This window comes from Rhinichthys klamathensis, unplaced genomic scaffold (assembly GCF_029890125.1).
Source record: "Rhinichthys klamathensis goyatoka isolate OS25496 unplaced genomic scaffold, OSU_Roscu_1.1 h1tg000670l_1, whole genome shotgun sequence".
NCBI lineage: Eukaryota > Metazoa > Chordata > Actinopteri > Cypriniformes > Leuciscidae > Rhinichthys > Rhinichthys klamathensis.
This window is the reverse complement of record NW_026607106.1, coordinates 520,978-665,156: the sequence shown is the minus strand read 5'-3', so window position 1 is coordinate 665,156 and position 144,179 is coordinate 520,978. Positions and strand designations below refer to the sequence as shown.

General features: G+C 39.6%; 1 protein-coding gene across 1 annotated transcript; it reads right to left on the bottom strand.

The window, feature by feature from the left end:
* Positions 1-50,892: 50,892 nt before the first annotated feature.
* baiap3 (BAI1 associated protein 3) lies at positions 50,893-105,684 on the bottom strand. Its single transcript, XM_056241746.1, has 34 exons — positions 105,399-105,684; positions 95,751-95,912; positions 84,801-84,888; positions 75,704-75,781; positions 75,491-75,598; positions 73,544-73,603; positions 72,992-73,058; positions 72,396-72,609; positions 72,254-72,298; positions 72,089-72,166; positions 71,854-71,959; positions 71,646-71,753; positions 70,361-70,453; positions 70,174-70,277; positions 69,841-69,958; positions 67,283-67,407; positions 66,807-66,897; positions 65,602-65,658; positions 65,072-65,169; positions 64,527-64,578; positions 64,261-64,412; positions 63,928-64,051; positions 62,743-62,886; positions 62,482-62,580; positions 61,979-62,194; positions 59,521-59,589; positions 59,332-59,411; positions 59,028-59,136; positions 57,102-57,173; positions 56,938-57,021; positions 56,034-56,154; positions 52,880-53,003; positions 52,579-52,784; positions 50,893-51,443 (listed from the first exon to the last, which is right to left on the bottom strand). The coding sequence occupies exons 2-34, from the start codon at positions 95,897-95,899 to the stop codon at positions 51,340-51,342; spliced, it is 3,543 nt and encodes a 1,180-aa protein (XP_056097721.1). The 5' UTR covers positions 95,900-95,912; positions 105,399-105,684; the 3' UTR covers positions 50,893-51,339.
* Between the last annotated feature and the right edge of the window lie 38,495 nt (positions 105,685-144,179).

The following is a 144,179-nucleotide window of genomic DNA, read 5'->3' as shown; positions in this document are numbered from 1 at the left end:
ATGCACACATAAGTGGTTTGATATGTGTACACACTTCATGCTGAATTCATGGTCAGAAGGCAGGTCTAAAACTCCAAGCATTGTTATAAAAGTACAGAGAAGAACAAGAATCTTTGGAGATTCTCCAAAGCAAATATAAAGTGGGAGTGGAAGAAAGTCTCTGTACTTGATGCAAATAGCTGCCATATGTTTTATGCACATGTAAAAAGAAAGGGTGAGAGAGATCAACATCACCACATAGGTGAGAAAGAGAGATCAGTATCACAAAACCAAGGATGTGTGTTTGTCTTGCATATGCGTGTCTGGTATGCGTGTTCTGGATGCAGGTACTAAAGAATCAACTTCCTGGAATAGAATGGAGATTTTCACTAAATCCATGTGTCCTTGGATATTAAATGATTTGTTATTCATATCATGCTCTGCGGAGCTGCTGATTGCATGCAGCTGTCTCAAAGCGAGGTTTGCACGTTCGAATTTTAATCTCTCCTGAGCGCATAACTCCAAGAGTGCCAAAAATGAGACCATGGCCCACTCGTACACTAATAAAGCAGCATGCACCTGGGAAAGACACTATGTCCCTCAGCAAGAGTAATCTCATTAGTGTGCATGAGCTCCTGTGAGGTGTGTCGCCACTACAGTAAAGGGACGGTTGGATTCATCACATGAGGCCATTGTTTAATTTCCTCCACCGGGGTTGAACTGATCATCTCATCACGCCTCCGCTCCTCCCCCCTTTCTCCCTGCAGCGAGACAGAGGCGGCCGTCAGACCCGCGTCTGGGCCCCTGACCCGTGCCTCTCGCAGCGTCAGCCAAAATTATTCTGCTGTTTGGTTCCACCAGATGTAGCAGCGCCACGGATGGGTTCCGTCTGGCCTGGGCGGCAAGTATGTAAGGGGATTAGCGGGTTGCCGTGACACGACAGTGGGATACTGTCCAGAAACAGCTGTGTGTCTCCATGTTTCATAACGTCCAGTTCTCCTCTTCTAACCCCACCCTAAGCCAAGCCTTTTGAGGAAATCTGACTCTCCCTGAAGTACTCTTGGTGGTGCTCTCCCTGCAGAGAAATGGAGCTCTAATGAAATGCCTGGAAGCAGATGTTCCGGATTGCGCACCAGGCCATCCAAGACGATGGGGCATCTGTTTGTGGGATGTTTGTTAATTAATTCATGACGCAACCATCCCCAAAATAAAAGAGGTCTGAGTGGATGTGCAGAATTTAGAACGTCACTCACAATCTGAGCTCTGCGGTGATGTTACAATTGTTAAACCCTACTTTGTTCTTACAATTATAGTGTCCAAATTGAAACTAATAACATATATCTGAGTATGATCGTTGCGGTTGTTAGCATGGCTGAACAAGCAACCCTTGTTCTGGCACCGTCAGAAGGTGAGATCTAATGTCATGTCATGCTTCCATCAGCTCCAACAGAAAATAAATCATGATTCACGGTATTATTTAAGGCAGCCAAGGTTGAGTAATTCCAGTAATTTTGTAAAAGACCAACGCTATCTCACGACCAATTCGTACGAATTCGTATGAGTGATTAAAAGGTGGCTAATTCGCACGAAATCACTCGTACGAATTCGTATGATTTGTCTAAACCCACGTGATGGGTAGGTTTAGGGGCGGGGTCAGGTGTAGGTCATTCGTACGGATTCACACGAATTTGGTAACTCGTAAAATATGTACGAATTAGCAAAAATCGTACGAATTTCTACGAGTGAGGTCGTATGAATTCGTACGAATTAGCCACCTCGTAAAATTCGTACGAATTGCTGAAAATTCAGGCTGAAAAGACATAGGTTTTGCATAAGTTAATAGGGTAGCGCTTTAGATTACAGCCCGGAAAGTACTGTGTAATTAAGAGGAATTTACAGAGTAACTTTCGGTAATTATAGTGTACCTATAAAGTACTTGCATGTAAGTATAAGGGAACAATATGTAAAGTTTGGAGAATAAAGGGGTAACAACCAAGAGAATTAAAATAATATTTATACTGTAAGTATGATAGAACTAGGGAACTTATTCTACTATTATGATACAACAATCTTACATTTGGGTGCAATTTAGTGAGAACGTACCTTTTTGTAATAATTGTGCACCAATACATGTATAGGCTTTTTTTAAATTACAGGGTACATATCTATGCATTTATACTTTTTTTTTTTTTTTTTTGATAGCAAAAGTGCAGATGTTTAAGTTTGGGCTAACATGTTTCAAGGCAAGAAAAGCTAAGACTATTGCAATTTTGGGAAATGTGGTTACAGGGTAAGTGGTGCTTGTATAATAAATAAAGGTTTCCGAGTCAGTGATATAAGATTGTGTGTATGCATATTTATTGTTACCCTGTAACTACATGGAACAAGAGGGTGACAAGCACCACTACATGAAACAGTAGTATCTTTCCCCAATATTTTAGCAAAAGTTGCAATAGTTTTCGTTTTCAATGCACTTTTGTTAAAAAGATTACATTTTAAAAATTACAGGGTACATATCTATGCATTTATAAAGCCTATACAGTATGTACTGGTTCACCATTATTTCAAAAAGGTATGCAGTGTATGTTCTTGCTAAATTGCTCCCAAATGTAAGATTGTTATATCATAATAGTAGAATAAGTTCCCCTTAGTTCTATCATTCTTACAGTATAAATCATTTTTTAATTCTCCTGGTTGTTACCCCTTTATTCCCCAAACTTGAAATATTGTTCCCTTATACTTATATTGTAAGTACGTTATAGGTACACTATAATTACCGAAGGTTACGATGTAAAATTGCTTTAATTACGCAGTACTTTCCGGGCTGTAATCTAAAGCGTTACCGTTAATAGTTTGATGTACTAGTGTGGCACCCTTTTATATGGTATAAGGTCTGTTCACACCAAGATGGAAGTTCGGTGAGAAAATTTGTTGCGATAAACATTTTAATTGGAATGATAGTTAATGGGTCTGATTTGCATGCCGCCAAAGCGACATAATTTATATGAAGATGTGTTACGTATTGTATCTCTTTTCCATCACACTGCGAATAATGCTGGCCAACAAATAAGATTTGTGGCTGCTGATAAATAAAACGACTTGAAGCAGCGCTGCACAGACCAATTGGTGATGACATCAAAGTACCGCAAGATTAAAAAACATACAGAGCCGTACTTTGATCTCAGTTGTAATTAATATCAGACTCTAAGACAGTAAAGACGCATTAAAAACTGACGAACGCAAGAAAACTCATCTGGAGTTTTACATAATCAATCAAGGCACGTTCGGTGACAGTGAGGTGTATTACACGTGGGATTGAAATGGTGGCAACAAAGATATACCTAACGTTAATTTTTGTCATGGTGTCTTGAAAAACGAAGACAATTTGAAGGTCTTTATAGGAGAAATCACATTGCAGGACTGTGAGTCAAATCTTCTGACACTGCCAGAATTTCGTCGGAGGTAAAATTTAATCGAAACGGTCATTAATTGGCAAATGTAAAAACTAGCGATCAAAGACTTCAGATTTTAGCCTAGAATCAGAGGAATCTTTTAGGATTTGCAAAATTGGTCTCAGTCAAACGGCCAAATCGTGGCCAAAATCGTACAGTTTGACCCGGCTTTAGTGGCGCTCAAGAACAATTATTTTTGATAAGCGACTGAACAGCTGAAAATTGCACAGCGCTTTGAGTACCAGGGCAACTAGGGTATTTCTGCTTTTCTAAAAGCATTGTCAGAGAGTGAATTCACATTTCCATTCCACCTGTCTGCAATTTTTACACATTGATCTGAACCCAAGCAATAGCAGTCATTTCACCTTCACCTTACCTATAAACCCGATATAGTCTGGCTATGTCTTGAGTAACCCACTTCTTGCTAAAATAACCTTGAATTTGGTTACATGTAGTTTTTGTTAAAAAATATTTCCAAGATGTATGATATTCTATTATGTAAGCAAAGTCAACAGTGATTACAAGGTGTTTGGTTTAATTTCTTTGATATGTTCTATGCATAGCCTGTACGTCTATTCTTGAGCTATGGTTAGACTATTCAATTTTCACTGAAAGCTCAAATTTTGCCTTGTATAGCCTAGACGTCAGGAACAGACAAATCAAATTTGAAAATCATACTGATTTTTTTATACCCAATATTCATGTTGGTGTGAACAGCCCTTTATTTTGGTATTTGTCATTTCTGTTTCGTACTTGCAATGCCATTTTTTTAAAATTATCATTAAAAAAGGAATACCAAAATCCATGTTGTTACCTTACCCAAAGTCACAATGGTATGCCTAATGGTGGTAGATAATATGCTATGTATCAGACAGTAGATATTGTCTGCAAGTAACTTGCAATTTTATGTTTGAACCAAAGAATTATAATTCTATAGTGTACTATATGTTCTATCTTCTATATTTGTTTTATGTTAAATAGCTCAGTCTCAGCTGTTATTGCATATAGCTAGGCCTATATTCTGGTGTGTTGTGCTCTGGTCTGGGTCTCATTAAAGATACTCAGTATTGTGCGGTTACTCTGGCATGCTTCCCACTCCCTGTGGCCCGCTATCCACAGAAGAGTTTGCCAAAGGGTGTGTGTGCTTGTGTTTGTATCTATAATGTGCATAGAGCTGGAGAAAATAAAAGTTATAAGCTTCAAATGTCATAATCAAAGTTTAAAGTTTATAATCTGTTGTGGCTTTCTGAAATGTTTTCAGTGCATTTAGATATAGGACACTGTCTGGGCTCAGTTCAGTCAGCTGATAGGAGTGCAGGGGCGCTAAAGCCAAGCAGAGCAGTGATTTTATAAATGCATGATCATGCCGGTTAACTCCTCACAAGACTGTCCTGTGATGGTAGGCTCACCTCAGGAAGCTGTATGTACTGACCGTGTCTATTGTTTGTTTTATTGATGGCTTGTGGGCATTGATATCACATGTCAAAATGTACTGTAAATGCGCCACCATATCTGGGAACTGCGAATGTAATCTTTAGATAAATATTATCTTTAGATAATCAGATACAGAAGTTCCGAACAATGAAGGATGCTACTAAATTATGCTGCCTTCTAAAGATGCGGTCACATTAGGAAGATTTGGGCAAAATTTCACGAGCAAAAAACGTCCATTGTCTATTGTCAATAGTCTACCGATGTATGAAGCACAGCTCACACAGAACTAAACAGCTTTCTGTTGGTCAATGCGGCAAATTCGCATGATAAACTTTGGTTTTCTGAATTCAATTGTGAGTTGAGTCTCCTGTCTACATGCATAGTGCTTTTTCATGATGCCTGAAGTTAGGCTACTGCTCAAGTAGAGTGTTTCAAGTTTAGAGTGCTTCCTTGAAGGGTTAGTTAACCGAAAATATTTAATTCTTTCATTATTTACTCACCCTTATGTCGTTCCAAACCCATTAGATCTTCGGAACACAAATGAAGATATTTTTAGTGAAATTTTTTGCAATTTGACGCTTCAAAAAGTTCATAAAGAGATTTTTCCATTTGAATTGAGCGGTTTAGTCAAATTTTCTGAAGAGACATGATCGTTTATATGATGAATGAACAGATTTAATTCAGGCTTTTAATCACATTCATTAACTCACACGTCAATTACGGTAAACGGAAGCTCAAGCATGTTCACTTGACGTCTGAGAACCAATGAGGTTCATTCTCGAGTTACGCAGCACGTTTGAGCTTCTGCAGGAACCAATGAGGTTCATGCTCGTGTTACGCAGCACGTTTGAGCTTCTGCAAGAACCAATGAGGTTCATTCTCGTGTTACGCAGCACGTTTGAGCTTCAGCAAGAACCAATGAGGTTTATTCTTGTGTTACGCAGCACGTTTGAGCTTCTGCAAGAACCAATGAGGTTCATTCTCGTGTTGCGCAGCACGTTTGAGCTTCAGCAAGAACCAATGAGGTTCATTCTCGTGTTGCGCAGCACGTTTGAGCTTCTGCAAGAACCAATGAGGTTCATTCTCGTGTTGCGCAGCACGTTTGAGCTTCTGCAAGAACCAATGAGGTTTATTCTCGAGTTACGCAGCACGTTTGAGCTTCTGCAAGAACCAATGAGGTTCATGCTCGTGTTACGCAGCACGTTTGAGCTTCTGCAAGAACCAATGAGGTTCATTCTCGTGTTACGCAGCACGTTTGAGCTTCAGCAAGAACCAATGAGGTTTATTCTTGTGTTACGCAGCACGTTTGAGCTTCTGCAAGAACCAATGAGGTTCATTCTCGTGTTGCGCAGCACGTTTGAGCTTCAGCAAGAACCAATGAGGTTCATTCTCGTGTTGCGCAGCACGTTTGAGCTTCAGCAATACCAATGAGGTTTATTCTCGAGTTACGCAGCACGTTTGAGCTTCTGCAGGAACCAATGAGGTTCATGCTCGTGTTACGCAGCACGTTTGAGCTTCAGCAAGAACCAATGAGGTTCATTCTCGTGTTGCGCAGCACGTTTGAGCTTCAGCAATACCAATGAGGTTCATTCTCGAGTTATGCAGCACGTTTGAGCTTCAGCAAGAACCAATGAGGTTTATTCTTGTGTTACGCAGCACGTTTGAGCTTCTGCAAGAACCAATGAGGTTCATTCTCGTGTTACGCAGCACGTTTGAGCTTCTGCAGGAACCAATGAGGTTCATTCTCGTGTTACGCAGCACGTTTGAGCTTCTGCAAGAACCAATGAGGTTCATTCTCGTGTTACGCAGCACGTTTGAGCTTCTGCAAGAACCAATGAGGTTCATTCTCGTGTTGCGCAGCACGTTTGAGCTTCAGCAGGAACCAATGAGGTTCATGCTCGTGTTACGCAGCACGTTTGAGCTTCTGCAAGAACCAATGAGGTTCATTCTCGTGTTACGCAGCACGTTTGAGCTTCTGCAAGAACCAATGAGGTTCATTCTCGTGTTACGCAGCACGTTTGAGCTTCAGCAGGAACCAATGAGGTTCATGCTCGTGTTACGCAGCATGTTTGAGCTTCAGCAAGAACCAATGAGGTTCATTCTCGAGTTACGCAGCACGTTTGAGCTTCTGCAGGAACCAATGAGGTTCATGCTCGTGTTACGCAGCACGTTTGAGCTTCTGCCAGAACCAATGAGGTTCATGCTCGTGTTACGCAGCACGTTTGAGCTTCTGCAAGAACCAATGAGGTTCATTCTCGTGTTACGCAGCACGTTTGAGCTTCAGCAAGAACCAATGAGGTTTATTCTTGTGTTACGCAGCACGTTTGAGCTTCTGCAAGAATCAATGAGGTTCATTCTCGTGTTGCGCAGCACGTTTGAGCTTCAGCAATACCAATGAGGTTCATTCTCGAGTTACGCAGCACGTTTGAGCTTCTGCAGGAACCAATGAGGTTCATGCTCGTGTTACGCAGCACGTTTGAGCTTCAGCAAGAACCAATGAGGTTCATTCTCGTGTTGTGCAGCACGTTTGAGCTTCAGCAATACCAATGAGGTTCATTCTCGAGTTATGCAGCACGTTTGAGCTTCAGCAAGAACCAATGAGGTTTATTCTTGTGTTACGCAGCACGTTTGAGCTTCTGCAAGAACCAATGAGGTTCATTCTCGTGTTACGCAGCACGTTTGAGCTTCTGCAGGAACCAATGAGGTTCATGCTCGTGTTACGCAGCACGTTTGAGCTTCTGCAAGAACCAATGAGGTTCATTCTCGTGTTACGCAGCACGTTTGAGCTTCAGCAAGAACCAATGAGGTTTATTCTTGTGTTACGCAGCACGTTTGAGCTTCTGCAAGAATCAATGAGGTTCATTCTCGTGTTGCGCAGCACGTTTGAGCTTCAGCAATACCAATGAGGTTCATTCTCGAGTTACGCAGCACGTTTGAGCTTCTGCAGGAACCAATGAGGTTCATGCTCGTGTTACGCAGCACGTTTGAGCTTCAGCAAGAACCAATGAGGTTCATTCTCGTGTTACGCAGCACGTTTGAGCTTCAGCAATACCAATGAGGTTCATTCTCGAGTTATGCAGCACATTTGAGCTTCAGCAAGAACCAATGTGGTTCATTCTCGTGTTACGCAGCACGTTTGAGCTTCTGCAGGAACCAATGAGGGTCATCCTCGTGTTACGCAGCACGTTTGAGCTTCTGCAAGAACCAATGAGGTTCATTCTCGTGTTACGCAGCACGTTTGAGCTTCTGCAGGAACCAATGAGGTTCATGCTCGTGTTACGCAGCACGTTTGAGCTTCAACAAGAACCAATGAGGTTTATTCTTGTGTTACGCATCACGTTTGAGCTTCAGCAAGAACCAATGAGGTTTGTTATAGCGTGTCATGCAGGTTTGGTTTGAGCTTTTGTTTATGTTCTCTGATCAATGTTTATATGTGAATAAAAGTCTAAATCCAATTCTCATTTTTTGGGTGAACTAACTAACCCTTTAAAAGGTTTTTTTTTTTTTTTTTTTTACAGAGCTTGTGTTTCTGCTTCATAAGGTGCTCTACTATTGCATTTGACCTCCTCATTTTTAAAAACTGTAGCTACTGTTGTTCAGCTCTTGTTGTTGAAGTTTGCTAACTTCAAACTAATGGTCGCAACATTTGTTGTTTCTGAATGGAATAGTCCATTATAAGATATTTTTGTTGTTTTCTTGTACACATTTTGTGGTTAGCATGGTAATGTTTGAGACTGATAAATAGCTTTTTTGGAAGAAAGTGTCACCACTATCTGTTGTCAAGTGTCTCAAACCAGGCATGACATAAACTAACCACATCCTTCTTAAGAAGCCGTTGCAGAATTGTTGCGTGGAAAAAAGGAACTTTGCACATCATAGTTGGTACCTCGAAAACAGCCTTGAAGGTCTTTTTTTCATCAAACAAAGACTCCTTGGTAAGGCATATGAGACACTGAAAAAGTCAATGCCTTTGGCTGCCTGTAAAAAAAAAGAAGAAAAAAAAAACTAGTGAAGTTAAGTGAATTCGATCCATGAGCTTTGACTAGAGGGCCATTTACTTGTGTGCTTGTGGTGATTTATCTTGGTAAATTGGAGGCTTGGTTGGTTGCTGTGAGAAAGTGGACTCTTAACAGGAGTATCTCAACAGGTACTCCATATTGATTTTCTCAGCAGCCTCTGAAATCATGATACTTTGAAATCTAAAAACATGAGCAACAAGAGGGCAAATATAGTCAGGGAGAAAAAAAGAAAAAGAAAAAAAAAGCGTATAGTCCTCACAGCTTATTTTTACCTAAACATGGAATACAGGAATATAAGTAACTTTTTTATGGAGCATGATCTAATCTGCATTGTAAATGCTTTCAACCAGGGGAAGAAACAATCTGAAAAGTGTGGGACACATTTTAAACCTTATCAGTCAAGAGCAGTGAGTGAATTAAGCATACAGACTGGCAGGTATATCAGGCTGCTGTCACTTCCAATCCAATATATTGTTACACACGCACTTTCTTTCTCAACTGTTTACTCTACTTAAGACATAACTGACTGTGTTTAATACTCACTTAGATGGGCATTTTGACATAAAATTGTGTGTATTTGGCCATTTAAGCTGCTGAAGAGAACTGAATTTGGGATCAAGTGCTGTCAGGGAGGTGGCTTCATGTGCGCGTGAATACTTCAATTATTGCATTAAATAACATTAAGCATGTCACACGTGTAACAGTTATGTGTCTAGTCTCTTCTCTGCTGTCTGTATTCTTTTGGAGTATTAAAATCATGCCATTAACGCAAGCCATTGAAATATGCATATCGCGATGTGCTTTTTTTCTGTGCAATATGTAGATAATTTTGATATATTGTGCTGCCCTACTATCGCGGTATTACCATGTTTTGCTTGATTTTTAAACATTGCTAAGTGGATATCATATATTTTTTAAATGACTCGATTCAATATTCAATACCATTGCACCATGATATTATCATTTCACTATACCATGGTACCACCAGTTCCTATTTGTAAGGGATAAAAGCACAATTCTGCATGTATAAATATTGTTTCATTTAGCTGGTCGGGTTCACATATGGAGGAAAGGAGTGGTGCACCAGTCATGTGCAACTGGCTTTGTCAGCTGTAATGGGAACATAAATTTACTGGTTATGGTCTCTACTGTGCATTTGCTCATTCTCTGGAGTGTGTTCACAGACAGATCAGTGGTATACGATGTCACGGGGTTCTTGGGGCTGAAGTGAACCAACACTGTGAAAACATTCGCATGCTCCTTTGTTCTTTTGCCTGAGAAGGTTCATTGCATAACCCCAAAAGACTTTAGGCTTTAGAGTGCTTGTGTTCTGGCTTTAGGTAGAAATGGATTTCATTCCCAAGCCCTACCACTGTACATATCCAGTTTTAGCCGCCATTAGCTTTAAATGCATGTCTCTGTTAGGCCTGAACTCATCCACCGGTAATGGAAGAGCCACCCTGGCATGGTATAAAAGACATCGGTAACTTTGCTCTCACCCCTTTTCCCCGAACTCCCACCAGACTGAATCACTTTCCTTTGTGACACTGCCCCATTTGTGTTCACTCCTGCTGCTATCATACCTTTAGTCTGCATCCAGTATAAAGATATTATAGATTGTCATTGTTTTAGTTTGTCATTGATCTGAACCGCCGTCTAAGTGTACTGGGTATCCGAGTCTCATGCGTGTTTGTGTTGCACTGGGTGATCCAAGATGAAAGGCTCTTAAAAGCTGTTTGGAAGTGAAGCCCCCTCACTGCGGAGTGGCATAGGGCCTCCTGCGTGCAATCTTAGTGGAGCAGAAATTGAACCCCCTCCTTCCCGCCCCGGCTCCGCAAGCTAAACCGGCCCCGAGCTGGCATGGGGCCCCTCGATCAGATAACACTAACACTGTTCTGCTCACTGGCCCAAACCGCACTGAAGGCAACCTTTGGCTCCAGCACGGCACACAGGCGTTTGAGCATCTGTGTGCTGTACACCGTCTAAACAGATTTTTTAAGGCGTGATGTTTATCTTAGTAATATTCCACCCTCAGCATCTATCAGATAAGACTGTATTACGTGTCTCTGACACACATTGTTTTTCCTGCCATGGTTATGTGCATGTCTGCACACAAAAACGCTTCCTGGCCATCCATTCAAAGGTGTTGCTTTCTGAAATGTCAACGCAACACATTTTCTCTAGATTAGATTCCGCCTTATTACAGAAACACACGTCACTTAGATTGTTGAATTTCCCTATTGTTTACCATACTTTATTTATACACAGATTGTCATCATTACTGCCCTCAACTTTCCCTTAGTCTCACCAGATCTAACGCATCAGTGTTTATTTTTTGTTTTTATGTGGGACTTGCTTCTGTATTAACTTGCTTGCAGATTGCGGTGCACCAAAAAGAGTGCAGTGAAATAACCAACATTTATTACCCATTATCATGGTACCCGAAAGCAGGGGAACTTTCCCTATGCTTCAGTCTCTTTCCCTATATGCTTCAGTCTTCTCACATATCATGTTTGGCTATACAAAATGTGTTTACATAGTCTAGCTCAATGCCATTAGTGTGATGTGGGTCAATGCAAAACTCAGAGGAAGTAGACATGCTGGAAAAACTGTTAACAAGACACCTTTGATACAGCCTCGTCTGGACTTTTGCATGTTGAATTTTTGTTTTTCGGCAGATATATGGATATAAATAATACATTATTTTAAGTACTTACACATGAATCTGAGATTAAAAAAAGGGGGGACAGTGAGACTTTTGAAGATACTGTGGCTGTAAATATTTTTTGGTGCCGCGATCAGGGTTTTCTGTGGTTCTGTATAAACCAGGTAGACATCAGAACACAAGACACTCTCTGTTTGGCAGCCGCTGCTTTGAGGAATCCAGGCAGAACTGCAGGAAAATGCCTCATCATAAATTCAGTGGCTGTCTTCTGGCATCCGCTCTGTTGCTTGCTCAAGGCTGCTCTGACTTTGTTGGATTGACCTGTACTTTATACTTTTTGTATAACTAAACTCTGTGGTCAGATGGCATTCTTCAGTAGATTTTTGTTTGTCTTTTCTGTTGGAGTTTAAAGATTAAAGTGTGCAGCCCCCCCGTTTCAATAACTAATATGGGGCCCTACCCACATAAAACATAAACATAATAGAGCAGAAAAAGCAAGGATTCCTGTTGGTTTGCATCAATGGTATATTATTTTATTACGTGCACTTTCAGCTTCATGAACAGGCAGCTCAACATAGAAATAATCCAACATTATTTGATTAAAACTATACAATTATACAGCGTTTTACGTTGGAATAAGCCTCGCCCTTTCACGCAGGGTAACTTCACTTTTGGTCGACTGAATGAAGCTTTCCTTTTGTTGTCCGATATCTTTCGTTTTTCAGCACCACTGGCACACGTACGTTTCATTTCCTCTTAAAATTCTTTTTCTGCTCAAAATAACATTTTACCCTAACGGCAAAAAAGGCAAAGGTGTAAATACATAAACTACAGATATTATACTTCAGATCGCTTGAGCCCTTCGCGGGAGTCACCATGGTAACCGCGAGTTCGACCAATCAGAGACGTCAGTGTTTCGCAAATAACAAGGTTGATTTCGTAGCTTGTGGCTTTTAAAGGAGCAGAAACTTTCATTTCACAACCTCGTAGCTCGTGGTCAATCTACCTTGAATGGTTTAGACATTATGGCTGAAAATCAATATCCTACGGAGAAAATGAATGGGATTTTGCTGGTCTTTTGGGGCCCCCTTGGAGGGCGGGGCCCGTTTCAATTGAAACTGGTGAAACATAGGTAAGGCCGCCCCTGCCCGAAAGCATCGTTGGCCAACTATGGTCGCAAGTTCCGTCGTTACCAATAGAGTTCAATGGGAATTGCGACCAACTTGCGACCATAGTTGGCTAACGATGCTTTCGGGAAACACACCCCAGAGCGATGAAGGATGCAGTAGTGAGCAGGAAGTAAAGCCGTGAAATCAACGCCCCGCCCTCACTCTCGCAGGCCTATTTCTGCTCCGTTCCTCCGTTCTGCTCCAATTTTGATGTCTGTTGATTGCAGTACGACAAGAGGCTTCTTAAAATAAAGTAAATACAATCTCCCCAGTCCTCCGAAGATCCCGAAAAAAAGTCCGTTGGGGCTTCTGTGACTACTTCGCTCAGAGAATGTCAATCACAGCTGTCAATCATGACGTTACACCACCGTTTTTATAGCATCACGTAACTAACTAAAAACAAACTTATTTTAAAAACAGACACTTGAACTTATATCGGCGTGATAAAAACCCCAGCAAATGACAGAAACCACCTTTGGAAAAAAGATCTTTGAAGTGTAATTTACTTGTTTAGTGGTCTCACGTCCCGTTGAATAACACGGGGAGGGGGGGTTATGACCTATACTAGGACCAGTCATCAGGGGGTGATCGAGACACTTTGGCTTCACTTTTCAGGGCTTGTGGGGCACGCTTGGTTGGGCCAGACAAAATTACGGAAGATAGATTATCAACAGTAGCAATAGTGTAGGGGTGAAGCTCATGGCAGAAAGTTTTGGCTCAATCGACTCTTGTTCGAATACGCCTTTTGCCAAACTCACTCCACTCCCTTTTCCCATCATATATTAGACTGGAGAGGTATTTATTTTCAATAATAAAATTAAGAAAATATTTGAAAGTTTTTTTTTTTTTTGTGGTTTGGTTAGATTTTTCATTTGTTCCGATCAGACTGTAAAAGATGGACGAAGCCCCTTCACTCTCTTCCATTGATGAAAAGTGAAAGCCGCCAAAGTCTCAGAGTCTGCACAGTAGTGAGCGTGAAGTGGAGCAGCGATATCAAGGTCAGAACCTGCACAGAACCTGCTGCTTTTAAAATAAAGAATATATATAGGCTACAGTATGTATATATATATATATATATATATATATATATATACAGTCATGGCCAAAATTGTTGGCACCCCCTGGTAAATATGATCAAAACTGGCTGTAAAAAATAAATCTGCATTGTTTATCCTTTTGATCTTTCATTAAAAAAATTGGCACAATTCTAACCTTTCATTGATGTAAAGGAATTGAAAGTGGGGGGAAAATCACATTATGAAATACATTTTTTTTCTCCAAAACACGTTGGCCACAATTATTGGCACCCTTTAATTAAATACTTTTTGCAATCTCCTTTTGCCAAGATAACAGCTCTGAGTCTTCTCATATAATGCCTGATGATTTTGGAGAACACCTGACAAGAGATCAGAGACCATTCCTCCATACAGAATCTCTCCAGATCCTTCAGATTCCCAGATCCATGTTGGTGCTTCTTCTCTTCAGTTCACTCCACTCATCAGGTCAGGGGACTGGGACGATCGTGGCAGAAGCTTCATTTTGTGCTCCGTAACTAATTTTTGTGTTGATTTTGATGTTTGTTTTGGATTGCTGTCCTGATGGAAGATCCAACCACGGCCCATTATAAGATTTCTAGCAGAAGGCGTCAGGTTTTGATTTTTTATCTGTAGATATTTGATAGAATCCACAATGCCATGTATCTGAACAAGAAGTCCAGGACCTTCAGCAGAAAAATATGCCCACAACATTAAAGATCCAACGATATGTTAAATTGTACACATGGGGTACTTTTTATCCTTGTGTGCACCAAACCCATCTAGCGTGTTTGCTGGCAAAAAGCTCTTTTTTTAGTTTCATCTGACCACAGAAACCTGTGCCATTTGAAGTTCCAGCCGTGTCTGACAACTGAATATGCTGGAGTTTGTTTTTGGATGAGCGAGGAGCATTTTTCTTGAAACCCTCCCAAACAACATGTGGTGATGTAGGGGTTGTTTGATTTTTTTTTTTTTGTGGCTTTCTGACCCACAAGACTCAACTAATCTCTGCAATTCTCCATCTGTGATCATTGAAGAGTCTTTGGCCACTCAAACTTTCCTCTTCATTAAGGCAATATAGACACACGTCCTCTTCCTGGCAGATTCCTAACATCTTTAGTTGATTGAAACTTCTTCATTATTGCCCTGATGGTCAAAGTGGGGATTTTCAATTTTTTAGCTATTTTCTTACAGCCACTTTCTATTTTGTGATGCTCAACAATATTTTGATGCACATCAGAACTATATTCTTTTGTTTTACTCATTGTGATGGATGATTAAGGGAATTTGGCATTTGTGTTTCCTTATATTCAAATTCCTGTGAAACACCAAGTCATGGCAGGACAATTTCATGTTCCTAGTCACCCTGGTGTGCTAAAAAAAGGTAAATATTAATGGGAATATCCTTCAGAGATATTTTACTCGCAAAATATTCTAGGGGTGCCTATAATTGTGGCCAACGTGTTTTGAAAAAAAAAAAAAAAAAAAATTTCATAATGTGATTTTCCCCCCACTTTCAATTCTTTTACTTCAATGAAAGGTTAGAATTGTGCCAATTTTTTTTTAATGAAAGATCAAAAGGATAAACAATGCAGATTTATTTTTTACAGCCTGTTTTGATCATATTTACCAGGGGTGCCAACAATTTTGGCCATGACTGTATATATATATATATATATATATATATATATATATATATATATATATTGATAGGGACCTGAGCGGTCACAAGGAGAATCACACCAGGCATCCGTTTAAAGATTGTTCCAAAACAAGTTTAATACTTTAAATGCAAAAGATCCATACAACAGTGGATAAGAGCAAAAATAAAAACAAAGGTTTCAAAAACAGTCTAAAAACTAGCACTGTTTGAGGTAGGCCTACTAAATCTAGCTCCAACTTCTCTCACTAACTATTGGAGACTGAAGTTTCTCAAGCTCAAGCAGCATTAACAACCTTTGCATTAAGCCATACCACTCTCTGTTCCCCATGCCTCACGTCTGATCAACCTTAAATGTATAATTTTCCCGCCTTTAGTTAATTGGAACATACAGTATATTTTCTGTAAAACTAACTCTCATCTCTCTATATTTCAGCAAGTTCTCTCAATGATAGTTAAGACAAAGAGTTAAGAGAATTAACATGTCAAACCTCCCATGGGTGTGCACCTAGAGGTTAGGCCCACTCTTCGAACAACAGGAAATAAAACCCACATGAACAATTACTACATGCATGATAAAAAAAAAACGAAAAAAAAAACAATAAGGACATAATTTTTAAGGATGGAGAAGCAACACTGGCTCTCCATCACACACAAATGTATATGAATCATATGGACAGCTTTTTGGGTGATTTTCAAGTTTTTGTCTTGTTTTTTTCTCTCCTTTTTTGGTCCTTTATTAACTTTATTGGATAGAAAATTGGTAAATTGGAGAATTTGCAGATAAATAAGACCATACAGGTTTGGAACAACATGAGGATGAGCAAATTAGTCCGTTTTAAGTGAACTGTCCCTTTAAGGATCCTCTATAGGGGCTGTGCTACATCATGCGAATCTGGAACTTGTATCAAATGTCTACAATATTTTCAAAGAGGCACTTTTCAAATAATATTTGAAAATCAAACTACTATATTATAGTAGTTTGATTTTCAACCTGTTGTACAAAGAGAGGTCACACCTAAGATCTTGCCTTAATCTAACTTAATGCTGTAGAAGTTTGACAGTTTGGTCAGACGTTTGTTTTGTGATCAGGTTGTCTTCCTGCTGTGCGGCTGAATGTGCCGAATCCCTTGCGTGGGCCTCTTCTAGACTGAAGTCCTGCTAATCTCTTTTGTTATTTTGGTGGGTGTGTTCAAAGAGAGCTGTCAATATCAGTAGAGCTTGGATTTACCCCAAACCCTCACACACACCTACACACACACTTACTTAGCTACTTAAGAACATACTAGACTTCCATTGTTTAAATATAAAGCACAAAATAATTAGAACAGATTAACCCTAAAACTTAAACTGGTTTACTTTTCAGAAATGAAAATGAAAGAGTTTTACATTGTAGATTTCTATTTCAAATAAATGCTGTTCTTTTGAACTTTCTATTCATAAAAAAACCCTGAAAAATTACAGTTTTCACAAAAGTATTAAGCAGCACAACTGTACAACGTTGTTAATATCAGAAATGTTTCTTGAGCATATTAGAATGATTTCTGAAGGATCATGTGACACTGAAGACTGGAGTGATGATGCTAACATTCAGCTTTGACATCACAATAAATTACATTTTAACGCAAAGGAGACTTCTTTCAAAAACAGAAATGTTTTTTCACACTTTTGAACAGTATGTAAGATAGTGTGGAGTTTTCATAGTTTCATTTCTATTTCAAAATTTCACGTTTAATTCGATTTGTTACTTGTCGTTTCTTTTCTAATGAATCGTGAAATTTACAAGTAATGTTGGTAACACTTTACAATAGGGGTGCACTAATAAGCATTAATTAATACTTAACTAATGCACAGATAATCATGAGGTAATGTATGACTCATGAATAACTAAACCATTAATTAACTGCTTAATCACAGTTCACCTGCATAACACACACACACACACACACACACACACACACACACACACACACACACACACACACACACACACACACACACATGTGCATCATACTCCCTAGCTGTATTATCCACTCGGCTTGTCCCTCAGGAACAAACAAACTAGCAGATGGCCTAACCCTCAGTCCATTAAAAGAGTTGTGTTAGCAGTACGCTGTTCGCTCTCTGTATTAGTCCAAAACCATGATGATGATCATGATGAGTTTGCAGAATTGGCTGCAGTTCATGTGCATGGTAAGTTTTATAAAAGGAGGGTTGAAGCTCTGAATTACTGAGAGCTTTTTGAAATTGGACTAATGCCCAATCATACCTTTACTTCCTCTGTATTGGTATTAGCCATAATATTATTTCATGACTGGCAGCAACAATAGTTCCTGAGATACTGAAGTTCATTAGTGCTGCTAGTCAAACATAATAAAAAATGGAATACGACAGTAATTCTAAATTTAAAATATACTATCAAAACAATTAGATAGCAGTGTTAGTATCTCAGTCTATAAAGGGGCAAACATGGACAATGTAACATGGGTGAATGTAACATGTTGGGTGAAAACCTTTGCTAGTGTTATGGAAGAGTTTATTTGAGAGATGTATGAAGTGTTTTGGTACAGGTTTACTGCTTTTGAATGTGAAATGTCCTGAGTTGTCAAGCTGAAAGATGGTAATGAGAACTGTGAAGAGTTTTGAAAAAGTATTGAGAAATGGGTTCTGGCAAAAAAAAAAAAATTGTAAACGCTTTAGCAACATCCTGACAACCACCCACAAAATCTATAGATATGAGTGTTTTCTGTAAGCTCCACCAAAAGAGAGAGTCTACAGTGAGGTCATAGCTAAGGTGGGGCCCATAGAGAGGGAGAGGATCATTAAGGGAGTCTCTGTTTTCCCTCCGCTCATCGAGCGTCCCATCGCTGCTAAGAACGTGACTCGAGAATTGAGTTCTGCTTCTGTCCGCACTGTAACCTCTGGAGCAGGCAACGATGTCAGGACCTTCTGAACTGCTAACAGTTTTAGTAGCTGCAACAACTAAGTGTCCCTTTGTTGGCCATTATTAAATATTACAGTTGATTTTTTTGCACTTTGCAGTCTTTATTGTCTCCCTGATTGCATGGTTCTGGGTTTGTTCATGGTTCCGGCACTACAGCTCTAAGAGTCATGTAAATGTTTTTGTCACGTATCTCATGCATGTCTCATGATGACTGATGTTACTCAACTAGTTAAAGACACCTGTGATGGGGTGATATGTTGTATGCAGTTAAATGAATCTCAGGGGCCATTTACACAACGCAATTTGTGAAACGGTGATGTCATGCGCATGTGTATTATGTGTTCAGTCTATAGGGGCGGAATACTGTTTCTTTACTAAGTGACATCGCCAACTACTGGCCTGGCATGAATAATACAGCGTTATTAGTTGTTTTGTCGGATCCGTGTCAGCGGTTTTGACAATGTTTTTCTCTTTTTAGTACAAACTTACCCTTATATTTTAGACGATGAACTTTATAAAGTCAAAGCAGGCAATTAGAGACAAATATTTGTTCATCTTCATTAAATATATATTTTATTTGATAGTTATATTCAATATATATATATATATATATATATATATATATATATATATAATGTATATTGTACATTTTATATTCTTTTTTCCATTTATAATTTTTTACCATTTGTAAATATATTTTACACATACATAATTATACATATATAAAACAGTACTATACATACATGCATACACTACCGCTGTGCTACCTTTCAAAAGTTTGGGGTCAGAAGTTTCTTTTCCTCACCAAGGCTCATTTATTTGATAAAAAATACAGTAAAAATAGCAATATTGTGAAATATTTGTAAATTTTAAATAAATGTTTTCTAATTTTTTTATATCAGAATTTTTCTTAAAAAAAAAAAAAAACTATTTATTCTTCAGAAATCATTCTAATATGCTGATTTGGGGCTCAGGAAACATTTCTTATTATTAATGTTGAAAACAGTTTTGCTGCTTAAGTGTTTTGTGAAAACTGTGAAATGTTTCATTTCAGGATTCTTTGATTAATAGAAAGACCATCAGCATTTATTTAATCTTTTAATCTTTTGTCACATTATAAATGTCTTTACTGTCACCTGTCAATTTAATGCATCCTTGCTGAATAAAATTATTAATTTCTTTTAAAAAAACATTTAACTGAAGTGTATAATAGCTATATTATACAGTAAAGTGCAGTGTATTTTATACACTTTATATACAAGTGTTTACTCCCTTGCACAGCCCCTCAGTGATTTAAAGTTTTTTTTTGCATCACCATGCGTTTTGAGACTTGCCATCAGTCTGGCTGTGTGTGATACTCTATCACTATACAGTGAGGCAGCAGAGCGCACTCATCCCTGGAGCCAAACTGTCCCCTTTCAACCCTGCAGCGTCAGCCTGTTATAGAGCTGGAACAATGGCACGGCCTGAACCTCTTCTCACACCGCATCAGATAAGAACTAGCTCTGAAAACAGACACAGAGTAAGTTGAGCATTCCTCTCGGCCCCACACAAGGAGCTCTTTGTGTGCCCTGCCATATTTGTGGCCTACATGGGACAGCATTGCAGTGATGCCAGAGTGCAGGATGCATGCTGTTTATTAGATTGCAGAAGGCAGTGATCTCCTGCACCTAATTGGATCCTCTCAGGAAGGGGATTTGATTAAAGGCCACATATTCTGTCATTAATAGGAGTTTTCCCCCTGGGCAGGGAGGACCACCCACCGGGGACGCACTTGAACGGTGTTCTGGCAAGCATCGGCATAGCTGCCTTTCCCACAATCCCTACATAGGCCACAGGCGAAATTTAAAGACGTTCATAAAAGAGGTTGAGTGGTTGAAGAAGTATTCGCATGAGTCAAACGTTATCTTATTTACTGGTTAACTTATTAAGACAGCTAGAGTGAAGCTGAACTATTTTCCCAGGTGAATTTTGGGAGAGTTTATGCTAGAGAAAAACTGGTTCACACTGACCAAAATACAGGCCGGGATACACTACATGGTTTTCATTTGTCATCTCCATGAGTTTGTTGTGTTTGGAACAACTTTAAAGTCTTATAGTTTGTGATCCTCAGTTGTTTAGTGTACGACACCCAGTTTTTCTCTGTAACCATTTACAAAGTTGTCAAGTGAATTTGATTTTTAAAAGTTGTGCAATGTCAAGCCCCCAGTGGTGGACGAAGTACACATACCATGTACTTGAGTAAAAGTAAAGATACTCAAGGTAAAATATTACTCAAGTAAAAGTAGAAGTGCTGCCTTTAAACATTCACTTGAGTAAAAGTACAAAAGTATTTGCCTTCAAATGTACTTAAGTATCCAAGTACTTTGATTTTTGTATGGCTATAATGTCCTATTATAATTTGTCACAAGACTCTTGCTTAACTCAGTCTAAGTGAAGACTAATGTCACTCTTGGCACATCAATCTATTAATGAATCTATTAATCTATTAATGAAATGACATTAATTAGTCTGATATATATATATATATATATATATATATATATATATATATATATATATATATACACACTGTATATATATGTATATATATATATATATATTGTCACGGTGTGGGTTTTGTGTTTTGTTCCTTGTTCTTGTCTGTCATGTGATTCCCTGTTTGTCATGTTATCCTGCCATGTGTCTTGTTTCATGTTCAGCTGTTCCCCGTTTTGATTAGTCTCCCCATGTGTTTCTAATTTACCACGCCCCCTTGTTATCTTGTTTAGCTTGTTTGTCTGTGTATTTAAACCCCTGTGTTTCAGTTGTTGGCTGTCGGTTGTTGAATGTTGCTTGTAGTCTGTTCTGAGTACCTTGTTCTGACCTTACCCTGGATTACCTGTTTGTTGGATAATTAAAGTGCTTGCATTTGGATTCGCTCTTCATGTCATTCCTGACGATTCGTTACAGAACAACCGACCAAAAATGAATCCAGCAGCACGGACCTCGTCTGATCTCCCCAGCATGAGCCGGGAATTCGCGGGTCAGATCGCAGCCTTGGCCCTGGATAGCACCGATTTATTTCAGTTTACATGGGGATTTATTCCTATTGCTTCTTCCTGCTCCCTCGGAGACGAGGCAATTAAATTGTGTTACCGGCTGGGGGCTAAGGAGGTCAACCCGAGGGAGCTTCCCAATATCTCTGGTCTGGACTGGAGAGAGGCACTCTCCCGATGTCTGGAGAGCTTCCTCCCACGGTACGCCAGGTCATCATCTGACCTCCACGCCCAGCTGGATTTTCACGTCCAGCCAGAGCTTCACGTCAGCCACGTCCAGCCAGAGCTTCACGTCAGCCACGTCCAGCCAGAGCTTCACGTCAGCCACGTCCAGCCAGAGCTTCACGTCAGCCACGTCCAGCCAGAGCTTCACGTCAGCCACGTTCAGCCAGAGCTTCACGTCAGCCACGTCCAGCCAGAGACCGTCCAGCCAGAGACCGTCCAGCCAGAGACCGTCCAGCCAGAGACCGTCCAGCCAGAGACCGTCCAGCCAGAGACCGTCCAGCCAGAGACCGTCCAGCCAGAGACCGTCCAGCCAGAGACCGTCCAGCCAGAGACCGTCCAGCCAGAGACCGTCCAGCCAGAGACCGTCCAGCCAGAGACCGTCCAGCCAGAGACCGTCCAGCCAGAGACCGTCCAGCCAGAGACCGTCCAGCCAGAGACCGTCCACGTCACGTCTGCCCAGCCAGAGACTGTTCTCGTCACGTCAGCTCAGCCAGAGACTGTTCATGCCACATGTGCGCCGCTTGAGCCCTCAGCAGATATGGCCACTGCTATGCCTGAGCCCTCAGTGACCGCAACACTGGCCATTATGGCCACAGCCATGTGGTGTGAGTGGGCTGCGCACACACTCGAACCAGTGTGTGTGATGTCTGTTCCCGAGCCAGTGAGTGTGTTGTCTGTTCCGGTTCCCGAGCCAGAGTCTGTGTTGTCGGTTCCCGAGCCAGAGTCTGTGTTGTCTGTTCCCGAGCCAGTGTGTGTGTTGTCTGTCCCCGAACCAGTGTGTGTGATGTCTGTTCCCGAGCCAGTGAGTGTGTGGTCTGTTCCCGAGCCAGTGAGTGTTTTGTCTGTTCCCGAGCAAGTGTGTGTGTTATCTGTTCCCGAGTTGCCGTGGTCACCCGAGGGGTCTTCACCGCCGTGGCCGCCTGAGAGGTCTTCACCGCCGTGGCCGGCTGAAGGGTCTTCACCGTCGTGGCCGCCCGAAGGGTCTTCACCGCCGTGGCCACCCGAGGGGTCTTCTCCGCCGTGGCCGCCCGAGGGGTCTTCTCCGCCGTGGCCGCCCGAGGGGTCTTCTCCGCCGTGGCCGCCCGAGGGGTCTTCTCCGCCGTGGCCGCCCAAGGGGTCTTCACCGCCGTGGCCGCCCGAGGGGTCTTCACCGCCCTGGCCGCCCGAGGGGTCTTCACCGCCCTGGCCGCCCGAGGGGTCTTCACCGCCCTGGCCGCCCGAGGAGTCGTCTCCGCCCTGGCCGCCCGATGGACTGTCACCGCCCTGGCCGCCGGAACTGCCTTGCCCCCTGCACAGACTTGACCCTCCTTCCCTCCCCCAAGACCACCTCCGCTTCACCACCCTCCTGAACTATTTTATTTGGGGTTTTTTTTGTTTTGTTTTTTTTGTACTAAGGGGCGTCGGGAGCCGCCCATAGGGGAGGGGCTATGTCACGGTGTGGGTTTTGTGTTTTGTTCCTTGTTCTTGTCTGTCATGTGATTCCCTGTTTGTCATGTTATCCTGCCATGTGTCTTGTTTCATGTTCAGCTGTTCCCCGTTTTGATTAGTCTCCCCATGTGTTTCTAATTTACCACGCCCCCTTGTTATCTTGTTTAGCTTGTTTGTCTGTGTATTTAAACCCCTGTGTTTCAGTTGTTGGCTGTCGGTTGTTGAATGTTGCTTGTAGTCTGTTCTGAGTACCTTGTTCTGACCTTACCCTGGATTACCTGTTTGTTGGATAATTAAAGTGCTTGCATTTGGATTCGCTCTTCATGTCATTCCTGACGATTCGTTACATATATAAATATATATATATATATCAGCCCATTCTCATCCCTAGGCGTCATGAAACTGACGCCTTGGGAATCATTTTGACCATGCTTCAATATTTGACGCTTTAGGCACCCTTTAGCGTCAGTTACATGACGCGATCCTAGGGCGTCATCTTACTGACGCTTTACCTTTAACGTCAGTTAGATGACGCTATCTAATCCTAACCCTACCCCAGACCTAAACCTACCCGCGTCATCTAACTGACGCTTAGGTAAAGCGTCAGTAAGATGACGCCCTAGGATCGCGTCATGTAACTGACGCTAAAGGGTGCCTAAAGCGTCGAATATTGAAGCATGGTCAAAATTGTCATTTTAGTGACGCCTTGGGGTGAGAATGCGTTGTATATATATATATATATATATATATGTATATATATTTGACTTGAATTAATTTTTTGTGTGTTTAATTTTGGAGGGAAGGGGACTGTTCCCATAAGGTATAAAACATTTACAGTATTTACTGTATATATTTTTTCTCCACCGCCTATGGTCATAATTATTAACATCCATATTATGATACATTCACATAAAACTGCACAACGCCATTAAATATATATATATATATATATATATATATATGTATATATACACACACACACACGCGCGTACACACACACACACACACACACACACACACACACACACACACACACACACACACACATATATATATATATATATATATATTCTATGTTATGGGAGCAGCCAATTTTCCTCCAAAATTAAACACAAAAACGTATTAATGCAGTGTTTCTGCTAGGCTACTCCCCAGAAAAAAAAGCTTTTATATGCAAGTCATTTTAGTGGCAACGTAAGCAATGTACATTATGCTACAAAATACTTACCGATAATTGCTGCAATAATTGCTGCTGCTCTCTGTCCCGCTTAAAATCATTGTCAACGCGATTTGTTTGGAACTATTGAGAGCTACACGAATAACGTGACCTCGCGGCGGCGAGATCACTGTCACAACCATCTATGTTCCCAACTCTCATATTTAACGGCTCTGGTTCGCGCTTAGATACCGCCAAGGCAAGTTCAAAACAAAGCGCGCGCGCTGTACTGTGATTGGTGGCTCGTTTGACCAGTTACGTTTTTATCCACTCATAAATAAAAAGGAACGACTGATTTTGAAAATGTAGTAGAGTAAAATGTAAGATATTTGACTTTGAAATGTAGTGGAGTTAAAGTAAAAGTCTCCCAAAATTTAAATACTTGAGTAAAGTACAGATAAGCAAAAAAGCTACTTAAGTACAGTAACGAATTACATTTACTTCGTTACTGTCCACCACTGCAAGCCCCATGTAAACTTCATTTTCCACGTTCCGCCCTGACTCACGCAGAGTTAAAGAAGGATGGAGACTTTCAAAGTATACTTTGCCGTAACCGTGGAAAGACACCTGTCACAAACAAATGTCCATGGTGGACTTTTGTTTTCAAAGCTCAAATCACTTGCACGTGCAACTGCACTATCCATGTGACGTAATCTTCATCATCAGGAGGGTCTGCGGATGGCCTAATTATAGAGTGGTGCAGGTATGACGTCAGAAGACTAATTCGCCATTGTTTCCTTACATTTTCCAATGGGGTTTTATAATGGAGTTTTTCAATTTATGTGTAAAATAAAGCCTGTGGTAAACATAACTCGACGAAACATTGACATGTTTTTCTACGATGCGAATTACACTCACCCATAGCTAAAATGTGAATTATGTTCGTTTTTGAGTGTAACTAAGAGACAGTTTGGGGTGTGAGTGTGTGCAGTGTATGTCATAAAGTTCAACATAAGCCTACATGAATTTGTGCGCATCAGCTGAGCTGAATGTGTCAGAATACACTTGAAGCACACGTGATTGTTGTCTTTGGTGAATCCGGCCAATGGTGAAACAGCTGTGTCGTCATCAGAGCTCGTGCAGCCGATTTGGGGCAACTGCAGCAGAGATATTGGGAGATACGAAAGTCTGTGGCTCCACCACTGGAAAAAGCATATGGCTAACTTGGATCTAGTGTTCCTTGATAAACAATCGCATTACAACCTTAATGGTGCGACAGTCAATCACTGTTTGCTGATACCATAGAAATTAATGAGAAGTGCCGTAAACTGAACCATACCTGTCATGCAATCGTCCGTGACTTCTCTTATAAAACTGTATTTTTTCAGTGTAAACTAAAAATAGATCAATCCCCCCAAAAAATTTAAGAGCAAACATGTTTAAGATTAGCCGATGGGAGGTCGATTTATTGAATGGTACCCTATTTCCTCACAAAAGTGGTATTATTCAGCCTCTCCTCCATTGACACCCATTAAAAAAAAACGGCCTCTTGGCTCCTCCTTTTTCGGCTACACCACGTAGAGTGCGCGAACGGCCGAAGTACACTTTGGGATTAATCCCTCTTTAACACTGCAATCATTTAAAGTGTTAACAATCTTAAACATTTAAAACACTGTGAAATTTAAAACTGGAAAAACATTATTTTCGTCTTCTGTATGATGAAAACTTTCCCTTTAAAGTGGGCTAGTACTAGTACAATGACAGTTTTTGACCTTGTCCTTCACTTTTTGTTTTGATACATGACGTTATGATCATTGGAACATTTGTTACAGACTCTCTTCAGTTGATCAGCATGAGGCAATGTCTCTGTTTTCCCAACAGGACTTGATGTCAACAGAGTTGGTAATACTCCACAGAAGGGAGTACCATTAGACACACATCATAACTATGACTACACAGCAATGATTGTTACTTGTTAGCAAAGCTATTGCATCCACCCTGCTGTGTCTCTTTTCTATCAGAATGATGAAGCATTTTCAACAGACTTCCAAACATTTAGTCTTCAATTAATTTGTTAGCTTAGCAGCAAAAACATATACCAGAAAATAGGGATTGTTAAATGAATTTTTAATTTTAATTTTAAATTGGTGAAATAAGTAAATAAATGAATCAATAAATAAATAGTTTTTAAAGGGGTCATGAACTGGCTTTAAAAAATATATATATATTGTTGTCTGAGGTCAACTTATGACGTTCGCTTGGTTTTTACATTCAAAAACATCAAAACGAATAAGTAATAGGCTATTTTCTACCCTAGTTTTGAGCCTAGCTCAAAAACGCTCGGTTTTTATGGGCGTCTCGCATTGAAGACTTGGAAGTAAACGCCCACTGCTGTGAGTGGATAACAGTTTTGCATATTATAATGAGTTTCGTGTAATGCGCGAATCGGTGGGCGGGGCTAAACCGGCCGTGTTGAAGTAGGCGTTGATCTTCTTCTGCGGGGGTGGTGTTTTATCCTCTTTGTCGTCATAGTTCCCCACTTTGAAAAACGAGTCATTTGCTGAGCCTGGTCTCAATACAAGCTTTTATTGGACTAACAAGGACGTTTTCAGTTCTGAAATTTACAGGATATTCTTATAATATGATGACCTCTTAGATGTCAAAAGTTTAGACTGTTAGTTTAGGGTTCGGGTTAGCAGAATAAGTTGACATGTATAGTTGCAAATTTACTTATAGTCATAATGTCTGTTGTGGAGCATCAAAATAAAGTGTTAGCAGATATTAAGCAGGCAGTCTAATAATCTTCTAATGAGAGTTAGCTGACATGTAGCTTGTAGAATGTCTCAAAATAAGGTTACCAAAGTTTATGTTAGCTTGTTAATGTTCACACAATTATTTCATTGTTAACTGTCAGTGTTCATATTTGAATCCTAAATTTGTATTTTTTTTTTATCTCTCTGAGAAACAATGTTTTCTTCATAAGCCTTCAGAGTAGAGTAAACACCCTTATTTAATTAAATGTGAACAAAAGGAAAGCTGTGAGGGATGTAAGAACCGTTGCTTCAATTATTCAGATTCAATCTTTCCACCAATGAAACATTGACTGTACGATTTGTTTCCCCCTCTGGAAATTCCTTGAAAATGTTTTGTGGGCTGCATGATTGACATCCAAGTACACAATAACTTAAGTATCGATTCGAACAGACCGTACTTCCACCATTTCTGTTTGTGTCATATTAAATATGCTGTGTGCTCTGACTATGAAACCGCTCATATGAGTGTCGCATGCAATGTGGAACATAAAGTTCTGTTGTTGTCAACACAATTTTCCCTACAGTGAATGGCGGACGACAAACCTTCAAAGACATTTTGAAGTCTCAGCAAATTATTTTTCTCCATTGTGCTGAAAGCATTCTTTTTTTTCCCCGTCTCTCTCTGCATTGTGAACATAATCTGAATGTGAACATCATTATTGTTTATGGCAAGCGGGGGGAAAATTAAATCATTTTGTTGAAAGATTCCTCGCCAAGTGATGCATAAGGTTTTGGCAGCGCTTACTGCTGGAACGCAGCCAGAGTTCACACAATAACTGCATGATTACATGTAATGAATACAGTCTTATAGCAGCTCTGAGTCATGTATGACCCCTGTTTATTGAATATTATCCGCTTTTCGTGCAAGACCATGTCTCCATATTGTTTGAGGCAAATTGGTTTTATGAGAAAGTGTTGTCATATTTATGTACACTATACTGAGCTAGCAGTATCTTTATGATCATAATCTTCCTTAATGGCTCTCCCCTAAAATGGCTGCATGTTTAGGACAGTTAAAAAGAAGCAGACAGGGTTGTGCAGTCCGCCAAAGAATAATTTTTGCTTTTGCTTTCTCTTTGTGCTGTTGGCAGACATCAGCCACTAGTGAGTTTTACTTTGCCAAAGCAGAACTGATTAATGAGCAATACTGTGTGTCAGTGAAGTCATCTGCTTATGTGCATTTGTGTGCGTATGAGACAGTTTGTGGTTGTAATCTGCTGTAAAGTATGTTAGAGATGTCATAGCACCTCTGCTTCAGGGAAAGCAAATAAACCATGGAGGCAGACCTTGGCACTTTTTTCCTTCCCTGGAAAGCTTTTAGCCTGCGGCCTGCTTTTTCATGGAGTGATTCCAGAGAAGCAGAGAATCTAATGTGTTTTTCCGTAGCATTTCCCATTAGGTGAATCAGCCCTGCTGGGACTTCCTCGTCTAAAAGTCCCCCATTGAGAAATGAAAACAGTTAATTACACACTTTATTTTCCATATATTTTTAGATTTAATTGTTTGATATAAAGTTTTGTCATATTACACTACCATCAAATTTACAGTGGGGCCTAAAAGTATGAGACCACTTTGAAAACCATGTCAGCTCACAACCAATACTGAAAAAAATCAAATAAATGAATTTAAATCGAATTTAATTCAATAAAAAAAATCAAATAAAACCATATATACTGTAATGAAAACATTTAGTTTCAAATTAGAAAAATTGTAATTTATATTTTTCCACTAGTGTTGCAGTCATTCATGCAAAATGGGGGACACATTAATAAATGCAAGATAAAATAAAATAAAATTATGAAATTAAATTATGAAATAGAAGAAATAAAATGCAATAAAAAAGTACAATTAAATTAAACAATAAAGTAAGATAAAAAATATATATTTTCTAAAAAATAAAATTGGAAAAATGTGAATTTCTAAATTTGTACTTATGTCAGACTTTTGCAAACATTGTTTGTTCCTCCAGCTGCATCGAATAGTGTGTCTGGATCATTAATTGCTGTTTACAAAGTGTGCAGTAATGAAAGAAAGGAATGGAACCAGGAGGACCAGAGCAGGAAAAACAGGAGAGGAAAAAAAAAGAGAAAGAAACAAAAGAGACCACATGGCGGTTGTATCCAGACGTTGATGTGCCTCCTGACAGCTACAAGAGCAACGGGACAGTGCAGGCTGGTGTTATCAAATTAACAGGCATCTGGATCTACTTGCTCTCCCGGCTGGGCTTCGTCTTCCGCAGGCGGTGCTCACCAAACAAACATCTCCCTTTTGATTAGAACCAAACCCGCACACATACACGCCAATTTCATGTGTGCATGTCAGGATCCCAGGTTACAAAGGTTACATCAGGAGTAGCCTCGGATGGAGTTGATAGATTCCTCTTAAAGTGGGCTGCATTGAGACTTTCTCCCATTAGTGAAACGTCTCAGCCTTAGAAGTCACGCCCACGGACCGCCCACACGCCGTTCGCTGGACGTCTGATGAATTTGGCCCACAAAACTGGAAACAATTTCGCGAAGGCTGACTGGCTGACTTCTACAGGTTTTCCAGGAACCATAGTGTCTTTAACGGTCCATCAGGAAACAAAGCCGCGTTTAAAAGTTCAGATACTGCAGCAATGAACGCTAAATACTGGATAAAAACAGCACAGACACGTAAAGACATCAAACGTTTGGTTTGTGCCGCTCAGTTGAATTTAAAAGAGATGTGTTTGCATGTTTACCAACGGGATATGGGAAAAATGCTATTTTCCTAGCTTGGACAACCTTTTTGATTTCCAAGTGATCCCATTATATTAGTTGTGTGTCCTTTACTGAGAAGGAAATATCTGCGGGATTTGCCAGTCCGACATATACACACCTCTAAACATGACAAAACAAAACTGCATTGGTCACTTTACATGTCAGACAAACTGGTTCAGGTGTGTTTGATATAGGGTTGCAGCTCAACTCTGCAGGATAGTGGATAGTACCCAGGGTTGTAGGTTGTAGATTTTAACCTCAGCTCTGTGGTTGCTGGACACTAAAAGGACATGAGAACAGAGCTGTTAGCATAACCTTGAGTGTGTCTGAACATGATGGATGGAGTGACAATGTAGATGAAATGAATTGGAATAATCTTGCCCAGTGAAATGTACCTGATCTGTATTTGCTATTAATGGTATTAAAGTTCTTGTGTTAATTTCACAGAGAGCTGCCTTTTTGACAAGGCTCCTGCTTTTGATAGATGGCGGTGTGTAAACAGGTCTATTAAAGAAAACTGTTTGCTAAAGCTCCTGTTTGTCAGCAAGGGCAAATTACAGGAGCGAAACAAGATCCCTTTAAGCATGCAATGAAAGTAAATGACAGAGCTTTGAGAGTTGAATGAGTCATACTTTTCTCTTCAATTGTAGAGCATTTTCATACCAAAGCAGTGCCAGAAAGGGGGTGAGCTTTGTGTAGGCAAGGGGGCTCATTTCTGTATCTGTCACCAGGGCTTGACATGTACACCCTTCAAATGCGGGTGGATTTCAGTGGTGGCGTGTAGCGCAGTCACTCCTACTAGCCACTTTGGCGGGTTGAATTTTATATAATAGGCCTATACATTTTACAATTGTAGTCTTAAATTGTAGTTTTAAAAAGGCATCTGAAATAATAAACTAAGTGCAATCTAGTGTGAACCTATTGATTTTTCGTACATATCGATACTGAAATGTCTGAAAGCAGGATACACAATACCAACTGCGAGTTCTCACTCTCTAATCTCCCCGACAGCGAGTTGACACACAAACCCGCGTACCTTAACTCACGCGTTTCATTTTCTCCGGATGAATATTGTTGGTGTTACAAGGCTTGAATTTCGGCGAGGGATTGTGTATTGAGCAACATTTTATTCATTCCCGCAGATTTTGTCCTTGCACCCAAAGTGCGCGCATATAAAGACAAATATATTGGCTGTATAAAACAGTATAATGGTCATAATTACATTTAGTCACAGTATAATGGTGCGTCAGGTCTTAAAGTGACAGCAGCCTAATACACCGGCTGCCAAATTATGAGATAAAATTAAAAATATCTATATAGTTTTTAAGATGGTGCGGAAAGCAAAAGCTTGTATTATCATTTCATCTGCATCCAAATGCAAATCGCGTCGTTTTTACTTCCTTTTTGGCTTATGCTTTTCCGGGTCAGTACGTCGACCTTGGGTTGTTTCGCCAAGTGTATAAATGCAGATATCGGATATGAGTGTGTTTTTAAAAAAAAATGTAAGCTGGTCGTCAAAGAGAATCGGATATAGTCAACAAATCAGAACTGGACATCAAGACATCAAGCAGTATAAATGAGGCCTTGAGTCTTGAATAAGAGCGCTTACCCATCATTTTCTGAGTGATGGGAGGAGCATTAGAAGTAGATTGGGGGAGAGAAAATGTGAGTGATGTTTCCTCCAAAACTCACTGTCATAATGGTGGAGCACATTCAGTTGCTTGAGGGTTCTGGGTGGCTTCTAAGAGGTTTCTCTGCCTAAGTCAAAGGAGCCCAGCCTCAAGCCTCCGTGATATTCAGGATATGATGTCATATTGCTCATGCTCCGCTGTTACGCGTTTAAAGATGTATAAGGGGATGATTACATAACATTTATGTGAGACACTGTTGCTTTGTGTGGATGCAGGAAGAACAACCAAGAAACTTCAATTAAACGTTAAGAGGAAACGTTTATTCTCTTTGAATGGAAAAGCTTTAAACATGTTCACCTAAATTAAATAACAAGATTGTTCAGAAAGAAAAATAACACACGAGAAAACAAAGACAGACAAGAGTGTCGCCAAATTATCGAAATAAGCAAAACATAACTGATATCTAATTTTAAGTGTACCCGTTAAACTAACTGCCACAAAAGAAAAAGAAAAACAAAACCGAGTTCTTCAGCGGAATACGCCGCCTTAATTAAACTACACTAAATAAAAACAGAAATACAGGAATGGCGAACACTCCACGCATACCTAACACAACAATGATTCCTACCTCCCGTCATGATTTCGCAACAGAGAACTCAATGCTCCAGATGTAAGCGGATCGGCTAGGCATCTCTTAGTGTCTTACTAAAACTCAGGTCAGGCAAAAGCATTTACTCAAATCAACAATAAAGACAATAAGCGTGAATCGTGGTAGTGGTTTCGACAATGTGCTCAGAACACGCAAGTTGGGTGAGATCTGGCGAGGATCTGTCTTCCTAGTTGTGGATGGGCCTTTTAAACTCATGGCACAGCAATGGATTGGTCGAACAGATGATGACGCCCCCACAATGACGTCACGTGCCCGCAAACAGCCAATGCTCGGTCACCACCTGAAAGTAATGAATGGAGACAGAACAGAAACACACACACACAAATACACGTGGAACGTAACATCCGCCCACAACCTCAGCCATTTGTATACTGCCAATGAAGCACTTTACGTGTCTTGTGTCGACACCCCCCATGGAAGAGTGGGGTGAGCAGTTGCTCATTATCATTTAAAGAGACATGCACCGAAACGGGTCACTGTGAACAGAGCTGTTTATGAGGCGGTAAACGGGTGTTGTTTTACACAACCATTGAGGACTTTTTAACCAAAGCATGTTAAATACTTTACATGAAGACCCTAAAGAATCATACCAACTTGTGCAAAAAGAGCATCCGATGACCCCTTTAAGAAGCTGCACTGTTTGAGGTGTCAGTTTTAATGTGGGATTAACTACATGCCAAAGTTTAATATTTAGGATTAGGGGTTTAGAAAATCCAATACCAATAGCAATGTTTGATTTAACAAACACCACTACAAAATAATTTCATCCATTACATGCCATACCTAAGAAGGAACAATAAAGACATTAGAGTTAAAGAGAAAAACTGCTCTCAGTCAAGTTCACAGGGGAGGAGGAACAGCTGTGACAGCGCCGCATGTTGTTGAAACATTGTTTCTGTGCATTTTGAAAAAAACAAAAATGAGATAACATTTTAACAGCTGCTCAGCACCCATCAAAACACTCCACTTGCCTACCTCCTGTAGTGGAGTGTATAGGCCACGTTGCCTGCCTCTGGCTGTTTGCAGCCGATGGCAGCGGGTGGTTTAGGGGCCATTGTGTTTTTGAGTGGTGGTGAGGGTAACATGGACTCTTTCTGTGCGGTTTCGACACACAGGGCCTGAGAGAGTTTCTGACGTCCTGACCAGCCCTAGTATACAAGAACACTGTACCCACAAGCACTCATGACCAGCAACCCTTGAGGAATTTGTGTTTCTCACACTCTAATGTCCCAAGTGGGAAGTCTCCCTACAAGCATTCCCACAGTTCCTCAGCAACTGGCTGACCAGGAGCTATAAAGGTCAGAGGGAAAGAAGAAAGATGGCTTTTTTCTTTTTTAGCCTGCGGCTCACACCAGGGGACATTTTATGGCACTTTTAATGAAGTCGTTGGATAGTAGTTGCACCTGAAATTATTCAGACCTGTTATTTGTGTGTCCTTGAAAAATATCCCAATAAACACAGCTTTAGCACTTTGATTTACTGGAGACATTCTGCCTAGACTGGTCTACACTCTGGTCAACTCATTGTACTGTGTCTTTTCACTGAATGTGAAAACACTTTGAATGTGTGTGTGTTAGCTCTGGCCATCCATCCAGGATGTTTTCTTGCCCTTGGCCTGGGACCCTAAAAAGCACAAGTGGTTTGGGGAATGTATAGATAAGGTGTGATATCACTCACATACACCTGCCTCTTTTCCAGTTAATAAATGTTTATTTTATTATTATTATTATTATTTTCCATGATAACTATACATTCATTCGTTTATTAGTTTAATAAATAATCTTTATAAAAAAATTATGTTACATAATTAAAATTAAATAAAACATTCAACAAATGATTTAATGAGGGCTGTCAAACAATTAAAAATTTTAATCTAATTAATTACACGATGTGGCAATTAATTAATCTATTTAATCGCAAATTAATAGCACATCAAATTTGTCTGAGAAATTACCCCCAAAAGATCATTTAAAGTCATTATTGTGTTAAATAAGAAAAGCTTCAAATAGACATTACAAAAATCAGCTTTAGAAACCCTTTTGTTTTCTTTTTTTTTTGGATGAACTATACCTATAATGTGTTTTATTATTAACATGGAAATATTAACTTTTTATTTATTGAACTGTTGTATAAAATCAATGTCACATTTGATCTCTTGCTATTCGGGACACAAACAGCACTCGTGTGGTATTGCGTTCGTTAATTGTGTGATATATCATGGGCTTTTTTCCCCAATATATATATATATATATATATATATATATATAAATTGGGTGTTAGTTAAATTTTTTATTTTGGCTACTTTTTAACAACATATCAAACATTGAAGTTGAGATCATGATTAACCAAAAGAGGTACTGCATATTTAGATTTCCATGTGTACAAAGCATATACAATAAAGATTCAAACAGAGGAATTTGTAGGTTTTATAATCTCTTTTTTTTTTTTTTTTTTTTTTACCTGTCAGTGTATTGAAATATTGGCTTATTTCTTAAAATGTGTGAAGTTCCGTTTTTGCAATTATCATTGACATTATGGAACTTTTGTGTTGTTTAATTGCATCGGACCTCATAAATATAAGCCTCTATGTAACCCCGGGGGCTCTTCAGAACCTGAACAAGTTCATAAAAACTGTATTGTGTTGTGTATTGTAGTTCACAACAGGTCGGATAAGAAGATCAAAGCCATTATGCAGAATATCGCCACCATCTGAGTCACATGTCTTGATGAACCACATGTCCTTGTTCAGTTGTTTCACTGCCCCCAGGCTTCACTTAACAATAGGTATTCAGCTGTTGTACTTTCAGTAGCACAAGGCCAAGTCTGATAATCAGTGTGAATGATTGAACAGAAGTTCATCCACTGTGCCATTGAGCAAGACAATAAGCTTCAGTGAGAAACTGTCTCTGTAATGAGTAAACCAAGTCTGTAATGGTGTAAAACCATCAGATCAATGGCAAATTTGAAATCATTTATTCATTTAGGCCTGGAACTAATTCTCTTGGTTTATTTGTCTGAATTATTCTATGATAAAGGTCTATCTTGCTTGTTATCAAGCTTTGAAGAAGGCTTTGAAATGCTAATGGTCTACAGCTTGATTGTATAAATTGAATGTGCCAAGTTGTGCATTATCGGAACAGTGAGAAGTTCCAGTGACCTCCAAATGAACCAAGAGACTACATCCATGGCAACCAGGGTCATTCTTTTTCTTTCTCTGCTGGTGGTCATGGCTACCATGTTCTTTGTTACTTCACTGATCATGAAAGACATCAAAGGTGTAGGAGCTGTGGACACTTTGGCTCGACGACTGACCACTTGACCGGCAAATGCCCGGCTTTTGAAAGTCATGATAGGAAATGAAGTATAGATTACTGCAGTGCGGTGTCACTGGATCTTGAAGGGGGGGCACTGCTGTATTAGTTAAGCCTCTGATGGTATTAGTGCATCGCAGGAGAGGAACAGACGTAAGCAAACACAAGTGCGGTGGTCCTTCACATTCAATTAAACCTTGTGCTGAGTAAGCCTGTGCTTCTCTTTGCTTACCCTTGTCCTTACTTTAGATCGAAAACCTATAGAAGAGGAACTAATGAGAGGTGTTTAAATTAGGATAGACAAGTTCAAATATGTCCTGAAGTCTCTGTTACAGCCCATTCTTTTTAATGTGTGACTGTATGACTCAAGTTATGCTACGTTAACTATTGTTGTCTAAGGAATTTCGTATCTGAGTTTAATGAGAAATTTCAGATTCAATGTAATGCCAGAAAATAGCTAATCACCATCTTTGGGTGTAAATGGTGAAAATATTAGGAGGTCAATAGAAACATTGAAGGATTAGTCAACATATAAAGTAAATTCTGTGAATTCTGGCATCATTACCTCACCCACATGTCATTCCAAACCTGCATGACTTTATTTCTTCTGTGAAGCACAAATGTAGTAGTTTTGAAGAAATGTACTGGTTGATCTTTTTCATGTAGTGAATGAGGACTTTCAAGCTTCCAAATAGAATCATAAAAGTCTATACGACTCATAGATATATATACTAGATGTCACCTTGGGGTTCTAAGCATGCGTCAAAACCGCCGCCATCTTGGAACAGGGGTCTTGTCATAGGAAGTAGCTAGGTAACGCTGCTATCTCCGCCTGTACTTCGAATTCATGGATTTTTGGACTTTTGTGCTGCGTATGGATGTTTACACGAACAAAATCTGAACTAGGAAGAATGTAAAAAAAAAAAAAAATTGTTTTATTATTTTCTCTGGACTCAATGATAAATACATGTCTGACCATTGGAACGAACCAAAAAAAACTAGAACATCGCATTCATGACAATTTATGGTGATTTTATTTCCGTTAGACCTTTGCCTACATTGACGCTTATGCATTAAAGAGGAGGGGCTCCCCTGTTCCATGATGGCAGCTCTATTGACGCATTCGTTCCAATGAACTGCCGTAGCCAAGGCGACATCTAGTGTATATTCTATATGACTTATATGATTCTGATTGGTTTTGCCTGGATCAACTATTTCATTAAAAAGATTAGAAATACTCAAAATAACAATTTGTCCTTAAATCAGACTACTTTATACAACTTTGCATCATTTCTGAAGACTGAAAACTTTATTGCAGGTAAAAACAGAAGAAAGAAATTCACACAGGTTTAGACCAACATGGGGGTAAGTAAATGATGACTGATTGTATTTTTTATTTTTGGGTGAACTCAACAGGAAGTCAATAGGAAAGTTCTGGTCCACTTGCTGTAATTTGAGCGTGAGTGTGTGAGGTTTGCTTGCTGGAGCAGTGATGTGCGTGTGAGGAGACTGCAGAAAAAGGAGGCAGAATGTCTCAGAATACAGAGCTGTAGGCATAAACAGAGGGTTGATGTGGCCCAGCCTCACCACAATAATGGGTACTCTGCAGTTCCCCCTCCGCTCCACCCAGAAGAACAAACATCCACCGCATTAGAGCGCTCCCAAAATGAACATCTCAGGATTCAGAAAATGCTCTCAAAGTGGGTTGACGACACTCCCAGACCATCCCCTACTTTTGTTGGGAAGGCCTTTCTGCTTTCATCCACACACACAATTGCGAGTGGAGCCCAAATTTGGCTGAGGGCAGGGAAAACAAATAAGTCCGCCAATCTGATGTAATTCGATTCTACCAAAGGAAGATAGCCAACCTTAGCTAATTAATTGCACAAGCTAAAGGCCCCTGAGACTATGAAACGTATGGACTGTTTGGCTCCTCTCTACGACACTGGCTTTACGCCATTCTGTTTCAGAAAACAATATCAGCAGCAGAAACACAAGGACAAGCGAAATAAATCAGATTAGGCTCATGTAATTCCCTGCCAGTATATTTCTGGACACAACAGTTCCAGAAATACTCAAAAAAGCAAGTCTCCAAGCACCATGGTCGCTAACAGTCTTCATACAGTATGTGTAAACTCCTAGGGAGGCCACATATTGAAATGCCAAGCTCGATGCATACAATGTAATGCTTGTATTCAGGATTGACTTGTTCCCACTTCCCAACCCTGATGCTCTGCAGTGGTGTCAGCTGCTCTTTGTAATTTTCATCATGAGTTCTGTTGAATACTGTTTGACTAGACGTTACTGTAATGCACAGTGTTTAATGGGTCTTTGTTACATATTAGTACTGGGGTGTTCAGTCTTCCCTTCCCATAAAAGCTCCCAACATATTGTTTCATGCGGAGGCATTTCTAGTGTTTCATTTGTAGGCTAGTAGGGCAGAGACCCTTTATTGATACTGTTTTTGATATATGGATCTAAATTGTCTTTGCCTGCAGTAAAGAGTCATTTACAAGCTGCTGTGCAATAAAGACCTGCTTTTTCAACGGCAAATAATAAAAAACATATGCCAGTTTTGTTTGCTATAACGGATTGTATCCACCTCATTTTGTACTATTTTTTTTTTCTTCGTATTAAAGTATCCCGTTTATTTTTTCGGTGTGAGAAACCACTGCAAACCATTCAGTGTGTGAGTAAACTGTCCAGATGAATCAAACTGAATTTAGAACAAACGATTCGATCAAAAGGGACATTCAGTTGCAAATCTGACATCGCTAGGTCTGACTTGATTGCTAAAAAATATTATCAGGGAAAATTATTCTCAGGTATATTGGATATTTCTGTACAGTAATCTCTATTGATAGACAATGATTTATCAGTAATAATTTAGTAGGTCACAGCAGTATTTCGTTGGGGCTCCTGTCCCAGTAAAAAGAGTCATGCCCCTGGTTTCCCAAGCAAGTATGAATGGCCGTGAAATTAAATGAGCAATGTGGAAAACTCATCGTAAAATTTAAAGTTCAATCATAAATGCTCAAAATAGCAAATTAGCATTTGTCCGATTACAGAAAATCACACTCAAAACAAGAAGATCCCTGGTTCGAGTCCCAGCTAAGCCAGGAGGCAATTCTGTGTGGAGTTTACATGTTCTCCCTGCGTTTGCGCGGCTTTGCCCCCGTTTCCACCACAATCCAAAGACATGCAGGACAGGTGAACTGGATACTCTACTCTGTGTTATTTGCCATCTATCCAGGATGTTTCCCTCTCTATGACCTAAGATGCTGTAGCATCCTTGCGACCCTACATTGGACAACTGGTTTGGAAAATGTATTGTTTTAAAAACAGACGTAGATGACGATCTACTTCTGTTTGTCCAGTGGGACTACTTTTCGCCATGTTGTTGCTTAACGATTTGGCCTCCTAATATGCCATAGTTAGAATAGCAACCTATACCTTCCTTTTCCTTTTTGCACACTGTACTTTCTTTCACTTCACCAGAGATGACTCTGCGCTTTCAGAAGTCCTCTAAGGTGAGAGGGACAGGGACGGTGGAACGGGGTTGAGCGAAGCCTCCATTGCCGGTCCAGCTGCATTCCTCAAGGGCGAGCTGTCCAATATCATTCTGCTCCCTTTGACATGAGCTCTGGCAGCCACAAAGGAGTCTCTGTGTCGGTCTATCCTCACCCCAGCTCTCCCAACCTTCCTTTCTGAACTGCTTAATTACCCTGACGCCACTTCCAATCTGCAGCCCACCTGTGGCCTTCTGCCAAAGGTCCTTTCAACAGGTGCCTCTTTCCAACTTTTATCTGTGGGATTCTAATTACGTGCTCTCGTACAAAGCAGAAGATTTTGTCAAACTTTTTTTTGTAGAACAAACTTTCTTTTCCGTTGTTGGCATGATTTTAATGGTGTAGTCTGATTTCTTCGATACTGTCTATAAATTCGGTGAGCTATACAAAACGTTTTGATTTAAGAGCGGATCAGTTTTCTGTGCCTTTGAAGGCATTTGCTTTGACTTGCTGGAAAATCTGGAAGTTCCCCGTGAGAGGAGTTCGGCTTCTAGTCAACATGTTTTAACATGAGAGAAGTAAAGCGAACCCTTCTGTTAATGACAGCCCAGCATGCATAAATCTCGAATGGAAACACATCCCCTCTGATATCATTACTAATCCTGAGGTGCGGGCTGCCCATGTGAAGCAGAGGAACGTGCAGGTGTAACTATGTGGTGGGGCCGCAGGGAGTTGGCCTGCTATTGATGAAACTCTTCACTGCTACATTTCTGTGGGAGGATTAGGGCTGTGTGAGAATAGATAAGGGATGTGAGATCAGAGCGCTGTTAAACATACCTGACAGAGCCAGATCCAAACTTAGACCCACCCCTGAACACAGATCTATGCCAGCATTCCTCACTCTCCTTCTCTTAGGCCCTTTCTCTAAAAAACAAAACCAGAAATACAAATATACTAAACATCTTTTGTCAATCTCTTATTTATATAAGTGAAGTGATCATTTCTGTGCTACTACTAGCATCACAAAATGTAATTACAAAAACAAAATCACACTATTGGTTGAGCCAGAGTTGCTGTGTAGTTTAACAAAGCAATGGTTGATTTCGGAATACACTGTAAAAAATGATTTTGTGGTGAAGTAAATACTACTGAAAAAAACAATGTACATTTACATTTACAAAAGTTAGTTCAGGCAAGAATTAAAAAAGCTAAGTAAATTCCATATCAGTACTTAATTCAAGCGAGTAGAAATGAAAGCGTAAATATCAACTTAATAAAATTAAGTAAAAATTACTCAACTTTTCTGATACTGGGGTTCCCATCATTCACTGGACCTTGAATAATTAATGAGGTTCATTTTTCACTGGTTTCCAGCTGTATTTACACTGTTTTATCATTGCTTTTGTTGTTAGGATTATAGTAACTTGCCATTTTGTGACATTTCGAGTACATTTTCTGCTCAAAATGACACATTCAAACACAAAAACGATCCATCAAATGTTACCGTCATTGTGTATTTTCTACCAAGTATTGAGGTCTTTGCATTCACATGATGTTTAACATCAGACATGATGTAGTATAAATTACTTAGAAGTTCTAAGTAAAGCACATACTGGTATAATTCAATATTATTGTTTGAGTGAAATGTAATGCAAAGGAAATTTCAACTAAATTGATATTACTCAACCTTTTACTAGCCAAGTTAAAATATCTTATTTTCTTTGTTACTTTCACCTGACTAGGTTAAGTAAAGTTTACTTAATTCCATATTCCAAGTAAATCTAACTTAAATATTTCTAATTAAAGCTACTGATAAATATGTTTAGGTTTTTACTTGGCAAATCGTTGTAAATTTACTAGCATTTTCTGAGTGAAAAAAGTTGCCTAGCTTTTTTCAAGTAAATCCTACTCCAATTTTTTTTTCAGTGTACCATACAAGCATCCTAGTCTTAATATTTCTGAAGTATATTTTCAATATTTGGCAGAAATTTAAGAGCAATATGCCAGGAGTGGTATGCTAGTATGCTGTTTTGAATTTAGCGAATGGCTGCAGCCAAATATGCATGAAGTAGGTGAAAAGCAGCATGTGTCAGAATTCACAGATCACTACATCCGGTGTGATTTTGAAGTGACCATCTAATGGACACTTTACTATCCCATGAGGCCACAGGAAAGGAGTTGTGTATGGCAGGGAAACAACGTATTTTTATTTTAGCCAATGTTTTGATAGCATGGTTTACACTTTTCTGTGAAATTAATCTATATTTATTTTATAGTTGTTTCCTCCCTCACATTGTAAAAAAGATTGGAAAACACATCAAATTCCATTTGGAAGTGAGCATCCCTATGCTCTACTACTCGCTCTGAAGGGCAGAGCCCTTGAAGTGGGGACTTTGGAGGGAGAAGGTCACTTGTGTATCATAATGAAGCCGTTTGGCTTAATAATGAACTGCTGCATCTGAAATTGCATATTGTCTGAGTAGGTACTACATCTGAATTTGAATTTACTTTGCGACCGTTAAAAAATACGAGAGAAAGACAAAATTTTAAATATAAAATTGAAGGCAATGTCTCCCTTCAAACCTGTTACAGTCTTCAACCCCGTCACACTATTCTCAACATTGTCACATTATTATTTTTGGGAAAAAATAGAGGATTAAAAATGAAGGAATTTATTGCTGATTAACACCTGACATGTTATGGGCTAACACAATAAAATTGAATTTTTAGTTAAACATTACAGTAAAATTGAAAAACATTTTTTTTTTTAAATAAAGAGACCACAGACACTTAATTTGTGTATTTTTAACTTCAATCCCATGAAAATGTGAAAATAATCATAAATGTTACATGTGTAGTTGTTTGAGGGATACATGGGTAGGTTAGATGTTTGTTTTATACCAAGTTTTGTATAAAATCCTTTTTAAATCAATAAAATTACATTTTGTCCAGGGTTGAGAATGAAAGGTGTTTAAATCTGAAAAAAAAAAAAAATAATAATACTGAAAATAATAAAAGGTCTTCAATGTCTGAGGTGGGAAAATATGATTTGATGGAGGTTTGATATGTGCCTAATGATGTATTTAGAAAATTAATTATATGTAGTTAAAAAAAAAAAATACAAGTTGAAATATTACCAAAGGAATGACCCAGGTAGTATGAACCCAAACAGCAACATTGTGTCGGACCAGATCTGGTACACTAGGATTGCACACGGCCCTGTTTTTCACATACTATATAGTAGGCAAGTATTAAATTTCGGACGCAGCAAACGTAATCTCCTCATTATCTTCACCAGGAATTTTACCATAACAGCTCTTTTTTTGCTATTTTTTTTATACATTTACTTGAAATGACTATCGCATGTACCCCTTTCTAATGGACTTGTAGTAGGACCCTTTGCCAATGGATTCTGTTGATCAACACATCAATGGCGTCCCCTTCCTAAAGGGCCCTTCAAGGGCACACAGCTTCGGTTATGCACTACATAATGTAATTTTAATGGAGTTTGCTCGATGCACACAGTGCTTTGTGGATTCTATCACATTTTTATGCTAACACACTCCAAAACTAATCTTTAAGTGTTAGTATTTCAAAACGGTCTGATTTTTTTTTTTGCGTAACAGTTACATAACATTTATTCCGTTGCTAGGGCATTCAAAATGAGTAAACGCATTTTAATTAATGTTTTCAAACTGAGGGATGAAGTTATTTTCTGTGCTAATCATTAGCATCTGCAACGATAACTTAATAGTCCTTTAAGGGATGAAATCAAACTTTCCAAATGAGTCGAAACGAAACAAAAAAAGTGCTGATTACCGAAATGTGGTAGTTTAGATAATGTACTCGTGTTTGTGAAGACGCTGGACTGCATGTATAATAATTCAGGATGTTCAGCAGGGCGTGGGCGTTCCTATCAGCACATTCCATCTTATCAAACACGCTCTCGTTCTCTGCTTCTCATCAGTCATTCTATGTAATATTTATATAGGAATGACACTGGGTCTGCACTTCTCTCCTCATCTACCCTCTGTTCTTCATTAGCTTGCCTCTGCGGTACGGGGCGGTTCCCCAGCAAGCTCCTACTCTGTAGAAGGCGTCCCAAGCATCATGTGGCCCTCACACATGCACTCAGAAGAGGCCCACGCTCCCCCACAGAGAGAGCCGCATCCAGGACAGAGTCTTCACCGCCCCTGAGCGAGTGCTGAGGGGGGTTACAAAGGCCCGTTGCATCTGTCTCCTTTAACAACACTACATCCAGGATGTTCGGGCTGGATGAGGACCATGTGTAAGGAGATGTCCATCATGAATAACATGTGTGACAAGTGGAATGGAAATGCTATTAGCCCTCCCCCCACCATTAGACACGAATAGGCCTGTTATGTGTTAATAATGTGATGTAATGGTCATAAGGATATAGCAGTTCCTGTACGTGACATCAGGGGATCTCGTCTATATCCTCCCAGAACATCCAGAGGCAGCATTTAAAGGAAGCACTGCATATATTCTCTGTGGAGTAGGCAATCCCACAATGCACTGCCATAAGTTCCCTTGTGGAAAAAGAAGTACACTTAATTGTATTGTCACGCTATAGTATTGTTCAGTCAGGGTTTTGGTGTAATTTGTGAGCCAAGTCTTCCACGCAGAATGCTAATTTTGAGTTGTTCCCAACGTAGAGTGTTCCAAATCACTCGCCTATGAGGTTCCCATTATGGATGCTGCCTTAGAAGACAGCTGACAATGTAGGTCTGTTTTCTGCAGAACTGCTTTATAGATTAAAGAACTAATTTAATAATCGATGATCTTTACAATAGAACTGAAGCAACACTGAACTGACTTCAGCTGAACAATGACTTTTATTTCCAGAGCTGCTGTACAGCCGAAATCATTGAATCCATAGGCGTAATTCTATGGGGGGACAGGGGGACACGTCCCCCCCAATATTCAACGAAGGGCAATTTGTCCCCCCCAATATTTGATCATATTTGGGGCGCGTTTCCAATACAGATTTGCGCAAAACTTTTGCGATATTTTCTAAATGTCGATAAAAAACTATTGCGAAATGACGGCGTTCCATTAACCGATGTTATGCGACTAAAACGTCTTTTTTTCCTCTCGCGATAAGTCATTCCAAAAATCATGGCAACGGACGTTGGTAGGTTTATAGCCTATATCACAGCCACCGCATAGACATTATTATTATTAATGGAAGGAGACGTGTCGTGTTATCCAAGCGTTAATGGCAGGGAAAGACACGGAGTTCCTGGGTGTTTCTCCCTCATTTCTGCTCCGATGTCTTGATTTTGGCATTTCTTTGAGGTTTAGACACTGATCAATATAGAATGACTTTATTAATGTCATTATAGATCAGTGGGCTTAGAGTCCAGTAGACTATTCCTGTAATTATTGTTTCTTTTATGAATTCAATAAAGAACTCTGTCTCGTATTATGTCCAAACGGTCAGTGTACTTGCATTCATGTTTCTTATTTAACCCGTAATTGCAAAACGAAAAATGAACGGTTGTTGTATTTTTAAAACGCAAAGGTGAACACCAACATTTTAGTTTGACCTGTAGGCCTACACCAAATGCTGCACAAAAAAATAAAAAAATAAATTATATATATATATATATATATATATGAGAGAGAGAGAGAGAGAGAGAGAGAGAGAGAGAGAGAGAGAGAGAGAGAGAGAGAGAGAGAGAGAGAGAGAGATAGACGAATTTTCAGATATTTGTTTATGACTTTTTGCCCCTTTATTAAACATTTAAAATATTCACAAATTAATATGGAGAAAAAAAATGTAGATTTTACTGGTTTTCTAAGGCCAAATTAGAACCTGGAAATTATATTTTTCCCGCAGTGCTGAATGAGAAGAGCCATAACCACAGCCTACAGAAAGGGGATGTATAGGTGAGTAAGGCTATAATAAATGTGTCTGAAAAAATAACGAGGCATTTTAATTGTTTATTATTTAACTATTGTTTTCCTAAATCAGTGTCGGCTAAAAACATATCTCCATCTCCGGATGCACCTTTAGAGAGAAATGCACCTTTCATACGGATTACATAATCAGAAGGTATTAGCTTTCGATTCAAATTTGTTCCTTTTAAAGTGGACATTTAAAGCTTCAGTCTACAAAGGCTATATATCAGTTCTCGCGCTTCAGTTCACGGAGACCATGAAGCGCGCCTGATTGTTTTATTTTATTTTACAAAAGCACATCGTTTTCTTGTTATTGTGAGATTACGCAAATAAAAGTAGTTGCGAATAATGTATTATTATATTCTGTATGACCAGAAATGATAGAGTATTTTAAGTTGTTTCGACTGTTGATAGGAAAATGCAAGTGTTCGCGCCCGCGCCACCGTGCCATCCAGTACGCGCTCCACACCCAGTCCGCACACACACTTGGATATGCGTCAAAATCTTGTGTTTATTTGTGATAATCTTAGCCCTATTATTGTCCAACCTGTATTATGAATGAAATGTGACTAATTGCTTTGTTCCTTTTTTGGATAAAAGCGTCTTCTACATATAATAAATGTTATAATAATGATGATAATTATTATTATAATTTGCGGACACGGACCCAAAACACACCGCGTATTCTAAGTCAGGTGACTGTAAATGCGCAAAACCCGTTTCCATTGCAGTTTTGCGAAATATTACTTTTTCAAATTGCCTGAAAAACCTCCTCATGCGAGCGTAAAAACTTTATTGGGATAAACGGGAGTTTTTGCGAAATGGACGTGTTTCCATTGTGCGCATTTTCATTACGCAATTTCAATTTGCGCAATTTGAAGGGTAATGGAAACGCGGCTTGTATGATTATGCGGGCAGGGCCATATCGATGTGATTGCAAATAGCCTACGTCTTTCTTCCCAGCTCCGAAAATATAAAATCCCGGCCGGTCCATTTCCCAAATCCATTCGACTTGCCTTACATTATACTTTTGGCAAAACCTATTTATCCTGAAATCCATGTCATGTTTTCCTATCCCTTTAGTAGCTCGTGCATCGTCAGTGAGTTAGGAAAAACCAAACAGAAGAAGAGTTAGGAGGAGCGCGGAAATTGACAGACATTTGGCACATAGGCTATCTATGAATGGTAAATATCCTGTTATCCTGTAACAGCAATTTAATGAAAATGTTTATAGTCACTATATGTTTATAGAAGAATATAAGAGAGAGAGATCACTGACGGCTTTGTTGTCAATTCAGGCCTGTAATTGATGCCGATGCTGTAATCATTGTGAGTAGGCTATACGTTGGTTTGACGATCAGATGTAATAAAATTCCTTGTTGTGTTATACAATTACAAACATTCGGACTCTGACTTTTATTTTATTTTGATTAAAAAAATGTGTGCATGCGCCAACACAAAAAGTTCCACAGCTGTCCCCCCCAATGTGTGATTGACAATTTCGCCCTTGATTGAATCATTTTCCTGTTATCACAGTAAAGCTGCTTTGAAACAATCTACATTGTATAAAGCGCTATGTAAATAAAGGTGATTTGACTTGACTTGCAGTGAAAGGGCTCATTTAGAACAGTGACAGTGTAAAACGAGTCAGTAAATGTCATGCTAGGTCCAGTCAGGCCCACACACCAGGTGTGACAGTCCAGAGCCTGACCACCAGCAGGAGCCACTTAGAGCTTAACAGCCCATGGCTGGCTTTATGACACGCTGCCAGGACACAAACATGTGGAGAAGGAGACTACAAAAGTGGACCTTTCAGGTCAGTTTCCAGCACTGCACGCTGATCTCAGAGCACAACTCAGTAGAGCAATGCTGGTGTGGATGTATAAACAAGGATTACAAATAAGAATGGTCTGCACAAATATCATTTGAATACACATGTGATGTGTGATTTACATACTAATTCTATCATGATATAAATACTATACAATTTAAGCTATCCATATATATATATATATATATATATATATATATATATATATATATATATATATATATATATATATATATAAAATCGCAGTACAGTTATACTGTGTAAAATAAGACATATAACATAAATATTATAATAATAAACAATAATAAAATATTTTATACTTGTATACATATACTTTTTAGGGTGAAACATGACCGAGACATGTTTTTGACATGTTTGTGAGATTCGCCTCAAACAGATGAAATGCATTTAAGCATTGTATCGCTAAAGATGTTGTTAGAATGCACGTGCAAAGCTTTCACAATACACCTTAAAGTCAAAGCAGTAGGCTATTAAAACACTTCGGCATCTTATTTTAGCAGTCTAATGATAGTCTAGATTGTAAACAATATGAAGCAATGTTGCCATGCTAGTTTTGAACTAGGACTGCTACCTCAGAAGTATAATAACTATGTATAATAACTGGAGTTAATAAGTAGGTGTCTTCTCTGTGCTCATAATTATGATGCTGCAACGCAACACAGATTAGCTTCCCACCTCTTCCAGTGGGTGTTATGCCATTTTATGATACCGTTATAGAGCCCTGTCAGTTTATAAGTAACTCAAGGTTTTTTTTTTTTTTTTTTTACTTACCTTTTTCTTTACGTCTACAATAAAATGACCCATCTCACCTCTTAATACGCCATCTTGTGTCTGGTCAAGGAACTAAAGATAGTAATACTGAAATCTGTGGGGACACCTGGTGGTGACTCCCTCCCTCAGTGTTTTACTGTAATATTTTCACTTGGGTACCATAACGACAGACAGACAGACAGACAGACAGACAGACAGACAGACAGACATAGATAGATAGATAGATAGATAGATAGATAGATAGATAGATAGATAGATAGATAGATAGATAGATAGATAGATAGATAGATAGATAGATAGATAGATAGATAGATAGATAGATAGATAGATAGATAGATAGACATATAGATAGACAGACAGACAGACAGACAGACAAGATAGATAGATATATAGATATATAGATAGATAGACAGACAGAAAGACAAGATAGATAGATAGATAGATAGATAGATAGATAGATAGATAGATAGATAGATAGATAGATAGATAGATAGATAGATAGATAGATAGATAGATAGATAGATAGATAGATAGATAGATAGATAGATAGATAGATGATAGTTTCTCTATACTGTTCACCACAGTCCCTCAGTAGTGTGTGTGTGTGTGTGTGTGTTTGTATCAAATGTTCACACATGTTCTAATTTGTAACACTGCTTATTTAAATTTAAGTTATGTTATAATATTTTCATCTATTGTTTTGATTTTATTATTATTATTATTATATGTATTCCAAGCTTTGGCAATATTGTATTATTTACAGTCATGCCAATAAAGCCATTTTTAAATTTGAAATAGACAGACACATACAGACAGACAGACAGACAGACAGACAGACAGACAGACAGACAGACAGACAGACAGACAGATAGATAGATAGATAGATAGATAGATAGATAGATAGATAGATAGATAGATAGATAGATAGATAGATAGATAGATAGATAGATAGATAGATAGAGAGATAGATAGATAGATAGATAGATAGATAGATAGACAGACAAGAAAGACAGATAGATAGATAGATCGATAGATAGATAGACAGACAGACAAGAAAGATAGATAGATAGACAAGATAGATAGATAGATAGACAGACAAGAAAGATAGATAGATAGATAGATAGATAATTTAATAGACTTAAAGCAAACTATGCTTTACTTTACAACCAAATCCACCAAGATATTTAGTTTATGATTTATACGGGTACAACTCTGCTACTGTTAAGTTCTAGTGTAACCAATATGAATTTTAATGTAATTTTAATTTCATTGTATCATAGCAGAAGAGATCCTATTGTATTATTTGTTAAGTACCTGGAATAACTCGTGAGGATCAGTTGCAGTGTCTTTGAAAGCATGCAGTGATAATGAGGCTGAAGACGGCTCTGCTGTTGAGATGAGATGTCACAACACCATCTGCGCAAATCGGGTCTCTCCGATTCAACTTGTTTTAATCACAAACACGTCTCTTTCTAATCGTTATCTCTTTATTGAACTCAGAGTGCACGCAGCCACACACGTGCATGCACACAGACCATATACACCATTACTGGAGTCACAAAGGAGACAGAGAGTTGCTGACAGTATCACATTCTTGAGCATCACATGTTTCAAGTGGAGCAGTAATATCAGTGTTGCCGGGTGCTGCGGTATGTTTCAGCAGGATTTGGCCTTCATTTGTTTGCGAGTGGCTCATTTCTGGTGGTTTTCACTCACCGGGAGGTGAATAGCGCATGAGATGTGTGAAGGTCAGAAGAGGAGAGATGCTGCTGAGGAAAAGTAGCAGGCTGAAGTTATAATAGCTGAACGGGAAGTTTCCTGCTGAGAGCTATTCATAATGTACAGATGGGGGGAAAAATGTGAAAGAAGAGTTCATAAAGCCAATAAACTCTGCTTCTGTCACAAACATAGCAAGACATTCAAAACGTGGTGGGCGAAAAGCCTTTGCGATGTGAAAAAGTCCTCGTTTTTTTTAACCTAGTCGCTTACTGGCAAAACAAGTAATTTGGCAGAGAAAATACAAGAGAAGAGAACCATCTGAACACTAAACCCGTAAGTTGAAGAACCACTTGGCATAAACGAATACATTCTTTAGGAAAGACGACATCTTACAGAAATGTTACGATAAAATCTCAACACAATCCAGTGTGATTCAAGGACAAATACTGAACATTCACCGTTTAAGATAAAGGACTTTTCTGAAAGTATGTTCCTTGATAAGAGCGAACAGAGAACACTTAATAAGGTAAACATGATCGTATCGGCTCTGCTGTATGATTACATGGGAAAAAGTCGTCAAAATCCTGTTGCCTTTCTTGCTACACGTCCAGGCCACATACACACTGCAAAGTTTTGGGAGTGACAACTGCATTTAAATGTGGCAGTGCATGTCTTCCATGTGTACAGAATACAGGAGTCACTTTTGGCATGGTGATAACCATAGCAACAGTTTGGCTGTTAAAAACCCCCCAGAGATGCCAACCTTTTCCATCTCAAATTGCTTGGGGAAATATTAAAGGGCAAATGAAAAAAGACATTGAGGGCTCGGTATAAGGATAAACATGAGGGGCTGTATAAAACCATCTTGTGCGTTTTAGAATCACTTTAGGGCTAATTGACTGTTTAACAGATTTTGGGAATAATTAATTAAAGCAAATGGTGATTAAAAGTTTGGAGTCAGTATGACTTTTTTTTTCCCCCAGAAAGAAATTAATACTATTCTGCAAGGGTGCATTAAATTGATCATTAAATTTATAATGTCACAAAAGATTTCCATTTAAAATCACTGCTGTTCTTGATATCTTTCTATTCATCCAATTATTTGGAAAAAAAATGTATCATGGTTTCCACAAAAAATATTGAGCGGCACAACATTTTCAGCAATGTTTTCACCATTGATGATAAGAAATGTTTTTTTGACCAGCAAATCATCATATTAGAATGATTTCTGAAGGATCATGTGACACTGAAGACTGGAGAAATGATGCTGAAAATTCAGCTTTACCATCACAGGAATATAAATATATAAAATAAAATAATATTGAAATAGAAAGCAGTTATTTAAAATTCACAATATTACTGTTTTTAGTGTACGTTTTATTCAAATAAAAAATTATTGGTGAGAATAAAAGACATCTTTAAAAAACATTAAAAACAATCGTACAATCGTACCCACTCCAAACATTTGAATTTTAGTAAGTATAAATCGGACAAAATTTAGCTTTATATGGAAAAAGCGAAGGAAAAAAAAAAGTGGTAAGAAGTGTCAAAGTTATCTTGTGTGCGTACCATTTTTCCACCCTGTAAATGTCAAATTTTCCTTTAGGGAAATTAATTTGAGATATATTCTCTGAAAGCAATATTTAACACAAAGTTGCTTATAAAAAAGGATTTTGAGATATTTTGGCCTGAAACAAAACAAAAATACTGATTTAGAAAAGGATTTTTTGGTAGTGAACCGTATTTGTCTGCAGTGTGGACGTGGCCTTGCAAAATACATGTAAACAAATTCAGTTTCTTTTGTAGCATTTTTGAAAATCCTCAAGTAAACATCTAATTATTTCAAAGTTCAAGATTTTCAGAGTTCAAGTCACAATCTATAGCTCAGAAAAGCGTTTGAATTCAATACAACTGAGAAATGTTGCTTTCAAAATAGACCTTTCTACTACTAAATTCATACAATTCTATGAACAACAAGCTCCATCAGAGGGCTTCAACATCAAAACACAGCACACATTAAGTGCTGAACAGTGATAAAATACTGATCTTTAAACATGATCATTTACCTCACCTTTTTTTCTTCTTCTGGACAACAGTGAAAAATACATTTAAAAGAGTTTGCATTTCAAGAGTAAACATAGTACAACAGGTAAAAAAGACCACCATCAGAAATACATGCACTACAGGGGACACATTACTCTTCCTCCATTGACTTCTCAATCTCTTTCAGCTTTCTCACAAACTCTTGAGCCTCTTTGTCTCCCGTTCTCGCCTCCAGCATCTTCATGATGGGCTTCTCTGTATCAAAGGAAGAAATGAATCCATCAGTCCAGACGCAACAATAATGTTGAGGTGGCAGAGCCTCTCGATAGGGAATGACACATGTAATTGGAAATCTTTTCAAGAGGACAGGCTGCAACAGATACTAAACACCAAGCGATGCTGACAAAACAATGAAATCCAACCAGTACACTACTACTGTTCTTTTTCTCTCTGAAATCTTGAAATAAAATTTCATATTTACTGTAAAACTCCTCATTATTCCATTGGGCTCAACCCTGTTTCTACAAAGTCACTTATTGTGAGTTTATTCTGTTTTACGTCATGTCAAAAAGATTGTTTTTACAAGATATTTATGCAAAGTTGGGATTTTCTTCAAGGCTGACTTTCAAAGTCAAGAGTGTGACAACTCATTCAAGAATAAGTGTAGAAACGATCTGTTATTGAGTACAATGGGACGTAATTGTGAATGCTTATTGTATAGTTTAGTTTGTGTACTTTTTGTGTAATTTTGATAGTGATAAAGTTAGTTGGGTAGCACTTTATTTTACAATCCTGTTCCTCATGTAGGTACGATGTACTTATACATTGATTACAAAAACTGGATAATAACTATAGGTACTTACCCTGAACCTACTCCTAAACCTTACCTTAACCCCTGTAGTTACCTTATATTACCCAGTAATTTCTTAGGTAAGTACTCTATAAGTAAACATACTGCAAAATAAAGTGCAACCGCTTGCTGGTTTATAGCTAAAAGGTTTGCGAGACAAACAGCAGGTCAAGAAAGGTAAAATACAAAGAAAAGTATCAATTATGCAGCAATTGCAGTTTATAGCACTAGCAGAAAAGCTTTCTGTGTCAGTCAGGAATTAAGAATTTTATTCACGCCAAAATCACTTGACTGCTGTGATCACGACGTAATTGCGAACTCGTGGGTAGGAATTTTACCAGAAGGACTTGAAGGTATACCATTACCTTCAACCGTAATCAAACACATCTGATCCAGCTAATAAAGGTCCTCAAGATTACTAGGCAGGAAAGAGCAGCGCTAGATCTAAACTCTACTGGAAGGTTCAGTGGGTCTCCTGAAGCAGAGTTGAGTACCCCTGATTTTACTCTTAAGGTGGATACATCTGAGAGATTATCATACCGCTTGGTTTTTGGCGGGACAAGTGCAGGATGACGGGTTGAAGGGTCTTTCCAGCAGGTGTGGCACTCGGCCTGCCCGGCCAACAGAAGTCACTCAATGGGGCCACAGCCTCGCCAGCGAAATCATTAGTGGACAACCAATCATAGTCCATCACAGTGAAGGTCAGACAGGCACACCTGTGCCTGTACTGCTCAGGGCTGACATGGCTGTAATGGAGCAAATGGAATCAACATGCTGTTTGAGGTGCTGGGACTCAAAGTTAATAGCAAGTGTTCAGGTGAGCAGTTGTTGTGGTACTCACAAGTAAAAAAGCTCGTCAAAAACAGGGTGCAGGGTTTTGAGCTTCACTTGGGTACGCTGACTCCGAGCCATGGGGAACAGATGGTGAGGACACAGCTCCACGATGACAAACGGGTCGCTGAGGCCTAGGAAAGCAGGAATTAGGAGACAAATCCAATAAACAACAGAAAATTTAAGCAAGTAACTAGATTTGTAAGGAAATGCCAGTGCCTGCATGGAAGCCAAGGAATAGTGCCAAAGCTTTAGGAAAACCTTCAGTACTTTATAATCAACACACAAGACAACACCGTCTCTGTGATGTATAACTGGCTATAAATGGTTAAAATACGTAAGACCTGATGTAAAGAAGGGTCACTGTGATTTTACCAAGCAAGACATGTTCCTGGATCAACAGATATTGTTGATCCTTGTACAACATTCCTGTCTGAAAAATTATTCTTCACCCTATGCCTACCCCTAAACCTAACCCTACCCATAATTTATCCCTAAAATCAGAGGGAAATGATAGGTGAATCACATTGATGTTACCACACCGGTAACACTTTACTTGAAGGGGTGTGCATAAGACTGACATTACACCTTTATAATCATGACACGACACATGTCATGAATATGAAGGAGGTTTATGCATGTTTATGACAACTGTTATTAAGTGTCATTCGCTCAATTATGACATTTTTAATGCAAATATGACATTGACAGGTTATGATGTATTGGTTTATGTCAAGGTGTCATTACCAAGACATCTCAAACAGTGTCTTTGTCATGACAACTTAACATTACTAAGACAACACAACCTGTCATAAATATGTCATAAACATGATATAGCAGATTAATTATCAAACTTAAGAGACCACTTAGCTTTATGGGTTAATATTACAATAAACCTTTCAGGTGGTTGGTTTTGACATTGGCTGTCATGAGGGCATTATAACATTTTAATGACAAATTCAATTTGTACCACTGTAGTTCAGGTCAAGAAAAATATTCATGACACAGTTATAATGGCCTCATGACAGCCAATGTCAAAACCAACCGCATGACAGTTTAATGTATTGTTAACCCATAAAGCTAAGTGATTTCTTAAGTTTGATCATTAATCTGCTATGTTATGTTTACGTCATATTTATGACAATTTATGTTGTCTTGGTAATGTCAAGTTGTCATGACAAAGACACTGACAGATTATGATGTATTGGTTTATGTCAAGTTGTCATAATAAAGACATCTCAAACAATGTCATATTTGCATTAAAAATGTCATTATTGAGCGAATGACACTTAATGACAGTTGTCATAAGCATGCATAATCCTCCTTCATATTCATGACATGTGTCATGTCATGATTATGAAGGTGTCATGTCAGTCTTATGCACGCCCCTTCAAGTAAAGTGTAACCGAAACACCTAACCCTGGTTGTAAGCCTAAACTTGACAGAAACTGTAAACTTGTCCCTCAAATCTGATTGGAAAGTTGGACTTGGTGAAATCACGTTCACCGTAAAGAAGATCAGTCGCAATTATCAAAACATCACTGTCCTCTGCATTTTTTTTGTTTAGCTATAAAACAGTATGAAAGATTGATAATCATTTTGAGAAGTGCTGAATAATTAACAGTATTCCTTAGTAGTGTTTTTAAAGATTAACTTATTTACTTGAACATATAGAGAGATGTTTAGTGCTTAGTTTAGTGGGGGGGGTTTCTTCCCAGTTTAACATACTCCTCATATTTTGATAGTTTAATAGAACCTGAAGTGTCATTAAAAGCAAATATTGTGCAAATATCCCCTCCGGACATGACTTTTGGTCGCTCCTATATATGAGGTCAGGTATTCCCTACAATGTGGGGACAAAATATGGAGAAATTCTTTGGTCCCCATAAGGAAAACAGCTTAAAAATCATATTAGATACTATTTTTTTTAACATGTAAAAATGCAGAAAGTTTTCTGTGATTGGTAGTCAGGGCCGGCCCGAGGCATAAGCGAACTAAGCGGCTGCTTGGGGCCCCTTGGCCACCAGGGGGCCCCCCAATCGAGTCGAAAAATATGTTTTAGATGACTTAAACAAGTGACATAAAGGAATGAATTAATATGAATGAATGAATAATTAAAGACAAGAAAATTCAGATTTCATGATCAATATACCTCCCTACAACGGCTGCTGTGTCTGCCAGCGTTTAAGTCATGCGCATAATCTAGACACCTCGCGCGTGCATAGACAATTCGTGCGCATAGTCGCGGACTCGCGGTAATGTTAAGCCATGTCACAAAAAAAGTTTCCCTCTGGTGCCGAAAATAGAACGAAGAAAATGACAGAGGAGAAAAAAAGAGCAAGATAAAAGTATGTTTGCATGATTATTTACGGTATGTTTTGTGCAGCATTGAACCATTCCTATCTACGGCAAGCCCAGAGGGGAAAAATACATTGCATACACACACAGATACAACGAGCGCCAGTACATCATTACCGGTGTTATAGTAACAGACTTTGTTGGATTCTGTCATCCAACAAAGTCTGTTACAATAATAATAATAATAATAATAAAAAGATTTTGTGGACAGTTACACTGTATTGAGACAGTTGAGAAATAATAATATTTTTACAGTTTTCAACAATAATTGTCATTGTTGAACCCTTGCTCTTATTATGTTTTTAATTTCTCAGTTGTAATTTTTTTTAGCAAATAAATTATTTGATATGTTTTGAGACAGTTTGTTTTAAGAAGTTTCAAAGAGTTAGTAAAAGAGTAAAGTAAAAGTTAAAAAAATATTTAAGTAGGCTATCTATTTTTTATTAAGTATTTATTTTGTATTTATACATAACCTCATTGTATTAATTTATAATGTATCATTATTCCGTGATATTTGTGTCAATAATCGTCAAGCACATGTGACTCCGCGTAGTGGGAGGGGCCCCCAAATCAAATTCTGCTTAGGGCCCCCAAAAGGCTCGGGCCGGCTCTGTTGGTAGTTTTAGGAGTAGGGTTAGGCCTCTTAGTTCTACCCCCAAGAAACCGAACCTCAAATAGTTTTGTACAGTATAAAAACTATTATATCTATGGAAGGTCCCCATAAAACATGGAAACCCAATTTGTGTGCATGTGTGTGTGTGTGTGTGTGTGTGTAGTGCTCGCAAATTGCTGTGATTGGAGTTTACCATTGGCATCCAGGGCAATGAGATCAGCTGCATGCAGTATCTCCACAGTGAGTCTTTGCTCAGGGGCATCATAGTAACACTTCACACTGATACGTCCAAAGCGACTGTGCTTTAAGATTCTCTGTAAAGCAAATGGGAATTTGTTAAAGATTACTGTCTACATCACAGCAGTAATACATATAAAATTGTTTTCTAGTTTAGAACTAATAACACATTAGCCAAGGTTGAGACTCTACAACTGATTTTAGTGACAGGTTTTATCTTAAAAGCTAGTGATATATCATTTTTGTTTACAACCTAGCATTGTGAGTGAAACTGGCGTTAAGATTGTCTTCAATTGTAGGTAGAGAATTGATGCTACTTTCTGAGATTGGTCCACCGCTCTGTGACCAACATTTGAAGCAACCCTGAATGTATCTTTCATGTGTAAAGTGATCATGGATAAGTTATTGGATAATGCAGCCTTCAATGTCAACAACCAAAATGATCCCTGGATTTTCTTCGGTCGTCCGCATGCAGGCATGTCAATTCAGAAGAAATTTACTTTGAGTACATTTTCTGTAGGCCTTCTGTAACATAACTTTGTAATGTTGCTAGTAAAGTTGGCGTCTGTTCAGATCAGACATTTTTGAGGTTCGGTTTGGTTTTATAACTAGTTATGTAGACATCTGCCCCCGTAGGCAGTAGACAGCAAGTCAGCTTAGCGGGATTTGAGACACAGTCAGAGACTGCGAAATCGTACGCAGTGCAAAGAACGCTTAGTCAAAGAGGAAATGACTGATGTAAACTTTTAATCATCAGAGGAAGGAATAGTATTCGTGATGTCTTAGCTCCTAATCAACACCTCCTCTCTCAGCAGGGCTGGAGCTAAAAGCTGCGGTAGCCCAGCAAGACTCCTACCCACCTGCTGGGAGATTTTCTCCAGGAAATACTGTTCGATCAGCTCAAAGGAGGAGCATTTGTTCAGACGCAGCTCCTCGTCCAGGCCCTAATGGGAAGGAAGAGGGAAGGAAGATGAAGCCATGCCTAATTCATTTGGCCAGCCACATTGGTTGAAGGTGAGAATACCTTATAATCTCCACTCTTAAGGTCTTCCAAGAGCAGCCCTTCTCCATCAGCTTGGAAGAACCGCACCAGCGTCTGCACGGAAAATAACTTGTTAAGGTGTCTGGTCACTACCAGACTGACAATCAAAACATGTTTTCTTCTGTTATGCCATCATATTTGTCCTGTGCTCTTTCTTTGACTGCATGAACTCCAGCAGACATGCACGGACTCTCGTAACACACTTTTGAGACTTGTTGTGCTAATAGACCAACTATATGGTGAACAACATGCAACACTTGAGTTTTCATGTAAATCTGTGGCGAGTTCCTGCCAGTTCCTCTTTGCTTGAATACTGTGCCTAGATCTGTGGCGAATATATGTTGTGACTGTGACCGTGGCTGAGAATGCAGGCAGAGGGAAACCAGACATGACCCTTACAGTCCACAGAGTTCTTGTTCTAAACTGCTAGCTAAGTCCCTTGATGAGCCCTTACAAGGCATCTTGGAGTGGATGGTGCATGTCCACATTCCACTGGAATGTGCATAATACAGCAGGAAATCGATTAAACCAGGCAATAGCCATTTTAACTCCCCATCCCCCCCATTTTCATTTCCATCTTTTATTTTCTGCTTTTCTCTTCTATCTATCCCCATCTATATCCCTTCTTCTCTGTATTTGCCTCTTTTTTTTACAGTAAATAATAAATGATAGCAATAACATCATACATTCGCTACTTTACAATATTACACATTCTGGATGGGGAGATATACAATGTACTCCTTTCCTCCCAAAAAGGTGCTGGAACTCAACCAAGGGACCGGCGGACCTCTCTCAAAACCGATTTTTATTAATCTTCAGACTGTAATTTCATCCAGTCAGAGGATATCAAACATGTCAGATAATTTGAGCTGATTTTAGAACACATTTGTTTTCATTTCTCATGCATCTCCTAGCACAGAGGCACATTTCTGCGCGAGTTTGTGGTGTTGGAACCCCTTGAAAAACTGGTAGTGTGTGATTTTCAGTTGTTTAGTTTTTCACTATAACATTTAAAAAGTCGGCAAGTGTATGGTACCCAGTGTTTTAAAATAGACTTTAAAAGTCGTGTAGTGTAATCCTGTATTACAAGTTTTGTGAACATATTAACACCTTAAGTAATTGATTCAGACTTTTTTATGAGCTGCTTTTATGCAAATATATAATGAATACAATTTATAGTAATCATATATGGAAGTGTTGCTTCGACACATTGGGCAATTATATTGGAGTCTAGTTTTGCAGAGTTTAGATTTGTTTTGCGTTATCCAACCCTGGACTATGATGTTAATAGTGGTTTGAGATCACATTTTTTTTTAGCCATTGTATAGCCAGTTTAGCTGGCCTTGAACCCCCTTTTCTTTGGTGGGAACATGTGGAATGCTTACAGGTTGAGCACCAGAAACCTATCTGGGGAAATGGGCATAAGGAATTAGACAATAGCTCTGGACGTGATACCAAACCAGGATGGTTCACTCATATTACTATGAATGGGAGAAACTGCAACGCACAATAGGGCAGAATAGGGCAGAAAAGAGCCAGTGGCCAACTGGCTAAGTATTTGCACCACTCCAGCTGCCGTTAGAAACTCCGGTTCCAGTGTCCTGAGATGTGCACTTGGGACGGCACATGTGCATTGGCTGGACCAACCTGAAATGCTTTTTTAACCATTTTTTAACATAAGAAATAGCATTTATTAAACAGTCTGTGTCATATTTTATTGCTGATTTGAAATATGTTATTTAAATGTAAGTTTAGCAAGCTGTTTTTGATTCTGTATGTCCCCATTAGAGTTGGTCTTGCATGAGAAAAATAGCTACCCGGAACATTGCACATATGACCGCCACGTGAACTGACTTTCCTTGAAAGGGACTTGAAAGGTGATATTCATGTTGACTTATCCGTACTGACCTCTACAGTGTACTGGAAACGTGAGTAGAATTCCACCTGGACACCCCTGTTTTCCGCCACCGTGTCCAGGATCATCCGCAGGAGCAGCTCCCACAGACTCTGCAGAACCCTAGGGTACAAAACAACCAGAAAGATCACGTTCACGGACACAGTGACCTCCTTCACACGCAGTCAATTGCCACTTTAAAGTGCCCAATTTACTTGGAAAACATGCTTCCAATGGTAAATCTATGTGTCATTACTGTTACATTACTGTTATCGCTAGTATCATCGCTCTAATCACTAAAATGACGGAAGTAATTACCTTGTTAGATTCTCTTTAACCAATGACTCATTGAGGATGACTAGAGTGTCATCTAGGTACTTCATCAGAGGAGCCACAGCCTGGAGCAGTTCATCAGAGAGGACATATGTGGAAAAACACATTAGACCATAGCCGAATTATGCTAACATGAAATAATTAAATGTTCTTTCTCTGTTCTTTCATACTTGCCTCGTCATTGTTAATAGAGTCTGGAGATAAGCTGATGTGTTGAATGCATCTCCTGAGTTCAGAAAGCATCTGTGTAGGACAAAGATTGGTAACACTTTACAATAAGGTTCATTTATTAAACATTAGTTAATGTATTAACTAACATGAACTAACCATGAGCAATACATTTGTTACTGTTTTTGTTAATCTTTGTTAACGTTAGTTAATACAAATCCAGCTGTTCATTGTTTGTTCATGTTAGTTCACAGTGCATTAACTAATGTTAACAAGATTTTAATAAAGTATTAGTAAATGTTGAAATTAACATTAACAAAGATTAACAAATGCTGAAGAAGTATTGTTCATTCTTAGTTAATGTTAACTAATGTAGTTAACTAATGAACCTTATTGTAAAGTGTTACTCAAAGTTTTATGTGGTTTACTCCAGTGTGACTCATTACTCTGTGCAATCTGTGCAGAAATTGTGTCAAATTAACCAATCAGGAGTGCTTTTACTAAAAGCATTGATAGCAAACTATAGTCAAGTTCGGATGTTAATAACAGTTCAACGAATCTGTGTTTCCTGGAAACTGAAATAGTTCCAACAAACATTTGCAAAAAGCATTGCAAAGTTGTGTGGAAGAGGTCTCGACCTTTGGTTAGAAGCATTGTTTCTTGTTAGTATGACTCGTGGACTTAAATAGATCATACTCTTGAGAAACATATAAAAGCTAACTTGCAGTACAATCTATATCTTCCATTCCATTTATACACAAACTTCATTCTAGGCCAGATTTACTAAAAGCTTGCTCCAGCACAAACCCTCTTTTGGCATTGAAAAACTACTGTCGGGATTTACTAAAACATGACGTGAAAAATAAGCACTGAAAAGGTGTGGACATGGTTATTTTTGCGGCTGACCTTATTGCATATGCATTTGTAGGAGTTTCCCTTTTAGATGCAAAATTTATGGAATGAGAGTATTTAAATGAACCATGCAAGGTGATTTAAGGTTAAGGTTGTGTGCTAGTCAATTTGCAGCATTATTTATGGCCCCAAAAAAGCATGTCTTAAAACCAGATGCTAATTTGCGCTGCTCTTGGATTGGATTGGTCATTAAGGAAATGATCCGGCACCGTCCGTGTTCATTAAAGGGATACTTCACCTCTGGAAAGATGAATGTGTATTTAAAACGGGTCATTTATGTAGAAGAAATGTGAAATTATTTTTGAATTTGGAGCTTTCTAGACAGAGAAAAGCCAGAAAATGTATTTTTGGCTTATGTGGATGAAAGACAACAACTCCCAGAATGCACTTGCTTCGCTGCCCTAGGAGGCCACGCCTACCGGTAACAGAGCGCAGTAGTTAAACAACAAGTCTAGGCTACTAGTGAGTCTCCGTGATGAGTCTGCTCGAAAATGTGTTTCGAGATCGCCCAAAAAGTCCGGGATTCGGCTTTTGCGTTCTAGAGTCGCCATTCATCATGTTTACTGTGGCGAGCAGGACGAGGCTAGGGCCGCGGGACGCGGGAACGCGAAGCCGGTGGCGTGATTACCGATGAGCGACACCTGTGAGACGCGCCGGTCTCGTATCTCTCACAGAGGAGCAGGAATTTTCTTAGCAATGTTAAAACGCACATCAACCGATCACTTGTTTAGCGTTCATGTAAACACTACATTCAGATTCACCAATCGAAATGAATTCAGTTAGATTGAAACAAAAGGTGTGCATGAAAACAATGAATGTTGACTGCAGAAAGCAAAAGCTGAATCCCGGACATCGACGGCCGGACATGTCCGGGAAAAAGAGGATGGTAACCCCTACTACTCAGCTTTCTCCACAGAACAAGAGCCTGCTAGCTTAGCTTCCAAAAAATGATGGCTGACACTATGTGTACATGTGAGTGAGATCCCACCCTCTATGGGCGGGTTGAGAACATGCGGGACAGCCCCTACTACTGACTGTAGTCTTTAGCCTCTGGCCAAAAAATCTTCCGATGACGCAAAATGACGATTTTTGTGTCATCTGAGGATTTTTTCCATTTTTTTCCAGACAAAAAATACATAATTTTCTCGTCTCAGGGGGATATGAGGGTGGAAAGCATGGTAATTTGAAAATACTACAGGTTTTCTACTAACACAAAGCTTAATGCTAAATCCTGAAGTATCCCTTTAAGTTGCGCGTTGTCCGCAGAATTTTACACTACCATTGGCGTTTTTTTGTTTTTTTGTAATTGCGCTCCACGCTAATTTGTCAAGTTTAGTAAATCTGGTCCTATGTCTTTTAGCTTGTTGTATGGGTAACGCACCCCAAATTGGCCATTTGTAGAAATCTCATTTTTCAGAAAACAATTTTCATGTGCAGTATGCATCAGCGTTAACATAGCTTGCTTGTATGTCACCATATTCATAACACTGAAGCTGCTGATATAATCAAGTCTCTTAGTAGTTGAACTGTGCTCTTCGATGTATGCCATTACCCTATCAGTAAGATGTGTGATTAGACGCTTGGCCTCCCTCTGCAGGTCGATATCAGCGTTGTAGAGCTGCCCATTCAGGGACTTGTTGACCTGCTCCTTCCCTTCCAAGCCGCACGACTCCCCCATGGCCTGTTCTACCCCCCGCCAGTCCAGCTCCCGTGGCAGACCTCCCAGGTACACACGCACAAGCTCCGTGCTATTCAGAGCCACACAAACCTGCGCCAAAGCAACAGCCAGGAAGAGGAGGAAGGGAGATTGGAAATGAGGAAAGGAGAGGTAAAAAGTGGATAGAACAAAAAGGAAGAAAGTAAGGAGGTCTAAATGGGGTGGAGGGAGAGAGAGAGAGCATATAGTGCGTAATGAAAAAGGGGCGCTAACGAGGTCAGACACACTATGACACAGGCGCACCGCTGAGACGTCGGTGTTGTCAGGGAGAAGCACTCAACGCTGACATTTACTTCGCTCGTAATTAAAGCCAACCCTCCATCGCCCAGAAGCGCTACCTGCACGATGAAACTCTTGTTGTGGTCTTGTCCCAGCTGGCCCCTCTCAATCTTGCGCTTGATCAGCTCGGCGTAACACACCGCCTCGCTGCAGAAATTCTGCCATACATCAAGAAAGAATTGCGTTATGTGAGTGAAACCATCAATTCTCCTTTCCATTACGGACAAGCTTTTTATTTTCAGAGTTTTTGACTGCCGCTCTCCAGCTGTGCAAGCTTAATATGCTTATGAAAGTGGAGCTTAGAGATCAGTGGTGCTCACGTCCGTCAGGCGTGTGATGAAAATGAAGGCTCCCGCTGAATCGGGCCACGCCAGCTGGGCCCAGAACTCCCGCACCTGGCTGAAGCATGTTGTAACGTCCACTGCCGAGGAGCTGTGTTTGGTCTGACTCTGAATCAGCTCCAGCTGTACCATTAAAATACACACGTCACGTTATGCAGCCAACAAACCCTCACTAACACACTTTCAATGAGGGTACGTTAACTTGATTTTTCGGTAACACAGTGTCCTTTTTACACATTGCCTGTACTTACTATAGTAATAACAGTAAATTATCCAGGATTACTGAACCAAACCCTGACCCTATAGTAAGTACATGTTGTTACTCACTACATAAATACACTGTAACAAGGACACCTTAAAGTGGTGTAACCAATTGTTCTGACTTAAAGAGGCTAAAATCAAAGCAGCTGTCATTTTTTTAGTGCCTTTATCTCAATATGAACTGATTGTATAGGTCTTCGCAGTGGTAAACTAATATATCAGCTAGGGCCACGTTTCCAAAAATAATTATTAGTAGATCATATAACTTATTATACAAAACAAATTTTCTGAAAATTATAGGTTGAAGCTTATAGTAAGTATAGACTGCTGGAGACAACGGTACACTGTAAAAAATATTTCTCAAAGTTAAAAATAAAAATATTATTGGAGTACGTTTTACACGGAAAAAGTATTTCAGTCTTCTTCAAAATGTAAAATTTCATTCAATATATTACTTGCCGTTTCTTTGAAAGTATTTGTGAAATTTACTAGCAATTTCTGAGAGGAAATAGTTTTAAAGTAAATTCTGCACCAACTATTTTTCAGTGTATGAATAAAATTCAGTGGGAGCGGACATGCTGTCTTTAAAGTAGAAATGGGTTTTACAATGACTCACTGACATGGATGGAAACCATTGCACATGTCTTGGCTTGTCATGATGTCACCCAACGCCTCATCCTCCATAACCTATTCCACTCTTGACAATTCGCTTGCAGAATTGCTACAGATATAGCTTTACAATGAATCAGCCTATAACACAGTTTCCACATTATTGTGCGCCCCACGGGCCCAGGCCAGTTAATCTGCTGCTATTTTATGCTATTCTTCCTGACATCGCCATTGACAAACTTGTATTGGTTGGCCATGTATCGTATAACACTAAAATGTTTTGTCCTTGCTCACCTGATCCATTTCCACCGCTTTGCGGATCCTGTCAGTGGATCTTTCATGTACAATCTGCAGCCATTTGTGAATGGAGGTCTTAAACCAATTGTGAAATCCAGTCAGAGCAAACATCTTAGTGTCTCTGAAAATAAAAATGAGAATCACCAGTTATTTGGCCATACTCATTATCACTCAAGAGTGGATAACTACATCAATTATGGGTAAAATCATTTATCTATTAACCCTCATGTACATTCACTCACTCTCTCCATGTGAGTCACTCTTTACATAATAGCCTAGGTGATGAATTAGCACTCATGCAGATGGATGAAGGGCAACCCAATGACTAACTTGAGAGGCAGGTACTCCCTGAAGCGTTTGAGGGACTTCAGAGACATGTAGAGCTCAAAAAGGGTCTCTCCCATGGTTTGGGTGAACCGAAAACTCTCCTGCTCCAGGTTCCCACACACTCGCTCCATTGCCACATTGACGTCATCTGCCACCTAGAGACACAGCACAACATTAAAGCCCCTCTCTATCACCTAGCTCCTGTTTATCGAGGCAAGACTTATTTTTAACAGAGATCTATAAGCGTTCCCAGGGGCTTTCAAACTCACAAGCTTCTCTAACTGCCGGTAGGAGATGCTGAAGAAGTCAACCTTCACAGAGCTGGAAGACAAGACAAAAAACATGGATTTTCTGGATTTTTTGTTTTGTTTTGTTTTGTTTTTAATGCTCAATTTCATCGTTGTTTTGTCCCAACCCATCTCATTAAAGCTGAATTGTGCTTTTTTTTCACTGTTAAAATCATTTCTTCTGTTTCAGCTTCTTTTGCAGAGACAGCCATAAAAAACCTATTTGTAGGTTGACTTTCCAAAGTGTAAACAATATGGCTGTGTAGGGCAATGACAGCCCAACACAGAAAACACTGACTCAACCAATGGCGTGAGTTTGGGACGGGACTATCTGTTTGACCGATCAATTGCAAATGGGAGGTGTGTGTGTGTGTGTGTGTGTGTGTGTGTGTGTGTGTGTGTGTGTGTGTGTGCGTATTTGCTTGCGTTGGGAGGGGGGGTTCTGGAAACATGTTTGAAAACAATCATTATTTTTGCAATTCTGAAATTATACACTTCACCTTTATGCAAAGTTCTACAAAAGTTACCTGTAATAAAGCTTGTTGTAGACATTTTGTCCTCTCTGCACATCATCACATACTGCATCCACCACCACAACCAGACGCCTCAGCTGCTCCTCTAAAGTCTGTAGAAGATGTGCAGAAAACAAATACATCGGCTCACAGAAACACTCGACCAATGCTATCTTGCTCAGTTATGGCCAATAAAGAAACTGCAAGAGCTCTATTCACAGCAGTATGTCTTTTCAGATATAATATACTACTATATAAACTATCCCTGTAGCATTCCTGCCGCTCAAACAGTAAAGCATGGCTAGTCCCAACACTATGGTCAACTCTTGATTCCCAGAGAATGCATGAACTTATAAAATGTACAACAACGTAAAAGGCTTTGGAAGAAAACCTCTGCCAAATGCATATACTGTATGCTATGTAGAGGACCATTGAAACTAGGTGACCATTTATGTTGTGCTGTAGCTAAATGAATGGAAGTATATTTGATTATATATTTTTGGACATGTATTACAAATTGCAATTGTTATAAAATTAATACTTACTCCTTCGTCTGGTTTAATGTTTGATATTATTCCTTCATACCACTCAACTGTGCCTTTCTAAATTCAGGAACAAGCAAAGAAACCAAAAAATTACAAATAGTTAAAATATATCAATGCACCCATAGTACAATAAAATATGTTCCAGGCACTATTTCACATTCAACAGAAAATAATTAAAATGACTGTATGCAGTGGCCCCAAAAATATTTGGACACTTACTGTCGAAATTACGGAATGTCACTGCATTAGATATAAAATATCCGCTTGAGCTTTTCTCAGAACCACCTTCCATTTTCTGTGCCACTTTTGCAGTGATCTTTAACATCTGGTCTTAGGATGAGTAGTAGATGTGTGGAGTCAGTTCCTCTCTAGTTCACAAAAGTCTCCTAGATTTACCACAGGTGGACTTCATCACATTTACTATGTCTCACAAACATTTGACAACCAAAGTGTCACAAAACTTTTGTCTTCATTTTGAACAATGTATTTCATTTATTTAATGGAAACCAAACAAACCTCTTTTTTTCCTTGCTAAATGTTGTTTGAAAAGTGTACTTGTGCTGTATCTCTTTAATGTTTTGTAATAGAGACATTCATACATTACTGTTTGTTTTTTCAAATGTTTATAAATCTCTTCTGCTCACCAAAGCTGCATTTATTTAAAACAAAAGTACAGTAAAACAGTAATATTGTGAGATATTTTTACAATTTAAAATAACTGTTTTATACTTGAATATATTTTAAATATATAATTTATTCCTGTGATAACAAAGCTGAATTTTCAGCATCATTACTCCAGTCAGTGTCACATGATCCTTCAGAAATCAGTTTAATATGATCTGATTTGCTGCTCAAGAAACATTTCTTATTATTATCAATGTTGAAAACAGTTGTGCTGCTTAATATTTTTGTGGAAACCATGAAAAAGTTTTCTTTGATGAATAGAAAGTTCAAAAGAACAGTATTTATTTGAAATAGCAAAGATATTTATACAATATATATATATATATATATATATATATATATATATATATATATATATATATATATATATATATATATATATTGTATATACAACTTTTTTTATAAAATTTTTTATTTAATGCATCCTTGCAGTGTACATTTTTTGCCAAGTGTGGCTTCAGTGTCCAAATACCCTTCAGGACCACTGTATGTCTCACTGTTGATCTGGAACACCTAGTTACCTTTATAACTGTTGCTATTTCCAAGTGCAGTTCATTGCGGTTTGAACACACTGCTCTAAAGGCTGCCATTGACTGCATGTGACCAATGCTCCTAAAGCACACACACAAAGATCAATAAAGAACCAAAAAAAGGTTTCAACGGCGCTATCTGGAAACTGCATGCATTGTTCATACAGTATGTTTGTGTGTCTCTGAGCTTAGAGTACTGTACTACATTCTAGTAGCAAAAATCTCACAGGAAATCCATTTTCGTGTGTCCCGCTATATCCAATACAGATCTACCCAGAGTCTGAAAGGGCAGATCCCCATGAGCTTGCAGACACAGTTGCTGCAATTGATGGTAGAAATATCTGAATATAAATAGATTTATTTTGGTCCTTCGGCCAGAAAATCGACCGTGTGAATGCCGGTCTGCGAGCTCATGATTCTTTGTAGCATGTGTGTGTGTGTGTGTGTGTGTGTGTGTGTAAGTTTACCTCAGCATAAGCTCACAGCGTATGATGGCAGCAGAATTGTTGCAGGGGAATACTTGACGCATACTCTTCATTTGAGACAGGCAGTAATCACAGTAAAGTCTGAAGCTCTCAGCCAAGAGACTCTCCTGCACTCAGAAACACACAATTACAGAATGGAGCCAGATGAAAAGAATTAGTTCCAAACTAAAGCCTTAGGGGGGAATTCACAACGAATTAATGACACCTGCTCATAGCAGCGTTTATTTGCACCGGCTGACTGCGTTGTTTTAGCATCCGATTCTCTAAAGGAACGACACATTAAATTAGCGCACAGTGCAACTCTTCGATTCTGAGCGCAAGTTTGTGGGGAATGCGGCACTTTTTGCGAGTGGTATTGGCACAATGTTAAATGCACCAGACGATAGCAATGAGTATAATAAGCCTAGTTTACATGGAAAGTAGCCATGATTGTGATCAAAAGATTGACCATGCACCTTTCTGCAAGTCGACATGAAAAGGAAATTAACCCAATATATTTAATTTTATAAATGTATGTGATCTTATTTGTGACGAATTCATGTCTGCATAAGCTTACATTTTTCAATCAAAATCTTTCAGTGAATTGGCAGACTAATCTCTGGTGCGGGAAAACTGGACTTCTCCAATCATTTAGTCCATTATTACAACTGACTAGCTCACATTCAGATCTGCCTCCATCCAATCATCAACCTTGGTCTCTTGCTTGCCCCACAACACTTAAAACCATAGAAAGTCTATATAAAAAGGCATTAAAAACATTAGATAAAAAACACTGTCCCACCACCACTGTCAAGTGCTAAAAAAACATAGATTATTAGATTTTCAAAATATGATTAATTTGAAAATGGCCTGTCTGATATATAAAGTCCTTCACTCCCTCGCTCCGATATCTCTGAAGGACTTTAATAAATCGAAAGACAATTCTCTAAGGACCACACGAGCCTCTACTAGAGGAGACTTGATAATACCTCACAGGCGTACCACCTTCGGTCAGACGGTCCTGTCTGTCCGGGGTGGGAACCTGTGAAATAGTCTTCCTCGAACACTAAGAGAATGTACTACATATAGCTCGTTTAAAGTCCAGCTGAAAAAAATGGCTATGGGCAAATCAAAGCTGCACACACTAGTATGTAGGTTTTATCCTTTTTTAAAATTGTTTTGTTGTAACGTGTATATGGATGAGTGTTTTGTGAAGTTGAATGTAGTCTTGCGTGAATATTGTATATAGGATTTAGCTAATTTATGAATTGACTGTAGATGTAAAATTTTATTTTGCAATGTTTTGTGAGTTCTATGATCCTGGCCCGTGGGACTACGGATGGAAATTAGCCTTTGGCTAAAATCCGGCATTTTTACATGCATGTACTCCATGTGTTATGTTCATTAAAATGCACTGTCCCAATCAAATAAATTTAATAAAAACATTTTAAAAAAACAACCGATGGATGTAAATATGATATATAAATATGCACTACGTATTGCGCCTTATTAAAAGCGGATTGCGGGTGGTTAGTGAAGACGCAGGTGTTTGCGCTGAAATACTGGGAGCAAAAGTGACGCAACTATTTACACTACTATTACCTTCTTAAGCGCTGTTCACATAAGTCACATTTTTGGATTCAACTGCGCTGATTTTCCATTGTTTTTCTATGTAAACATGCACTTAATGGAAGTTTTTGACCATTCACTTTCCAAGAACTACAACAAATTACCCGTTTGGTAATTTCAAATTAATCAAAATTTCAAATTAATCAAATCAAATTGATCAAATTAATTCAACACGTTTTTTTTTCCGGGATTTGTGAAGTCATAATGTTACTAAAAGTCTAAAATCTAAAAGTTGAAACTATTTTCAAGCATAAACCTGAATGCATATTTTTTAGATTTACGCTTAGAACAGAAACAATATTGTCTCCAAATATTCTCAGACAATAAATCCTGATTTCGTGCAAATTTGCTTCTTAAAGGTTCTCTAAGCGATGTCGGGTGACGTCACTTCTTGTTGACGTTTAAAGTATTGTCAAACAAAACGGAGGCTAGCTAGACCCTCCCTCCTCCTCATCCGCGCACTAACCCCCCAAACCCCGCCCACAAGTCATTCTTGTCGGTGATTGGCTGGAAGTGTTTGTCATGTTTCGTGGAGCGGGTTAGCCCAGTTTGTTTTTGTTGCTGTTTGTGGAGCCTGGGCTGTCTGCAGAGATCGCGTTTCTTTACAGTGTGTTCAGGGGACAGGCAGCCAGCGGTTAGTGAGGAGATGTTTGCTGTATGTGACAAAAAAATGTTGGCCTAAAAAACGCGTGACATCGCTTAGAGCACCTTTAAGTAAGTGTATATTTTTTCTACAAAAGTTTGCATTTTACTGGAAAATGGTGGACAAAAATCCCGATTAGGAAAATGCTTTTTTGCGCAGCAGCAGCAGAGTGAATTCGCCCCTAACGTGTAAAACTCAAAAGAGTGCTAGAGTGATGTCCAGACACTGTGTTACAGCACATGGATGTTTCCCAGACGTTCAGGGTCAGCGAGCTGTTATAAAGACCCACCAGCTCCCCTTGCACAGCGGTATCCTCCCACTCTGCCTCCATGGTTTTCAGCAGCCTGAGAAGCAGAGCGTAGCTCATCCTCTGAGAGCGGTGATGGCTGCTGTAACACTGCCAACGGCTGCAAACACATGCAAAAACATCCGTTTTACACACTAGTATCAGTCTCACTGTTGGCAGGCATGTGTAGCTAAAGCATGCAGCGATTATCAGGATGGGCCTTGGTGTTATAATAAGCATTTGCTGTTTTCATGCTGTAGTGCTCATCCTGTCAATAAACACGCCGACTGCGCGGCGAGATATGACCTCACTACGGGTTTGATGTTTAATACGCACATGACGGCCTGCTGCAGTGGGGACAGGTCAGCCTGCACTGCATGATGGGACAGCACAGTCCATGCAGCCGCACACACTTGTCCATTCCAGTTATAAGGCTCTTTCTGCAATTAAAATGGATTATTTATGACAAGCTCTAAGCTTGATGCAGATGAATGCTAGGCAATGTAATACAAAAAAGTGCAACCTGAATTTGATTGTGTTCATAGTCCAGAATCTGACTCAACATCTTCTTGTGAATGGTTACATTGGAGGCCATTTTACTCAGTGCTGTGTCTCTCTATTGAGCAGAGAAAAAGAGTGATGCATTTATATTATAAAGATGAATATTGATGAAATTCTGTCATTTACTCACCATCCTGTCATTCCAAACCAACATGCATTAGAATGTACAGCACCATTCAAAAGTTTGGGGTCGGTAAAAGCCCATTCATACCAAAAACAATAACTATAAAGAGAACTCTAATTATATAGCATCCACAACAGCTGACGATAGCGCTCGGTTTATTCCAAGCTGCAGTTTTGTCGTCTGCCGCTTAAATGCTCTTATTAGCTGTCAATGTTTTTTATTGTTCATCAGCTGGAAAAAAAAAAATCTGAAAGTGATTCCAATGATATAATGTCTCTGTGCCATTATTGTTATAGTTGTGGTGTGGACTCTGCTATTCTTTTATGTTTAGAAGGATTTTTAGATCTGTATCTTTATCGTTATAGTTATCTTCCTTTGTGTGGATGGGCCTTTAGAGCTTTAAAATCTCTTCTGCTCATCAAGGCTGCATTTATTTGATAGAAAATACAGTAAAAACAGTAATGTTGTAAAATATAATTGCAATTTAAAATAACATTTCTATTTGAATATTATTATAAAAAAATAATTTTCTGCATCATTACTCCAGTCTTCAGTGTCACATGATCCTTCAGAAATCATTCTAATATGCTGATTTGGTGCTCAAGAAAATATTCATAATGATAAACATTATTATCAATGTTGTACAGTTATGCTGCTTAATATTTTTTTGTGGAAACCGTGATAATTTTTTTTTCAGGATTCTTTGATAAATAGAAAGTTCAAAAGAACAGCATTTATTTGGAATAGAAATCGTCTTAATTTATTGACACTTAAGATCAAATTAATTCATTCTTGCTGAATAAAATAATTAATTTCTTTTTAAAAATCTTACTGACCCCAGACTTTAGAACAGTAGCTGCTCTTATTTAAATACAATTAAATGGGAAACTGGGCTTTAGAGTTCCAAAATTACAATTGAAGCTCAACAGCATGGATCCCCATCGAATAGATGGAAAAGCGAAGCCAGTACATTCTTCAACATTCAATGTTTGTGCTCCACAGATGCATAGAAGTCATGTAGTACTTGAAATACATAAGGGTGAATAAATGATAATAAAAAAAAAAAATCAAAGTGAACTATCCCTTTAATGAGTGCTGCTAGATTCCAGGTGAGCAGCAGTACCTGAGTGGTGAAGAGGCGAAGAATCAGGTGACATTCTCCCTGAACTTTAGAGGCGCTGGATCTGGGCTCCAACTTAAACCATTTATCATAACCAACGACCGGGATCTCCTAGTGAGAGACAAAAAGTGGCATAAAAGTAGATACAGTGACAAACTCGATGAGTTGCCTGGCTGTTATAACAAATTAAATGTGCAGAATTAGAGCTTACATTCAACGGGATGTTGATGCAACCTAGGAAATCATCAGCATTCTCCTCACTTCCTGATGCAGCGGCCCCGTTAGACCTCACGGATTTGGCAATTTGCTTGAAATATCTATAATCATGATGCAACAGTTTGAGTCATACATTCGGCATGCATTTTAACAAGCATTTGCCGAGAATGAGTCTAACGCATCTCAGGCTCATTAGCTTTTAGACAACAGACGGTCGTTGTGTGATCTACCTGCCCATTCCTCTGAATCCGCTGATTTCATTCAGCTTCTTACAGGCTTCCGCAACTGAAACATCGTCATCGTGATCCCTAGGGTGGAAAATAACAACTTTTCGGTGAGAAAAACAGACTGCTCTCGTTCTGAGGAACATCCGAACATCTGTTGATACATCTTACCATATGTCCAGATGGAGAAGGTCATTGTGAACATCATCAATGTCACTGTGGAAAACAATCACATTTAAAAACGATGTCCCTGTTACATTATAACTGATGATTACAGATTTTCACTTTTCAATTCTAACAGTAAGATGCTCACAAAACGAAGTGTTCATTCCACACTGGGTTGAGAGTCTCTGGTTTGACTTCGGTCACTTGGATATCCCTTCCCGCCAACACCTCCTTAACACTGGAGCGCTTCTCTAGCTTTTCCCGCCTCTTGCGAAAACTGAACCTTCTCTCTTTCTTCTCCTCGGTGTCTTTGGGTGACTGTCCCAAGAGAATTCCCAGCATGCAGTAGGGGTCACTGTAGCCTACCCAGTGGGAGGCAAAAAAAATGTTGGCTAATTAATTCCACTAAGGTCAGGATAAATGGTTTCAAAGCAGATAAAACACTTTTTTTTCCACTGAATCATTTATGTTGTGTGAATTTTGGCTCATCAAAAGGAGAACAAAAAAACTTTGCAGACAAAATAAAGTCTAAAACTAACACAGTCTCTATGATGCTTTAAGTAATATAAATAAAATTGTCCTTTGAAGATTTTCTAAGGGATGTAGGTGTGAATGTTTTGTCTTGCTATTCTTGTTTGTTTCTGGAAACTCCAAAACAAAAATCAATACCAAAGACTACATCAAAAGGTCATGATTTTAGAAGTAAAGCAAACAAATAATACACGAAAGGCTAAAATATCTTACCATTGGCATCTTTCGCCATGAGATTTTTGCCTTTCATTACCGAGACCCTGAGAGAAAAGCTGGCTTTCTACAAAAGAACGTTTCACACATGGATTAGAAAGCACTACTGCAGTAATGAAAACGAAACCTGTTTCATTTGCTGTTCGACATGGCGGCGGCATCTTGAGTGAGTGCACAGTAAAATAAACGCAAGCATGCAGTGCTTTAGAGCCAAGGATTGTCGAGAGCAAAAAAGTCAACAGAGGTTTTCTTTTTCAGATGTTAGAAGTGAGTATGTTATGATGCACATTTAAATGGAACAAAATATTTCTGTCCTTTTCAAATACCTTCTAAGAGGTTCTAAGTTTATTTGATTGATTTTACATTTGTTTAGTAAGAGAGGCACTCTATGCATATCGATATTTTCCACTTGTTGAAGATTTTTTTTAGTCTTGATGTAAGACTAAAAATGTAACGTCTTTACATTTTGATGTAATGTAAAGCTGGCAGCAGTACATGCTGTGATTGTCAGAACAAGAGAGTCATGTGCATAGTATCAGACAAAACCCTCACCTTTGATTCCCTGACTCTCTGGAGGATGATGTCATGCTCCTCTTGACCCATTTCAAAGACCTGAGTGAGAGAGTGATCAGGGGAAAGATTAGTTTCTGGAATCATTCATGATTAAGAAATGCAATGACAGACATCTTCACAAGTCTTACAGTAAGTCTTCCACAAAAATATTAAGCAGCACAACTGTTTTCAAATAATAATGATAAGAAGAAATGTCTCTTAAGCAGCAAACCAGATCATATTAGCATGATTTCTGAAGGATCATGTGACACTGTGAGTAATGATGCTGAAAATTCAGCTTTGCAATCACAGGAATTTTAAAATATATTACAATAGAAAACATTTATTTTAAACTGTTATAATATTTCACTGTATTTACTGTATTTCTGATCAAATAAATGCAACCCCGTCGAGCATAAGATCTTACCGACCTCCAAACCCCTGAAGTTGGAAGTGTATGTAAATATAATAGATGTTGTACTGTGTATGTTTTTTTGTAAGGGAATTTCATCATAAACAAATATATCTATAGGCTTATTAGACTTTTCTAAAAAGTATATGACAAAAAAGTATAATATAATATAATATAATTTTTATTTTTTTAAAAATCAACAACTCTGAGACAAGAATGAACTTTTAGACAAGTTTGTTTGTTCATGGCTGCTCAATTAGAAATGGGTGTATAAAAGACTCACTTAAAGGAATAGTTCAACCTGTATGAATGTCTTTCTTCTGCTGAACACAAAAGAAGATATTTTGAAGAATGTCAGTAACCAAACAGTTGATGTACCCCATTGACTATCAGAGTGTCTCATACACACTTAAAAGAATAGTTTACTTCAAAATGAAAAATCTGTCATCATTTACTCACCCTCATGTTGTTCCAAACCTGTATGAAATAATTTCTTCTACTGAACACAAAGGAAGATATTTTGAAGAATGTCAGTAACCAGAAAGTTGATATGTGACCCATTGGCTTCCATATAGGAAAACAATACCATGGAAGTCAATGGGGTACATCAACTGTTTGGTTACTGACATTCTTCAAAATATCTTCTTTTGTGTTCAGCAGAAGAAAGACATTCATACAAGTTGAACTATTTGAAGTAAACTATTCCTTTAAGTGTGTATGAGACACTGATATTTGGAGAAAACGTTTTTCCTTGTAGACATAAGAGTTGTGTTGTTCAAAGGTCTCTAATTTGGAGTCCAAATAAAGTATCAAACTATTGCTTCTGAGTCTTAAACACACCTTGATCCAGAAGCTCTGATTAGAGTTTCTATCTCAATTTTCAACTTTCGGAAACATTGCATAGAAAACTCTTTATGGCATCTAAACTTCTACATAAAAATGTAATTCAAATGAGTGCTGACGGCCATTATTCTTGGGAAAGGGTTTTTTTGCCTTTTATAGAAGTGATGGTAATCAAAGCTCAGGCTATGTCAGGTTTTTTGGGGGGTTTTTTGGAAGAAAAAACATTATAGATCCGACACTTCAAACGGAAGACCTGCTGCACCTCGGTGTTAGAGGTCTCAGAATGTAATCAGGCTCCTCTGGAGTGACAGGGGTTTCATAGGTGTAATATAAGCACCGAACATCAATCCCCATTGGGCACGGGCTTTGATGTTTAATCATGTCTGAGACAAGAGCATCTGCTCCAACTCATAAAACCAAGTCAAAGTAAACAAACCCCCCACCACCACCCACATACAACCCTCCGTTCCCCCACAATCCCTTCAAGGAACGCAAGCACTTTGAAAACAAAAGATAAAACAAATATTTCTGTCAATTTCATTTCCATTTACAAATCAATCAGAGCACAATATTTATTTAGGTCTTGGTGTTTTTGGAGCACCAAAGGCACAACACATATTGTGATATTTGTGTTGATATTGGAAGGATGTGGGAGTGTTTAAATCTTCATTAAGCAAATAACAGAGTCGCACCTTCTGCAGGTAATTAAAAATGTCCCCTTCGCTGGTAACATATTCTGGCGACGGCACCCCGACTCGATTGACCACGGTGTAGATCGCCTCCTCGTACAGCAAATCCAGCTAAAACAGAATGATTGATTTTACGAAAAACAGCAATGTTCCACAAGAAGGAATAATGCAATCTGAATCATTCTTGCGTTTTGAAAGGATGACCAGGAGACTCACCTCATGCCTGGTGGCTCTTTCTGGAACAAAAGCCTGGTCTTTGCACTCTGGGGGTGGAGGAGCGCAGCTGCTCTCCTCCTGTAAATGCATGAGGACGGAGAACCAATAGAAACAAAGATGACAGGTGAGGGTGATCAATGAAGAGTGAGGAGATCATTAATTGTGCGTAACAATGAGCTCAAAGCAATTCCGTAACCATGTAGATTCAAGGGCTGCGAGCAATGAGAGTTTATGAGCTCTTCAGAATTATCGTCTGTGAGAAATGGATAATTTGATCCAAAATATGAGCTTTTATCTTACGTTAATAGATTAAGGGGATCTCGAAAATAACACAGCAATAAACTCTCACTTTTGTCAATGAACATCGTTTACTTTTTAGTTGGTGAATGTATAACACAATCAGTTCTCCAAGGGGAGTGATTTAACTCAAATGTTTTAATCAATGACTTGACAAGAAAATAGAAAATAAAACAGGTTTTATTCACAACACAGGCTTATGAAGTGATTTATGAAGCGCTCAGATCAAACAATTCTACCATGGTTCACTATATTGTAATACCTTGTGGTATACCAGACAAACCATGGTCCATGAATTAAAGTCCTCGTTCAGTATTAAATGGCTATTAACTAATAACCTCATGTTTGTTAGTATTCATAATTAATTAAAGATCCATCCCAGACAGCAACATACTGTAGTGTCGTACATCTGGTACTTGTGGATTCCATGCGTACCAGATGTGGGCCGGATCTGGGCCGACACTATGTTTCAGTCTGGGATTTTGAATTTGAATTCAGTTCCTGCAATTTGAATCAAAATGGCAAACATGATGCAGAATTGCTATTTAAATTTAAGGCTGAATAAACTGAAATTCGTATAACTGCAACAGTGTGTAATTTCTAATTAAGTCTTGATTCTTTAAAACTTAAAAGGAGTAAAAATGTTTTAGGCCTGGCAGACAAAGAGTTAACAGTAGATTGCACTTAATTTAGGGTGTATTCACACCAGGAAAGTCCGATAGTTCACTTGCTTTGGTCCGGACCAAATAACTTTTTTTTTTTGGTACGGTTGGCTTTCACACTGCTCTTTTGTAAACAAAACCACACGTGTACATTACTCATAGAATTGTTTTATTTTTTATTTTTTGTTAAATTGTTTTCTTTTACGACGGTTTAAACATCCCGGATAAGCGCAAATTAGTACCATTTTAATTAGCCGTCTTACCTACAATCTCTGTTCTGTGTAAACAATGAGTGACGTACACGTGCGAGAGATCACTTCCGGCGCTTTCCGGCGCTTGCCGGAAAAGACCGAAGCGCCCGCGCCCTCAGATCACTTGGACGTGGCTGTGTTTACAAGAGGTAAAAGCGATATAAATACTGTTCGTTTTCTCACACAAACCGCTCGTTTCGTGTCTTATAAAAAAATATCAAAATTGAAACTACTGCGGAAACAAAGACACCTACATCTTGGATGCCCTTGAGGTAAGCTAAAACATACCAAAAATTAATTTCAAAGTGAACTATCCCTTTAATAAGGCAGCTCGTCTCTTCGAAGCTCCAGGTCAAACCACGACTCATTTTATCAAATGTAGTAGTAGGCTACAACAGATCACTTTCCCATAACGCAACTCCGACTACGGAAGCCTGTTAACTCAAAGGCGCAGTGCTTTCTTGCAATTGGGTCGGTTCATGTTCACACCGTAAACGAACCGTACCAGAGTTCGTTTGGAACCGTACCGAGACCACTTCTTCAGCTGGGTCTCGGTTCGGTTGTTTGGTCCGCACCTGAGTTCGATTGCTGTATTCACACCTGCCCAAAAGGTCCGCACCAAGGGGGGAAACAAACTAGAGTTCGATTCAATCGAACCAAACAAGGCAGGTGTGACTACACCCTTACATTTAACTAATATATGGACCAGGATGGAAGAACTGAATCAACACAGCCGAAATGCATTATTTTCTTGTTATCACTGTAAATCTGTATTCTATAAAGCGCTATATAAATAAAGGTGACTTGACTTGACAGATCTGCAATCCCATGAAGCATTTGCAAATGATGCAATTAAATTGAAAAAAAAAAAAACGATGGAGAAATATAAAACTATTGATTTAAATTAGTCGATTATGCATATAGAAACAACATGGCAACATGGAGTATTCAATTTGGTTACATTTTTTCTATTGCAATTCTCTGATTGGTGGAAATTTCTTTGCACAATTCTACCAGGAATTCTGCTGTTAAAAATGATTATTTAAAACAATAATTTGAAATAATGTGGACTGCCAGCTTCAACAGAAGCATATACCATAGATTAACAGCCACGTAGCTCACAGTAGGTCTGTCTTTATTGTTTTATATGTTTTCATTAAAAATCAATTCCCTTATGGAGAAAATGAATTGGCTTTTCTTTTCAAATTGGTAATTTTTCCAGTAATTCCAATGCAACTTCCTATGGGTGTGGCCAATTCAATTAAAATGTTAGCAACTGTCACTTGATCCTAAAATCCCAGGAAAACAGACAAACGGTTTTCTAGCAATAACTCTAGCAGTGACTGCTGTCAGAGTTCATGAATCCACTGTAAGGAAAACATTGGGCAAGAGATGTGCACGTGGGAAGTTATTAAGGAGGGATTCACTGCTCGCCAAAAAGAACAGTGCTGCACATTTCAGCTTTGTTAAAGACCACCATAAAGGTCCAGACACATTTGCCAGAGTGACAAGATAAAATTCGATCTTTACAGCATAAATAAGTTATTTTCATCCACAGCAAAATGGTGAATTCTGACATCAGACCCTCAGCAGACGTGCCATATGGTGGTGGGAGTATCATGATTTACAGCCTAAGATCTGGATAGCTTGCGGTCTTTGTGGGCATAATGAATCTTAATTGTACTCGGCATCTCCCCAGCAGAAACGCTAGTGAATTTGACTGTCTGCTGTCTATTTTATCTCAATAGGCATTGTATTTTATTCCGCACTGCATTTAGTCTCTTTGCATTTATTATGTATTGCCTGTGAATTAGGTTAGCTGACATTTCCTCATATCATTGCCACTGTTGCTGTAAGGTTCTGGTGGAATTACATTTTATAGGTTTTCTTACAGCTGGACTAATGAGATTAATGACACTAAACCTGAGTTGATTTATGCATGAAAATATACTAGTGAGTGTCATGACATCCATGCATGAGGTGACGGTTAACAGAGTGTAGGTCGTGCATCGCAATGCTAATGATACTAAACACACAAGGAAATCGATAACGGAAAGGAGCAGCCAGAGAAATGTTCTGTTTTCCAATGGTCAAGTCAAAGTCCTGACCTTTAGCCGAATGAAATGTTGTGGCATGACCTGAAGTAGGCAGCTCAAGCGAGACAAAAATCTCAATGACTGGGTTTGCCTAATGATTTTCAACAAAAAGAAAACGTCTCAGGTTACGACTGTAACCATAGTTCCCTGAGAAAGGGAACGAGGCGATGCGTCATCGACGCTTTGGGAACGCCCACAGCGTGAATGCATCTGAGCATCAATGTCAACTAGTCCAATGGAAAGAATGAGCGTCACGGGCGGGTGAGGTCATGACCAGGAAGGATACAAGCACATCCGGTGAAAGCCGGCATTAGCTTCAAAAATGTCGAAGCAAGCCGATCACAGGGATGCAGGAAGTATGGCAGGGTGACGCATCGTCTCGTTCCCTTTCACAGGGAACTATGGTTACAGTCGTAACCTGAGACGTTCCCTTTCGAGGGAACTCGCGATGCGTCATCGACGCTTTGGGAACGAGAATACCCAAAACGCCAGAATTCCAAGTACCTGAGTGTCAGTCTGTTGGAACTAAGCACTAAGCACCTGAGAACCTGGGGCAGCATCCAGGTCCAAACTGTAAAACCTGACGAATGTGAGCGGTGAGGACCAGCCTGCCGCATCACATACGTCTTGAAGAGAAACTCCAAATAATAAGGCTTTAGAGGCCGCCATACCCCTCGTAGAGTGAGCTCTGACCACCAAAGGACACGGCTGGTCAGAGTACTCGTATGCAAGTGAAATAGCCTCAACTATCCACTTACTAACCGTCTGTTTAGAAGCAGGAAGACCCTTCTTAGGTGATCCAAAGCAAATAAATAACTGGTCGGACTTCCTCATAGACGATGTCCGATGAACATAAGTATCCAGTGCTCGCACTGGACACAAGAGGTTCAGCCTTTCCTGGTCCGCAGATGTAAAAGGAGGAGGACAGAAAGCCTGCAGCACGATAGGCCTCGGAATCAATCCCTGTTTCGGATATAAGAATGCCTTGACCATCCCCGGTGCAAACTCAAGGCAAGTGGGGGAAACCGAAAGGGCCTGAAGGTCTCCAACTCTCTTAAGGGACGAAATAGCTAGCAGAAAGATAGTCTTAAGTGTAAGAAATTTCTCTGAAACCGAATCTAAGGGCTCGAATGGAGCCCTAGACAGGCCTTGTAGTACTATTGCCAAATCCCAAGCTGGCACCCTAGTGCGAGTTGCAGGCCTCAGCCTCAATGTGCCACGAAGGAAACGTGTAATCAGGGGGTCTCGACCCAACGATGTACCCCCCACCAGGGCGTGGTAAGCCGCAATGGCCACCACGTAAACCTTAAGTGTGGAAGGACATAAACCTGACGTAAAGCGCTCCTGCAAGAACTCGAGTACTGTGTTCACAGAACAGTTAACCGGATCCCACTGATGTCGGTGACACCATACAGAAAAAACTTTCCATTTCAGCGCATATAGTTTCCTAGTAGCTGGAGCTCTGGAGCTTAGAATGGTCTCAACAACCTCAGTTGAGAGACCACTCTCTATGAGTTGGGCCCCCTCAGAGGCCAAACCCACAGGTTCCAAATCTTTGGTCGGGGGTGAAATATTGTGCCCCCGGCCTGAGACAGAAGGTCTCTCCTGATCGGGATCACCAAGGGAGGACCGTCTAAGAGATGGATCAGGTCCGCAAACCAGATCCGACTCGGCCAGCGTGGTGCTACTAGCAGTAGGCTTATTCCGTACTGGCGGACTCGCTCCAGAACTCCTGGGAGCAGAGCAACAGGGGGAAATGCGTACAGACGTAGCCTCGGCCACGTCTGCACCATAGCATCCAGCCCCAGGGGGGCTGGGTGAGTAAGGGAGAACCAAAGTGGACAGTGCGTCGTATGCTGAGACGCAAACAGATCCACCTCTGCTTGGCCGTAAAACTCCCAAATTTTCTCCACCGCCTCGGGGTGGAGTCTCCAGTCCCCTGGCCTCAGATCCTGCCTCGACAGGATGTCTGCCCCAATATTCTGGTCCCCAGGAATATACACTGCCCTCAGGGAGAGTACCTTCCCCAGAGACCACAGGAGGATCTGGTGCGCCAGCTTGCAAAGCGGACGCGACCGCAGACCCCCCTGACGGTTCAGATAAGAGACCACCGATGTGTTGTCTGTACGGACGAGCACATGATGGCCCCTCAGGTCTGGGAGGAATTGCTTCAACGCATTGAAGACAGCCATCATCTCCAGGTAATTTATGTGCCAAGAAAGATGATGACCCCTCCACCAACCCTGAAACGAGCGGCCTTCCATTACCGCTCCCCAGCCGGTGAGGGAAGCATCTGTCGAGATCGCAACTCGATGGCAAAGAGCTCCCAACACCGGACCCTGGGTTAAGAACCAATGCTTCCTCCATATAACCAAGGCACGAAGGCATCGCCGCGTGATCTTGATCATACGAAGTGGGTTTCCCCTCGGGGAGAACCCTCTGGTCCTGAGCCACCACTGCAAAGGTCTCATGTACAGCAGGCCAAAAGGTATCACGTTGGACGCTGCTGCCAAGAGACCCAACAGTCTCTCAAACTGTTTTACAGTGCGTGACTGGCCTAGCCTCAGCTCTTCTGTGGCTGCCAGGATAACAGCTACACGAACGGGCGATAGAGTGGCCCGCATCGTCACTGAATCCCATACCACACCAAGGAAAGTGGTTCTCTGTACTGGAGAAAGAACACTCTTCTTGGCATTGAGCCTCAACCCCAACATCTGCATATGAGCGAGAACGACACCTCGGTGCCGAACCGCCAACTGCTCTGATTCCGCTAGAATCAGCCAGTCGTCGATGTAGTTCAGAATACGTATGCCCTGAAGCCTGAGTGGGGCTAAAGCTGCATCTACGCATTTCGTGAACGTGCGGGGTGATAGAGCTAGACCGAAAGGAAGTACCCGATACTGGTATTCTTTGCCCCCAAAAGAAAACCTTAGGAACTTCCTGTGCTGAGGGAGGATGGAGACATGGAAGTAAGCGTCCTTCAGATCTATCGTGACAAACCAGTCCTCGGATCTGATTTGAGTCACGATCTGTTTGAGTGTCAGCATCTTGAACTTGAGTTTCTATACTGAACGATTCAACAGACGAAGATCTAAAATGGGACGCAACCCTCCATCCTTTTTCGGAACAATGAAATAACGGCTGTAAAAACCCGACTCTCTGTCGGGTGAGTACACCTGTTCTATACCTTCTTTTGCTAATAGGGCCTTTACCTCTTGCTCCATTACCAGAGCCTGCTCGGGATGCAGTACTGTGAGCAACACCCCGTTGTAGCGAGGAGGACGAGAACCGAACTGGATTCTGTATCCTTTCTCTACAATCTGCGGGACCCAACGAGAAATATTTGGCAGTAGCTTCCACGCTGCCAGAAAATCTACTAAGGGAACCAGCCTCTCGAGGCTGGTCTCTGGTGTTAACGAGACAGCCAGTTCTGGAGCCTGAAACATAATGGCAGGAACTACCTGAACTGGCTGCTCTAAAACCCCCCTCAGAGGGCGCGAAACCGATGCAGTGCCGCAGCATAGCATCAGCGACTCGCTGGAGACCGCTGCGCCCCGAAGCACCAAGGGTGACGGGGTTGGCAGAACGGTCCCGTGAGGTCCCGGCTTGTTGCGTCTGTTTCCAGTGTTTATGTGGAGGTGCACGAGACGAAACACTCTCTTTTTGTTGCGCACGATATCAGGAGCTCGACGGCTGGGGCTGCTCACGCCCAGCAGCCCCAGGGGGCTGGACACGGCGAGGGAGAAACTTTTTAAACGCCTCCGCTTGCTTCTTTGACTCTTGAAATCTCTCGACGACCGCATTGACTGCGTCGCCGAAGAGACCAGAAGGCTCAAGCGGAGCATCTAATAAAAAAGCCTGATCTTTTTCTTTTATTTCGGCCAAATTTAACCAAAGATGCCTCTCAGTAGCTACAAGGGCTGCCATAGACCGCTCCAATTGCTCTGGCGGTCTCCTTAGTAGCCCTGAGAGACAGATCGGTGGCCCGACGAAGTTCTCGAACCTCGTCAGGACCCACTCCCTCACACCTATCCAGATCCCCCAGCAGGTCAGCTTGGTAAGCCTGAAGCACTGCCATAGTGTGCAGACATGCTCCAGCTTGACCTGCTGCCGTATAAGCTTTGCCCACTAACACCAAAGTTGCTTTAAGCGGTCTAGTGGGCAAAGCTGAGGCCTTCAGAGACGATGCTGGACCAGGTGACAGATAGCTCGCAAGCGTCTGTTCAGCCTGGGGCATCGCCTCATAACCGTACTCTTTCAGCCCTCTTATACCTGAATATAAATGAACTTGAGGGCTGAAAAGACGTGACGAGTACGGTTTATCCCATGATTTAGATAACTCGTTATGTAGATCAGGAAAAAAGGGAAGGCCCCGTGGTGGAGGTGATGTAGCTGAAGAAAGGAAACGCTCATCTAATTTGCTTTTGGGACGAGCACCCCTTTTCTCAGCTGGCCATTCAATATTTAATTTTTCTACAGCCCTAGACATCACATCCACCAGCTCCTCATATGCTGGGGAAACAGGTGGCGAATCTCTTTCCCCAGTGTATGTGCTTAAACTGTCCATACTCATCACATCAACCTCCTCAGAGGAAGAGCAATGAAGTAATGGAGGGCTCTCTCCCCGGGCGGAAGAAACCGCAGAGCGGGCTTCCGACACCGGGGGGAGAGCACTGGATCCTCCGGGTAAGGAAGGAGAAAAGGCCCTCGGACCCGTCTCCAACCCCTCCGAAAGATCCTTTTGCGATCCCCAGGAATGCATTCTCTGTGCTGCCTCGGCAGCAGCGGGTCCTGCACCCTGAGGATCGCGAACCTGACCACTCTCGTCAAAGAGTGACAGGCGAGAAGCATGCGAAGCGGAAGCATCTCGCAATGCTGGCACTCAGCCCCCTGCTCCATTCCCAAACAAATAACACAAAGCTTGTGTGTGTCCCCACCCGTTAAATAACGCGGGCAGGGAGAAGCACACTGCTTGTACATTTGTTTCGCCATAACTCTTCCAATATAAATGCAACAGACAACAATAAATAGACAGAGACAGAGTAACACAGATCGCTTGCTGAGACACAGAAGCTAATGCCGGCTTTCACCGGATGTGCTTTTATCCTTCCTGGTCATGACGTCACCCGCCCGTGACGCTCATTCTTTCCATTGGACTAGTTGACATTGATGCTCAGATGCATTCACGCTGGGGGCGTTCCCAAAGCGTCGATGACGCATCGCGAGTTCCCTCGAAGGGGGAACTTTGTGATTCACTCATTCATGCATCTGAGGGCTACAGGAGTATATATAAATCAAACTTGTTTTATCATTACCCCCACAAAGATGGTGAATGTTGGATCACTGTGTTCAATGAAGATGTGAAAAAGCATATTTTCATTCATTAATTGCGTGATTAGAATGTCAGGACTACATGTTTCTGTAGGATGCTTCAATAGTGAGTAAACAGTAGCCATTGAAAGTGGTAATGACATTTTTATCACCGAGAACAACTTGGAGGCAAAGTCTCAGCCAGCATTGATTGCTGTCCTTTTCAACATATACTGCTAGAACAGTGGGAGAGTAATGCTCTTCGGTAAACATCTAATTGAAGCACATTAACTCTAATGCTGTCTGTAGCTATATGAGGGGAATAGTGAGGGTGAGTTTCTGTGATCGCTGAATCCCACAGCAATGTTCAGGAGAGAGAACTACTTTAATATGACCTGATTCTTCAGATTGAACACACAGGGGAATGTGGTGATACACCCAGGAGAAAGCAGGGATGTAATATTTTGAAGAATGTGGTTACCTCCGTTTGGCCGGCAGACAGCAGACTATCCTGTTTCTGGAGGATTTTATTCATTCGGTCAAAGAAATCTCCGTTTCCCCTGGCAACCCTGGAAATAGAGACGGATCAGTTCAGTTGCGAAACATTTCACCTTTGTTTACATTTAATTACACAATGTGGCTTCAAAAAAGAGTTTCCCTTCCAGCCGAGAATGGGATGTTTTTTCCTGGTTCTGCTTCACTGTAATCAGTATCACATATACACTGTAATCAGTATCACATATATGCTGAAATGTCACCTGGACCTCTGGAGTGCTGCTCGTTCACACTAATAAGATAAGATGAGCAACACAGAGAAATCTTTGACAGGCATCCAGCAAATGCTTGTTTTGGGTTGACATGCAATTACTTGAACATAGATAAATGGAGAAGTGGTAAAAAACTGTCAAATTGTCAAGTTTAGGCTGAAACTAAGAGCGATGCTGACATAAGACAGGATGAGGAGAAATTAGCATGAAGCTTTTACTTTCAGACAATGATGGTTTCAGGAGAAGTTAAACTTCTCTGTTGCGAACACTAATGTGAACAATAATACTTAGCAGTTGCTATATCCTAAATATACCACAAATAATGACTAGGTGAAACTCGAAAAATTTGAATATCGTGGAAAAGTTCATTTATTTCAGTAATTCAACTTAAAAGGTGAAACTATATAGATTCATTACATGCAAAGTAAGATATTTCTAGCCTATAATTTTGATGATTATGGCTTACAGTTTATGAAAACCCCAAATTCAAAATTAGAATATTGTGAAAAGGTTTTCATAGCTGTAAGCCATAATCATCAAAATTAGAACAAATCAATTCTAGAAATATCTCAATTTGCATGCATTGAGTCTATATACTATATTAGTTTCACCTTTTAAGTTGAATAACTGAAATAAATGAACCTTTGCACGATATTCAAATTTTTCGAGTGTAATAACAATAATGAACAATAATTCAACCACATAATAATTGTGATTGCAAGCGATTTCAAGTTCTGGTGGTCACATTGTATCTCAATTTATTGGGCGTCCCAGAAATAAAAAAAATTCAAGAGCAACATTAAACTATGAAACTGTATCATACCTATTTTCTACTGTTTAAACTGTCTAAGTAGCCTATTTTTTTTAAAAAAACTTGCAAGATAACATGCTTCTATTTCTCACTTGATTTTAACTTGATTTTACATACAGGTTGTAATAAAAGACGGAATCAATAATTGTATGAAATCCACAGGGAATATTTGCAATAGTGAAACTATGAAATACAATTACATAGAAAAAAAGGCCTTTCGTTAATGCAAACGAACTTCCTGTTTAAGCTCCGCCCACATCCTGTTCTAAAAAGATTATTTTATCATTGCAATAGATCAACGCACTCATATCTAGTTACGTCAATGGCAAATTTGTGACCAATTTGTATGAATTTATATGATATTCTTATGTTTTTATTCAATAAATATGGTAAGTTTTCGTGCGGCTCACATATACGAATTCATACGAAATTGCCACGAATTGTTTCCTCATGAGATCAGGTTGCAAAAGACACTTGCACAAATAATGAATTTCTGCCCACCCCTAATTGCTATACCTTTGCTGGTTTGTCCTCACCAGGCGACTTACCCTAGATCAAACAGCTTCTTCAGATACATTTCTCTGGTGAACATTGGTTTGATGCTCCACATGTCAACTAGTACCAAACCAGCACTATAACCACCCCGGTGCATAATTGAAATGAATGCCGGTCTTTTCAGCGAGGCAGGTAATCCGTTACTTTACACATCTAAAAGAAGGGGATCAGAAACCAGATGTGTCTCAGCCAAGCGAAAGAAACAAACATGCTGGGAAACACTGACAGCGGATTTCAGAACTTGTTGTGGACCTTGTTGATCGAGTTTATCTACAGAACGCCTGCGCTCACTGGGGATTGAGGTGACAGGCCTCCCCATCCCTCTGACAAGCCAGAAAATCAACAGCTTGAAACGCGTCCCTGAGAAATGGCCTCCATGGAGATAAGAAGATGATGGACATTTTCCGCCCTCATTAGAGTCACTGCCGCATGCACTGCTTAAACATCGTCAATGCAACAAGTATACAATCGTGTCTTGCCGCTTCTGATCAAGACTCTTACACCCTGTCCAACTTCATTTATATTATCAGGAGGCGATCCGGGGAGGGGGGAGGGGTGGTGGTGCAACTCCCACAAAGCGGGGTGAACTCTTGGACCCCTGCCACTTGCTAATTTTCCAGCCCCGGTCGTCATGGTGATGATAGCCGTTCAATGCGGGATTGGTTGGCAGAGCGCAGTACCTAGGGAATATCGTCCATCTCTCCTGCTCTGCCCTGCCTGACTTCAGTAGAGTGTGGAGGAATGAGCGGGGAACACATTAGTATGGCCATACAGCTGTCAGGCAGAACAGACCCCCTCGGTGAGCTCCAGCCCTCCCGTCTCTCATTATTTATCCAGCCCACAGCACTCCAGACCATTTTTTTATCAACAGCATCACAGCAGGTGAGCATTAGATACCTGCACCCCTAGATATGGGGTCCTGGGATTCCCTCAGGAGATGAATTAGGGATGACACCTTGAGTCTGCATACATCCATATAAATATGCACTAAATGAGGCCGCACATTAAATCATTGTCTGATAAATCTAGGGCTGTCTAGACCGTTTTGTTCTTACTCGTGAGAAATAAAAAATCGCAAATGAGATTTAGAGATTCCTTATAGGCGGCAGTGAGTTAAAAAAAAAAGTGCAAAGGTGCTGCATGAGATCGATTGTAGTCATTTTGTTAACTTCCATAATTTTCTTAATTTCAAGAATGCACCCTTTCTCCAAAACCCAAAAACTATTTTCCAAAAACATGTCAGCAAACCACAAGGTGTCAAGGTTTGGCTGGTTAGCATTGACCCAAATGGCCAGTCGCATTATATTTTTTGTTTTAATCACTCCCATTCATAAGCATGCAGATGCTCGAAACCACTAATGCAAGCTCATGTGAATTTTGCTTCGATCAAGTTTGCGTTCGGGATTGGAGAGCTCTGACCTGCAAATTCGTGTCGCGTGAAGATGTGACCAACAGAAAAATTGATATATCACGACGTGACCTCTTAGCTGACTTAAAGGGATAGTTCACTTTGAAATTAATTTTTGATATGTTTTAGCTTACCTCAAGGGCATCCCAGATGTAGGTGTCTTTGTTTCCGGAGTAGTTTCAATTTTGATATTTTTAGGTCAAACCGTTCTTGTCTGTCAGTCATATAATGTAGGTCTATGGTCACCACCTCAAAGAGCATGGACAGAAAAGTCCAAATTAAACATGATTTAATGACTCGTAAATGTAAGTACACATTGATGGTCTAAGACACGAAACGAGCGGTTTGTGTGAGAAAACGAACAGTATTTATATCGTTTTTACCTCTTGTAAACACAGCCACGTCCAAGTGATCTGAGGGCGCGGGCGCTTCGGTCTGTGCGGTACAAGAGGTAAAAACGATATAAATACTGTTCGTTTTCTCACACAAACCGCTCGTTTCGTGTCTTAGGCCATCAATGTGTACTTACATTTACGAGTCATTAAATCATGTTTAATTTGGACTTCTCTGTGCATGATCTTTGAGGTGGTGACCATAGACCTGCATTATATGACTGACAGACAAGAACGGTTTGACCTAAAAATATCAAAATTGAAACTACTGCGGAAACAAAGACACCTACATCTTGGATGCCCTTGAGGTAAGCTAAAACATACCAAAAATTTATTTCAAAGTGAACTATCCCTTTAAAAGAATAAACTTTAAAGCTGCAGGTTTGCAGCGTTGCATGAAAGTGCAAGAGGCAATTGAATATTTATACATTTTGTATTTATTATTATTTGTTAGATACTGAATTATGTTTTTAAAAAGGATGCCACATAAAGACGTTGCATTGTTGGAAGTGTCTGAATGTGGTATGAGACCCTGTTGGTAGAGGTTGTAACTATGCCATATAGTTCTAACACATCTTTCTCCGCTGATGGACATTTAAAGTGATCCTTCTAGACTGACTAAATATTTTTTATTTTTACTAATTGTTAATATTTCACTATATTATAGTAATTACCAGCGCTCATTCTTTAGGAGGCTCTCAAAAATGTGAAAGAAGCTTATATTTTTCCCTGTTCTTGTGCTGACATCAGAACAACAATAAGTGTGTTTCGAATCCGGCTGGATGTAACCGATCTCTGAGATTTGCCGCTTGCTGTCGGAGAGCTCTTAAAAGCTGAGATATGAATTTGGACGTTCCCATGGTGACACCTGTGAGGTGTTTGCATGCTTATCACAGACGAAGTGATTAGATGCAATATTTGTCAAATACACAGAGATTTCAGATGTTTTCATAGAGCAACACTTTTCATTCAAAATTTTATGTACTGCTTAATATAGCGCCATATGTACAAGAATAAAGTTTAACATAAGCCTATACAATTTATATAACATAAAAAGTGGGTATATATACTTTTTATATACTGCAATCTTATTTTGAAAAACATGACGCAATATAACATTAAGGTTATATGAAAAGAGTTTTTACTGTTATAAGAACAAATTTGTGAGCATCAGCTGAGAAGGTGTCAGAATAAACACGAAACAAGTGTTGTTGTTATTGGTGAATCCGGCCAATCGTGAAACAGCTGTGTCGTCATCAGATCTCGCACAGACGCTCTGGAGAGGCTGCGCAGAATGATCCAGCCGGCTGCTCTCAAATTGCTCTTGCTGTAATTTCATGGCAAATGTCAGTCACGTGGCATCAGCGCGTTTTTACAACAGCGGTTTGATGATTGCACTAAGCTATATCACATTCTGCATTGTCAAAATTCATACAAACGTCCTGGGGCAACTGGTGAGTAACACCGTTTCAACGCCAATTTTTACACGCATTTGACGCTTTGAACCCTGGCTAACATGCTACGGGTATCCCACTGATGGTGCCGCGAGCTCATGCAGCGCTGTCAAAAGCAATCCATGCATTAAAGTACTATTAGAAAAGCGATTTCAATCATCATACAGTAACCAGTAACCATCATACAATAGCCCAGCTTTTTGGCCGAGACGCAGCCTACGAGAGGTGACAGCACAGTTGGCTTTCGTTGTCACTAGTTCTTTGACTTTGGCTTGGTGAGTCCCGGGTTTGTTAGCGCACTTGCCTCCCATGCCGGAAATAGAGGCCAGTTAGTAGAGCTGTGCGAGTAAACCTCACTCCCCTGGCCTCAAGTGGCGCACTAGCGACTGACGCTAGCGGCTGCGGTCTTTAGCATACTTGTTAGAGCACCCGCCTCCCTTGCCGGAAACCCCGGCTTGAATTCCACTCGGAGCGGTGCGAGTAGAGCCGGAGGGGTTACATACACTCTTACTGTATGTCAACAACCTAATTTGTTACTATTTTTATTTTTTCCTGAGGAATTTTTAAGAGAAACATCTGAGAACATCTCAGCGACCTCTGAGCTATAATATAAGGTCAATAACCAATAAACTTGCAGCTTAAAAGTCATGAACACTTTTGTGTCTGTGCCTGGTTTTACAACTCCAATCAAAGCTTTTAAACCTTCCTATGTTGTTATTACTTGAAAAGTGATTGCATGGGAGTCATGGATTATTACAACTTCTGTGATTTATACGAATGCAAGTGACACACACACACACACAAATAGGCACACAGCTTATTTGGCCGTCCACATTCATGTTGCTAGGAAACAGAGTTTTCCATGAAGCTTTTTATTATTTTAGCGATATTGTTTATTTTCATTATTCAGACTTCAATGGTTGTATCGGAGAGCAAAAAGAAAAAAGAAAAAAGTAAATTATTTACTGACATATCACATATGAATGTAGAAGCTTCCCGTTGACTGACATATGGGACAAAAAATACAGCTTGGCACTTGTGAATCAGATGAATGCCCAGCCAAATTAAATGTTAAGTATGCAATAATCATTCTTTGGTTAGGGAGACATTTAGAGACAAATCATTTTGCAGAGTTCATGCAGAAAATAAAAGTAATGCTCACCCACACAACAGGAAATAAAATTCTGGATGGAGCTCATTACCTCTGATTCCATCCGGGCCCTTCAGGTCATACTGCATGTGATTACACTAATTTCTAATGCTGCCGCCAATCAGCCGTATTCCTCATATTTTCCACAGTGTACTGAGGGCGCATCATAATACAAGATCTTTTTCTTAACCAGGTCATTTAGATGTCTGTCACAACTATATGAAAGTTACACATTGAGGCTCCTGCTGTTGTGTTTCTCACAACCAAGTGATTACTGTATATCAGGTAAACAACGCAAATTCTCATTCATATGGATGATTAAGAATGAACAATATTTAATCTATAATTTAACATTGTTGTTTAGTTTTTGTAGTTTGTCACGTTCCAGACTGTAATTTCTCAATTTATTTGAGCAAACACGAAGGACATACTTATATAGAAGCACATGTAACACAGAAAAATATGCATCAAAAGGTTGGTGTGGAGAAACCCCCCACCTCTTCCTCCTTTTAAAGTGATGACAAATTGCCCTCTCTGTGTTTTAGTGTGAGCTGCAGTCTGCGGTCAGCTTGACAATGCAAAATAAAATTCGCTGTTATGATCAGCTCACATTAGTGTGCATGATTAGATACTACCAAGACAAAAAAGCTATTACAAACTGTCTGATATAACCAATATAACCACATTTTATTCAACCCCATTTGTATTGTATTAAGCAGCCATTTTGTTTTTCTGGTGTTGCTAATACCAGCATTATCTAAAAATTATGCCGAAATATTTATTTATTTATTTTACAATTTGTATGATGGTGATGACATACCATGTCCTTTACAATCAAAATATAACATAATTGCATTAAATTATTTTTAAAAAATCTATAAATAATGATGGTAACACTTTTTAAACACAGTTTATGGTCCAATTCTCACTATTAACTTATTACACTCACGCTGTTTGTGAAATTGCGTCTCGTAGAAAGTTTTAAAATGACTGATTTGATTTTATAATCTGTGTAGATTAATTTACTAATATTAGCATGCATATTACTAGGATATTGGCTGTTATTAGTACTTATAAAGCACATATTAATGCTTTATTCTGCATGACCATATTTTAAATCTCTTAATCCTACCCAATACCCAAACTTAACTACCTTACTAACTATTAATAAGCAGTAATTAGGAGTTTATTGAGGCAAAAGTCATAGTTACTGGTTAGTTAATATTGAGAATTGGACCATAATCTAAAGTGTGACCATAATGACAAAAGGTAACAAAACATCTCTGAAACCGTATAAAAGAGGTGTCACTTTTTAAATAAGTAATAATATAGCAATATAAAAGATCTCTCAAGAATCTGTGCCTGACATTTGGATCTCATTCCTCGTAATCGCTTTTCAAATGTTTCCACAGATCTGTAGATCTTAAACCGGCTGTAATCAGGGTCACCAGTGATGTGAATAAAGAAGGGACGCTCTCCACCGCTTTGGATCATTTGCATAATATTAATGAGTGTGTATCTGGGTTACAGGTATTACTTCTCTTTGGCGCTAATGAAGGAGACAAACAGCTTCCTGAAAGCCTAATGATGGCAGTCATACAGCCAGAGGCAAATCACTACAGACTATGCAGTCTCATAGGATGCTAACTGAATCCTGTCTAGTCCAGCTGCTAGTTAACAATGGATGGACTGTTTATTGATTACTGCTAGTTACATCTGGCCAGCAATGACAGAAATCACCCTTGCATATATGGTATAAATAACATCAGCGAAGAAGGGTACATCAAATGAAGTGCAAAACAATAATTTAGTTCAGTTCTGCACGTAACAGGTGTTTTTTCCCCTCCTAGACAGAAGTCATTAAAAATAAAGCAGCTCATATTTTAGGAGCAGCTGTGATAAATAGACATGTTTGGTTGCTATAGAAACCTCGAGGTTCATATATGCCCATCATTACGTTTGGCTTTGAAATCAGTCGAAAAGGAAATAAAAACAAGACAGACCGAGAGGACGGATGAAAAACAATCGACTTTGTTTACCTAGTGAACCCATTCACCACATACATGTCTTTGGACATGACTTTGATCATATAGTAGTGAATGGTCATGTGACCCAAGACCCAAAAAGTCACATGCATGCTCAAAGTGATGTCTTTACGGGTGTTTAGAGCAGTAAACATGTCCAGATAGGGTAGAAAAACATGTTCTGTTCTTGTAGCAATGGTGGAGAACATTTTAGTCGTATCACATTTATAGCCTCTGGTTTCTTTGCCTTTTCGTAAAGATCAAACTGACTTTATCGTTCTCTTCTAACCACAGAGACCAAACCACTTTTATCTTTGCTGCTTGGAAATTGGGTTAAAAAACCCTGGCCTGAATGAAAAAGAAAAGGCCTTGTGATACCGCTTTGAGACAGAAAGGTAATTGTTGCATGATCCGCACAAAGGCCTTCTTGTACTGAATTGTTAACACCGATAAAATTGAAATGTGATAGAGCAAGGTGTCGAGATTGAGTCATTATAAAAGCATGAATATACTATAAATGTAGTAGGCGTTCAAGAGCTAATTGAGTCACTGGCCTCTTCATGGACATCAGACATCCCACCATCTGTTAAGATCTGGGGGAAGTTAATAGATCAATACAAAACTCTAAACATTCAGAACATTGAAGCGATAGCCTCCGTTTGTTTTTGTGTTGTATTAATCTCTGCTGTATCACTCTAAAAAATAATGTTGTTAAAGCGACCAATGACCATGAAATCGAACTTTATGGGTGCAATTTCTCTCCTGTATTTTTTGAGACCGGTTGGGATAGGACATATTGAAGTGCTCATCCTTTTCAACTCGCCTTTAATTCACAAACCTGGTAAATCCACACTTGACAGGCTAATCATGGATGAAAACCACAACGACATTTTCAAAATGAATAAACTACAGCCACTTCCTCAGTAACTAATTGGTGGTTGGGAAAGGAAATTAATCAACAAACCATGATCTGCTGCTGCTTCTAGTTAAAGGCAGATAGTAAATTATGTGCACACTACTGTTCAAAAGTCTGGGGTAAGTTTTTTGTGAGTAAGTTATATATATATATACATAATTCTTTATGAAGCTGGAACTATGTATTGTAAAAAGCACAGACTCTAAAAAATTGGGTCGAACTTTGGGTCAAATATGGACAAACTCAGCCATTGGGTTACATTTTTAAATTACAATTTTAACCCACCGTTTGGGTTTGTCCATATTTGACCCAAAATTTGGATAAAACAAACCAGCATTATTAAGAGTGCAATACATACAAAAACAAATTGAATTGATTTCATGGTTCTTTGAACTATTCTCTTCTTTAGAAAATATATAATAATAATAAAGGCTATATATTTATACTGGTGCTTTAAAGCAGTGTTTTTCAATCATTGGCTGTGTTCCACTTCACTTTTAAACATTCTAAAGTAAATTATAATAAAGAAGTTTGTTAAGCAGTGTCAGGTTTTAAAAGCCTTTTCGTTTTTTAACGGGTTTTGATGGTCTTCGGGGTCTATTGGACCCCAAATGACTTTTGCTCAAATTAAAAAAAATGTTCTCTTTGTCCAAATGGTTTGAAACTTTCTACGGCTCTCAACACTTTCTAGATCTACAAAAAAAAAAAAAAAATTTTTTGATATCTGTTTTTATGTTGGCGTGACAAAAATAGTCACACTCGTGGTCTTCGGGGTCTATTGGACCCCGCAATCAAAATAGACAAAATAACATCATCAAAATCAGAAACAACGCAGAACACATAGACAGAAATGACAGAAATAAAGTGGCACACTTCCAATAATGCAAAAAACATCCACAATCCAAAATTATCATGCTCACCACAGGCGCACACACACACACAAACACACACATAAAGAGGAATACATTTATACAGGAATACATACAGACTATAAAAACTGTTCTCTTATCATTTGTAAAATAAAATAATCTAAAATGCAGAACCACCAAAAAAATTAATTGGTAACACTTAGACGCATTGAAAATGTGCGCACACACACATACACACACACACACACACACACACAGACACACAAACACACACACACAGGAATACATTTGTAAGGCTATAAAAAGTCTTATAATTTGTCAAATAAAATCATACAAAATGAAGAACCACCACAAAAATAAATTGGTGACACTGTACACATAAAAATAAAAATAAAATGTACACACACACACACAACAACAAACACAACAGTGAAGTGCCAAACCTGCTCCAACCCTGTCTGCAGAAGTCATGCGGTTTACCATGCATAGTGTTTTTTCAGTACAAAAAATGCTAAATTTTGACAAAAATTATTTTATTTTTGTTATAATTGTGATTTTATAATATTTAGATATGAATCCAACTGAATCCAACTTTAGAAACTAAATCTTTCAGTAATTCAAATAGCAAAAAGCATATAATGGAGCTCTATAGCCATCTAGTGGTTAAAGTGATTTATTACAAATTTTAACCTGTATTTTCCAAAAAATGGGCAAAAATCTTACATTAAACCTTGTAAAATTATCCATGGTATCCCCAGGAATGAAAGTTAGAAATCTGGGTCTTTTATAAAGTTTATTTAACATAAAATGCTGTTTTTTTGTAAAAATCCTATTTAATTAAATATTTATTTATTTATTTATAGAAATAAAAATAAAAATCATAAATTCTCCAAAAACTGCACAAATGTTGAGTAAAAACATTAATAAACAGAGTAAAATTATATTTGTTAAAAAAAAAATATATTGTTCGGTTAAAAAATTAAATGTTGTTGTCTGGGGTCCAATAGACCCCGAAGACCACGAGTGTGACTTTTTTTTGAAGACCATCAGAGGGTTAAGAATGTGCTCTCATGGTACAGACTCACCTGTGTACGACGGTGCCAGAGCGGCGTGCGAGCGTCGGGGGACTCCCTCCAGCGCTGGTGCTGGCCGGTGGCTCCCTCCTGGTCCTCAGGGACTGGCTCCTCTGCACCTGCCTGAGCACACTGCTCTTCAGATCCAGCAGCGTCGACATGCTCGTTCACTGTCTGCAAAAAATATCACACACTGCATCAGCTACGCCGTAGGAGAGGAGGAAAGGTGACAGAATGAGGGGACGTGTGGCCATTATCAGAGAGCGCTTTTCATAAAGGCGGGAGCGGGCGAAAACAATTAACCCAGCGTCCACCTCTCAGGCCGACCATTGGCTGTGCTCGCAACAGGCACGATGAGTAATTACAGGCATCATCCCTCCTTCTCGTAATCCAGTTATAAACACGCTTTGCATAGGGCACATGCGGCTGCTGTCCAGTGTTAATTGACGTACGTGTCAGGCACATTTGTCTTCGGCCACAGAAAGCGGTCATCTGTGTGAGAAGCGAAGCCTGCAATTACTCTCAATGTCAAGACGGCGGCAAATTTTTCACCCGTCAGCTCAGATGTGGTGCAGATGGAGATTGTGAGAGTTCGGCAGAGGCTCTTAATACGGTTATGACTGGAACCACAGGCTTAAACTCTAGGCCCTTAACCTGAGGAGTATTGAGAGGTGAGAACAGCTACTTCTGGGTAGAGACTCACTGGGTATATGATTCACTAGTGAGCCACATTCAGTCACATCTTTGGGAAAAGCAACGGCTCTATTCAGAGATAGAATCAAGGGGGGGCGGGGGTTAGCGTAAGAGACTGGCAGAATGAGTGAAGGAGAATAATTTTGATTGAGATGTCACATGCAGATGTACAAATAATTCTTTCAGCTCATGACAGTTTGCCTTTGTCAAATCTCTAAATGTTACGAGGAGGAGTTCTGAAGCCCACTGTCATATCAGTTGTTTTCTATGCAATGACTCTATGTTTACTTGGAGATCTAGCGTGTCCCTGGTGCATTCATAATACTACATCGGCATGCTTTTGGAGTAGGTATATTTTTCTGAAGATTTAGCTTTTTAAATCACCGTAGACTAGTTTGGACCAGTTTATTTTGCAACATACATGCTGGTTGTTGCATTCCAGCTTGACCAAGTCTTGGATACGATCAGCCAAAATAGCATGAAGGTGCCTCAAAATGCCTTGTACTTGTGAAGAAGATGCAACAAACTGGTAATTTATGCTGGTTACAAGTTTAGCTAGTTCAGGCCATTTGCAGGGTTGTTTTGAATCGAACCCAGCTGGGAAAAAAAAAAACATCTTAGCCTAAGGATTTTCAATCCTGCTTCTGGTGGACCAACTTCCTACAGATTACTGAAGACCTTGATTAGCTGGTTCAGATGCGTTTAATTGGGGCTGGAGCTAAACTTTGCAGGATAGTGGCCCTCCAGTAGCAGGATCGGACACCCCGTCTTAGCTGGTTGCTGAACTTAGCTGGGCGCTAAAGGATGCTAAAGACTGCAGCCGCTAGTGTCAGTCGCTAGCACGCCTCTTGAGGCCAGGGGAGTGAGGTTTACACACGTACAGCTCTTACTAGTCTATACGTCCGGTAAGGCCCTGATATATTTCAAGCGAAATCGAAGAACGAACTGATGTGACGTCATTTCGGACAAAAACAGGGCGAGACGAAGTTCTTTTGGGAGTTCGAAACAACTTGCCAAAGCGAACTTTTCTAAACACCTTCGTACTACCATTGGTCCATGGCGATACCTAATTGGTAGGTGTGCACTGAGGCTCCGCCTTCTTTCACATGGAAATCTTTTCTGGTTCATTTGGTCTGTGCAGTCGGTGAAGGTCAGACGTCTGTGATGAACACTGGAGAGCTGCTTTACAGTTGAAAATGAAGTTGTACTTCTGATGAAACGAGACACTGACACTGTTTTTCATGTTTAATATGGTAAAGCTGCTTGATTCTAAGATCTATTGTATAAAGTGATATATAAATAAGCGTGGCGTTACTTTACTGGAGTGCCGTAGAGCTTGTGCAAACGTCCACATCGCTACTCTCAGATGCTTTTCTTATGCTTTATTAAAGTACTTTTTCTGTTTTCTCAATTTTGTTGCGTGTTTATTTTGTTATTGAGAGGAAAGCGCATATTTACATATTCATCTAACCGTTACTCTCAGCACTGTGGGTGGAGTCAGATGTTCGATAACAGTATATTGCTGGTCACCCTCCTAAACCTAACCCCCCTAAACCTCAACCCCCTAAACCTCACTCCCATCCGGGTTACGGCACCAAATGTAACCGGTCCTACTAGACCCACTTCAAGCATGATTCGAACCGAGGTCTCCAGCGTGGGAGGCGCGCGCGCTAACAAGGACGCTAAAGATGGCAGCCGCTAACATCAGTCGCAGGCCTCTTGAGGCCAGAGGCATGAGGTGTACATGCACAGCTCTAACTGGTCTGCGTCCATTACATGAACACAACAAACTCATGCATAAAACATGCAGCTCGCTGCTAGAAGACGGCTGACAAATGTAAACAATGTCTTCTAAAGCCGGCTTAAATTATTGAACATGTTTGAAAGCCTCTGACAGGATGGAATTATAGTATACAACTAAAAAAATTGGACTCTGTTTCCATACACAACATGATTTTCTGTGAAATATGTTAACTTAAATCTGCAAATTGGCTCTGACTTTTGGCAATTAGCGTCAACTTGTGGTGATATAGTGGTATAGTGTATTCCAGCCTTTGGTCTGGGTTAAGATCATGTCTGGTTTCTCTCAGCTTGATTAATCCTGCAAGACATGAGGAGAGGATGCGTTTGCTTTTCACCTTCCTTTAATCTGACCAGACGTGCATTAAGAAATGTCAAAAAATGGGCCAAAGCAAAGCAGTCTATCTGAGTCTCAGCACCTTTCTCGACTCCCTCCACAAAGCAGACTCCATCAGTCGCTGTGCTGGAATCGAGCATAATGCACATTGAAGGGCACCGCAGTGCATTCACCTGAATTCTCAGCTCTTACTGGTGGCAATTAGCACCAGGCCACCGAGCAGCTGCTTCCCAGGTGAACACATTTCAATTACGCACTCCGCCACCTGAATTGAATGTCACTCCGTCGCAGTCATCAGCTCCAATGAAAGGCGAGAACTGACATGCTACCAAACACAAGACAACAGCTGCCAAGGGAGCGTTGCCATAGCCGAGAGCAGGAACATCGGCTCCTTCTCACCAGGTCATCCCCGCTGAGCCGCTGTCCCTCGCAAAGGCTCTTGGGCCACGTGAATGACACCACTGCTCAATAGAGACGGTAAGCCTGGCAGTCAAAGGCTTCTCGGCTGGGGACGGAGGGGTCTCTATGGTAACGGTTGAGCAAGAGGAACCGCCAATGCAGGTACACAGGATTCAACAAAAGCTGCACAAATCACGCTCTTCTTTTGCTTATATCACCTTTTGTCGGGGCATTTAAGCTAGCAACAGTGACCAGAGGATTCTGGGAAAGATTCAACATCATCTTCTATTTCTAAACTCGCAAGTAAAAGTTAAGAGCGCCACCAGCAGATAAGCAATATTGCTGATATGCTTCTCTCCTCAGCTTCAGGTTTATCGATTTCAATTTCTCCAGTTGCTACCAAATTGTTTTATTGATTTCATAATCTTCTTTTACATAGATTCCCACTCTCATTCATATACAAAGGCTGAACGGCTGCTTTTGCATATGGATTTTCATTCTCATTCATAGAGATGAGTTAACCTTCTGATCTTTGTCAAGCAAAATGAGGCAGGGCTGCTGTATAATGCTTTCATTCAGTCTGACACACAATCCTCACCAGTGCCTATTCCTCAACCTTCATTTATTTGTGGCAAATTCTTTCTGAAAAGATATGCCATCCAAGGAAGACCTTTCAGACTACAATGAGGCTTTCCAGGTCAGTCTGTGTCTGTTTTATGTGAGATGTGAGCCTCCACTAGCCATATGTCACCAAATAGACCATGTTGTATGATTCTGGCATCATCAGATAGCAAATCAAGTTCTGTATTGCATTACTTTCGAGCTATTTCAACATAAATCATATGTGCCAGGAAACTCTGCATGCTCTTTGACACTATTTCCTATTTAGTCTATTGCTCTCTGCCCACTATTCCAACAGAAACACTGTTTTCATAATAATTTATGATGGCAGGCCCTGTGATTGTCATCGACGCAATCACTGCTCTCTTCTCAAACAATGAATGAATAAGCACTGGATAAGCACTGAGAGACGGCCCATAACCGTGTCTCCAGTATTTCATAAATTGAAGAAATGTCAAGTGTCCTTCTCATTATGAAGCTCTGAATGGTGGGGTAAAAGGTTACCTGTAAGGGTGGAATTTTTTTTCACTTCAATAATGAAATGATATACACATATATTTAATAATATAACCTGCCTATAGCCATAAAGTAATCTAATCAAACCAGACCCACAATTCTTTCCCAAAATGTGTCATCTTTATTAGTTGTGTGGGTGTGGAAAAGCCTAAGTTTTTGTCATATTTTCAACACACTTTGTATTGTAATGTTTACTCGTTCTCCCTGTTACCTGGACCAAGAAATTCAGGGTTATTTGTTAGCAAAAGTCTGGAGGCAATGCCTCCATCGCACTACGATTGGATATGATTGGTTTGTGCACCTCTCGTTTTCGTGCACGTTCGCGAATCGGTCTTAATAAACGAAATGATGGCGTTAATGGAAAGACTAATTAAAAAGTAAGTAAACAACTCGGCCACTTAGATATCATCGCTTTATGTCACATCAAAATCAAACTTGAAATGGCCTGAAAACAAGATGACTGTGGGGGGTTTTATTGAGCAATCAATTTGGGAAAATTAAAGGTACATCTTCGTGTCTGTGACAGACTTTACCGAGTATAAGTTATAAGACTATTAAAAAGAACAGCTGAACATCAGTTCACAAATAAAATATATTGTTTAAATTGTTACTGCCTTTAGTTATTATTTTGGAATAAATATAAAAATGTGTAAAATCAATAACTTGATAAGATTCATACTTGGTTTTAATAAATAGCACATTGATTACACAGGCCTAGTTAATGTGAAAGAAAAATACAAAATAGAATTGTATTTTTGTTTTTTGATGTAGTTTATTTGACCAGGAAAAAGTGACAACATTAAGTGTAACTAGGACATGAATTTACAGTTGATTTATAAAAAGATAACCGTGAGGACTTTGCCTCCTCATTTCAGAACACCACTGCCGGCCATTGAAAAAAATATTATAATACTTTCCACAGATTGTCTTTTAGCAGAAGCTTATTCGCATAAAAAGACTTTAGACAGAGGTAGATTTCTAAATTGCTTATGTAGGCCTATAAGTCAAAAGGAATATATTTCTGGTTGGATGGGAATGAATTACTTACTAGTTACTACTATTGCTGGGCTGTGGTGGGGGTCCTAAGACAAAAAAGGTTAGGAAACACTAATACAGGGCAGGTAACACAGGGGAGGAACCGGGGCACATATCATTACAATCTAGAAGTCGATAAGACCAATAATCCTCCAGGCTGTGATAAAGGTGTATGGGGCCATCAGGGGATCTATGCCAGCTTATTCTCCACTAGGCCAATCTGCAGTGTTGATCAACGTTAACGTCAAGCATAGTATCGCAGAGACGTTTCACAATTGGGATCGATCTGACTCGAAGACCCATTGGTCTCTCTAAAATGAAACTAAATAAGAATAGCTATAGTTCTGTCTGTCCAAGATGCATTTGAGATGTTTACAGGCATTTACACTCACCATGTGATGGAACAAATCAGATAGACCTCCAGTGACAGTCTTTTACTCTGCGTGTGTTGTTTAACTGGATGCTGAACAATGACAGTTAATATTCGCCCTGTTCCAAAACCTAGTGAGCTACTTCGTTGCCTACATAGTAACTTGCCTCAAAGGCAGCATCCTATAATCATCATGGCACCTCAAATGATTTAAAAAACTCTCCACATAAGCCACGCACACACTACAAGACAGAAAATGTCTCCCTGCGTGCACTCAAAAAGACTCCTGTCATGGTGGTGCACACACACTATACAAGTGATCGTTGACTAGGTGCGTAAATTGCGAGATTGTTCTTCTCCCTGATCCTTGAACACATTTTGCTCGCATACAAACGGGATGGCTGATTCTTGACAATATGTCAACAACAACATGCAGTCATCTCACAAGTCAGCTCAGTAGATGAACTTCAGCGGATGGCGTGCACTACGATCTGTGACTTCTTGCTGCAAACCAGTCATCAGCTTAAATCAATCAAAATCACTTTGAGTCCTACACTGTGTTTTTAGCTATAGGCAGCAACACAAATAGCGCTCTGAATAGGAGACTTGACGCACACAATTGATTTCAATAGAGTTTGACATTGTTGCTGAGGTAACACTGCAATATTCTTATGCATAAATAATGCAAAGGACTGAAATTTTGAGTAAAATATTACAAAATGTTGTTTTTTTTATTATACATTTCATTTTTATTTATTTGTAATGGAACCATTTGTCCAATTGACTTTAAAAAATGGCATGCAGTGTTTTTGTCCAAGTTGTCATCATTTTCTATGAGGATAATTACATATATGGCCGCCATTGGCCAATCAAATACAAAGTTCTGTCATAAAACTCTAGATGGCGCAGGCTAATAGATCCTTAACTAAATCTGCTTGCAATCACATCATTCTCTAGGGCACAGGTGATTGGTTCCTGCTGAATCAGTAGCCAATGAACTCACTGCTCAACCTTCAAATACTGGGTCAGCATTCGCTGTAGCAGTACAGCATGCTTTCAGAAACCCTCCACCTTCCCCAGCTCCACCTGTATAGATCTGCTACGAGTAATTAATGTATGTTATATTGTGCAGCAGCAGCAGCAGCATGCAGTGTATGTATTGGCAGTAGCAAGTCCCGTACTTCCTCTGCAGCAGCAATAACAGCAAAAGCAATAACCTACAGCAGCAGCAGCAGCGTAGCAGATCTATTCCGCCAAGACCAAACATTCAACATAGTTTTTTTTTTTAAGTAGCCAAAGGATCCACACAATGCTGCACTGAAATTTGGCCAAACCAAGGCATCTTAGGAAGCAGCTTAATTTACGATGCTTAATTTTTTAAAAAGAGCAATTTAACTGGTTTTCTTTTGGACACTTTGTTATACAAAACTTAATTATGTACATTACACCATGATTCTACTTTTTGTCCACTGCTCTTTGCATACTGAAAATAACAGAAGTAAGATAATGGGTCAGTTTCTGAGGAATTTTTTCCTCCATTGTCAGTCAATCTAGACAAAAAAACAAAACAAAAAAAAACACCTGCGCCCTCTGAAAGAGTGTTTAGAGATAGAGTGTTTGTCTGCTAAAGGGATAGTCCACCCAAAAAATTTAATTTCTGTCATCATTATCTCTCACCCTCATGTCATTCCAGACCCATATGACTCTTTCTTCAGTAGAACAAAAAGCTTGACAATGGCTGTTAAGCTCCATAACAACAACAAAAAAACTATATTTCCAGGCTTCTGCAACCATATGATAGTTTTGTGGTTCTCTGGTTCAACTGACTTTTCAGTGAATAATGCCTTAAATTTCAGTTTGTTCATCACACAACGCTTTACATGGCTAGAATACAAGACTGATGCATTGTATGGTGCATTTTGGGACCTTATCAGGAATTATGATATCTCCTTATCTCATCATAATGAAGTGAAGATTCTGCAACAATTACAGATTTGGAATGAGATGAGAGTGAGTAAATGATGACAAATTTCTTTTTGTTTGAACTATTACAATTTATACAATTAATACAGAAATTTTCCAGTTGTCAGGCTGTGTAGTCCACTTCATAATATCATTGGAAATTTACCTTGCTGCTTATTTCATGTGACAGAATAAAACAATAATATTACAGAATTATTTGAACATTTACGGTCATGGTTTTAACAGGGCCACTGTTAGAATAAGAGCGGAATACATTTAAGTACTCAAATCAACAGCAAATTTCAAGCTGCCTTTTTAAATTAGGCAGAAATCTGTCACTCTACTAAAGTGGAGCAGCTGATTATTGGGTGAAATAAAGGGTAAATGATGACGAGTCGTCCTGATTTTAGAGACTGATGAAAAATGGATGGACATTTGCAAGCCAACAGCTCAAATAAAATACAATTTAACTTCAAAATCAAAGGCCCTCTTAAACTCCAAAACAGCATCTGACAGCAGCACATTAAAATACAGTCGCTGACTCGCTGCAAGAAAAGTAAAACAATTCCTCTTGTCTTTCTCTAGCAATACTGATATATTCACAGCAGCTCACAGAAAGACAGATGAGAGAATGGAGTGCTGTCTTTCACCTGTGGCAGGAAGCTCTGCTCACACGTCTGCTCAAGCCTTCTCTATGGAAAAAGAAAGTCGTATTTTCCATCTTGATACTTCAATCTTATATACGATATTTCTGAATTCTCAACAATTTATTAAGTGATTTTTACAATGAATACAAGAGATAAACATTTATTCAAATCACAGAAAATGTACATTTTAACATATCTAAATTATTTTCCACTCACATTAATTTCACTAAGATCATCAAAGTTGTTATTTAAACCACTGTTACGAATAAACTCCACCTCATCTAACTATCTTAGTCCATTTTGCCATTTAATTCTAAAGGTTTTTTTTATTTTTTTTTATTTTTTGCATTGAACTGAAAAGTTTTTTGTGCCATGTTTAAATATATATATAGACTTGATTTATAATTTGCTTCTTGGATTGTCAACCTTCTCTTCTGTCTATATGTGTTGTTGTCTTGGAAACTAACTCCCTTGTGCACCATTGCACCGTCAACACATTAGGGGAGGTGGGGGGTAAAATAAAATGTTCGCATTTGGATGAAAATACTTATAGGCATTCTAAGTTATCCAACACACGTCTTTCAACTATTCCTGCATTATTTCTACTTTTGGTTGCTAAAAACCCACACACATTTTACATTTCTGATTTGAAAAAAAAAAAAAAAAAAGATTTTTTTTTTTTTTAGTGTGGGGCTGTTTTATAATTCATTATAATTTACAATATGGACAATTGAATGTGATATGGAACAAAACGTAATTATGTACATTACACCATGATTCTACTTTTTGTAGAGTACCCCCCACAAGCTTTCATTGTCAGAAAAAAAAGCTAAAAAAAAAAAAGAGCTGCGCCCTCTGAAAGCTACTTTGCCACCTATAACATCTGTTGAGACATAGCTACAGGTGTTCAACTACTATAAGACATAAACACAGATCTGAAAGAATCTAAAAAAAAAGGTAGCAACATTAAATCAAATGCTTAAAAATTTGGTAATTCTTTAATGTAACGAAAACGCAGTTCAAACACACAAAAAGCCATTATGCAGACTAAAATACAAATATATTGCGATTTAGTTAAACAGAAATCCTGCAACAACATGAGGGAGGTATAAAGCAAGACTAAACAACATAATACACTGACTTATACTCACAGAAAATAGATTAAGCTAGTAATATTTCCCGCTCATGCTTATTAGACTATAATTCCCCGTGTTAAAATAATGACTATATTTCAGGCAGCACAATGCACGTATAAATCCATATAAATGCGAGCATCTCACCTGTGGATTTCTCATTCACTGTTGTGCGATGCGCGCGCGACTGTTTCCGTGCGTCTCAGACTTTTCTTCTCCCATCGAAATCTACGCAACTGGTTGGTGGTATATCTCTTTAAGACGGGAGATGTCAACTAAGCAATAAACGTTAATTTGTCCTCATCTGATGACAGGAAAACGTTTTAATTTCTCCGAGACGTTTCCGTCTGCTCTCGTGCGCACCGGTATAATCCATATATGGTGAAGGGAAGTGCAAGACTACTTTGCATGCCTCGAGCTGTTGCTGAGGGGCTGTCAGCCGCTTTGCCAAGAAAGACCGTGTTTTATACTATTACAGAACAAGAGCATATTTTATTGTTATGGGTAGAGCAGGTACTATAACATTAAATTCATATCAGAGACTTACATGCAAAACCAAAAACATCAGGTAAAACCTACAGAAAGTGTGAATACAGCAAGTCAGCTGCTTTATATAGAGAATAAAAGATTCTCTATAATAGTTGCATGAGTATTGCCTGCCAAACAGATGAATATCACAATTTGGACAGCCTACAATTTTACAAATCAGCCTAATAATTGACTCTCCCTTAACTGTGGGTTTTGCATGCTGTGCCATTGCATAACTTGGGCAAATTTCACAAAATCTCCCAAAAAAACTACAGGCTATTGTTTTCAGAGCTCACAGAAAGAAGGCCACAGCCAAGACTTGGCATTTATGTAGGTCTTCTCTATTTTGTTCCAATTAGACAAACCAGTAGGAGGAGGTGCTACCCTGCAGACAGTAGATCTGAGACATTTATTAGTATGAGTAAAACAGAAGCGTGGACCCGAGCTTCCAAACAGTGCGGTGACTCATACTGTCACAGACCAAACGTGTGAGAGCCTTGTGATCATGGACATGTGTGTGAGAATATGATGAAACATGATGTTTTTAGTGCTTGGAGCAAGGGAAGAAAGCAAAGGACATTGAGGATGAAAATTGCCTCCACTCTCAGATGTTTTGTTTTGCTTATTCTTTAGTGTTCTATCTTTAGAGATGTATTTAAATGTGCACATGTGACAGGCTATAGATGGGGTGTTCTTTACAATTAGCCCACTTTCTGATTAATATATAGGCTGCTTTTATTGAGCTGTGGTTATTGATTACTGGTCTTTCAACATGGGAAACTAGATTAGAAATAGATTAGTGTCAAAATACCTATTGGAGTAGCCAACGTCATCCTCAACAGGCAAATCTGGCAAGTCAATTCAGGAAATTAAAACGCAATCTTTGCCAAATGCCAGTTGTTAATTATAAACGCATCCCTCGGGTCTTTAGAGACACGGGAAGTCATTCACTACCCTCCTCCTCGTTACATTTGTTTATAGATAGACATCAACCTTCAGAGTATTCCTCAATCAATTCAATATAAACAATATAACATGAAAAAAATTAGAATGCAATGCCTGTTTTCCCATTCATTTATATTTCTTCTGCACAACAATAATTGAATCTTTGGTGACTGAATAGGTGCAATTCACCTTTATTCCACAAGGTGGCAATGTTTGATACAATGATGAAGTGACATTTCACTCTTAGGGTCCTATTGTAACAATCTAAGTGCATGGTCTAGGGTTGGATCCCAAATGGCACACTCCGGCCTTGTGGTCCTCCTTCGAGTTCACACTTGGTGACGTCAAGAAGTGCAGGCGAGTCCACGCGAGAGTGTATTTTGGGACAGGCTTGATGACATCATGCCACCGAAAGTCAAACAGCCACGAAACTCCTCCCCTCATTTATCTGATTGGGCGTTCGCAACTTCGCAATGATTCCTGGGTAGGTAACTCGTGTGGAGGGTGCGAAACAAAGTGCCTTCGCCGAAGTCCGCATCGAGGGCACAAAGGCGGCGCTGGCGAGCACACTTCTGAGCGCTGAAATGACAAATGGGACACGGACTCGTACACTTGGCGAGCACGCGCAATTTAAGGCCACGGGACCGCGAGTCCACATGAAGTGTGCCATTTGGGATCCAGCCTAAAGCGCATGGCGCAAGTGCACTTAAGGCATGTCCGAATACACTTTTGCTAGTTTAACGACGGGAAAAACGGTCACATGATCTAAAAGGCAGAGGTATAAAGTCCAGGTTCAGAAGTCCTCCTCAGTATTTTGTTCCAATCACCTGAATTTGCTAATTAGCACAGTTTTTCAGCCAGAACTAATTAGTGAAATCAGCTGGCTGAGTTCATGGATGGAATGAACAAATGGCAGGATTTTTACTTTCTGACCCCTAGACTTTACACCTCTGCTAAAAGCGTTGTCCCTATTCTCTTAATGAGTAATGGGTGTGTTTTGGGCGTAACATGAAATAAACCAAGCAGAGTCTTATCTCCCATTCCCTTTAAAAGCCAGTTGCGCTCGCACCATGGCGGATTGCTATTTATGGTGGAATTTGCAAGCAGAAAGACTGAACGCGTCTCCAGAGCACAAACGGATCTGCTCGTGCGCGAGGTTAAAGCGTGCAAGCAGACCATCTATAGGACAAGCTGGATTCCACAATATCTTTTTGTACACAATATTGATTTTTAACATTGTAACCCTTTTATTTTTAATGTTTGGCTAGTTTGTGTGGTGCTGCGCGTCCCTGTGTAATAAGCAGGGTGAACGCGCGTTGTGGACCCGCCTATAGGCCCACAATACTAACAACGTGCCGCAGGACGTGAAAATGATAACTGCGTTGGGCTGAAACTAGCAAAAAACACTTGCGCCGCGCTTGGCGCTGCATTGCGCCGGGTGTATGATAGGGCCCATAGTTACTGCATGCAGAAAACAAAAGAATAGGAAGTATCATCAGCAAAACTTGAGATCACTCAGCAAGTGCGATTGCTGAATGCAATCAAATATTAGTGTCTCTGTCACTTGATGGTGGATCTGGTGAAGCAGCTGTCAGTGATCAAAATATTGATTTTGAAGATGTTGAAAATTATAGTTTTGAGAATGTTTGTGATTGCGAATATCACTGCTCTGACGAGGACAGTGATGATGATGATGATATAAAATATCTCCTCAAACTGAACCCTTCCAAGCTCCAAGGAAACAAAATATGCGTTATTTAATTCTTCTGTAATTGTTAGTCTAATATCAGGAGAGTTTTATATTATCGTGACAGGTAGATGCAATAATGCAATAATGATTGGCGAAACATACATGCATTTAAGGGTTAACATTTAGATTCAATGGAGAGGAAATAGAGACATTAGTCGAATTTTCTGTAAAAAAAATTCCCTCAGAAAAAAACCTTCACACAGGTCTTTAAACAAAATCTCTAAACAAAACATTTTCTTTAAACAAAATCCCAAACTCTGCTCTGATTTGCTAAGATGCCAATGTCTGCAATCAGATGTCAAATCTCAATATGAATTCAAATTCTTCCAATCCAAATTATCTGAGCTATGCTAACAAAATTCATTTTATAGCTCTTTGCTCTATGTCAACAATTGTCTATTTTATTTCTCATCATAAATTGTAGCAGAAACATTTGACACACAATTTATATTTATTTTAGACTCTAAACAATAAAGTTTTCAGAGCAATACCATGCTCTTAAAAATAAAGGTTCTCTATTGGCATTGATGGTTCATTGAAGAACCTTTCCATTCCCCAGAAGTTTCTTTATAGTGGAAAAGGATCCTTTAGATTTTTTAAATATTCTTCTTCTAAAAAAAAATCTTTTAATACTGAAAGATTGGGGAACCAAAAATGGTTATCCTATGGCATTGCCTTTATTTTTAAGAGTGCAGAGCAAAAAAAAAGAAAAAAAAATGGTTTCCCAAAGAAGCTTTCAGTGAATAGTTCTTAAAATAATCTCTTTTTTTTCTTGTATGGAGAACATTAAGAATCTTTTTTTCCCATTATAAAGAACTTTTTGTGGAATGGAAAGGTTATATGGATGTTAAAGGTCTTTTGTGGAACCCTGCCATTAAAGATCCTTTATTTTTTAAGAGTGTAGCTGAGAAAATAGAACGAATAAAAGAGTAATGCTGTTGAATGGATCTCAAACCTTGTGTACATGCTCAGGAAAAGTGTCCAACAAGGATTAGCTGACTCTGGAAATCTCTGAAGATGTTTCTAAACTCGATCCAATTTGTGTTTTTCATTGCTACATCAGACCCTGTCTCAGAGCGTTTCACTATTTGTCATCCACGTATGAAGCTTTAGAATTCATGACCAGGAGGCAACGCAAAGTGTCACTTCCCCGCTCGTTCCTTACACCCCGCCACCATTGGTACCCCTCACCCATCTACACCACCCACGTCTCCACTGCCTTTCCTCGCTACTATAAATAGTCTCGGACACATTAATTACGTAGCTGCTGGGGCGAGGTGCCTCTCAGTACACTGAAAATCTTTAGCAGAGCCAATAAAACAAAGCGCCAGCTGGGCATCTCCTCTCAGCAAAGGATTTCCAAATGGCTGGAAGAAGCTCTAAACGGCTTTACCTGCACACAAGAAGGTGGGGGATGTATCCAACCGTTATTTACTTTCATTGATTTTCCAGCTGTGCTGAAATCATAGTAGGCTACCTGGCTTGAATGGTGGAATGGATTGGGATTGTCGCCATTAAAAAATCTTTGGTGACGCCGTTTTGAAATTGCTGCTTTTCAAGCAACAAGAGTTAATCATAATGAAAGTACAGTCAAGTGACTGTTTTGAACAAGCTGTTAACTAATCTAGAGGCTACAGACCAAAAGTAACTATTCTGAAGTTACTTATGTTACGTCCCCTGATGGCATTGAGGTATGATGAAGACGTACATAATAAAATTTAAACACACTCCTATCATTTTGGTCTCTGGGAAGTACTGTGGGTGAATGACACAAGAATAACTGAAAGCAGGTGGCTCACTTTATTTACAATATGAAAATTTCATTTGCATAAATGAAAACAAAAACAAACTTATTTACAGATATATACACAACTTAAGCAAAAATAAAATAAAAACAATAATTGAAATAAGCCACAGAGAGAAAAAAGATGAGCGGTGATAAACAAACAAAAATAACAAAACCAAAAGCACACACTAACTAATCCCCACCCTCTAAACTAACTGAAAACAAAAACAGAAAATATAGAATTATTCAGCGTTTAACACGCCATAACTAAAGCTTCTAACTAAAACAAAACTTACACAGAGATGCACACGCTCCTATTGTGTCTAACTGAGGTAGTTCTACATGTTTGCAATATGTATGTCACGTGACGTACTTTCTTTTTCTCTTCTCTCCGAACTGGTGATCAATTAAGACGTCCTCTGAGTTAATACAATCAAACAAGCAAGCCAGAGAACCACCACAAAGTCAATATACTTGAACAACAAAAGAAGCACAGCCAACAAACGCTCCAAGCTCCTCTTCTATGGAACTACATTTGTGCCAATAATAATGAACGTAACTTTTCAAGAAACTAATGCAAATATAAATTGAAACTGAATAAAATATCTGTGAAACTGTAGAAAAAAAAATCGCAGGCAAATGTTTTGACTTAATTTTTAATACACTGCATATTTTGCTGTTTTCACATCTTTCTTTCGCTGATCTGAACTTACAAACGCGCTCCCATAGTTTTCATTTACGCTTCTGAAGTTTTCATTTACGCTCCCTGAGTTTTCGTTCGCCAATCTGGCAAATATCTCTCGTGGGTGGGGGCGGGGCTAGCAGCAGTGAGTTCTCATTGGCTACTGAGTTTTTGATTGACAGCTTCGTGACCTGGAAGTGAAGACGTCAATGTTGTGTTTAACGTTATATGTGTGGCTGTAAGCGTCTGTAAGCAAAGCTTTCTATTTCATTTTAGTGAAATTAAAGGTAGGGTATGGGATTTTCAAAACGGCGGGCAGATTTTGAAAATACACAACTCAAAAGGTCCTACCTTCTTTCCTCCAACGCTGGCCCTGACTCCACCCATTCGAAGAACATGGACGCGCAATCATGCATCTGCAAAACTCAGATGCGTGAGATTGCACTTAATCTCTCTCTGTACTGGGGCAACTTGCACTTACTGTGACTGGGTCACAAGCTTTGAGTATGCACACGAAGGGGACACGCGTGCGCGGGGGATGGGGGGAGGGGGGTATGGTACGACCGTTTGATTGACGCACTTACAGTCCAATGATTCTAGGTGGTCTTGGAAATGATTGGCTGGAGTTTTTCGAGTCCTGCCCGTTTCACAGATGATTAAATTGCTTCATTTTCATTTCAGTGCTTCTAACTCAGTGGCTGTAAGTGGGTTAGGAATAGGATTTCAAGTGATTTGGGAAAAAATGGTCAAAAAAGAAAATCACATACCCCACCTTTAAGTTATGAATTTTGTTTTTAAAATTTTATCTGTATTAATCTGCTGCTACTACTTTGTCGACAGAAGCTTTTAGGAGCGCAAGAGATCTATTCAGTCTATCCAGGTGTAATTGTACATTAAAGGGTTAGTTCACCCCAAAATGAAAATTCTGTCAGTAATTACTCACCCTCATGTTGTTCCAACCCCGTAAGACTTTCGTTCATCTTCAGAACACAAATTAAGATATTTTTGATTAAATCTGAGAGCTGGATCACTCCTCCATAGGCTTCTAAGGGATCGAAACTGGCCGGCCCAGAAAAGTTAAAGACATCGTTAAAATACTCCAAGTGACTACAGTGGCTCAATCTTAAGTTTATCAAGCGACGATAATACTTTGTGTGCAAAAAACAAACAAAAATAATGACTTTATTCAACTATTCATTTCCTTCTCTGTGGGCCTCGAGATAGTTCAAGTAGTGTAACTGCACAGCGCTTCTGGGTTGTTGTACGTCACACGTAGGCTCACTATTGGCCGACACTGGTCATGTGTGTGAAACAGTTTTTTTTGGGGGGGGAAAAGTTACGTTCATTATTATTGGCACAAAGGTGCCATACCTCCTCTTCCATTCTCCAGAGTGCCTTATATCCCGAACCACCGCCAATGATTGGTTGTTTCCGACCAATAGCAGAACCTGCAAACCTTTATTCCACAAGGTGGCAATGTTTGATACACAATGATGAAGTGACATTTCACTCTTAGGGTCCTATTTTAACGATCTAAGCGCATGGTCTAGGAATGGATCCCAAATGGCACACTCCGGCCTTCTGGACCTCCTTCGAGTTCACACTTGGTGACGTCAAGAAGTGCAGACCTAAGGGACGCAGGCCTCGAGTCCACGCGAGAGTGTATTTTGGGACAGGCTTGATGACATCATGTCACCAAAAGTCTCATGCCATGCCAATTAATCTCAGTAAAATGAGAATTCCAGAAAAAATTCCCACGAGGTGTTATTTATTTTCTTTAAATATCTAGCAGAAAGCGGGAAATTAGGAAGAAAACAACAGCAGAGGGGAGAAACACAGCAACCGCTAACAAAAGGGGAGGGAACAAACATCCTAGCACATAACACCCCCAACCATCCGCAACCACATTATCCACTCACTTTTTGTGCCGAATCTCAATATTATAATTATAAAAAAGGGGGGCAACCACAGAAACCGAAAATTCTCGGGCCAGCAGCATGTGTCCAAATTTCAATCTTAACCGTTTTATTTCATCAGAAACGATCTTAAAAAAGGGCTTTAAGTGTAAAATACCGAACTTGTCCTTTAAGAGTATGTTAAAGGGTTAGTTCGCCCCAGGGACGGACTGGGACTAAAAAACGGCCCTGGACTTTGACTAGGCCCGGCCCAAAGCAATCGGTGCGCGGAAACTCGACAACAACAACAATAACGCCTGCCATGAGTGTCACTTTAACTGTGGCTCATGATACTATACCATCCAAATTATAGCTAACAGCATATTATACAATTTATTCCATGCTGTCTTAAAATTAATTTATTACTTAATAATCTTAATTAGTTTATGCAGTAATTAATCTTAGCTACTGCACAAATAATAATACCACATCTAAATGAAAATTAACACTAAAGGTGATTAACATCTAAACACCATTACAAATGTAACTTCTGAATTCAAAATCTTCAAAGTTTGTAAGCATTAACTGTAACATTACCAACATTTTTAAAAGTAAAAGCACAACATATTTCTTAATATTAGCAACTGCATGTGGCATTTTACAGCTAAAATGTTGAAGTTTAGCTGTTTTATCTACTGTAATCATTAAAAATGTAGCAAGCTGAATATCACTTCCTAACATCATCCCTAGCAAGTAACTTGCAAAGTAATTTCTGATTAATTCGGTTCGGGAGTAGTAGAGATAAAAGCCCGCCCGCACTGACAATTGATTGGTTGGGTCCTTACATGCGCTTCGTTAGGGACACGCGCACACTAGCACACACGCGCACACTAGCGCACACACGCAATCTCTCGCTCCCTCTCTCTCTGCCGTGCACGCGCTACGCATGCGCGCTCTTGCTCGCTCTAGATTCCGGGAGATTTTAACTAATTTGCGGACATCAGGGAGCCGCTATCAATATGCGGGAGACTTGGGATGTGTGTGGCGGCTGGTGGGCCGGCCCGCCGGCCGTCCTGGAGTACCGGCCGTTCTGTGATTCTCCAGATCACACAGATGGCCAGTCCGCCCCTGGTTCGCCCATTTAAGACATGAAGTTGTATGCAATCCTTACCAGCACTATAGTGCATACACACTGACCCACTCTGTTGTCACCTCCCTGGTCAGAGTTCTGGCCGCTGGAAGTTTTTCAATAAAGTACTCCCGGTTATTTTCCGGGGCCACAAAACTGTGCGTTTTACGTGAAAAAATTATTTGCGTTTCAAAGCTTGATTAATTTACCACACAAAATACACGCCGGTCAAAATTCATACCTCAGTTTTAATCTGCACTATTTTCTATCCATTTCTATCAATCCGCGCTGCTGTCAACGTCAACAGTGCGCACGTTCCGATCAGCTGTTGATAGTGCGACTCGCTGACAACATGTCTGACTGCGAAACTTGGAAACTTCTGATGATGAAACCAATTTTAGCACAATGTCAGACGGATCAGATGATTAAAGTAATTTTACCACAACGACAATGTTATTGATTGCAACACAAAACCTCAATTGTGTGTGTGTTCAATCAAATAGTTTTCTCAGCAAATTGTACCAATATCCCTATAGCAGCTATACTGTTTTTATATTAGACATCTTTTCACGTGTTTTATAATGGAGTCTAAACATCAGCTTGTTTACCGTACAGTTTAGACATGGGATCATAAAGTTAGTAAATAGAGCTTACCCGTGTTACTGTACAGCAAAACTCTTTAATTTTCCTTTTCCTCCCGGTTGGGGATGTAATCGTCTTCGCTGAAGTGAGCACTACGCAGAGTAGCCGATGGCAACCAGCCAACAACAAGCGCTTGCACCCCCTGCTGGTGAGATCGACTAACAGCAGATGGAGATTATGCTCGGTAAGCTGTCTCTAGTTATATTCGAAACAGGAAAACGATGGAATCTGAACTTTGATCCCGGCACATCCTTGTGTTCACAGCCTGGGAATTTACAAGTTCGCACTTTAAATTGTTAATTTAATACTTTTTACGTCGTTGTCAATCGATTGTGTAAACACTACAGCAGATCGGAACGTGCGCCCCAGCTAACAAAATTATGTTCTAAGAACGTTGTGGGAACGTTGGTTTGAAATGTTCTAAAAACGTTGAAATGTCCAGTTTGCTTAACGTTGCTGGAACGGTATCTTAATGTTAACATAACGTTGCTGGAACGTTAGCATAACGTTGCTGGAACGTTAGCATAACGTTGCTGGAACATTATTTTAAAGTTTGCATAACGTTGCTGGAACGTTAGCACAACATTGCTGAAACATTCTTAAGGTTAGCATAACGTTGCTGGAACAGTATCTTAATGTTAGCAAAACGTTGTTGGAACGTTATCTTAAGGTTAGCATAACGTTGCTGGAACATTATTTTAAAGTTCGCATAACGTTGCTGGAACGTTAGCAAGCACAACATTGCTGAAACATTCTTAAGGTTAGCATAACGTTCATGGAACAGTATCTTAATGTTAGCAAAACGTTGTTGGAACGTTATCTTAAGGTTAGCAAAACGTTCATGGAACAGTATCTTAAGGTTAGCAAAACGTTGTTGGAATGTTATCTTAAGGTTAGCATAACGTTCATGGAACAGTATCTTAAGGTTAGCAAAACGTTGTTGGAACGTTATCTTAAGGTTAGCAAAACGTTCATGGAACGTTATCTTAAGGTTAGCATAACGTTCATGGAACATTATCTTAACATTGCTGGAACATTGACATAGCGTTGCTGGAACATTATCTTAAGGTAAGCATAACGTTCCTGCAGCGTTCTTTCCCCAAAAATGTTATTAACAATACAACAATCAAAGAACATTGAAATGTCCACTTTCTTTCATGTTAAAATTACATTTTAAGGTTAGAAAAAAAATTCTGCACCATTCGTTCAACTTAATTTTTTTTATTAACACAACAATGTGAATTATAAGCACACACTTTTACAGCACATCAAAAAGTAGAACATTTCATATGATTATCATACATTTTAAACGCTACATTATAGCTTAAAAAAACAACAACAAATATTTTCATATAAACATTTAAATGAAATGAAAACCGTTTTTAAGGGTTAGTTCACCCAAAAATTCTGTCAGTAATTACTCACCCTCATGTTATTCCAACCCCGTAAGACTTTCGTTCATCTTCAGAACACAAATTAAGATATTTTTGATGAAATCTGAAAGCTGGCTCACTCCTCCGTAGGCTTCTAGGCAATTTCATTCTGGCGAATTTATCAAGCGACGACAATCATTTTTGTGCACAAAAAATAAAAATAAAAAAATAACAACATTATTCAACTATTCCTTTTCTTCCGTATGGGCCTCTGAGTGACTTCACTAGTGCTGGGAGAAAAAAATAGATTCACCTAGGTATCACGTTTTTTTTCTTCTTCTTTTTTCAATTTTAAAATTTATTTTTTTATTATTATTAAAGAATCGATATTAATTCAAATTAAATTTATTTTTGTCCTTGCTTATAGACGAGGTTGACCAAAGTAAGTCACTTTCGTTCCAACAGAGAATGAAATGTGTCGTTATCTTTGAGTAACGTAATATCCCTTTCAAGAGGACGCGTGAAAGCGACGTGAGATTGAATGCATTGAAAAGCCCTTGCGCTACTCATATACAGAGAGATAATACAATAGAGCTGCACGATTCATCTTTAAAAAACTTGATCTCGATTCAATCACCCACGCGATTTGTTTCCATTTCGTCTGTCTATTAAACCTTTGACAAAATCATATCGCAACTTTTAAAGCTGTGCTGACCCAGAGACGTCATGAAACAGCTTCACAAACTGTCTTTTCAACCTAATAGTATCATTATTTCTGTAATACAATAGTTCAAATTATCATAGAAGTTATGGATATGGCCAAAAAAAATTATCACAAACGATATTTTTTTTTATATCAGTCGATATCGATAATTATCACGATAAATGTCAAATCTTTATTTCTTTCAAGTTTAAAGGCAGATTTTTGCTCCTAAGTGAAAGTTGTATAAACCAGAGCGTTGTGGTTTTAAAAATCTGAGGTAGAACATTCAAACATTTGTCATTTTTCCTTAACAAAATAAATATCTGAAAAGAAAAATATTTCTTCAGCACAGTTTGCAGTGCAGGCTGCAATATTCAAATTACATGTTTTGTCTCGAAATGCATATTTGACAGTGAGTTGACAGTAAATCTACATCCTAACTCAAGCTAATACGACTATGTTAAATTTATGTTCATTAACAAAAACAGTAACATGTTTGTTTGTTTTTTATTTAAGGACCACATTTTTATTTGGTAAAATGTAATATTCTGACTGTTTGAGTTTTATTAAAATTAACCATTGGTCATCCAGTATCGTGCATTTAGATCATGATAACCACAGATAAAGCCAGGTACAGCCTATAGCACCTCACTATCATGGCAAAATGTAACTTTATGGTTTCTATGGTATTTGTATGAAAAACAGTAGCCTAACAGTTAAATACATTATTAAATACTGTAATTATATTCCATTAGTCATTTAATACATTGTCTACATTAATAATATTATACAATTCAATATGTATATCCCACATTTCATGGTGCAGTTAATATTACTAGGCTAACCTTACAGTAAATCCATGCTAGGCTAAATGGATTCAGTTTCAATTCAGATTCTGACTATATCGTTGCGCACAGTGTTTCTCCTGTTTGTCAGCGGTGTTTCATCTGCCTTTAAACTGATTTAAACTGGACATTTGTGTTCTTCGCTGAATTCAAGTGTTTCTCACTGGATCTCTTGAGCGAGACGATCGGAGTAAACACGTCTGCTCTAGTGAGCTTGCGCTGCCATTTGGACTTTGAGCCGAGCGGATAAACGGTCCGTGTGGCGCGCGGTTCAAATGAGTTTCGTTCCGCTTTTGGCGCATACACATTATCGAACATTTATCGACCTCTTGATATCGTTTTATCGAGAAAAATTATATCACGATAATTATTGTTATCGTTTTATCACCCAGCCCTAATAGAAGTACTAGGATAAAAGTTTAAATTTAAAAAATATAAACACTGATGTCTATGATAGCGATCAAAATAGAGTAAAGCCCCAATCACACCTAATGTTTTTCCGGTCCGAAAACGCGAGGCGACAGCACTGACCCAATCAAACAGAACGAGCAGTGAACTGCATTTTTTGTTGGTAGGCAAACACAGAAACAGCTGTCCTGTCATTCAAGTAAACGTCAAATCAGCCTTTTATTAACTTTGTTTACTTTCTGTTAACATTGTGGTAGTTATGATTTGTGAAGTCGTTAAGCTCCTGGTAACCCCCGAGAGCACCACAAGTTTATCCTCCATCATCGCACTCTCCGGCGTTCAAAGCAACAGTAGCTTTCAAAACTACAACGGAAGACCCGCCTCTCCATTCATTCGATTGGACAGTGGAAAAAAAACAGAGGACAGCGCATTTACTGCTCTAAGTTGATTTTTTTTTAACTCCAAAAACGTGAGGCGCAACCGGCGGTTAAACGCGAGGCGCCTGGGGTGTATAAACAGCGTACAGAACGCGCACTGCCATAGGGAATCAATTGAAAAAAGGCGCCTCTCACTGCCAAAAACGCATTTAGGTGTGATCGGCCCCTAAACCAGCTTAAAATAACGCATAAAATAATTATCGATTACATTGTTTAACAAGTGACTTACAAAATGTATTTATTGAATCATTTATTTAAGAGAATGTAGTACTATCGTATGATGCTTCTGAAATAAGTCAGAGAGATGTGATGAATTGTTTTTGTAAATATGACTCATCTTATACATCATGTAGCCTGTACAGTCTGTATAAGTGTATGATTTAACTTTTTCTGATGGTCTAGTGTTAAAAATAAAATAAAAATCGCAATATCGAATCGCAATCCTAAAAAAAATCCTAATATCAGCAGTATCAGCACCCAAGTATCGTGATAGTATTGAATCGGGAGATAGGTGTATCGTCCCAGCCCTAGAGTTCACGAGACAGCGAGAACTGAGAAGATGACGTAGATGGGTCTCGATGTAGTGCGGCAATTTTGTGAACTCACTCAGAGGCCCACACATAAGAAAATTAATAGTTGAATAAAGTTGTTATTTTTGCATACAAAAATTATTGTCGTCGCTTGATAAACTTAAGATTGAGCCACTGTAGTCACTTGTGGCGCTTTTCCACTGCATGGTACGGCACGGCACGCTTTGGCGCTTTTCCACTGCATGGTACGGCTCGCTTTAAATGGTACCACCTCTGTTGAGGTTCCAAGCATACTGTACCGATACTAAAATGTGACGTGAAAACACTGCAGATCACTGATTGGTCAGACAGAATCGTCACTACCAGCGTCATTGTATTTGCGAGACATCAAACCCGCTAGATTTAAATAGCCAGTAAGGGCCGTTTCACACCGCAAGCGTGAGCGGTGCGTGAGCAGCGCGTATTTTTTTCGGCGTGCATGTTAATCAATGAGTGCATTCACACCGGGAGCAGGAGCGTCGCGTGAGCGTCAAGCAGGAGCGGCGCGTGAGCAGCAGTGAAGCGGGGGTTTCGGCGCCAAGTCTATTTTTGCTGCGCTGCTGACGCTCAATTAAAGTGAAAGCTCACTTTTGATGGACAAAATAAATATGACTTCACACAAAAAGTGCCCGAAATGCACATAATAATTTTTAGTGAGTTTAAACAAGAACTGGAGTAGGCAAAAAAAGAAAATGAAGACTCAAAAATATTTATAGAAGATTAGGCTACCCATTTAAATTTGTTTTGCATTATTCAGTTTGTATGAAAGCATGGTGTATTATAAAAAACTAAACTAAAGTAAACTAGCCAGAAAATATTATATATAAACTTTCTTTTAGTTTATGTAATACACAGACAGCTACATAGGCTGGCACAATAACCCAAATCAAACAAGAGTGTGCGTTTTATTTGCTTGTTTTTATCCGTGGAGTTTGCAGTCTTTGTAAACATATCGAAAGTATGACTGAAACGACAAGATTGGGGCACAAGATTGTGTTGTTTTGTTGTTTACCATTTAAATATGCGAATGTTGTACACCTCCCCATAACAAACTTTCAAGACTATCAATTTTATAAATGACCAACTTCTAAAAACAAATTTATAGTTCTTTGTAAAGAATTGCTCGCTTATATATGTAGCTTTGGAGCCGCTGCAGTGACACTGTACAGACGCGTCCAGTGTGAATACTCTCGCGCAGCTGCAGTGACGATGTAGTTACGCTGACGCGCTGCTCAAGCGCCGCTCACGCTTGCGGTGTGAAACGGCCGTAACAGTCACCGCTGTAGCACCTGTTTTAAAACTACTTGCTTGAAGAAAAAAGAAAGAAAAAAAACTTCCAAAAAATAAATAGCTGAATAGTGTTCAGTGGACGAAGTGCAGATGTTCATCTCGTTGGTTGCCGAGGAGCGGATAAACTATAAACGATCAGTCTTTATAATCCCACCCACTTTGAAGTGGTACTAACTGCAGTGGAAAAGCAAACCGAGCTAAAGCGAGCCATGCCGAGCCGAACCGTATCATGCAGTGGAAAAGCGCCATTGGACTATTTTAACAATGTCTTTACTAACTTCCTGGGCTGGCAGAATGAAATTGCCTAGAAAAATATCTTACCGTAATTTGTGTTCTGAAGATGAATGGAAGTCTTTGGAACAACATGAGGGTGTATACTTACTGACAAAATATTAATTTTTGGGTGAACTAACCCTTAAATATAAGTAGTGTGGGGGTGCCAAACTAGCACTGTGGTCCAGTCTCTTCATGCCCCGTCTGTAAAGTGAACAGATTGACTGATGTTACTAATGGTGATTTATTATTTCATAAACATTTAATAATAACAGTGTGGCTACTCCATAAATGTTAACCCTTAAGTTATTTAGGCTGTGCTTTGAGTACTATAAATATTAAACCACACAATATTAAAATGTAGCTTACAAAGGTCAAGTCAAGTCAAGTCATCTTCATTTATATAGCGCTTTTAACAATGGAGATTGTTTCAATGGAGAAAGGTTATACAATGGAAAGGTTCAATAACACATTGTAAAGGATTAGCTAACGTTACACCTGAAAATTAAAACTTCCATCAAAAAAAAAAAAGTAGCTTGACGAGGAATATACATTTTTTGTAGTAAGGTTATTCATCTGTGTGTAACGTATGTGTGTGCGGCTGTATGCTTAACGTCAAATTAAAAGAGCATATTCATATAAAACGTTGATTCAACTGACTTGAAACTAACGTTAACTTAACGTTACCTGTGAATTAAGCGGTTGCGCGTCATTCATGTTAATACTAGGCATAAAGGGCATTTAAAACCTTTACAAAACCTCGAATCAACATTAAAAGCCTAAAGCCTAAACTTACAGCTAAAGTCTAGTCAACCTAACGTCACCTCTAAGTTAGTTAACTTACCGTTAGCCTAACAGTTGAGATGCTAACGGACGTTTCCCGAAGACACTAAACCATTTCTATAAAGTAAATATTCAACGGAAGCGTGTTATTTCCATGAAAGAATGTGTCTGAAACATTTTTATGTACTATTTGTGTAATTTTGGGGACTAAACTTACCTGAAATTAGCGAAACCAACAGTGAGAGACGGAGTTGCTGCTTGTCGTCAGTTGAGCCAAAGTTGAGCTCCCGCCCGTTTCCATGGTAACTCCAGTTCAAATGTTCAAATGCAACTCGAATGTTCAGTGCGCGCGCATATTAAAAAATGTAGAAGTCACGCTGCATTTAAAGAAGATTTGATCGAGGGAATTATTTGATAATCAGATAAAATATCCTGAAATGTGAGGTTAACATTATTAAGCTCATGGCCATCACCAAACTGTAAACGGAATGAGAATATGAAGCATTGAGTGTAAAACAATGTTTACCACAAAGTCATTTATATAATAGGTTATAATAGGCTATAATATTATATAGCTTTATATAAATGGTTAACGTGGTGTAGAAATAAAATTGCAAAAAACATTTATTAAAAACTAAACATGATTTAAGGCATGGATATATTTTAAGAAAATACACAATATGTACACACATTTACAGATGTAACATGAGGAACAATTTAAAAGATTTATGTTCAATGTATTTTTGAAATAATATATTTTCAAAATGTATTTCAATATATTTAACAGTGCTTCACATAATGTGAATAGCATATCTATAAATTACAGAAAGGTCTGTCTGTCTGTCTCTGTCTGTTAACCACACATCTCTCGAACCGTTTGTCCAATGGATTTCAAACTTGACAGGTTTCTTGCTACGGGCATGAGTAAGTGCAGTGTCAAGTTTGACATTGTTTGGATTAGAAATGCAAAAGATATCGTTAAAAATAAACATTCTGACAAAAACTATGTGTATGTCATTATGTCAGTATCTGTATTTGCTTATACCATGCACAAATAAAAATGTCACTGAACTTTTACTGTGTAATTGTAACAATGAGCACTCAAACACACCAAACCAACAATTACTAAAAACACAATCAACAACTGATTTTGCACGGGCACTTTGCCATCATTTGTAGTAACCAATTCACACACTGTTTGCTCAAGCGTTTTCTCAGAGTTCACTGTATAGCTGCTCCCTGAATCGTCGCGCTTATTCATTTGTGGATGTTAACTGAATCTGTAAGTCAGCTATGCTGTTTACTTCTGAATATTATCTTTCATTCTGGTGCGCTTAACGTTATCGCTACTGTGTAATAGTAGCTTTTAATTGTTAATGCTATTAACCAACAAAACATATTCAATGCATTCACAGGCATCATTTTTAGTAGCCTATTCACAAACAGTTTTTGCTCAAGCGTAGCGTTTTCTCGGAGTTCACTGTGTAGCTGCTCCCTGCATCGTGTAGTTCAATTTTCCACATTTATTTTATGTCATTATTTCAGGATCAGTATTTGCTTTCTACACAATTAAAAATCTCACTGAACTTCTGCTGTGTAATTGTAACAATGAGCACTCAAACACACCAAAACAACAATTACTAAAAACACACACAAAAACTGATCTTGCACCGGCATTTTGCACTAGTTAATATTAATTTATTAATAGGCTATATAAGTGCTGGTTTATTGGGGTGGTGTTATAAACTATTGTGATGTTTAAAATGTTTATATGGATATAGGCCTAGTCATATTATACAAATCTAGTGATTGTAAACTAATGTTAAGAAGCGCACATTTGTTAATTCACGAGTTCACATCTACATATAATTATTATGGTAAAGGTTATAAGTACTTGGCGTGCTGTCCGGGTGGAGGGCTCTGAGCTCGGAATTTCTGCCCGAACCCAGAGTACTCCCCCCGTTGGTAAGAGTAGATGGAACTAGAGATGGAACTAAAAGTGAGGAGATGGGGTGGAGGTGGGAAGCTGATAAACTGTCAAGGAACAGAGGAGGGTTCTGCTGTTATTTATCTTGTCCTGAGTTGATTACTGATTGATCTCCACTTGTGCTGATTGGGTTAATTATCCCGAACCTTGTTAATAAAACATCATCAAGTGTACTTAACATTATGAGAATGTTCAGCAAATAACATGTTCCCAGAACGTTTTATGATAGCCTAAATATAACATTCAGAAAATACTAATAACATTATAAGTATGTTCTGAGAATGTTGTTCTAATAACGTTTTCTATCAACGTTATGAAAATGTTCATCAATCACAAATAACGTAATAAAGACGTTCCAAGAACATTGTTCTAAGAACGTTTTCTATCAACATTATGAGAACTTTCATCAACCACAAATAACGTCATAGAGACGTTCCAAGAACATTGTTCTAAGAACGTTTTCTATCAACGTTATGAGAACTTTCATCAATCACAAATAACGTCATAGAGACGTTCCAAGAACATTGTTCTAAGAACGTTTTCTATCAACGTTATGAGAACTTTCATCAATCACAAATAACGTCATAGAGACGTTCCAAGAACATTGTTCTAAGAACGTTTTCTATCAACGTTATGAGAACTTTCATCAATCACAAATAACGTCATAGAGACGTTCCAAGAACATTGTTCTAAGAACGTTTTCTATCAACGTAATGAGAACGTTCATCAATCACAAATAACGTCATAAAGACGTTCCAAGAACATTGTTCTAAGAACGTTTTCTATCAACATTATGAGAACTTTCATCAACAACAAATAAAGTCATAGAGACGTTCCAAGAACATTGTTCTAAGAACGTTTTCTATCAACGTTATGAGAACTTTCATCTATCACAAATAACGTCATAGAGACGTTCCAAGAACATTGTTCTAAGAACGTTTTCTATCAACGTAATGAGAACGTTCATCAATCACAAATAACGTCATAAAGACGTTCCAAGAACATTGTTCTAAGAACGTTTTCTATCAACGTTATAGAGAACTTTCATCAACCACAAATAACGTCATAAAGACGTTCCAAAAACATTGTTCTAAGAATGTTTTCTATCAACGTTATGAGAACTTTCATCAACCACAAATAACGTCATAGAGACGTTCCAAGAACATTGTTCTAAGAACGTTTTCTATCAACGTTATGAGAACTTTCATCAACCACAAATAACGTTATAAAGACGTTCCAAGAACATTGTTCTAAGAACGTTTTCTATCAACGTTATGAGAACTTTCATCAATCACAAATAACGTTATAAAGACGTTCCAAGAACATTGTTCTAAGAACGTTTTCTATCAACGTAATGAGAACGTTCATCAATCAAAAATAACGTCATAAAGACGTTCCAAGAACATTGTTCTAAGAACGTTTTCTATCAACGTAATGAGAACGTTCATCAATCACAAATAACGTTATAAAGACGTTCCAAGAGCATTGTTCTAAGAACGTTTTCTATCAACGTAATGAGAACTTTCATCAATCACAAATAACGTCATAAAGACGTTCCAAGAACATTGTTCTAAGAACGTTTTCTATCAACGTAATGAGAACGTTCATCAATCACAAATAACGTCATAAAGACGTTCCAAGAACATTGTTCTAAAAACGTTTTCTATCAACGTTATGAGAACTTTCATCAATCACAAATAACGTCATAAAGACGTTCCAAGAACATTGTTCTAAAAACGTTTTCTATCAACGTAATGAGAACTTTCATCAATCATAAATAACATTATAAAGACGTTCCAAGAACATTGTTCTAAGAACGTTTTCTATCAACGTAATGAGAACGTTCATCAATCACAAAAAACGTCATAAAGACGTTCCAAGAACATTGTTCTAAGAACGTTTTCTATCAACGTAATGAGAACGTTCATCAATCACAAAAAACGTCATAAAGACGTTCCAAGAACATTGTTCTAAGAACGTTTTCTCTCAACGTTACAAGAACGTTAATAACGTTATATGAACGTTCCGAAAACATTATTTTAATAACGTTTTGTACTAACATTTACACAACTTTTAAAGAACGTTAGTGAATGTTCTGGGAACGTTCCCTGTTAGCTGGGGCACTGTTGACGTTGACAGCAGCAGCGCGGATTGATAGAAATGGATAGAAAATAGTGCCGATTAAAACTGAGGTATGAATTTTGACCGGCGTGTTTTTTGTGTGGTAAATTAATCAAGCTTTGAAACGCAAATCATTTTTTCACGTAAAAACGCACAGTTTTGTGGCCCCGGTAAATAACCGGAGTACTTTATTGAAAAACTTCCAGCGGCCAGAACTCTGACAAGGGAGGTGACAACAGAGTGGGTCAGTGTGTATGCACTATAGTGCTGGTAAGGATTGCATACAACTTCATGTCTTAAATGGGCGAACTAACCCTTTAAGTAGTATGTGAACCAAACTTTGGAAATGTGTCAAGACTATCAGAATACACATCTTTTTTGTCTTCTTCCATATTTTAAGAGATATAACCATAGAAACCATACCGGGATCAAAATGGACCCGAATGCAAAAAGTGTAACTTTTCACTTTTTGCATTCGGGTCCATTTTGATCCCGGTATCAAATGAGGCTTTACATATTATGCAGACCTTTTTTAAAAAAATATATATATGAGTTAGTATTTGTCAAAATACTTTTGTAAAATATATGTTGCCTCATTACCATACCTCATACACACTTTTGTAACTGCATTTTTTTGATCAACATGAATATGCATACTAATTGATGAACCACTACAGCATGAAACATTTTCTTTTTCATTAAAATAAAAGTTTATGCTAATGAAATGTATTTATTTTAATTAATATGAATTGTTAGGCTGCATAAACTAGGTCAGTCGGAACCGGGAACACTTCCTATAACACCTGATGTACTCGTTAAATCATAAGAAGAATGGCATCATATTAGTCTCTCTGTTTATCCTGAGGTTTACTGTAGTCAGCCGGATCCGCGCCTTATCCAGATCAGATGGTAGACCTGCACCTAGACACGACTACAACGCATCCCTGATGTGTCAGCAGAGATTGTGTCAACTAGACTCTCCCCTGTTAAGGCCTCATCGACATGACAGCCATCAGCACTGATCCTCAACAAACCCTTCTCCATACCGGCGTGATGACTCTGACCTTCAGCCAGATGGAGCTGGATAATATTCTGATTCTGCTGATCCAATCTCACTTCTGAGTCTGACCTATAATGCTGCCTGAATCATAATCATACACAGTTTGTTCGTTGGCCAGAGGAGAACTGGCCCCCAAATGATCTTGGTTTCTCCCAAGGTTTTTTTTCTTCATTCTGTCACCTGATGGAATTTTGGTTCCTTGCCACCATCATCTTTGTTGCTTATGGCTTTTAGCTTGCTTAGTTGGGGACATTAATATTCAAAAATATTATTGGTCTGCCTGCATTGACACAATTATGAGAACTGAACTGATGTTTTTTTTCTCCATTGTGCCACCTGATGGAGTTTTGGTTCCTTGCCACTGTCACCTTTTTCCACCTTTGTTGCCATTGGCTTGGCTTGCTTAGTTGGGGACATTCAATTTAACATTTAATTTAATATTCAACAATAATATTGATCTGCCTGTCTTGACACTATTATACAAGAACTGAACTGAGCTGGACGATGACATCGCGGTTTTCTCCAGAGTGGCTATTTATATATATATATATGTGGCAGTTTGTATTTTTAGGTTAAGTCCGACTACGCCACCCGGAAATAATCCGGGAACCCACAAATCATTCAGGTACACAAAACACACAGATAAGTTGCGGCTGAGTCAGATAACAGACACCGATGATAGTATAAAACAATTTATTCAAGAAAACACCATTTAATAAAATACAACACGATCTTTAATAATAAATCCTAAAATAGATCAAACCTCACATACATACACACATATATCCTACCACTTCAGAACCTGGGGAATTTGTCTTGCCTATCAGCTGGACACAGCAATCACTCGTGCTCTCTCACAACACTCCATTGTGAATACTGCAGACTGTCAGTCAGACCACCACCACACCCAAAAGACTTCAGGAACCACGGGTACCCCAGATTCTGAAGGGAAAAGACAAAAGCAATCAATATAACAATAAACAAAAAAACACACATATACTTTCCACATAAACTCAGTCAATGACGCGTATAAATCACACACGGCCAAAAGGCCGATCTTTCTCTCAATAGCAACACCAGCTAACCTGCTGATGCTCGTAGACCGTGATCAGCACAATAGCGGGCGATAATGGGTCATTCCCTTACTACTTGACGACCAAATGAACCCAAAATCACAAACAGAAAATCAATGTAACACAAAAGAACAGAAAATACAAAACCCAAACCAAACCAAACACTCCTAATAGCATACAAGTATCAGGGTGACACACATAGATCTTCGTCCTGTAAGATTACACCCCCCCCACCCCCCGTCCTCAGTCCATCAGTCGGGGAACACTGTCACAGCACCAATTTAGATGTATCCTGGCAGGCTGCACGCCCGAAGCATGTCTTGATCCGCTTGGGTGTCGTCCTCCACCAAATGGAGACCGGCACACTGTCGAGTTAGAATTCACATACAATTTCACATAAAAATACACAGTTCAAACGAGAGACGGAAGGGTGGGCGAACACGGCGACTGGTAAGTGAGACACCATCTAATCCGTCCAGAGTCACCGTTGTCCCACGCAGATACGGGTTACGAAAAGCAGCACGAGCCGACAGCATCCTCAAAGCCTCCCAAAAGTGTGCTACGCCTGCTGCAACACCTCCATGCCTTGTACCACTGCGTTAAATAACTCATGCTGCGCAGTGCACTCGAAGACGTGTTAATAAACGGCTCGCTATAAACGTTCACTCCACGTGTCTTCCGTTCTCCTCAGCCACACTCCTGAACCTAAACTGGCACCCCAACAAATGACATCACTTCCCGAACCCGGAATAGCACGCTTGCCTAGATGTCCGTCGCACCTATTTTATATGTTCACGGAACACCATATTTGGGAATTAACCCTATAATGGCTGATTACATCACCACAATCTACCCCCCCATTGATCATTGTAGTCCCGGCGATGAAAAACACTACTGGTCCCACGGTCTGAACCAGGCCGGGCACAAACTAGAACTGGCAGAAACCTGATGGACTTCACTTCCCACCGCTCGCGGCAAGTGGTGCCGATTGGAGTGCCCCAACACGGCCCGTTCTTCTTAGGGCACCCCCTAACATAGTGGGCGGTTCCGAAGCTATGGGTTCTAACTCTAGCCGAGAGCTAACGCCACCTCCAGATATTCCCACTACAGGCTGATTAGTGGATTCCTCCGCTCCCGGAGCTAGACCAACCCTGGCCTCTAATAGAGCCCTACCCCCTTCTACACCCCCTGGAGTAACCGTGGGGCCTCTACCACCACACGGGCTAAATTCCCATCCTCCAGTTCGTCCTCCATCTCTGGGGGTGACGATGGCTCGACAGGCCCTACTAAGGACTCAGTACATGCTGGGTTATTCTGATTACGGGGTTTCAAGGACGCCTGATGAACATGACGAACCTTCTCGAGGTCCTGCACCGGTGCCACGGTGTACACTGACCCACCGTCTCGTGGAGTCTGGACTACCTGATATACCGTCGAGCTCCAAAGGTCCTGGATCTTATGACGTCCCACAAACCCATGCTTGTGCAGATAGACTAGTTGACCCTTCAATAGTGGCTGTTCCCTTACCTGCCGGTCATGCTTTGCCTTCCGATGTTGGGCTGCTGCTTGTAGCCGCTCACAGGCATCATCAAAAGCCACTTGAAGCCGGGACTGATGCTCTTCCACCCAATGATGGACCCTACCAGCCACTGGCTCCTGCACCCAACCCAGCAGGAAATCCACCGGCAATCTAGGCTCCTGCCCAAACATCAAATAGTAAGGGGCTTCTCCAGTGGCCTGGTGGGGAGTGGTATTATAACAAAACAGCTCCTGGGGCAAACAGGATGCCCAGTCCCTCTTTCTCCCGGTGGGCAAAGTCCGCAACAAATTGTGCAGAGTACGGTTAAACCGTTCGCACTGGCCATTGCCAGGTGGATGGTAGGATGTAGAGCCGCGAGCCGCGTAAGGTACTTTCCGCTTTTATTGTACTTCATTAACACTGCAACGAGTGGAGCAATAATGGGATTTACATGGCATTGACTTGTTTTTTTTTTTGTAATCAAATTTTTCTAATGAATTCTTACTTTAACGTGACCAAGGGGGGGGGGGGGGGGGGGGTGTGTAAGTAAACCACCTCCACCAATCAGACTTCTTTTACCCGCCATTCGTTTTTCGTTTTTATTGCATCAAAAAAAGTTAATATGGCAAAGCGTCCCAAATTATCTGGTGCCCAGGGGAGGTAAAAAAGAAAAGAAGAGGAGGAAAAACGCGACAAATACAAAGGTAATGTTACAGTAAAGATGATGTTAAATAATGATATTATTTTGATGTTACAGAACGATGATCAATAATGCCATTAGTCATTAGCATACATGGTTAGCTAATCTAAAAGTTCGCTGTCTCCCAGTCAGGAAATATCCTTCCTGGGCACAGAACTGAACTCGCTGTCTATGACAGCGCGACTGTCGCCAGAGTGCAGACTGAACATTATCGCATCACGAAATCCTTCCGCTGCGGCACTATAGTCCCGCTCAAGAGGTTTCAGAAAATGCTGGGTCTCATGTCCTCAGCATCATTAGTACTCCAGCTGGGTCTGCTTCGCATGCGCCCACTGCAGTTATGGCTAATAGCACGAGTACCACCTCGAGCTTGGGCCTCCGGTCTGTTTTGCCTCAAGTTCGATCAGAAATGCGTCACAGCTCTGATACCTTGGAGACCGACCAACTGGTACCAGTCAGGTGTAAGCCTGGGGACTTCCTTGAGTGTGCAGGTGGTGTCCACGGACGCCTCCACCTCAGGATGGGGAGCGCTGCACGAGGGCAGACCGTTCTTCGGCCAGTGGTCAGAACGAGAGAAGCTCCTACACATAAACTGTCTAGAAATGATGGCAGTCGACAGTGCGCTGAGGCGCCTTTGTCCACGTATAAAAGGGCACCACGTCTTGGTCCGCTCGGACAACATGTCTGTGGTAGCCTACATAAATCACCAGGACGGCGCCAGATCCCGAAACCTTTACAGGCTGACGGAACGCCTCCTGGTCTGGGCTCAGCACAATCTGCGCTCACTGAGAGCAGCACATGTGCCTGGTCACCTGAATTTGGGGCCAGACAGACTGTCCAGAAACAATGTTCCAGTAGGAGAAAGGTCTCTGCACCCACAGACGGTCCTTCTGCTATGGGAGACATTCGGCAGAGCACAGGTAGACCTGTTTGCGTCCCAAGAGAACGCTCACTGTCGGAAGTTTTTCTCCAAGAGCAGGGATGCGCTGGCCCATGTCTGGCCCCGCTGCCCCCTCTATGCTCTTCCCCCAGTTTTGATCCTGCCTCAGGTGTTGGAACGAATCAGGGAAAACAGATGCTCAGTGCTCCTTGTGGCTCCGCTCTGGACAAACCAAGCTTGGTTCCCAGTCCTGATGCAGCTGACGAGCACTGCCCCATGGCCAATACCGATGAGGAAAGACCTCCTCTCTCAGGCCAAGGGCTCGATTTGGCATCCTCGCCCGGAGCTGTGGTCCCTGCACGCATGGGCCATCAACAGGTCCCCGCAAATCTCCCCGAGGGAGTGTTAAACACGACACACAGGCTAGAGCGCCGTCTACTAGACGACTCTATGCCTCGAAATGGTCCCCCAGACTGCGGGGTTACAGAAGTGCTCTCCTTCCTTCAAGAGCTGCTGGATAAGGGCAGAACCCCATCCACGCTCAAAGTTTATGTGGCGGCCATAGCTGCGTTTACAAAACCCGCGACTGGCCAGTCACTGGGGGAAAATGATCTGGTCATCTGCTTCCTAAAAGGAGCTAAGAGGTCGGCCTCCCCGTCTACATTTATAATGTTTTATAACCTAGAGGTTCCCGCCTTACAGGCTAAACTACTATCGGTATAAAATCAAGTACTGTCTGCCCCGCTGCTTCGGCGCAGAATACTAAAATCGCTTGAGCACTGCTCGCTGGCCGATAAAATTACCCCATGGGCAAAAGTAAGACCCATACTGTTACACAGTTCAGGCCGATTGTTTTCACCCTGACTGTGTGAAACACTGCAACAGTGATTAGCTCCCTTTGGATGCTAGCTTATTGGGAATGACGATGTTCTCAGACTCTCTGTGAGTCCCTGGTGATTGTGCACTATATGAGCCCCCGGCACCTGCCCTTGGGACTTTGGTGTTGGATCCCAGCACGCACGGCGTTTTACACTGTGTTCCCCTAGCGTTAGATATTACGCAGTACGAGAGAACCTCTCGCAAGAGAACGTACTCGGTTACTAACGTAACCTCGGTTCGGGAATGAGTACTGCGTATCTTGCCGTGCCTGCAACACGCTCTGGTTCGCTTCGGCGATGAAAAACCAGTGATATCAGCCCATCGCGTTATATTTGTAGGGCTAGGCCACGCCTACTTCGGCGGGAAGGTGACGCAGTGGGCGTGAAGCGCCCCGATTGGACCGTCACCAAAGGGCCTCTCTCGATAGGCTGCTGCAGTTGCCGCAGGACAGCCAATAGGCACGCAAGCCGCCTTTGCCTATGTCTGTATGCTGCCGCAACACGTTTTACATTCATTCAAAATTAAGGATAATTTTTTGGCTTCAATATCTCGTGGAAAAGAGGTCTTCCCCTAGCGTAAGATATTACGCAGTACTCGTTCCCTCTTCTAGAGAGAACCGAGGTTACGTTAGTAACCAAGTACGTTTCACAGCATAAATTCATGTTTTTACAGGTTGGTCCCATGGACTTTTATTGTATTTTTCGATAGTTTCCGAGTGCCTGACAACTGTGAGGAGGGTGAATTTTTTTCTAACTCGTTAGTTTAGATCATATTTAGATATAAAATGTATGACAAATAAGGGTGTGGTTAACTTTGATTGACAGCTTGATTGACAGCTGATAACAGGCTGCGCCGAGTGGAATTCCTGAAATTTGACGTCTCGGCTATGATCTGACACAACACATCATACCCTCTGTATCCTTTCTGAACATTTGTATTGAAATATCGTACATAAAATGGGTTGCTCTGATATAAACTGCACTAACCGACACTGTAGGAGTACTTCGCTCCATTTTTTTCCGGTAAGTGGCATTCCACTACTATTTCACGTAGTTAGCACTATTTAGCATCAATGTTTGTGTGCAGTTGCACTGCAACAGTTAGCATTACATTGCCTCAGATAAGTTAGTCTGAGGTAGGGATAGGTGGGGTTTTGGGGGGGGGGGGCTAATACAATGCTAAATCATAAATCAGATGTACCTACTATGTACAATAACATACCGATGTCCAGCAATCGATTTAATAGTACATTGTGTTTAATTTGTCGTTTAATGAGATCTAATATGTCGTAGAATTTTTTAACGTGAAGAAATACATAAATCCGACAATTACATGCATGCACTTTAATTGTCCAGTGGCAGAACTTTTGCCAAGCGTGTCAGAGGTTCTGGGTTCTAATCCGCACTCGTATAGTTTTTTGTTTTTTTCTCTCATTAAAACCGATTATGTTTATCAGTGGTTGTATATCAAGCAGGGACACGTTTGTGTGCATTTTACTTTGTGATTTCACCAGAACGAATAGAGAGTCTCCGCAACGGATTAAAGCGCGCGTCCAAGTTCAAAATTAGTGGAGACAATATCGACCATGGCAAAAAGTGGTGGGGACATGTCCACCCGTCCCACCCGCAAATTACGCCTATGCTTATGGTTATAACCGGTTATAACTGACGTTTGAAACACTGTAAATGCGTCTGCCAAATGAATAAATGTAACACAAGAATAGACTGATATGTCCCACATTGGAGTGTTCTTCAGCAGCTTTGCAGTGAATGTAGTAGCCATAGACTATAAAAAGTAGCCTAGTCTGCCAGTCGATCTTGTAACGTTACAGATAGCTGAGGCTGCTTGGCTGAAGAGGCGCGTTCACCGGCCAGCTCAGTCTCACATAAAGCCCGCCCTTTTACCCATATATGGATTGGCCAGGCGGTGGGCGGGGTTAGGATTTCCCAAGATTTTCAAAAGATGGCGCCGCCCATACCCCCCATAAACGCCTTAAAACCGTTATTCAGAAAGTCTATGGGTGATGTCACATGTGCTTTGTCCATTTCTTTTACGGTCTATGAGCACAGCGTCTTCTGGACATGATGCTATCCAGTGTCCACAGGAATCAGCTGCCGGTTTGAGGTTCATGTTTTCCCTGGTGTCTGTGCGCGCAATATACTAATGTTTCGTCTTGACGTCACAACGAAACGGCTTATGACTCGTTTGAAAAACGATTCATTTAATTGACTCAGAGTCCACTCTTACTTTTGAAAGACAATAACTTAATATACGGTGCACTTTCAGATTTAAAACTTTGCAGGATGTTTTCATTCACTTAGAGCTATGTTACACACTACATGAAAGGTCATTTTCAAAAATCCATAATAGGGGCCCTTTAAATGTACTCTGAGGGTTAAAAATAGTGATTACAGTACATTATAGTACAGTACACTAAAATTCCACTTTAGACATTGTATACTAACTATGAGTAACTTTGCAACTACATGTCAACTTCCATTCATTAGGTTAGAGTTTGGGTCAGAATACGTTGACATGCAAAGTTACTTATAGTCAGTATGTCTGTTGTGGAGCATCAAAATAAAGATCAAGCAGATATTAAGCAGACAGTCTGAGTCTACTAATACTCAAATGAGAGTTAGCTGACATGTAGTTGCAAAGTTACTTGTAGAATGTCTAAAGTGGACCATTGAAATACAGTGTTACCAAAATAGCTAAGCTGTAATGCAGTTTTTTTTCTGTAACAATGTTAGTAGCATCACTACCATTAGTTAGTTACTCCGCATCATGGAGCACAAATATAAAGCACAGAAAAACTTGCTTTACAGCCTACAGCTCATTCTATTATGGTACATTTGGCTCCACTGCTGAGGGGCTACATCTAATGTGACCAATTTAGTCATTTATAGATGCATTAGCACTTAAATATATTTACCACGGCAAATAAAACATGCTAAAAGTCGTGAAAACCTCAATTAAGAGTTTAAGCCACTGTTATTGAGCCATAACCCACGTAATGAGCTCCACTGGATTACAGAATGCAGGTTTCTTTCTTTTTCAGTGCATGCTAAGTGGCCGGGTCAGAATGAATTAGATTTGAACAGGATGCTATTGTGTTGTGTTCTTGCAAACGCTGAGTGCTTGTAACATGGAGAATTAGGGCCTGCACTTTATAAACAGCCAGTCGACGCAATTGATGGGTCCTTTGAAGCTCTAGAGGTTTTCACTTCCACCAGCACTTGTGATGCTGCATACTGTTTTGTATTAAAATACATCACAGTTTGAAAGGATCAAATGGGAATATTTCTTTTAAGCTTCCCTCATCGCTTGCACTCGAAGCTTTCATGGGTCGAATTATCATCGCACAGACGTCTCCTCTTTTGTGTAATCGTAAACGTTCATAGGTGGTTCTTCAATGCCGTCCCAAGTGATCATGATAGAGCCTCTTCGAAAGTTATATAATCTAAAAGCAAAAAAAACAGCATCAGATAGAAAGTTGAGTTCTTGCAGAACCCTGTTTTCGCCTCAAAGTAAAAAAGAAAGTTGAGTTCTTGCAGAACCCTGTTTTCGCCTCAAAGTAAAAAAAACCCAGCTAAATTAGAAATAAAGAGATCACATTTCAAGATATAGTCACAGCTGGGATAAAGTAGCAATTACTCAATATTAAGTCACAGCTGGGTGAAATAATAATTGCAATTACCCTTTTTAACTCTGCAGCAGAAGCAGGTTTCAATACTTTCTTGTCAGAAAGAGCTGAGATTTTGTGAACCGCAACAACGACATGACAAACAGTTTCACAAACCTATAATATAAAAATATATTTGACTCCCATATATACTGCAGGGGTCTAATCAGTGGCAATAGCAATTTAGTTTAGCCAGTTACCAAATATAAATGCTCACATACTTGTTCCATTTATTATTTTGGTTGTACGAAGCATTTTTTCATTAAAAATACAGCACTGTCAAATGTTGTGCATGGTGCTAATTAAATCAGCTTGTTATTAGTACCTGGATGCAGCTGAAATCACATTTCATGAGTCATTCGTGCAGAAATCTAAGGCTTCAACGTCAAGTCTTAAATTGATGATTAACAAAGCTCGGCTCTATAAACAGCCAGGCACAAATACAGGAAAGTTATTTCTTGATATTAAAATGACTAATGCATCAATATATGCAGAGAGCTTAAATTCCCACCCAATAAATGACAGCTTCTTGACATTATATAATGTGTGTCCCGGCTGGCTCAGACTATTTGAAGTAAGCCTACCGCACACATAAAACAACTACAGCTTTACTTTAAAGATGGGTATGGGAACAGGCATTCGAATCTAACATTGATTAATATAAAAATGTCGGATCAGATTTGAATGATCATGTTTTGGAAAGGGAAATGCAAGGATGCATTAAAAGTAGCCTAACTTCTCTTCCTGGTCTCGGACTGTGACACCTGAAAGGGACGTTTCCTACGAGGAGGCAAGGGAGGCAGTGCCTCCTAAAAAAACAATATGATGAGGAAATAATCCAGATTACAAAGATGAAACAACACAATGTGACATTAAAAAGTGTATAAATCACTTGTTTTTCTAAAGTAACACTGTCCAACAGCAACACCAGCAGGTAAAGTTACGGCAGGAGTCCGCGTCTCTCTTGCCTCCCCTGAGTCCATTGAGTTTTAACAGACCCCCTAATGCAGTGGGTCTGTTAAAACAGTGGGTCAGCGGTGATATCATATCCAATCATATATGATCATAATCTATCATATCCAATCATAGTGGGCGGTAATTGAGAATGAATGAGAGGAGGCAATGCCTCTATCCCACTATGATTGGATATGATAGATTATGATTGGATATGATTGGTTTGTGCAGTAGATCCCGTATCTTGTTTACTTGCACATTCCATGCGTCAGTCTGAATGAACAAAATGATGAGATGCTAATGGGAAGACTAATTAAAAAAGTAAGTAAACAACTCAACAACTTAGATATCACCGCTTTATGGCACGTCAAAATCAAACTTGAAATGGCCTAAACATGATGACTGTGGGGTTTTTAATGAGCAATCAGCTTGGTGAAGTTAAAGGTTCATCTTCACGTCTGTGACAGAGTGTTTATCGAGCTTCATGACTGATGAAAATAAGTTGACTATTAAAAAGAACAGCTGAATATCAATACACAATTAAAATAATTTGTTTAAATTGTTACTGCCTTTAGTTATTATTGGAATGAAGACAACACTAAAACAACACTGCTTAAAACACTTACATTGATGAGATTTATACTTAAAAAATAAATAAAACAATACTAATTATTTTTTGATGTATTGCAAAGTTATGTTTATTTAACCAGGAAAATGTGACAATATTAAGTTTAATTGGGACATGAATTTACATGTGATGTATACATTTTTTTTTGAAGATTTTGCCTCCTCATTTCAGAACACCACTGCACGAATCAGTGATTCCTAAATGGTTATTATATGCAGTTATACTAGACACAGAGAAAATATTTGAAAATTATGAAACGTGACTGAGAAAAATAATCGATGACACCTTTCCAGAGACTTGGAAAGGCATGAATTGCTTCAATGTCGAGGATGTGTGTAGAGCAGTGTTAATGATTTCATTTGCATTGCAGAACTGCCATTTGCATTGTGTTAATCTTATTTAACCAGCTACTCAAAGATGGCAATCAAAACGGTTACTGTAAGAAATCCCTCAAGACACACACACACATGACTCTAAAAGCTTCTGAGGACAGTCTTGTATTCGACATTATTAGCAAAAGGCAGATTGATGCACATGGTTACAAAATCCCATTGTGTCATGAAATGCATTGAGAATATTACTATCCAATTAAATCTCAAGAAAACATGAGCTGTTTTCCCATGAAATCAAGATAGCACAATGCTAGTGATTGCTAAGGTGTTCTGAGTGGCTGTTAAGCCATTTTTTTGTGGTTGCTATGGTGCGCTGATTGGTTGACGGCTAGTTACTAGCCCATTTTCAATCTTCTATATGCAAAGCCCTACAGATGGCTTTTCCAAACTCATAACTTAAATCATGCGGAAAGGTTGCTATAGGATGCTTTGATAACAATCTGCAAGATTTAGGCACAATTTATATCTGTAGCACAAACATGATGAATTTTAAGATTTTTGAAAACCCCCACCAATATGAGCAATATAGTGATTTTTGCCTTAGCAATTATTGTGTCAATTTTAGTAATGACACAATAATTTTTGGTTTAATTTTAAATGCATACAGCCAAAAATTGTAAAATATCCAAATAAAATAATGAAACTGTAAGACTGGAGAAACTGGAAGAGAGGGCAACTCTCTGAGAGAACAAAGGAAATTAACATTTGAACTCTCTCTTGTGCACCATTCGAGACGCAAGTCTCACCTCAGAATCATCCTAATCTACATTTCTTTCCCTCTTCCCCCACTCCTTCTCTGAGATCACCAAAATTCACCCAAGAATCTATATGGTTTGATGTGAATAATTATCATACAGTATTACACATGTTTGGTATCATTTGAAATGTCTCAGTGCGACTGGTGCAAAGGTCTCATTCCCAAAGTAGTAAAACAAAAGGTAATGTGTTTTTAAGAGTTTAGAGAAAACTTGCACACAAAGGAGGGTGGGTCTTCCAGGCAAATGGCCTCCTGCTCTCAAAAGGTGTAACCTCTGAATGCACATTTCCATTGTTAGCAGATGTTTCCATGTGAGAGGCTTCTGTCTATATAATGAAATGCAAGAGGCTCGGGGCGTTTCTGTAACTCAGATCAGCCCATAATGTTGAAGAATCTCAAAGACTTTTTGAATTTTTCTAAATGTCGGGTTTAACCTTTTACTCTTTATCTCTGAGCATTTGATGTTATTGTATTGATTATCTGTGAACTGATTATGAAATTGGCATGATACATTTACCTGACATAATAAATTGTAAACATTTGATTTTATTCTAACGACTCTGACATTTTTTTCAGTAAAGAGTTAAAAAGAATAGTCAAACATTCGCTCACATTCAATAATGCACAGATAAAACCTTTTCATTTATGGAGTCAGATGAAATAACGAGTTAATACATGAAAAAATTTATTTCATTTAATCAAACTACTTTGCCACGCAGAGACCTCCACCCGCTGATCGAATGCCGCCATTGGATCGATTGAGTCGGGCTTACAAAATAAGAGTAATTACCAAGAAGTTACACTTTAGAAATCTCCTCCTGCAATTAGTAGAATAACATCTTAAGTGGGTCTTTCTGCCTCTCCACTGACAGGATTTCCCACTAATAGTTTCTAGCCAGTATCCTTACAGGGTGTAAAATCATGCTGAAAATATTCATATTCATAATTGTGCTGACCCCCGCAAGAGCCTGGAGTCCAGCCAGCGTTTCCTCATTCACATCAGAACAGCATTGACAAGCTCACAGAACCTAATTCTACAATTCTCACGGGAATGAGCGCAGTGAGAACACCTTACCAAGTTAATGTCAGTGTGATTAAACATTACCTTTGTTAGGAAGAATGCATAATTAGCACGGAAATTCTCCTGCTTTAACATCTCATTTCAATGAGAGGAGGCTTATCAAATTCAGGGCCAGCTGTTGCTTCACCTTTAACATTCAATGTGGGGCATTTTCCCATGGGGATAATAGCTATCTGGCTGTTAGCTTCCTCTTGACAACCCAACAAATCCCATGGCCTGTGCTATAGGCAGCAACCTTGGAGCGAATCTGCTAAATCTGATATATAAATTAGCACCATCCCATTTAAGCGGTTTCAAACCAGGTACCACCAATACAGAACATCCAAGTCCCAGCTAACCACAATTGCTGCCTCTCATTTCGGCAAATGGGAGTTATAAGCCAATACGCATGAACCAAAACCTATAGACCTTATTCACAGCTAGGCCATATTTGTTTGCATTTTTAACAGGAATAAAAGCGAGGCTGTGAGGGATAGACATCTCTTCAATGGTTGTACTGTTAATGAATGTGTTTTTGTAGTTCTATTGACAAAACACTGCAAAAAAATATATTTCCAAGATATTTCAGTAGACACACACATACACAAAACTCCAGACAACATGAGCTATGGAAAATTATAAGTGATCTAGGAGCTTTATAAAGCTTTTTAAAGCGGATGCCATTGAAACACGGCAAGTCTATCCCTCACAGCCTCCCTTTCACCTGTCATGGCGCTGCTCTGAGTAAGGTATATTCTTTAAAACAGGTTGCTTCCGGTTTAGGTCTTTTTTGTTAAATGTAAAACTCTTTTACTCAAGATATCTTCAAAGGAGCAAGCAAAACCGATGTCCATTGCACATGCAGATATGTAAAAGTTTATTTTCTCACTAAAATTTATATTTAAATTGAATAAAACGCCAAAAAATTCAAAGAACTAGTTGTGTTAGCTGATACTTAACCCTAAAAAAGGGCAAGATAATAAAGATACATCAGAACATTTATTTATTGCTATTTTCCAAATGATCAGGGGCCTGTTTCAGAAAGGAGGTTAAGTGAAAACTCTGAGTATGTTAACCCTGAAATGAGGGAAACTCATGGGAGGTATGTCAAACCTGAGAAAGCAGAGTAAGTCAAGCCCGTTTCTGAAAGAGAGGTAACTTATGTATCAGAGTCAGTTACCATGATAACTTACTCTGTGAACCTAACCTGGTCGGGAGCAGGTTTTCTTCAGTAAACCTAGAGTTTATTTCAGTCTCCTCCCCTTTTTTAAAGAGGAAGCAGTGTTTAAACACCTCATTCATTCTTTCAGTACATTTATTCATTGCTGTTTTTACTGCTGTTTTTCCCCCTATTTTTTCAATAAGATGAAGTCTAAATAATTCCTTAACTGGCAACTGAAAATACAGTAGATTAGAGTTACATCATGTAATTCTAAACAAATACAGAATTAAACTGTGGCATTTACAGAAAATCACTGAACCGTGTTCATCTGTGGGGGTGGGGGCGGGGGTGGGGGGTGAGAATGTCCATTTTTAGATATAAACTTAGATTCTATAGGTTAATAAAAATGTGAAGAAATGTGAATGTGTAGATTGTTTGATGTAGACACATTATATTAACATTACCTCTGTATGCCTCTTTGTGGCAGCAGAAACTGTTTCTTCATCCCCATCGTCCTGTGAAGATGAGCATTTGATTGAGTAAACTTTATAATACTATTTGTCATAATTTTTGGTGTATTGAGTACTTACAACTGCATGGGAGGCTCCAAAAGACAGATATTACAATCAGAATCTGTTGGGACCAACAAAAAACCCAACCCAAAGTAAAATAAATGGAAATATCAAAAATAGCCTATATAAAAAATAACATACTCAGCACCTCTTAAAGTCGGCATGAAATCAAATTTGACAAATCTTCTTTTTATATGTAATATTGTAGTGTTTATTATAAATTATTTATCTGTGCACTTCATTATTTTTTTAAATTCATGTACCCTTATAATCTTTAATCAAATACATTACCCTTCCCTCCCCCCTCGAAACGACCTCTCTACTCTTTCGGTCACGTGCCATGGCGAAAGGGTGCGGCCAGAGCCGATGAGGGTGCGGCTATCGGTGCACCGCCTCTCAGAGAACCTGTCAGTTCGCGGGAGGCTCGTATAAATATGGGCTGATTCCTGCCTGGAAATTTAGCTGCTCTTCCTCGTTCTCGTCGCCGGGCTCCTCAATAAAAAAATCCTTCATGGGAGGGTAACGGTGTGGAGTCCGGTGGAGAGAAATCCTCCACAACTGAATGTAAACCATAGACACTATAAGAAGTGGACAGAGCCATCTCATTGGAACTCAGTTGAGACAGTTGAAGCCCATTTTTAGAGATTTTTGAGCACTTTCGTTCCTGACGCGCAGACTCAAACCGACTCAAACTAAGCTTGATGACGTGAGCAACGTGTCTGACAGACGTAAATCTTCTAGTAGCTGTGCGTGAAAATTGCCAACGTTAATCTTGCAGAGACGGGGAACTTGAGCAAAGAGTTCTTTGGCGTGAGTGAGCAGGAGTAAGAATTCCGTTGCTTTTATGGACTCATTATCTATGGGCTTCTCCCTTGACGGGACGTCCCCCCGATTGCCTGCGAGCTTCTCCTCCTGTCTGTACGGTAATTTCGGTACAGCGCGACAGAGAGTCGAGTGGTTATGACGCAATCGTTAGCCTATTTTTACAAAAACTGTTTCTACGGGGCCATAATGTAACATAGAAGGTAATGGAGCCCTTTATACATTGTCGTGTTTCTTTAGAAATAAATAATGGACAAATGGAGTCTTTAAACGCCTCATATGTAAAGTTATTCGCTGTCAAAGTGACGCCAAAATGAATGGGAGTCAATGGAAATACAAGTGAAGTTCTGCTACAAGATGGCGGCACCCGGCCGGCTTCAACTTCCGGTTGATGGATTACCCCCTTGATGTAAACTGGCATTCAAATCTGCCTCTATTTTGTTTGCAACGCCCAACCTCCAACGATCCAATCAATTCCCAAAGGACGAAATCAAGCCCCGCCCTACATTTTTTTTTCTGATTTCAGAAGCCATTTCACTTGGATATACGTCACAACAAGGAAAAAATGACAATCTCAACTTCCGTTTCATGCCGACTTTAAATTTTATCAAGGCCCTTGAATCCTGGGGAGTGACTGGCTCTGATGAAGCCCCTCCAGGAATTCCTTCAGCCATTGGCCTTCCAGCATTCAGGCTCAGGGCCATCTCCATCTCCTCTGCATTTGTGGAGGTGGTGGTGCAGGTCCTCCCCCCGTTTTGCGAGCCTCTGCCTTCTTTCTGTTGGCTGAGTAGTAGTCAAATGAAAATGAACATTTAATTGTGTGAAAACAGAATTAGACCTATGTCAAAAATGCTGCTGCACTGCTATATGCTGGATGCTATTTAGTTATTTAATATGTCAAATGTTTGTAAAGTCAGGTAGCCTACACCCATGATATGCTCAAGCCTTACCTGATTATTATGTTTTTATATTTCATTTTCAGCTGCTGCCACGTTCTTTTAATGCCTGCAGGATTGCACCTACATGAAAATTAAAATTAGGTTGAATAACATAGTGTTCTTCCAGTTTCACCTCTAATATTATAACAGTTGGGTAAGTTACTCTAAAATAGTTATTAATAACTAACTAGAAATGACATCTTCAACAGTGTAATTAGATTAATGTAATAATTTCTATCTCTAGAATGTATTGGTCTACTTATATTAAATCCCATATCAACCTCAAACACTTGAACAATACAAGGAGAGACAAGAAACTCCACTTTTAATGCTTTCAAATTAACAATATGCAATTGCATGAATTATTCTTGAATTGACCAAAGTGTGTAGAGGGAGAAGGTAACATTAAAAATATACATTTTAAAAATGTATGTTAAATCCACTATTGTTTTAAACAGAATTGTTCTATAGTCTATGCAGTAGCCTGTTTAATGCAATTACATCCGATTTTACTTTAAATTACAGAAGAATTAAGAGTAATCCCTTTAAAGTATTTAGATTACTTGGTAATTAATTACACCCAACACTGTATAACAGTAATTAAAATGTAAACTTAAGCATTGACTCGAGCAACTTTTTCTCCCAAGCTAAAACAGTTCTGCTGGTGAGAAATATGCAGACCTCTTTTTGTCTGGCGCTGTTGCCATGGTGACTCATAATATCTGCGCTCCATTGATAATGGCTTTTTATAGTTGTGGTGCACGCGCTTAACTCAGAGTCAGTCAACTTAGAGTTGATTGAACTAACTAATTTCAGCTGTTCTGTAACCGTAAATCAACTCAGAGTTCAAGTTTTAACTCAAGAGTTGGTTGAACCTCCTTATTGAAACGGGCCCCAGGACCAGTGTTGGGGGGTAACTCATTACAAGCAACTTGAGTTATGTAATCAGATTACTTTTTCCAAGTAACTAAAGTAACACACTTTTAAAATTTACAACAAAATATCCAAGTTACTTTTTCAAATAAGTAACGCAAGTTACTTTGTTTTCCCATTTATTGACTGACAGCTCTCTTGTACCCATGTAGAGACAAATCAAAATGCAGAGGCGTGCAAACATGATGGTTATTGTAGTTCTAGACTAAATGTGAGCATGGATTTCCTCACTTGCACACAATAAAAGATCCAATATTCCTTAAAAATGAATAAAATCAGTGAAATACAGAATCAACTATGTAAATCTCCAATAACTATGTTTAAAGTCCCCGTGAACCGGAAGTTGCAAACATAGACAGTAAAAGAAATGGACACAGCGACCCCGTTGATTTCAACGGAGAGAGTTGAAGCCCAGGGCACTCACTTCCTGATAGCCAAGCGTTCTGCGCAGGCTCAAACTGAGCTTGACGACGTAGTTGTCACGTGAGCAACCGTTCTGACCTTCTAGTAGCTGTGCCGGGACAAATCTGAATTGAAATCTGAAACAAATCTGTTGTTGAAATATTTTGTCCCGTTGCTTTTATGAACTCTCTATCTATGGGCTTCTCCCTTGACTTTATGCCTCCATGTCCACCCGATTGCCTCATAGACAGTAAACGATTGCCTACGAGCTTCTACTTGTCTATACGGTGATTTCTCTACTGTGCGACAGAGCGTCCCGTGGTTATGACGCAATCGTTAGCCTATTTTTACAAGAATGGCTTCTAC

Bases quoted from the DNA above. Each gene is read 5' to 3' on its own strand.
- baiap3 (XM_056241746.1), bottom strand. From the start codon at position 95,899: ATGTCGACGCTGCTGGATCTGAAGAGCAGTGTGCTCAGGCAGGTGCAG. The intron at 71,960-72,088 runs GTAGATCACACA...TCATGATTATAG, and splicing joins GGATTCAGAGGAATGGGCAG to ATATTTCAAGCAAATTGCCA. The intron at 53,004-56,033 runs GTAAACTCCAAT...CTGCTTTCCTAG, and splicing joins CATTGCCCTGGATGCCAATG to GCCTCAGCGACCCGTTTGTC.